The following is a 144,179-nucleotide window of genomic DNA, read 5'->3' on the forward strand; positions in this document are numbered from 1 at the left end:
CTCCTAGATCAGGAACAAGACAAGGTTATCCACTCTCACCACTATTATTCAACATAGTTTTGGAAGTTTTAGCCACAGCAATCAGAGAAGAAAAAGAAAAGAATTCAAATAGGAAAAGAAGGAGTAAAACTGTCACTGTTTGCAGATGACATGATACTATACATAGAGAATCCTAATGATGCTACCAGAAAAGTACTAGAGCTAATCAATGAATTTGGTAAAGTAGCAGGATACACAGTTAATGCACAGAAATCTCTTGCATTCCTATACACTAATGATGAAAAATCTTAAAGAGAAATTAAGGAAACACTCCCATTTACCATTGCAACAAAAAGAATAAAATACCTAGGAATAAACCTACCTAAGAAGACAAAAGACCTGTATGCAGAAAACTATAAGACACTGTTGAAGGAAATTAAAGATGATCCAAATAGCTGGAGAGGTATACCATGTTCTTGGATTAGAAGAATTAACATTGTGGAAATGACTCTACTACCCAAAGCAATCTACAGATTCAATGCAATCCCTATCAAACTACCAATGGCATTTTTCACAGAACTAGAACAAAAAATTTCACAATTTGTATGGAAACACAAAAGACCCTGAATAGCCAAAGCAATCTTGAGAAAGAAAAACGGAGCTGGAGGAATGAGGCTCCCAGACTTCAGACTCTACTACAAAGCTACAGTAATCAAGGCAGTATGGTACTGGCACAAAAACAGAAATACAAATCAATGGAATAGGATAGAAAACCCAGAGATAAACCCACGCACATATGGTCACCTTATTTTTGATAAAAGAGGCAAGAATATACAATGGAGAAAAGACAGCCTCTTCAATAAGTGGTGCTGGGAAAACTGGACAGCTACATGTAAAAGAATGATATTAGAACACTCCCTAACACCATACACAGAAATAAACTCAAAACGGATTAAAGACCTAAATGTAAGGCCAGACACTATAAAACTCTTAGAGGAAAATATAGGCAGAACATTCTATGACATAAATCACAGTAAGATCCTTTTTGACCCACCTCCTAGAGAAATGGAAATAAAAACAGAGATAAAAAAATGGGACCTAATGAAACTTAAAAGCTTTTGCACAGCAAAGGAAATCATAAACAAGATGAAAAGACAACCCTCAGCATGAGAGAAAATATTTTCAAATGAAGCAACTGACAGAGGATTAATCTCCAAAATTTACAAGCAGCTCATGCAGCTCAAAAAACAAAACACCCAGTCCAAAAATGAGCAGAAGACCTAAATAGAGATTTCTCCAAAGAAGATGTACAGATTGCCAACAAACACTTGAAAGGATGCTCAGCATCACTAATCATTAGAGAAATGCAAATCAAAACTACAATGAGGTATCACCTCACACCAGTCAGAATGGCCATCATCAAAAAAATCTACAAACAATAAATGCTGGAGAGGGTGTGGAGAAAAGGGAACCCTCTTACACTGTTGTTGGGAATGTAAAGTGATACAGCCACTATGGAGAACCGTATGAAGGTTCCTTAAAAAACTCAAAATAAGGGCTTCCCTGGTGGCACAGTGGTTGAGAGTCCGCCTGCTGATGCAGGGGACACGAGTTCGTGCCCTAGTCCGGGAGGATCCCACGTGCCACGGAGTGGTTGGGCCCGTGAGCCATGGCCGCTGGGCCTATGCGTCAGGAGCCTGTGCTCCGCAACGGGAGGGACCACAGTGGTGAGAGGCCCGCATACTGCAAAAAAAAATAATAATAATAATGAGAAAAAAAAAAGAAGACAAATAAAAACGTTTAAGCATCTTTTAAAATGAAAAAATATTTGGAATACCTGGAAGTAGATGATACCTAAGTATTGGTAAAGAATAGTATTGATATATAGCTATTTCTAAACATTTTGTAAAAAAATTTAAATTGGAAGGCAATTCCTTGCTCCACTGCTCCTTAGTCCCTGCTCAGAAGCAACAACTAGTATTGCTTTTATTTTCAGTTCTTATTGTTATTCTATATACTTAAATAATGTGCTGGTACTACTATTTCTTTATTTATCAGTGTTTCTAATCTGACAGACTCTCTATTTTACCTGGCAAATTAGTGCTTTTGTATATGGAATGATTACTGGTGTATTTGAAATGATTTCCACAATCTTACTTTGTGTTTCTTTTAGTCCAATGCTTATCCCTTACTCCGTCCTTTTCTGTCATCTTCAGTTTATCAAGATTTTAAAAATTCTCTTATTTGCTTTAGCTAGTTTAGAAGTTATGAATTGTATCTTTGCTGGTTACTTATCTTAACAAACTTACATTGACTGATTTTCCAATGTTAAACCAAATTTAGGATTAACATAAATCCACTTTTGTCATGATGTAGTATTCTTTTCATATATTGCAGTTTCTGAGTTGTGAAAACTTTAGGATTTTTTGTATCATTGTTTATGAGTGAGATTGCCTGTCACTTTCTTCTCTTTTACTGACATTACTGGGATTTGCTATTCAGACAATGCTAATTCTTAAAATCAGTTGAGAATTGAAACCTATTTTTAATCCTTTGGAAGAGTCTGTGTACATTAGAATTATTCACCCTTAATGTTTAGTAGAACTCAGCAGTGAAACAATCTGGACCTGGAGTTTTTTAGGTAGAAAATTTTAAATTATTGACCTGAGTAATTCAATATTAAAATGTTTTAAGAATTTATTTATCTCTTACAAATGAAAGCATTTTTGTCTGTAAAATCTGTAATGATATCAGCTTTTTCACGACTAAACTGGTTATTTCTCTCTCTCTCCATCAGCCTATTAATTTTAATAATCTTTTTTGAACTTTTTATTTTTTAAAAATTCTTAGCTGCGCCACGCAGTATGTGGGATCTTTGTTCCCCATCCAGAGATCGAACCTGTGCCCCCTGCAGTGGAAGTGCAGAGTCTTAACCACTGGACCGCCAGCAAAGTCCTAATGGTCTTTTCAGCCAATTGTGACTTTGTCGAATCTCTCCATTGTGTATTTGTTTTCCATTTTTCTGATTAACTTCTCTTCACTCCTCTTTCTTTGATATTATTTGTCTTCCAAATTCTTGTCCTGTATTCTTATCTCATTTATTTAAGACTATATAGTTTTCTCTACTTGGTGGTTTAGTTGCATCCCATGAATTTTGGTATGAAGTATTTTCATTTAAAGAAGTGGATCTGAGTGGAGCGCGAGGAGGTGTGTGTTGAGTGCTGCGATGTGCTTCCTTATCACCCTTCATAAGGGAATAGCGGATCCCATCAATTACTGAGAATCCTCCAGGCAGAAAGCCTTCCGCTCTAGGCACCATTCACGTACTGCCTTGACTGATGAGAGCTGCCTCACTCAAGGTTATGCCTCCTGCCTCGGGTACTCTGCACCCAGTGCCTGGATGATCTGGGCTACAAACTCCCCACCCTGTCTCCCAACTTAGGACAGCACTTAAGGGTCAGCTTCAAAACTCCCTCTGGAGTCAGCTCAGGTTTCTTCTGATATTTCAACACAGCTATACTTCCCCTTCTGTCCAGTCTTGTTTTCTTCCCTTTCTTCCATCAGATATTGATCCTAAGAGAACTCTTTAAAAATCTTCTGGCAGAGTAACCTCTGTGTTATTCTTCTTCTCAGAGAATGAAACCTATGAGATAAGGCTTTCTGGAGGAAAGGACATTCAGCCTGGAACTAAAGTAATTCTGTTTAAGAATATATACAGAGGGTACCAACAGCTCACAAGGTTGGAGAGTAGGTGTTTGCACATGTCCGTGTGCTAAAGTAGAGGGATGCTGGGGAAGCATGTGTTATGAGAGATAGAACTGGAAAGGCAAACTTTACCTAAATTACACAGGGTCTTATAATCCACCTTGAGATGTTTGGGACCTTAGATCCCACTACTAGTACTATAGCTGTGGGTGCTAGGCACAGCTCACTAATTAGAAGAGCGAGGTGGGAACTCTTTACTGGATAGAATTCAAGAGTATAAAGGGAGCCAGATTTCCTTCAAATAATAAAGATAGTATCATTTTTTGAAGTGTGAGAGCACTTAGCCAACCACAAATGTTTGCAGATCAAATGATCACTAAATGATAACAGAATTTCTAACTACCCAATTTCTCATTAGAAGTCCATTTCACTGTTGACTTACCCAGCAGGATTTTGGAAAATGTTTTTACCCTATGGGGACCACGCAGCCTTCTCCTCGTATGGCTTGTGGGCAAATAGCACCCACTGGGAAAATTCTACTGCACAATGTCAGTGTTCATCTATGCAACCAGATCACTGCTGTGCTTTATTAAAGGCATAAATCTGAACGTGTGCTGAATATGTGCAAAGTAAATTTGATTTGTACATCTTTATAACATAAAAGACTCCAGTTTCCAAAGGCGGCCTACTTACTGTCTCATTAAAGGATTAGCACCACCGTAATATTTTCCAACAGGTGATATCGTTGACAGGTCTGCCTTTCCTTATTTCAAATTCAGTGGAGAATTCAACATAGTCGTAAGTAAAATCCAAGCAAATATCTACTTCTTCAATTGTTAATTATTCATCAGGTATGGAAAATAATGATTTTATGATTATAAAAAATGCAGTTAAAATTAGGCCTTTTGATTAGAAAAAGAAATTTGTGTATTTAGCGAATCTAAGTAGGCGTGGGTGACAGAAGGAGAATGAAAGAGGAGGAAGAGAAGAAAGTGAGGAAATATCTACCTGTGCTTGATTGAAGGGAAAAATGATGATGATTTCCTAATGATTGGAATAAGCTCCTCAAAAATCTGCCACCAGCAGAAAAGTCAGCGGAGTCGCTTTGATAATGAATTCAGCTGAAAGTAGCAAATCCTGTTGCATAATACAGTACTTCAAAAGCAGTGTCGCAACTCCTGAATGACATACTGTTAACCTCACCAGCTCACCAGCATCCAGGAGAAAACGATATTTGTGTATAAAGTTTCATAAAAGGGACTGGTAGGCATAGGGATATTTTGTGGTTTCTATTAGGTTCAGAGTAGCTGCTGCAATAATTGAAAGCACCAAAATTCAGTCGCTCAACACAAGGGAAGTTATTTCTCACACGTACAGAAATCCAGTGAGGATTAATCATATGCTCCCACCTACCTGCAGCGGAGGCTGGGAAATGTAAGCCGTGCCTATGAAGCCACTTCTCAATGTCACCTTTGTACTCTGGCAGATTTTAGTGGGCAGTTAACTCTCCTCCATGTGTGCCATCAGAAAATAGCAACAGATCCCCTTTTGATGTGTTTTTTCTGATCATTTCTGCATTGGAATGCACACATCTGATCTAGTCTAGTTCTCTGCCTTCATTTAGAAATAAAAAGGATTCTATTCAGTTCAATGTAACACAAATTTTTGTACTAAATACTATAGGGATCTAAGATTGTTGCAGGGCAACTGTAGAGTCTGTGAATATTAATAGTAAATAAGATATTGTTAGGCTCTTCAGGGAATACATAGAGAAGATGTTCTAATAAAACCCAATTTCAGTACAATGCAGTAAGTGCTAGCCTCCTTTAAGAGTATCAGAGGTTTACCCTTTTTTTTATTTTAATGAAGCATCATTCATTGGAGGATTAATTGTCACAAATTATCACAATTGTGCTGACATTTGAATTAAGTTGATTTATGTCACATGCCAAAAAATGAAATAAACTTTATAAGATTTTAGTAAATTTCTAAAATGTAACCATATCGAGAACTTGGCATTGCATCAAAAATGTCTGAGATTTTAAAGAAAATTCTTCTCAATTCTGTCTTTCCAAAGTGGAGGAAGAACGTCAGGCAGACTCAGAGTGGCCAATGTCATTTTTCATTCCGTAACATAACACATGGAGTCAGTCTTTTATTGACAACTAATAATTGATATTTTGTTTTAATGAGATTTAGTTCAACAAGTTCTCCCAGACTGAGGAGTCTGAGAAGTCACACAATAGCACAACCACAGCGCATACAATAAATAGTTCATCTCGACTATATCATTACTTTCTATGTTATTCAGTGTTCTCCACAGCCCAGATTTACTACTCCTAATTCCACTCTTATACTTTTTGATCAAAAATCAAATGCATTTTGGAACTTCATGTGTAATTAGATATTGTAATGCAAAAAATCAAACCCAAACGGTCTGGATCTGCCATTGCATGACCCGAAATATGCATGTAAACATGCAGTGTCTTAGCAGTTTCCTCCTGTGTGAAATCAGAGTTTCAGATTAATGAAGCTTCAGTGCCCTATGTATCCTGTTTGGTGAGTCTATTATTCTAATACATTTCTGTATAACTATGTTGTCTATGCGGGGAATTTCAATGTAAACAAAAATGTCCAGTGGACATAGGATATTTCAGTAATAGCCCTTTTGTTATTTAGATGTAAACTTACCTACTTGTTCAATTTGGAAGTCAGTTTGTTTATGCTACCTTCTCTTTATGTCTTTAGCTTCTTCTGTGCTATATCTCTCTTATCCCCATCCCCATGAATGCAAAGTGTTGACTACCTGAAACTTAATTCATAAGCTACAAGCTTAAAACCTTGCACAATTCTTATGTTTGTCAAAACTCTGCTGAGAAAGATAATATATTGAAAAGAAATAGGCTCGGTTTTGGGCATACTTCCACTTGTGAGTCCTTGGCAGGTTTAGACTTCCACTGGAGAATAAAAGTAGCCAAAGCTCTAGTTCAAAATCTTTTGAAAGATAAAGCTATGGGGATTACTCTAATGTATTCAAGGTGTGCATGGACTGTGAGTACAGCTAATAATAAGCTCCCTGGAAAATATGATGAAGACATTGGCAGATTATCAAAGTTCAACAGAATCAACTTCATGCACATCCGAGACTACCGTTTCCAAAATAGAGTGCTGGATTGCAGGTTTACCGTTTCATTTGGAATGTTAACTTCGGGAGCACGGGAGGCATTTTTCATAATCACAGGGAAGGGGACAAGAGCTTTGCCCCCCACCTTCAGTATGTGTCCTGATGCTGTTGTCTCTTAGCATCTGAAGTTCAAAGTAGCTTCCTCCAAAGCAGAAGGCCACCCAGGAGCTGGAATGAGAGGAGCGTGTGGAGGAATTTGTGGTGAAATTTGGCTGCAGTCCCCGAAAGCCCCCTTTCCTGTGTTTTTAAAAGAGTGTTGAGTAATATGTGAGTGCTTATAATGGGGTAGATGTTCTACGCACCAAACTCGGCCTCTAGGGATTCTGCAGCTGCACTGTTATCTTCTCAGAGTGATCAGTCTTCAGGAGTGACAAAAGATATTACTTCCCGGTTCGAAAACACAGAGAAACTAATAAAAGTATTTCAGATCATGAGAATTTCCCCAGTAATCTAGCTACATCCAGGTTTCATAGAAAAGGGTTTAATTTTCATAACTGAATATACAAATGCCCTTTCTATTGAGGAAATACATCACTTCTAGAAGTCGTTTTCAGCTAAGGAGGGGACGTGAAGTTGTATCAGAGTCACTTGTGACACTCTTTCAACTCATATATTCTCTCCTCTCGACAGACTCCATTTCTCCCTGAGATTCTAGGGAATCCCTACCCCTGGGCAGCATGGCTGTAATCTGTCACTGTGATCAATAGTTACTTGTAAGAGTGGGCTGTGGCTTCTGGATATTGGAGTGGGACAAATGTTGAGAAGAAGCTCTTCTGTCTTGGGACAATGCTTAACGACAGTGTCCCAAGCTCTTTGGGGATTTACGAAGTTAGTAACGGAGACCTGCGGGCAGTGTTCATTATTTTTTAAAACAACCTTGTGGAAACTGTGAACGTACTGACAATAAAGCTGCTTCAGCTGCTGGATAAAACCTTGTCTCTCCTCTATGGGCTAAAATTATATCAACTCATGGTGATAAGCGAAATATCCCAAGCTCTGTGCAAGCTCTGATGAATACTTACATATTCCTTGGTGAATAGAAATGGAAAAAATTAATTAATTTCTATTTAAGTCTGGTCATTTGATCGGTAGACTGTTTCAAAACATGGAACACATAGAAGAAAAATAATTCCAAGGGCCTGTGGCAACTCAACGTTTTGGCAACCATTGACCTCAAATGAGATAGAATTCAGCACAGGAGAAGTGTCTGTTGATTTCCCTTTAATCAGTAACTTATTAATAGCAGCATCTATATGTATATATGGGCACAGATATGTATATTGTTCTAAAATAGGACAGAAGAAGGAACATCAAACCTATTAATTAAGGAGAGAGTTCTCTATATATTGACAGCTGTAACCATTATTAATTTTAATTATGATCTTCTAAAATTATTCATGTTTTATTACCTTCAGTAAATTTGAATTCCACACCCTTACTCTGCCCGGGATGGGTGATGTGGGTGATAAGACTGTGGGGACCCAAATTTAGAATGCATTTTTACCAAATTACTCTCATCAGTAAGTTCTGGGTCTTAAGGTATGAGTGATTGACCTTAAAAATATATCTGCTAATATGAATCTCATTAAAGTAGTTCTTACTACTTTTTGTATAATGGTTGATAAACTAGAGTCTGGACACTTAGGTCTCTTCCTTTCTATTACAGAATTAGCATGAATTTCTACCAGCAACTTATTATTAGGAAAGTTGTTGTCAAGGCAAGAAAATCATAAAGCAGAGATAGGAGCCTTTGAAAGCTACCAGGCTTTTAACTTTCAGGGAACAGAAAGCTCTCTGTCCTTTTCTCTATTTTCTTCCTTATCCCAATTAGAATTGGAGGGAGAAGGATGAAAGGTGACAGGGCTCTGTGAAATGGCAGTGAGAAGGGTGACAGAGGTTTGAGATGAACAAATATCTGTGTCTGTTGGCTTGATTTCCAAGGTATCGGTAAGAAAACAATGAAAGAAGGCTGACTTGCCGACTTTCCTTCATGGAAGAAAGGTGTCATTTAATTCTGAAACTAAAGTGCATTCTAGAAGGATTCTGCTTTTTTTTTTTTTTTTTTTTTGTGGTACGCGGGCCTCTCACTGCTGTGGCCTCTCCCGTTGCGGAGCACAGGCTCCGGACGCGCAGGCTCAGCGGCCATGGCTCACGGGCCCAGCCGCTCCGCGGCATGTGGGATCTTCCCGGACCGGGGCACGAACCCATGTCCCCTACATCGGCAGGCGGACTCTCAACCACTGCGCCACCAGGGAAGCCCGGATTCTGCTTTTTAAAACAATAGTTAACAAGTTCTTGAGACTCCAGGTCATCCTTTTAAGTTGCTTGAAGAGAGAGCAATAATACACTGTAACTATCAATCCCAGTCCACTAATATATTTATTTAACAATAGTTTGGCACTCTTGGAGTGATTCCGGACTGCATCATTTTCAGTGTTCAACTGGTGGTCATAGCGACTATTCAGTCAGATTTTGACAAAAGGAGGTTGGGCAGAGAAAGCAAGAAAAGACATGAAGACTGCCAAGCATTTGCCTTGTGAAATAACATTACAGGGATTCATCTTTTTGAAATCCCTTTCTCATCTCTGCTTGTTTCCATTGTAAAGCAGGAATAATAATCGGGAACTTGAAAGCAGTTTGACATCTGTTCCACTTCATGTGTCTAATATCTCTCCTCCACCAGCATGCACTCTATCTAGACAACAGAGAAGAGAAGCCCAGAGCACAGCCATCAGAGAATCAGCATAATACAGACCCTTTGTTCTGTGGTCCAGAGTGTCAGAGGGCTCGGAACAAAGTCAGGAAGAGAGTTTTTCAGATGCTCTGAGAACCTAACAAACAACTGCCAGGGAAAGTCAGAGATCATTGCCTTGTCCAGCAGTTCTGAAGTGATCTTTCCGCTGCTCAGAGCTTAGTGAATTTTTTTATCCTTTGTATTCTTCTTCCCCATCACAATACTTAATGTAGTGCTCTGTATGCACATCGGCCTCTCAACAATTGTGGGCAGGTTGGAAATATGATAAATTTGAAATAATAGGATGGGGCAGGGTGAGGGCCATGAAAATGCTCCACTTGGATCTAACGTGGGGAACGTAATTGATGGGTGGTCCCAATGATGCCTTCCAAGTCCTCCCTTGTGTTTGTATGGGGCTTGCTTTGGGCAGGGCTGCTCCTGTGAGGGCAGGACTCACATACTTGCTCCAATGAATCTCTTGCAGGTCTAATACTGTGTAGGCAACTGCTCCTCAAAGGACCTGAGCTGAAACAAAAGGGAAAGAGATTTTCTCCCACACTTTAGAGCTCTAAATTTGATGTGAATAATGTATTAGGGAAAAACTAAGGGACAAAAGGCAGATATTCTAATGAAATTCCAAACTGTACTTGGTCACCCTCTCTCTCCTTTAACTGTTTTGCTTCTTCCCAGCCCATAGCAGGGGTTGGTCAACATTTCGGTAAAGGGCAAGATAGTAAATGTTTTATGCTTATGGGTGACATGGTGTCTGCTGCAACTACAAAACTCTGCTATTGTAGAGTAAAAGTACCCAGAGGCAACACATAAAAGAGTGGACATGGCTGTGTTCCAGTAAAACTTTATTTAAAAATAAAACAGGTGGTAGGGCATGTTTGGCCTGTGGGCCATAGTTTGTGGACCCCTGGTCTTTCAAGTTCATATTGGAAATTACCTTTGGCTGAATTATTCAATCACTTATTTAGGCCCCTAGAAACTGAGAAGACCATTTAAAGCTAAAAAGAACAGGAGGCTCTGTGTTTTGCATTGGTATCTTCTCCCTTAGAGATACCTCACCCTGTAGTCAGCATTCAAGGCCCTCTTTCCTGGGTATCCGGTGTCTTATGTGCTCCCAGATCTCTGTCATTTGCTTATAACTTGCTAAACACTCCACTTCCTATTCTAACAAAGGAAACTTCATTTTTCTTGTTGCTGGAAATTTTAAAACTGAAATATAACAAGACGCTGACTGCGTCTTACAAAAGCTTCTAGCAACTACAATAGGAGTCACCATGGCAACACAAATGTTTTTGGATTAAGGCATTTTGGAGTGGGAGCTGATGAGGAAAAGAAAATGTTGCATGCAGCCAACTGAGGTTTTGACTTTAGCTAGAAAAAATACCTTGAAGTCTCCCCAGATGTGTAGGGATTGGGGAAAAGGAAGTAGAGCTGAGGAAGGTCCCATGGCTGAGCACAAAGCCAGGTAGGAGGTGAGTCAGTCAAGTGGCCAGGTATTCTGCAGCTGCAAGTGAGATGGGAAGGTTTTACTTCCCTGATTATGCTTCATCGGTGGTGAATTTTGGTATTTTGTGATTCATATTTTGTATGCTTGAAGTCACTTTATTCATATCCTTGCTCAGATATTATACTTGGAATTTACTATTCTCGAAGAAAGGATGTAGCAAAGGGCACTGGAACCATTTGGATTGTCTTTGGCACTTGTTGTTCCAAACTTCAAGACAGAATGGCAGAAAATGGCCTCAATACTTGGAAAAAGAACTGGGATGGTGGCAATATAAACATTGACTCTCCCTCTTGAGAGAGATCCGTGACTCAGAATGGGTTTCCAAGCCATATCCTTTTGTGTCTTGGCACTTCACCCTGATCCCGTTGTCTTTCCCTCCCTCTTTGTTCTTGTTGAGGACTGAGACAGAGCCCAGCCAGCAATAAGTAATAGACGATAAAACTTCATTTACACAGAGCCTCTTAAAAATGGTAACAGTCTGGGGCTTCCCTGGTGGTGCAGAGGTTGACAGTCCGCCTGCCAATGCAGGGGTCACGGGTTTGTGCCCCGGTCCGGGAAGATCCCACGTGCCGCGGAGCGGCTGGGCCCGTGAGCCGTGGCCGCTGAGCCTGCGCGTCCGGAGCCTGTGCTCCGCAACAGGAAAAGCCACAACAGTGAGAGGCCCGCGTACCGCAAAAAAAAAAAAAAAAAAAAGGTAACAGTCTGCAATACTTGTAATGAAGCACCCATAGTTGTGAGGATTAATCATTTAATTAATGATAACATATAATTAATATAAATCATTAGTGACAATAATAATAGTTATAAAGTGATAGACTAAGCAGGATCACAATGACTACTAAAATCATAATGAAATGTGTATCATCTCAGTTGATGTATACATCATCTCGTGTAGTTGGCATTTTAAAGATTAGAAAATTTAGGCTCAGAGTTTAATTCTGATTAAACGATTCTACCCAAGGGCATAAAGCTGGTAATTCATAAAGTGGACATCTTTGGCTAGTCTGGCCTCTAACGACTGAGAAAATGGTTAGGCTCAGAACTTTGAAGTCAGATGATCTGGGTTTGAATCCTGGTTCTACTGGTTCATAGTAAGTTACTCAACCTCTGTGTCTGCCCCGCAAGGCTGTTAGGAGGATTAACTGAGTAGTGTTTGGATAATACTTAGAACCACGTTCAGCATACTTACTATTATTAGTGTTTGTAAAATAAATAATGATACCACACTGGTTCTGAGACTTTGAATAAGTTAGCTGACATTAGGAGATCTACCTGACCTCTCTAAGCCTCAATTTCTATTTATCTGCAAAATGGAGATAATAATGGTTTCTACCTTACAGTTATTTACAAGCCTAATTGGACTTAACGTAAGTACCTCATTACAGTATCTGGGACTATTAAGGGCTCTATTTTTGTTAGCTATTGAACTAGTCTGAGTTCTCTAGAGAAACAGAACAAATTATATAAATATATAATATAATATATTTTAAACTATAAGGAGTTGCCTTATACAGCTGTGGAGGCTGAGAAGTAAGTCCATGATCTACAGTCAGCCACCTGGATACCCAGGGGAGACAATGGTGTGAATCTCAATCTGAATCTGAGTCTAAAGGCAGAAGATCAAGGTCCCAGCTCAAAGACAGTCAAGCAGAAAGCATTTGTTCTTTATCAGCCTTTTATGCTATTCAGGTCTTCAATGAACCCCATCCAAATTGGGGAGGGTGATCTGTTTTATTCAGGCTACCAGTTCAAGTGTTAATCTCATTCAGAAACACCCTCCCAGACACACTCAGAAATAATGTTTGTAATGGACTGAATGTTTATGTCCCTCTAAAATTTATACGTTGAAATCCCAAACCTCTAGGAAATAGTATTAGGAGGTGGGAGTCTTTGAAATGTGATAGGGTCGTGAGGGTAAAGCCCTTATGGAAGAGTTTAGTGCCCTTTATAAGGGAGACCCTAGAAAGATCCCTTCCTCCTTTGACCATGTGAGGTAACAGGGAAAAGACAGCTGTCTGGGAAGTGGGCCCCCAACAGACACTGAATCTACTGGTGTCTTTATCTTGGACTGCAGCCTCCAGAACTGTGAGAAGTACATTTCTGTTGTCCATAAGCCGCTCAGTTTATGCTATTTTGTTATAACAGCCCAAATGGACGAAGACAATGTTTAACCAGATATCTGGGCACCCAGTGGCCCAGTCAAGTTGCTGCATACAATTAACCATCCAAGCTAATATGGTTATTTTTATTGTTATTGTATTAGCTTCTTTTGTGGGGCTGAAATCTATGCAGAATGATCAACCACGTCGACATTGAAATATAGACAAGTATACATGGCTAATGTGGGTGATGTGCATAATATTTTAAATTTCGTAGGAGCACACACACGTTACTCAAAGATTAATCTGCTTGGCTGGCAAAATAATTTCAACTACATTTTAAGGACATTTCTTCTTATAGAGAAACATCTTGTTCAGGCATCAGACAACTTAAGAATAATGGGCTGATTTTAAAGACAGTAGACTCAAAACTGACCACTGTATAAAAATAATTAGGACCTTCCTTAAGTGTTGGAATTTTAAGGCATCGATTGGACAGCAGACTTTTAAAACTGCGAAATTAAGGCAGAGTTCTTGCCAGACAAGGCACCTTTGCCTGTGAGGGGAATTTGTGAAATGTCACAGATGGTTTACTAAAAAAGACCCAGAGGAAATTCTTACAACCTATGAGCAAAGCGGCAGGTGCAGAACATAACTCCCCTCAAGCTGCCCCTATGAACACGTAGAGCCTCAGCCTGTGTAACCCGGGAAGACCTGGGCCTGTGTGTGATACAGCCCCTGCCTACCTCTCCAGCTCTATCTATGTCTCCTCCCCCTTTCTCTCCTTCACTTACGTTCGACTTTTCTTAGTTCCATAGTTAGCTGTGCTTGTGCTCGCTTTCAGGACTTTGCACCTGCTACTCCTTTCTGTGAAGAATATTATGTCCTCACTCCTGCCTAACTCCTTCTCATTTTTCTGTCCTAGTTTAGCTATCATTTTTCCAAGGGGGTTTCCACGATCCCCCAGGCAAGATTAAACCTCTCTGATGTACGCTCCAAGAGCACTATTTTCCAGTGTTATAGCACCCATCTCCCTTAATTATTTTTCTTACGTCATATTTTAGTGACTATATGTACTGAGACCATGTAAACTCCTGAAGGGCAGGGCCTGCGTTCATTCCATATTCTCCATTCTTACCACAGTGCCTGACACATAGTAGGACGTCATTAAATACTATCTTTGGTTGAATCTAAGATGCATTGATTGTAAGACACACCAGTATTTCATCTACCTATAGGAAGAAAACAACTTCCAATTGAACTATGACATCATACTTTTTTTACCATTTAGCATTTTTTTAAAGATTTGTTTTTGATGTGAACCATTTTTAAAGTCTTTATTGAATTTGTTACAATATTTCTTCTGTTTTTTGGCCGCGAGGCATGTGGGATCTTAGCTTCCCGACCAGGGATCGAACCTGCACTCCCTGTATTGGAAGGTGAAGTCTTAACCACTGGACCACCAGGGAAGTCCCACCATTTAGCATTTTTATTCTGTATTTAATAGAAGACATTGTTTAGTCTTGTGTGGGTATAGATTTTTATCACTTATCACTCGTACTTATATGAAAGGAAAGAGGGGAATAAATTTGTAAGCGCGTGTCCTAAACATCTTCATATTCGGAACCTGACTCTTCCGATCATTTTATTTTTTATTGCGGTTAACTACACATCACATAAAATTTAACATCTTAACCATTTTAAATGCGCAGTTCAGAGGCATTAAGTACGTCCCCATTGTTGTGAGATTTATTTTTTAACACCTCGTTTAGGTGTTCTTTTCTCCTCTGCCCCATCCCCCCACCCTCAAAATATCCTCTGTGTCATCAAGCACGTTGGCGATCACACATCTTAAAAAGATGACCAACTATTGTCTCTGAGAATTTCTTGTAAATTTCACACCCATACCTCAAGAATTCATATACACATGTCCAGGCAATGACACCTCCGTCATGACTGCTGCTAGGCCAAAGTGATTTTAAGATGCATCCTATTTCTGGAGTTGTTGAAAGTGAAAAAAAAGTGAAACAACAAACATGGCATTTGCCAAATAAATACTGTAAAGTCTACAAACATATGTAAGAAGTTCTATGCACGTATATGTGTAGGTTGGTAGGTAGCAATGACATTTTGTGCTCAGTATGTCTGTAAAAAATGAGGAGGCCACATCTGATTGGGTATAGACAGGCCTCCTTGAGAGGTTTAGAGGTCAAGGCAGGAGAGTTGCTCCCTCGTCTTTCTCCTGCTTCCTGCCTCTGTAGGGCTGGAGGGAGGAGAGGGCTGGAGCTTTCACTCACAAGGAGGAAACTTGGCTATATCTTTCTTTTGAGCTTTGGTCCTTTTCCCACCAGCCTCTTGCCTTCTCATTCTCTGACTGAATTTATACACAGTGACTTAGGATCCTGATTTTGTTAAGGTTTGAGGACACCATAAATTGTATCTGGTCAAATCCCTTTATTTTATAGAAGAGGAAATCTGATATCCATAGGGGTAAGAGGAAAATTGTTCATACTTACGTGTGGACAAATATAGATCAGAGAAAATTGAGTAGATGCTCCAGTGAAAGGTCATAGGCTAAGTGCCTGCGAAGCCTAAACTCATAATACTTACATTGTTTGAAAGCATCTGTTATGGGCTAAGTTGTGTTCCTTCAAAATTCATATGTTGAAGTCCTAACACCTAGTACCTCAGAATGTAACTGTATTTGGAGATAGGGTCTTTAAAGAGGTAATTATGGTTAAAATGAGGCTGTTAGGTGGACCCTAGTTTAATCTGATGGGTGCCTTTTTAAATTTATTTATTATTATTATTTTACAGTAGGTCCTTGTTGGTTATCTATTTAAAAAACAGCAGTGTGGTGTCTTTATAAGGCAGAGGTTAAGACATACAGAAAGAGACACCAGGGATGCAGCAAGAAGGCAACCATCTACAAGCCAAGTAGAGAAGCTTCAGAGGAAACTAACCCTGCTGACAACTTCATCTTAGACGTCTAGCCTCCAGAACTGTGAGAAAAGAAACTCCTGTTGTTTAAACCTTCCTGTGTATGGTATTTTGTTATGACAGCCCTAGCAAACTAATACAACATCTTAATGAGGGAAGAGAAGAGGGGATTCAGAAAGATTATTACAAATGAGGGAGGAGTGCACGCAAATGTTTTAATAACTTACAGCAAGATTGGGCTATTAGAGAGTGTTGTCCAGGGAGTCCCAGGAGAAACTAAATCTTCCATCATATCACAGCACTCTTCTTCCCAAGGCACTCAAGGAAAATATGGAGGACGTGGATCAAAGGCAAGACTGCCGCACTTTGTGGTGAGCAAGGGTAGGTGTCGAATTCCATTAGAGAGCTCTGGTTTGCTGGGCTGGGGAACAGAAGGTGGCCTTCTCTCTGTACCCTGACTTCACACCAGTTTTAGCCTCCAGTTGGTTATGCAGGAGGAATGTACACAGAAGAGAAGAAAATGCCGTTCTCGGCAGTTTCAGCTTTTTAAATTTATTGTTGAGTAAATCTGTGCTATTTATATTTCCCCATAAAGTCATCAATTTCATTAAAATTTTTAAATGTATTAGTATAAAATTGTACAGATTTTTCTTTTCTAATAAAAAATACCTTTTCTGTATTTATTACAGACCTTTTCTCATTCCTTGTTTTGTTTGTCTTTTCCCTCCTTTTTCTTCCCTACTCTTTATTGCCTCAAAAGAGAATTTTTTTTTAAACATCGTTATTGGAGTATAATTGCTTTACAACAGTGTGTTAGTTTCTGCTTTATAACAAAGTGAATCAGCTATACATATACATATATCCCCATATCTCTTCCCTCTTGCATCTCCCTCCCTCCCACCCTCCCTATCCCACCCCTCTAGGTGGTCACAAAACACTGAGCTGATCTCCCTGTGCTATGCAGCTTCTTCCCACTAGCTATCTATTTTACATTTGGTAGTGTATATATGTCCATGCCACTCTCTCACTTTGTCCCAGCTTACCATTCCCCCTCCCCGTGTCTTCAAGTCCATTCTGTACATCTGCATCTTTATTCCTGTCCTGCCCCTAGGTTCTTCAGAACATTTTCGTTTCTTTTTTTTTTAGATTCCATATATATATGTTAGCATAGGGTATTTGTTTTTCTCTTTCTGACTTACTTCACACTGTAGGACAGACTCTAGGTCCATCCACCTCACTACAAATAACTCAATTTTGTTTCTTTTTATGACTGAGTAATATTCCATTGTATATATGTGCCACATCTTCTTTATCCATTCATCTGTTGACGCACACTTAGGTTGCTTCCATGTCCTGGCTATTGTAAATAGAGCTGCAATGAACATTGTGGTACATGACTCTTTTTGAATTCTGGTTTTCTCAGGGTATATGCCCAGTAGTGGGATTGCTGGGTCATATGGTAGTTCTATTTTTAGTTTCAAAAGAGAATTTTAATTCTACTGTATCTGGTTCCCTTGGAATCTTCAAAACACTTGTGCTCACATGCTGCCATTGCCTCTTAACCTGTACTCTTAATGTTGGTTTCTTTGTGTCATAGGGGTCACGCTCTTTTCCAAGCTTATGCGACGATTCTCATGATAAATTGGTTTCAGACCTATGCTCTCCTTCTGAGTCTTCCTTATCTTGTTCTGTTCTCCTGTACTGCAGCTTTTCTTCATAGGCTGTATTTTACTAGCTTGTTTACTCTTCCTTGAAGGAAATGGATCTAGACCTGGTGTTTATAAACACACACTATATAGATTGCCTTGATCTCACTCACCATCCACTTGAGTGTTTGTTCAATATCATATGCATGACAAGAGAACAAATTGCTACACAGTTTCCATTTCCATTTCTGGAGTTTGGCAGCCTTTCACCTGATAAACCCTGTTGAGATTCAATCATGTGACACCCCTCCTTCAGCTCCCCGTCCCCGACTTCCTTCTGTAACAATTCGAATCAGCACGCTAGATGAAAAAGAAGAATACTCCGAATATTCTATTCCTAGGACTCTTTTTGTGCATGCGCTTAAGACCTGTTCCTATTTTCTAGCCTGTTGTTTTCTGAGTGTTGCAGTCTCTACATGGAGAATAGAGAGGTATTGTAGAAAGAGAGGTAGGGTGTCTTGGGGATGAAGAAGCATGAGAATATCATCTTGCTCTCCTCAAAAAATAGAATCACCGCAGCCACAGGATTCATGCTCAATGTTTTAGTTAGGTCATATCCTCTTTTTGAGTGGGCAAACAGTGAGGAAATAAAAAGACATGTTCCTTTCCATTATCTTGCTTTTCAGAGAAGCAGGTTTGCTCTCTTTTCAGAAGCAAAGTATTTGTGGGGCCTTTTCCAGTTGCATTTCATCATTTTAATTTTAGTTTTAGGCAAATGTATGAGTTTTCATCTTTTTCTCTGACCTCTAAGTGGGCAATAGCTATGTCTGTCTTGCCATTTTACTTCTGACATAGTGACAGTGTTTGGAACAACCTAGGTTCCCAATAAATAATTCATCTAATAAATTGATGTATGTCACCATTGTTATATTACTAGGGTATTAGGAAAAAATGTATCAAGGACAATTAGCCAGAAGAAATTTTAAACTAGGCTTTCCTATTAAGGTAGGTTTTGTTAAAATTTCGGGGCCAATTTTATTTCCTTCCCACCTAGTAATGTGGCTATAGCTATAACATAGGCTAATGACTTGATTTGGAAACTTTGATATGCCAGAAATTGTACTAAGATCACTCGTTCATTCCACATGCATGCACTGAGTGCCTATTAAGGTTGGCTCTATGCCGTGGTAGAATTCTTTCCAGCCCCATGGGAATGAGGATTTGGAAGTGGCTATGTAAATACAAAGAACACAGGTTAAATATACAAATATATTTTTATATTAAAATCATTGCAATCAATTGTGAGATATAATAGAGTTATATAAAATGTACAATGAGACACAGAAGGAGTGACAGTGAATTCTGTTGTGGGTCTTTAGAGAAAGCTATAAAGTCTAAGAGTTATGGAGGATGGCGGTCTAAGAGGAAGAGCATTTCTGGGGAAGGTAGTAATACCTAGAGTCTGGAATAGTCAGGGATTTGCGTGTAGTTAATTGTGATCGAAATAAGAGGGTGGAAAATAACTGGAAGGGTTTTGAAAATGCAGTTACCCATGGATCACTGAGGATAACTTTCACCTAGAATTCATGGACAGTACTAGATTCAGAAGGGTGGTGGACCATAAACCAAAGTGATAATGACTGGGGAAGATTTTTTGCTTTGCCTAATCGTGTTTATGTCCTGACAAAAGAGTCACAGATTCACGGTAGATACAACTAATCGAATACAGAATACGCAGATGAGTGAATGCCTCAAGGAAACATTATAGTGTAAGAGATAGAGAATGATAAGCCCCTGTTGGTTCACAGGTGGTTCCTGTTTACCAATTTGCAACATGCTGAGTGGTTGATAAAATTGAAAATGATCTTACCTTATCTCTAACTATATTCCTAATAGTTATCTCACTATTGATACCAAGCGGAAATATCTGCTGGGTCCACGTGCAATATATTAGATTTAAAAACCTAGTTGTAGTCTTTTTTGAGAAGAAAACTGGAGAATGGGAGTATCTAGTAGGACAACTGATTTATAATTTAACACAGTTTTCCTTTATAAAAATCATATAGACAACACTTTATTTTGAAGAATTAATTGTATAGCTTGACAAGTATTTGATTCTATCACTAAGCACTGGTTCTGAACTATTTGATATTTTAAAGTATTTTTCTGTCTTCCTGCTCCCTCTTTTTAGTTTTGGGTATTAGAGTTACTAGATATCAGGATTGGGGGTCCTAGACTCCGTGGACGTATGCTGTCCAATATGGTAGTCTTGAAACATGGTAGCTATTGAACATTTGAAATGTGGGCAAGTCTGAATTGAGATGGGCTGTAAGTGTAAAATGCACAACTGATTTCAAAGACTTAGTTTTGAAAAAAGAACGTATTTCTTTCATAGTTAATGTATACATATACTGAAATAATTAATTTCATCTGTTTCTATTTTTGATGTGACTACTAGAAAATTTTAAATTACATATGTGGCTCACATTACATTTCTATTGAATAGCATTGCTTTAGACTATAGAAAAGTTGTCATAGGATTGTGAGTCTAGTGATATAATTTGCTTAGATATCAGTGAATATGTAAGCTTTAATCATTCTGGTAGCCCAAAACATTCTGATAATAAGTGTCTCCAAATAAGTACCTATTAAATTCTTTTTTTTCTTCATGAAGCTAAGGTGTTAAGAGAATTTTCTTTTTAAGTCTTTGGCTGAATAACTTCTTGTTGACAATAATGACAGTTTTGGTAATCTAGCAGTCACGATTACATTCCGGGCAAGGTCAGTAGGCTAACTGATCTTTCAAGTCTAGGGAAAGATAAATTTCAGCTTCTCTGATGGAAATGGCTTTGAACTAGAAGTCAGAAGACCTGGATTATAGCCAAAGCTTTCTTGGCCACTTATAAACAGTCTGCATATTCGTTAGTAATAAATTATTTTGCTGGGAGCCAACCATATGTTTCCGTATATATAAAAAGGGGAAAATTGATAATAGCAACCCAACCCACCCACAAGGTTATTATGGCAAGTTTATGTATAAGATGACACAGTACAAGATGTGCTTAAGTTGTCATAGCTTGCACTTTCATGAGGATTTTTGCCTACATGAAACTTTGCAATGTCTTTTACAGAATAATGGAAACCTGCTTCCCAATGCCCATAATTGGACAGTATAAATTGTAATTGGTTATTATTGCTGTTCATCATCTTGGGATAAAAGAAGCTGGCAGGTTACCTCAAAGGACAGATCCAGTGATCTGTCGACCTTGATCCTGGATGAATCAATTTTTAAAAATCCATGCCTTTTAAAATGGGGATAGAGTGGGGTGAGTCACAGAAAATCTCAGGCCTTTGAAACAATTCAGGAGAGAGACTCTTGTGGCTGAAGTCTGAAAATCCAGTGTGGGTAATTGTTGATTATTAATTAATACTGAGTTGAGTAGCAAATAAAGGGATCTTTTCTGGAAATCTTTAGATGAATGTTTGTATCTTAAGAGTGTGACCCTTTCACTGCTTTAGTAAAGTACCTTATTAATTAATTGGGTTCAGCAAGGAGAAAGGAGTCTTTCTTGATCTTTGGCCCAAACTATCCCCTAAAATAGACTGAGAGAAGGAAATATAATCCCGTGGCATTAAATTGTGCCACTCAAAGGAGCTATTCTCAGCATCAAAATCACACATATTCTTTTGGAAATATTTTTGACTCTGCCCTTTTCCTTCCTTTCTGCATTAACATTAATTTAAAAGCAAAACAAAAAAGATCTGCTGCGGCATCATCCTTTAACTATTTCTTGCCTCCATAAGCTTCTACTTGGCTGAAATACATGTAGAGTTTCTTTAGCACCTATAGAAAGAGAGGCAGAACTTTTCCAGGATGTGGCTTCTATTTATGCTCGAAACTTGTATACTTAACTGTCTGTATCAGCCCTCTGCTACATTTAATTTGGTTTTGTTTTGAAGTCATTGTTTTTCATGCTTGGTTTATATGCTAGTCATTGTGCTAAATGATTTGCATGCATTATTTTACTTAATCTTCTCAAAACCTTAATATCACCATCTCAGAATTGAGAGGAAAACTGATGGAACCTAGCTCATCGCTAACTCAGAGCTCATCGTTTATTCCATGCCTGTGCTCTGTGCCCAGTGCACACAGCTTGGAGAACAAGCAATGCCCTATAACATTTAGTTTTCCATTTAATCACTTCACCTCACTTGCCCATGTTAGCAGTAAGTCACAAAGAGCCCTCCTCTTAAACTATATGTATTATCTTCTATATAATAAGCTCCTAGAGGGAATTATCACTTATGGTGTCTTTTGGTTACTGCTCTGTCTAAAACAATACCCTGGGCTAGTAGGAGGTAATAAAACTTTATTGAGAATGATGATGATGATGTTGCTAACTATTAGAATGTGGTATTAATAGATGATTTCAATTTCTATTCCCTTCCCACACACATTTTTAAAAACTTCAACCTTTGAAAACTTCCCACATTTCTCTATCCAGACAGTTCAACTTCATTTCTATACTCCACATTCTGAACCTCCACAGAGTGGGAAGCTCAGCTAGCAGGATTTTAGAGGAACTAGTCTTCTTTTGAAATAAAAATTCATGGCAATCCCAGGGAGTGGCCATATCCCAACAACAAGACAGAGTTGAGACTGGGCTCATCTGTCACGGATGTCAAAGTGAAGTTCAGTACTTTTCTGAATCATGGTTCTTAACTAATAGAACTAATTATTAAAACTAATTAGTTAAAACCTGCCTCTTGTAGCACACATATCACAAACAGTGGTACCGCACTCAGCAAATAAGTGGGTTTCACTGCAAATCCCGCGAAAACCTCATCTGTGCCTCCTCCAATCTATCAACTCATGTAAGCTCTTTGAGATCATTAAATGGCAATCCAATGGGAACAGCAATGTAGTGGCTGACAGTTTTTGTTTTAAATGCTTTCATTTGCTTTAGTTTTAGTTCCAAGCAAAATGCTATAAATAATGTACTGTACTTACATTTATAATTTAAATGCACACAGCATTATTATACTGTACTGTAACAGCAGCAGGAGAAGCTCTCTAATAATATGTTGCCAGCATGCCAAAGACACTCTGTCCTTTATCAGAGTTTATCACACACACACACACACACACACACACACACACACACACACACGCTTGGTTTATGTTTGTGAGCAAGGGCATACACAGATATCACAAACACCTGATACTAGAGAAGGGTGCTCAAAATCTAATCAAACGTAAAAGCTTTTGCACAGCAAAGGAAATCATAAACAACTCACAGAATGGGAGAAAATATTTGCAAACGATGCAACTGACAATGGGCTAATCTCCAAAATATACAAACAGGTCATGCAGCTCAATATCAAAAAAAACAAAAACAACCCAATCTATAAATGGGCAGAAGATCTAAACAGACATTTCTCCAAAGAAGACATACAGATGGCCAAAAAGCACATGAAAAGATGCTCAACATCACTAATTATTAAAAATACCTTTAAAGTCAATTTTATTAAGGTATATTTTACATATAAAAGTATACCCATTTTAAGTCTACAGCATGAGTTTTGGCAAATATGTACACCTCTGTAATCAATGCCATAATCAAACTACAGAAATTTCTATCAACTCAAAAAATTCCCTCTCTCTTGGCATTCCCCTTATATCCTGGCTCAAGACAGCCACTGGGCTGATTTCTTTCCTAGTGCTTCATATAAATGAAGTCATAAAATATGCATTCCACTATGTGTGGCTTCTTTTTTGCAGCATAATGCGTAATGTTTTTTAGATTCATTTTGTTGGGTGTATTAGTAGTTTTTTTCTATTTTATTTCTGAGTGGTATTCCATTGTGTGACTATACCACAATTTGTTTAGTAACATTTGGCTATTATGAATAAAGCTAATATGAACCTTTGGTTACAGGTCTTTGTATAGCCATGACATGTGTTTTCATTTGTCTTGGGTAAATACATATGAGTGGAGATGGTGTGCCATATAAGAAGTATATATTTAACTTTTTAAATTTTATCCCAGGAAGAATCTGCTAAATTGTTTTTCAAATCGTTGAATGATTTTACATTCCCACTAGCAATGTATGAGAGTTCTAGTTTCTCCATATTTCCATCAACACTTGGCATTGTTGGCCTTTATAATTTTAGCCACTCCTGTGGATATGTAGTGGTATCTCACTGTAGTTTTAAATTTGCATTTTCCTGATGAATAACTGATATTGAGTGTCTTTTCATGTGCTTATCAGAAAATCATATATCCCCTTTAGTGAATTGTCTTTTCTAATTTTTTTCTGTTTTTCAGTGGATTGACTTCTTATTTTTAAGCTTTTTGAGCTCCTTATATGTCCTAGATCTAAGCGATGTCAGATATATATAATGTAAATATTTTCTCCTATCCTTTGGCTTTGCATTTTCAGTTTATTAACGCTCATTTGGAGAGCAGAATTTTTAGTTTAAAGTTCGACTGATGTTGTCTTTAATTTTGGCCTTTGGGGCCTTATCTAGGAAATCTTTACTGACATTAAAGAAGGAAAATGTTATAGATCTGGATTTAACGTTAAAGGTTATGACACTTTAGAGTCAGTTTTGTGTGTGGTATGAGGTAAGTGTTGAGCTTTGCTTTTTCATCACGTGAGTTCCAGAACAATTTGTTGAGAGGACTGTCCTTTCCCCATTGAATTATTGTGGCACCCTTGTCAAAAATCAGTTGACCATATATTCATGTGTATATAGGAGAAAAGCATACATTTGATTCTTTCTGTAATCTCTATTTTATTTCATTGATTAAATTCTATTCTTAGGTCAGTTCTGAACTGTCTTGATTTAAAGTAAGTTTTTAAATCCAGTATTGTGAGTCCTCCAAATTTAGGCTTTTAAGAAAATGTTTTAGCTATTCTAAGTCCATTTTATTTCCATATAAACATTGGAATCATCTTAACAATTTCTACAAAGAAGAAAATTAAATTTGGCCTGAAACTGTAATAAATCTGTAGATCAATTCGAATAGAACTGACATCTTAATAATACTGAGTCTTTTAATGCATGATTTAGTATTCTTTAATTTCTCTTAGAAGTTTGACAGTTTTTAAGTGTACAGGGAGTGAACATATCTTGTAAAATTTATCCCTCAGAATTTTATATATACTGGCATAATTGTAAATGGTATATATATATTTTTAATTTTCATTTTTTGGTTACTAAATAAAAGAAACCAGTTGATTCTGTATATTGATCTTATATTCTTCAACTATTACAAATTAATTTATTAATTTTGGTAGGTTTTTTGGAGATTTCATAGGATTAATGCGTAACTTTGTCACCTTTGTTTATAATGGGATGGTAAAGTGGTCCTTTTACCACTAACTATAGCCAGGAGCATAATTGTTAACCCATTTTTATATATAGGTAAACTGAGATTAGAAAGACTAAGTAATATAGTGATGAAGAGCAGGGATTTGGGGTTTAGGTTGGAATCCAAATTTTTACTGCTTACTAGTTGTACCACCTTGGGTAAGTTATTTAATTTTCTGTCTTGGTTTCCATATATCTAAAATGAATATGCTGCTGCTGAGAAAAATAATAAAACAAATATAATGTAATATTAGAAGTTGTATCTTATCATTGTTTTCTTATTAACTGAGATGACAGATGTGAAGGTTTTAGCACAGTGCCTGGAAACAGTGCCTCAGACACAGTGTCACTAACCAATGATATTATCCGTAATCACTTTGGTAGAATTCTGACTTTAAGTTCAGGAATGTAATATTGATGAACAAGATAGAGGTTTTTTCATTATTTATCAAAAACTGTTTTTCCTTTAAAAAGTATCCAGAACAAGAAAAAGGTGTTCAGGCCCATAGGATAAATCCCCTTGAAGAAAAGGCAAAGTATACTCATTTAAAGGAACATGAGAAGTCTTGTTTGTGTTTGTGGGGAAATTTTGACTAGAAGTTCTGTAGATAATCCATGACATATTCTCAGTTCAAGGTACTTATTAGTTAATTAATCACAATGACGGATATCTTCAATATTAGGCAATAATTAACAAATTCACAGTCTTGAGACTACCACTCAAAAAACAGCTTTTAAAGGACTTTTCTTTTTAGAACCCCATAAATTCTCGATGGAGAAAAATCAGGCGGAAGAGCTAGCCTGCTCATTGTTGAAGGTTTGTCGGTGTCCTAAGTTGATCCTCAAGAACTTAAGTTTGGCAGGTAGACAAGAAATAAGATACAGATTTGTCAGATATGTAAGGGAATATTTCAGCTCAGCAAGGGGAATTTAGAAGTCTTTCTCTGCTGACTGATCACAGCCAGTGTGTCAGACAACAACATCCGCTTATTCTTAGATGACAACAGTTAATTAGCTCTTGTTTATGTTTTGACTATTGATAGACTTAAATTATATTCATATTGTCATGCAGAACAAACACACAGAAAGGTTTGCCTTTGATCTAAATACATTTTTTCCTTGGCTGCAGTGACATTTGAGCTGTATATCAGAATAAAAAACTTACAAGAAATCAGGCATAAAAATAGTAGGGGCGGGGGTGGGGGGGGCTGCAAAAAAAAGTAAATCATCTAAATCAGATAATTAAAAAAACATCTGATTAATGATAATTTTGGCTTGAAAACCAAGTGCCTTATTTCAACATTCAAGTTGACTTATAAAAATGCAGACATTACCTTTGAGATTGACTTTACAAAACGCCATGAATATCTCTGCAAATATCTCAATCCTCTTATCACTTTGACTTTTTAAAGATTTAATGCTATAGTTGTAAGTATAAAGCATATTCCTTATGTATAATTCTTGAACTAGAGTGAATTTCATTCTTTCATTATGTTTAAAAAGCTTTCCTTCTTCCTGATCCTTAAAAACTCCCTTCAAACAATATTTATTAAAGGTCAAGAAAATGGTTTTTCTAGAAGTCAAAATAGCATATCACTTGTAGTAATTTAAATTGCAGAAGAGTTTGTATCTTTACTACATTCTGTGTAACAATGCTTTTGCTCTGTAAAGCATTCTGGGGGTGTTGCAATATTTTTCTTTTGAAGACAAATGCTCCATGGTTGGCATGCTCTAGCCACTGCTGCACCCATTTAAAGACTTCTAGGTTAGAGTTAAGCATGGGCAAAGCATCCCTCAAGGGAAAGTGTAGGTACTGGAGATCCTAGCCTTTTTCTATACCCTATTGTTGTTCTTTTTCTTTTTTATTCCCCATTTTTCTTCTCAAAGAAACATAAAGAGGCACCAGTAAAAAATATAAGTATTCTTGTTTGGTGTCCTTGATTAGAAGTCGTGCAGACATCAGGGAGCAAAAACCAAAGTGATTATCCACATAATCCTCAACGCTGAACATTTTAAAATACGCTGCAACAAAATAAATTGTAAAAGGTAGTTTTAAATGTACCCTCTGTCTCTACTACATTGTCCTCGTATCACTAAGATAATTTAGCACCGAAATCAGCTTAGGCAATCATAAAAGTTAAAGAGCTGCCCCTGGCAGCGTTTTCGTTCCAGAACTTTCCACAGAACTTCAGCCATCATGATGTCTTGATCCCTTGTGTCCAAGGAGTGGTCAAGGTTTATCATTCAGCCTTCAACAGAAGAATTTGACCCTGATGGAGCGGCAGCTATAATCATATGGTATTTTTAGGAAAGTGATACACTGAAAAATAATATCACAATTATGTATTTATGAAATGTTGGTTTCTACAAACTGGAGATTTAAGAATGATTGCTAGAACAAATCAGTACATTTCTAAAAGAAAATAAAAATGCACAGAGATAGTGTCAATCAAATCGATTATGAAAAATCACAGTCCTGTTATCTTCATAATGAATGCAGTACAGTGTCATAAATGCCCTTACATCCTTGTCACATAGTGTGAATTACAAAGAGAAAGACCAAAGAAATGGTAAATTGACTTCCCTTGAACAGGGTCTGATACGTGAATCCTTTGTCCCTTTCTCACTTATTAGATGCCTTTCATTAGTGAGTTCTCATAGTCCTATAATCAATCCAAAAATACTCATAATTATGGGAAGACAATATCATTGCCATTTTCACAGTCATATTATCATATTTTTAGTGTGTTGAGTACAGCAATTATTCATGAAAAGTAACACATGTAAGTATGAATAAAATATCTTTATGTACAAAGTGGCATGGCAGGATTTTGACCCAATATTTAATAATACACTTGCAAATTTTCCCTGCATTAACATAGTAGAAAACAATAAATACAAACGTTAGGTAATAAAAGAACACTGAGAAAGTAGGAAAGTCTCCGTGGATAAGAAATGTTAGTTCTGAAAACTTTAAACTCAAGGGACAGTCATTTCATCAGTGAAGGCACCTGCCTGGGCTGTCAGGTTACCTGCTCACAGATGCCCCTCCTAAAATTCCCTCCCCTAGGAATGTTCCTATAAAATGTGGTAATGTGTTTTTTCACATCTTAAAGGACAGGAGAGGCCCAGGATGGTTTCCGATTCTCTTAGATTATTGCGTGTCATCTGGACATCACTTTATTGGGACAGGTGCACACTGGCGAGCAGGATTGGAGGTCAGGATTGAATCCACAGGGCTTTCTCCCTTTCTAACCGTGGAGCACAGAAGCTGAAGAGTAAGCCTGTGGGGTGGGAAAGGGGGAAACAAAAAAGGTCAGATTCTAAGAAAGTGAAGACGTAGAGATGCTGGGGGACACCATCTCTTGGTAAGAAATGTTAGCGACCAGCTGAATTTTTCCACCCAGTAGAGTCACTGGAATGTCTCATAAGCACTTCAACCTCAACAAGTCTGAAAGGAAACCCACTAGACTGCCTCCCAAACCTATTCCCTCTCGCTCCGTAATTCCAATCTTTGCTCTTACCTTCATGATCCATCCAGGCACTCATGCTAGATGTGTGGGCATAATCTATACCCCTAATAGTTCTCCTTCCCCAATGCCTACATTCACACAATCCCTACCTCTGGAGAATGTCACCTTCCAGACAATTCTTTATTCTATTCTGCCTCTTCCTCTGTATCCCTACTGTATCTGCAGACCTGGTGAAGCCCTTGTTCTTTTCCTGGGGAATACTGAAATAGCCCTCTGACCTCTCCGCTTCCAGTCTTACTCCTGTTGAATTAATCTTCCACACTGAACACTCAGTGATGTGTCTCAAGCACAAATCTCATCGTATTCCTCTTCTGATTAAAGCACTTCACCGCACCATATCACTCACGCGACATCGTTCGAGGTCTGTTGCTTGGGGTAACAATGTGAGTAATTAAGAAGTTGATTGGCAACTTTCATGCTTTGCTTCCGTGTGCTTATCAGGGAGAAGAGTGAACAGGCAACTCTGCACTTCTCCTTCACAGAAAGGAGAGTCAGGGCTTTGGTTTATTACTTTGGGTGTTCTTGTTTGCGGTACAGAAAGAACTTTCTGTATTGGCGCCCCAAAACAGCAGGAGATGGAAGCTTCTGTGCTTTAATTGGGAAAGGGGCACATGCCCGGCATGGCAGGCTAGGTGCTGTCGTGCTGCTGATGGCAGTGCTGGTGGTTTGCTGGAGTCTGGGAGGAGGATGATATGGTGGGGGTGAGGATGGGCAGTGGACCAGCGTGGAGACCTGCATCTTGCTCCCTCATGGCATGAGCGGTGAGGCAGGACCTTTGCTAGGGATGGTTGCATTGCTGCCTTGCAGTGCGGGAGCCGGACACTGGTTACTGTGTCTTGCGGGACAGTTGGAAGACCAGAGAGTGGACACAGGATCCAGGTCAAGTCTTAGTCTGTGGAAAGGACTGTAAAACAGGGCATTTCTTTTTTTTTTTTTTTTTTTGGTACGCTGGCCTCTCACTGCTGTGGTCTCTCGCATTGCGGAGCACAGGCTCCGGACGCGCAGGCTCAGCGGCCATGGCTCACGGGCCCAGCCGCTCCGCGGCATGTGGCATCTTCCCGGACCGGGGCACAAACCCGTGTCCCCTGCATCGGCAGGCGGGCTCTCAACCACTGCGCCACCAGGGAAGCCCCCATGATAGATTCTTTAATCATTATTGACAACACTTTATAAGCAAAGAAGCACAATGGTTCTAGGAGAAAAGGTCATTCTATCCTGGTTTTATAGATGTGGAACCTACTGCAAAGCATTATAAAGAAATTTGTTGAAGGCCATAGACTAGGATCAGAAAATAAATCTTGCTTTACTTGTGATGTTTTCTTTTTAGCCCTCATTCTTCATTTTAAAATGTAAGAAAAATAATTGAAGAACATGTTAAGCTTTTCTGGAAGTTCACAAAGATGCTTTTAGATTATCAAGGATATCATTTAGAAAATTACAGAAGTACAGTGAATTGCATCTGCAAGAAAAATAGAAATGGGTAACATTCCACTTTGTTGAGGATCTGTGGGATGAGACTTTCATACAAGTTATTGGTCTTGCTGCCGCTTGGTTCTTCGTTGATCTGAAACTCCCCTCACTTCTTAAACTGGCAGGTGGCTTGGAACAGAACGGACAGGAGACCTACTGGAGAGGGAGCGGCCAGGTGGCAGTAGGTCTCCTCCCTTCTAAAGCACAGGATTGCTCTCAGAACAATCAAAAGACTTTCTTTTCAGTTCTAAAATTGTTTTTCCCCTCATTTAAGATATATCTTGGACATGTCTACATGCAATTTAAAAATTGTCTTGATAATCACTTTTGCTAGTTGTATAATGTCATTGATTGGATCATACCTAATTTATCTGAAATTTCCATACCACTGGACATGCTGTTTCTAAATGTTTGCTACCATTCTTTGTATATTAATCTTTAATCACATTTCAAATAATTTCCTTTTGAAAATTTCCTAAAAGTGAAGTTACTAGGTGACAAATGTGAATATTTTAAGTCTCTTAGTGAATATTACCAAACTGCTCTTTGGAAAGATTAATCCAGTTAATCCAATTTATACTGTCAAATGCAGCATATGATACTATTTGCTTCACCACTATGATTTTTAAAAATTAGGAAAAGAAAAACTCAAGTAATTGAAGGTTATAATTTTTTTGGTCTTAATTCCATTTTTGATTAGTAATAGTACAGGAACTCTTCTATAATTTTATATTACCATTTTTATTTCCTCCTCTGTGAATTGCCTGTTCCTGGCCTTTGCTCATTTAAAAAATTTATGATTTGTATAACTTTGTATATTTAAAATATTAATGAATTGGTCTCATATTTATGACAAACATATTCCTGATTTATAATTTATAGTTTTCTTTATGATAATTTTTATGTTTGGAAATTTTAAGTCATGATGTAGTAGAATTCCTATTATTTCCATTGTGTTATATTGTTTCCTGGTCTGAAAATTCTTAATCAGGCACATAATACAACCTAACAAATTTTTCTTCTACTGTTTATTTACATTTAGTTTTTTTATATATTTTCCCCATATAGATAATATTAGCTAATGTCCCTTCACACTCGTTATTAACCAATTTGTTCAGACCATTTGTTGGCATCAGTAAGAAAAGGATGTGCTTTCCTGCTCTACATTTTGGCATAAAAATTCTGGCCTTAGCGGAAGTCCTATGTAACAGCAAATCAATTCCTTGTCACTTTGTCATAAAAGAATTAATCTCTTGTCATAAACGAATTAATCTCAGAAGAAGATAACAGAGCATATTTGCATTACCAGTGAGCACAAATATGTGTAGAAGTGCATACAGCTAATGTATCTCTAATCTTTGATTCCAGCGGCCTTCAAGACTTACCACAAGTTACTTTGGCACTAACAGCCATTTTGAGGGAGGTATCAGCTAGTAGCTGGGAGGAAAATGAATTATACAGGGAAAGCTTAAACTAAAATAATCATTTTCTTATTCTAAATAAATTATGGTCCCTAAATATAGCAATAAATCTGCAGTGAAGGATAATATTTTTTGAAACTCCTATCAACCTTTCTCTTGTTGACATAAAAGTCTTAAGAGATTTTAGAACTAGATTGAATTGATCAGTTGTATCAATCATGCCCATATAGCTTTTTAACTTTTTTCTCTATTTTCTTATTTCTTATGTGCGATTTCATGTTCTCACTAGACAAAGCTTTGCAGAGAGGGCAAGGGTCATAGATTAAAGGTATTTTGGAATTCCATTAAATGTAACATTCAGCACAAAATAGATGATCGTTATACGAAGCAGCAGGCATTAAATACATCTAGAAATTTATCCTGAGGTGAAAAATTTTAACATGAGTGAATGTGTCCGTATCAGTGTTTGCGGTTGCATACCAATCCAAAGACTTCTCAATTTCTTTTCTCAACTTCTAGCTCTGATAAATGCATTCCTATTTATCCTGGATTTCTGAGTTGATATCTTATTTCTAGGTGATATCTGATTTCTAGGAGGAAGCAATTACTCAGCGGTTACTACATTTAAAGTACAATGGTTGCTAATAGAAATATATTGAAAAAGAGTAAGACAAATAGACAATAGAACTGACCAATTTCAAATATGTTTCTTCCCATTACTTTCATCTTTACTCTTCAGAACATTGTTATGTAATTCCACAATTACTCAGAAAGGCAACAGAAGCTATTTACCTCTGCAAATCAAAAGACATGAGATTAGAGGCTAGGAATATTTTTTCAAGTACAAAAATTGAAAGGAATGGGAGTTAGATAATAATTCATTTTGTTGAGCTTATTTGGGTCAGTACTCTTCCTTTTCTTCCGTATAGAGACTGTCTCCTGCATAGAGACTTTTCTTTCTTTCTCTTCCCAACTGAACAGAAGACTTCTTCTTCCTCCAAACTGGGCAATTAGTCACTAAGATTTGAGCATTTTAACAATCTGGAAGGCATCCTTTTACTAGCCACAGGATTGCAAAGAAACCATAGCTTGTACGGAAGGAAGCTTGCCATATACTAGAGAGGGCTGGACCACGTCTCCACAAATTTCTCACACTTCTCAGGTTCTTGAATCTTGCATCTGAAAGAGTGCATTGCAAAAGGATAGGCAAAGGCCCAGATTCCTCTCATCCTAACCCACCCCTTGCTGGCTAGAGAAGGATGAAATTCTGACACTGATGCATGTCTGGATGACACTCCTTTGTTTACGTCTCCTGCTCCTGGCCAGAGAAGCATGGCTGGCATCATTTATTCAATAAACACTGGCTGAGTATCCATAACAGCACTGTCTTTGTGCTGGGAAGTAGACATAGGTAGTGGGCATAACAATGATATTCCCCCCCGGACGCTACCCAGAGTGACTACCATTGTGTTTAGGCCAATTCTGGGCATACACCTATTTATCTGTTCTTTTGCTTTTTTACTATTAGTTGCTAAAGGGTAAATTTCTCTGCAGGTTCTAAAAATGATCAAACCCTAATTGTGAGGGCACTTAATCAATGCTGCTTGTGAAAAATAAGTCAAAAGAAACTTTTCTTACCCAATTCTAGAAAAGCAAAAGACGGTCCCATGCTAAGCTGGAAAGGTTAATTCCAGCAGGCCTGAAATCGGGCTGAGTTGTTTTACTGAAATAAGACATGTACCTGCATTGCACTGACTCCTGGTCAAAGAATGGAACGCACAGAATAGCAGTTGCTTGTAATCATAGTTTTGAGAGGCTTCAATTATTCATTGATTAACAATTAATGTAATGAGATTGATCACCTTGCATCTGGTCTCATTGAGACACATGGAGGGCTCTGTCGCTCATCTAGTTATACAGCAAGAATGTGCCTACATGACCATCTGGGTTCTGTAAGTTCCCTATATACTAACGAGTTCTGTTCCAAGAGTGTGTTCGTAAGTCCAATTTGTTCATAAGTCCAACAAAGTTAGCCTAGGTACCCAACTAACACAATCAGCTGTATAGTACTGTACTGTCATAGGTTTATAATACTTTTCACACAAATAATACATTAAAAAAAACAAAAAATGAAGGAAACATTTTTACTCTTACAGTATGGTACTTTGAAAAGTACAGTAGTACAACAGCTGGCATACAGGGGCTGGCATCGAGTCAACAGGCAAGAAGAGTTACTGACAGGAGGAGGGAGAGGAGGTTGGGGATGGTAGAGCTGAAGGGTCGTTAGCAATAGGAGACAGAGTGCAATTTCACTCATGCCTGACGTTGATGGAATGCATGTTCGCATCTTTGAAAGTTCGCAACTTGAAGGTTCATATGTAGGGGACTTACTGTATAAGAAACCCCAGCTGAGAGTGCATTTTGGATCACCTTGTTTGAGGTACTTTGTGCACACATCCATGGTTCCTGGCTCCAGAGAGAAAGTACATCTGGGTATGGTTCTTACTGAGAGAGGACAATTGGACCTCCCACCTGGCATCTCTGGACCCCTCTCCCCGAGCCAACCTTTGGCTGTGATGCGCATTCTTACCTTAATGCAGCTCCTATGTCATATACTATTTTTTTTTTTTACTGTCATTTTGGGTCCTGCAAATCTTCCTTAGCAATAGAACCCTGTCTAACTGCCACTGATTAGTATATATATGCTGACCCAGGCAGAGGCAAACTGCATCTATGAGGAAACATTACCAAGAGGCAGAAAGGAGGAATTGTATCATTCCTGAGGTAGGCAGGGCAACTGGAAGAATCTTCTACAGCCCCCAAGACATTTATTTCTCTGGCAAATGTTCTTAGAGTTTGTTTTTAGACAAATAGAAAATGATGGTTTAACTGACACAAGCTATTAACTTTTCAGGTTATAAAAGTCTTTAAAAATAATCTGAGCTGCAGCAGGCTAACAAAACAGATATTAATGAGGATCTCAGTGAGTGGAATTAGGGAACTTACATATTTATTGCCCAGGTGTGGAGAGGATTCATCAAGCTGTCAGTTCTTGGTTTTTCCTTGTGCAGAGTGCTCACCTAAAAGCAGAAGATATGCTTTGATCTATAAGCTCAGAGAGTGAATAACGATGAAAATACAAGTTTCTTGGCTTGTTTTCTGTTTTTCAAGGAAAGTCCAATTTCCCTTCAAGAACGTCATTAGAGCCACAACTTACCTCTTGGTATTGCCTGAAAATTGTTCACCAAGATTTATGAGCTTTATTCGGGCATTGTTTACTTTTACCCTAGAGGAGGAATGCTAACTCACTCCCTGCAGATAGGAGGTGTGAGTTGGGAGGTGATAGCAAGAGAGGCGCCCTAGGGAATAAGTTATTGAATTTTGCTTGTTCCATAAGCTGGCTGTGCCTGAGCAAAACTACATCATATGTTTAAAATGCCATTTTATCAGGAAAACATTCTAGGGTCCTTTGTTTAAATAATTCAGTGAGAGTTTTGTGAAAATGAATTTATAGGCCAACATGAATACTTTGGTGACGTACAAAGCAGCACAGGGAACATTGCTCAAAATAACCATGTTATTCCATCATCAATATAAAGATAAATATTAACTTAGGATGATGGGGAGCTGAGAGGCTCCAAGCATTTTTTTTAAAAATTTATTTATTTAATTTATTTTTGGCTGCATTGGGTCTTCGTTGCTGCACGGGGGCTTTCTCTAGTTGCGGCGAGCAGGGGCTACTCTTCATTGTGGTGCTCAGGCTTCTCACTGCGGTGGCTTCTCTTGTTGCAGAGCACGGGCTCTAGGTGCGCGGGCTCAGTAGTTGTGGCACATGGGCTTAGTTGCTCCGCGGCATGTGGGATCTTCCCGGCCCAGGGCTCGAACCCGTGTCCCCTGCATTGGCAGGCGGATTCTTAACCACTGCGTCACCAGGGAAGCCCCCAAGCATTTTTACTTGCTCTTGGATTTGTGTTCAAAGCATTTCACATTACCTGTGTCTTTCATGTAGATTCAAGTAACAACAGCAGTCATATTATATAAAAGCAGTATGGGTCCAAGCGTCCAGCTTTGAGAACAAATGTCATTGTTTTGCTCCGGCTTTTATCTGCCAGCTAGGAAACCAGTCTTCTGGGGACTCCATTGATGTCACCCGTTACCTGCACTGTCATGGCGATAGTAAATAGTACCAGAGACCTAAGAAGAACAAACCTGGGGCTCCCCTTCAAGAGATCCTTAAGTCTTCTGCTTCCAAAAATGTCAGGCTCAGAGCAACAGCCCTCACAGCCCCTTCCCCACTACAGCCCTTTGCTCACTATTGTTTATTTAACAAAAAGCACAGCATGTCCTGGAATCCATGGCTATAAAGTACAGGAATAAGAAGTAAACAAAAGAAACATTTATTGAACCCCTACTGTCTGCCAGAGTCATGTAAAACAAATCATATGAAAAACTTCAATTCTTAATACCTCCCAAAGTCTAACTGGGAATAGAAAGTGTGGAAAGATTCAATAACCATATGATTCAAATAACAGTTACAATAATGATATATACGGTAAAAGCAAACAAAGTACATATACACCTAGAAAAAAACAACTGGAAAGAAATACATCAAATGCCAATACTGATCATATCAAGGTTTTCTCTCATAAGTAATTTTTAATTCTTTTCTATTCTCCATTTTCCCCCATTCTCCATTATGCATCACGTGGTCAGATATTAAAATGGCAGTTTAAGCCACGGAGAGATATTCAAGGCAGTAGTGCATGCTGACTTGCCAATCAACAGTTAGAGGAGAGAAAGACCACGTACAGTTGGGACAGTCAAGGAAGCCTTGGTGTAAATGCAGAGATTGACGCAACAACTATTGAAGGGCTGTGAAGACAGATGCCGAATCTCTGTATGGTTTTATACATCTATGAATCTTTCCCTCATCTTTACAGTTGTTCATTTCCAGTTGTTAATGAACGCTTGTAAAACATAAATAAACAGAAAAGTAACTGTACATTTAATGAGTAATTACCATAACATACTAATTAGTATACTAATAATATATGAATAATATGTAATTACCACAATTCGTAGGAGGGGAGGTGGGAGTGGCAAAGGAGACCAAGGTGCTGTCTCCTCCTTCAAAAGAGCTTGAGCTCAGTGAGGAACACAGAGGATAGGAGATGAGTGACATCTGGGAAGTACATGTTATTAAGTGGTTCAAAATTTGAGCAAGTGAAATCTGGCACATCATGAAAGGCCTTGTAGACGTGCTAAAGTGTTGGAACTTAATCTTAAGTAATTAAAACTTATCAGAGTTTTCTAAGCAAAGGAAAATTATAAATGGATTCAGATCTGCTTTTTCTTCCTCCAAATAGTTCAAAACCAAGTGATGCTTTGAAATTAAATTCAGTGATACAGTATTTTCTTTCTTTTGTAGAATCATGTATTCCTTAATTTAGGCAATTTTCTTCATATTTGTATAGCCTTACATGTTAAAAATGAGATAATGTACATTAACTTTCTGAGGAGTGGTGTAAGTGGGAATCATCTTTAAAATGCATCATGTCACATGTATATTTTGTAGTAAATCATGAGGATGTTTAACTTGGCAAGACTTCTTACTAAACCTGAGTGGCATCTTATATGTTCTCATAAAGGACTCCGTGATCTGCTATGTTTGGTGCTCGTTTTTTTCTGAAAGCACGTTCTTGTGTATACCCTAGTAGGCTTTCTCTTTTACATTAAAGAAAGCTCCCAATTGAAATAATCAAATGTTAAACATTATGGGCCACATTTTCAACGGAAGAACCCTGCTTGAGAAAGAACGTATTTAGAAGCAGCAGGAAGTGTGGATGGATGAACACCATGGCCAATTAGAGGAGGAGGACTTGAGGCAAGGAACTGGCTTATCCAGAGAAAATACTCAGAACAATAACCATTACACATAGAGGCTTGTAGAAACCCAGAAATTTAGCATCCACTGGCATTCCCCTGAAGGTGAGTTGCTGCAGAGCTCTGTTTCCTTGGAAACATGATATATTGACCTCTAAGATGGCAAAATTGAGATATAAGACCAGAGTTTATAAATTGACATACTGACCAATCCAATGAATTCTTAAGACCATTGAATCTCAAATTTCATGTTGTTACCCACATTGGTGCATTAATTAATACTATGTCCCTTAGGCCATGTAGCACATAATATGAAATATATAACAATCATCAGTTCTGAGTGGTGAATAGTCACATATTCTATCAAATTCTTTTTCTGTATTTTTTAACTATTTAAAAATTTTTATATAGGAGATAGTGGAAATTTAGGCTAAACCTGTGAACTTATATAAAACCTAATCATTTCAGACTATTCTAGTTATATTTTAGAATGATGTCACTATTAGGGAAGAGATATTTAAGTGAAAATAATTATAATAATGTAATTTCTATTGAGTGTGGTGAGCATAATTTTATAACGAAAGCATATTTGAATAAGTTTTGAAAGAAGGTAGAAAGATTTGTTTGCAGGTGTTTCAGGAACCATCAAATCCTGTTAATGGTGGACAGACTTTCATAAAAACTGTGGTAGTACAAAGAGAATTTGGAGGGCATTGTTTTAGATTATCAGTTCTAGGCTATTGAAATCAACTCAGAGTCACCCATTTTAGTTTTCCCCTATTACCAAATATTTTCTATAATCAGCTAGGTTGACTTTTGAGAGATTATTTTCTTAAAAGAAGTGTGCTTCCTAACTTGAGGTTGGCAGAAATAAAAGTACCAGAGACTAGATCTTATTATTTCCATAGTAATATTTCCTCCTTAGACCTATGACCTGAAAAGCTACTTATGAAGAAAAGGAACTTTGGGTAGTTCAGGGTCTTCTTAACTATCCCACCGTGATCTACCCACTTATTATTGCAGTTAGTATGAGGGTGGGAGAGAGTAGCTTACACAGAATTATCCTTGGGCCTTGAAGAAGAATCAGAAAGCAAATTTGCAACCAAGAAACACAAGGTTTCTCTGTGGATTTCCCCTCCTGAAAGCCGCGATTCTGGTGTCAATTGTCATTTCCCTGGTAGACACAGGTAGCAGAGCAGGTGGTCCTGATCTCAGGCCCCGCCTCTCCAGGAGAGCCAAGGGCTCCTATACGGAGGCTTCTGGTCCACAGCTTGGAGACCCCCAGAAGCTGCCAAGTGTTCGGTTTAAATCCCGAGGGGATAAAGGAGCGTGCATGAAATTACAGGTTGTCATGCTGCTCACAAGTCACAGGCAGATTCTGAGAACTTTTCTTGATAAATGTGTAGTCGCACTCCGGGTCCTTCATAACCTTACTCAGGACTGGTCCACGTTTAGTCTCCTTGCCTGGAGGTTTTCCTTGACCAAGTAGAATAGGCTCAGCTACTTAGTCAAGGCTGGTAAACAGCCAGGAGAAACTGGTGAGTGGTTTCCAATTATCCTGTGGAGGAATTTTACTCTTTCATTCATTCATATGGTTACCTTCAAGAGAACAGTGTGGGAATAAAGAAATGTGTAAGAGATACAAGAATGAAAGTCTCTCTTAAGAGAAAATGGCTCCCATGAGGGATTTGGCCATGTCGCTGCAGATTTTGGGTGCCCTTGCTTTTCAACCTCTTTTGTTTATCTGTTGTAATTTGTTCTAGTTAGAATCTCCTACCTGAAATGGGGACCTTATTCAGCCTTTGATATCTTGCTCTTCAATTGGGACTATATTTATAGCCTTTTGTTTTACAAAATCGTTTTTTGCAACATATTTATAATGTTTATCATCTGATAGCTCTCACTTCACATAACATATGTATTGTGGGAGTATTTTGTATAGGTAAAATTGGGGGGACTGAATATAGTAAATGTCTTGATGTAACTTGATATTTAAATTAGAGCCACATAGATTGTTTCATAAAACTCATAATTACTTTTTATTTATATACTTTTTATTTTTTTGGTCATATTGATGTTTTAAATATTTTGTTTACTCAAAACAAAAATGTAATCTGTGTTTTTTTAATTTTTAAAAACTATCTAGCATCTCATTTTTCATTGCTTTCGATACAAATATAATTCATACAAATCATATCTGTATTTTGAAAATCTTTTTAGATTGCAAACCAAACAAAATCAAAACCTAAGAGACTAGAAAAAAGAAATGTAAATTTTATCAGTAGGAAACTGTGTTTTGTCCGTACTGAGAAGCTCCATTAAAGTATTTGAAGTGATATAAAATATGATATACATTTTAACTGATGAATCCTAGTTCCAGTTGACTGTACACAGCCATTACCAAAAATGAAACAAAACAACAGCAATACTTTAAAAAAAACCCTGCAGCATACTTAGTGTTTTTTCTGCCACTACTGAAGAATAGGAAATGCCTCTAGTCACCACCCATTCTTTAGAACACATCTGCATGCAACCTCCAAAAGCCAGAGAGTCTAATAATCTTACCAAAAATGATATTTCTAGGGCTCATCTTTTCTTCATAGGAGAATTTTGTATTTCTTGGGAGTTAATGATTGAGTTTTTCTAGAGAAGTTATGCTTTTTGATTATGTTCACATGAACAAAATCCAAGTTAGATTTTGAAATAGCCATTTTTCATCTAATCGACAATCTGGGAGCTTACCAGACTCATGAGAAATTGTCTTAACAGTGAGAAGCTTCACACTCTCTTTATCGGACTGAGGTCTATTTGGAAACAGAAAACATTAAATTAGCGCCACAGTAATTAGCATTACATATCTGTGAAGGAAAGTAAACATGATACAAACAGAAAGAAGAATATACACGTGCATATATATTTTTGTGTGTTTCTATGGCAAAACTTGTGTTTCTTCATGTACAGACACATACACTTTTATAGCACTTTCATTTCTGGAATCAAGCCAATAAATCTCTGTTATTCTGTTATGGTGATGATCATCAGCTAAATTAAACATCAAGATGGGTCACGTAGGGACTTCCCTGGCAGTCCAGTGGTTAAGACTCTGCGATCCCAATGCAGGGGGCACAGGTTCGATCCCTGGTGGGAGAACTAACATCCCTCATGCCGAACGGCACAGCCGAAAAAAAAAAAAAAAAATCCCACCTGTCATGAGGTCCATGTTGCACATGCTTCCACTTCCTAATTGTGAGGGGAAGACATAGAAATGTTTCCAAACCTTTTGGACTGATCTGAGTTCTGGGTAATTCCTTTTCATGAGGTCGTGGATACTGTAGTATAGTGTCTGAACTGTCTATTTCAACAAGAGTTCCCACCTATCCCTTCTCAGACTCAAAATAGTTTCAAACCCCAATTCCTCTCCTTGGACATCTCAAGAACCTCTACTTTTAATTAAGAATGGTAGGTGGTGTAGGGACATTATTCTTTTTTTTTTTTTTCAGTACGCGGGCCTCTCACTGTTGTGGCCTCTCCCGTTGCGGAGCACAGGCTCCGGACGCGCAGGCTCAGCGGCCATGGCTCACGGGCCCAGCCACTCCGCGGCATGTGGGATCTTCCCAGACCGGGGCACGAACCCGTGTCCCCATCGGCAGGCGGACTCTCAACCGCTGCGCCACCAGGGAAGCCTGGGACATTATTCTTAAAGTTCACATCCCAATGAATATACAAAAACACCCACAAAAAGGGCTACAAAGTCAGGTCAACACAGAAAACTTAACCACAGAATTTGGTTTTGACATTAAAATAGTTTGTCTCTTTGCAGCACCTTGATTGTAACAGTTGGTAGGATTGCTAACAACTGCTTTGTTTGTTTTAGTAAAGTCGAAGCAAAATAACCATCTGTTGTTAAAGTAAAGCCACTCAGAGCTGTCTCAAGGTGCAGGCATGATTTTTCCCTAATTGTGAGAAGCATATTGAAAATTTCAATGGGAAAACTATTTTAAAACTCTAGCTATGTTTTTCTATGATTTTTTTGGCAACTTTTGATTTCTGATTTTACCACTTTACCCAAGCTTAAGAGCCAGTTGTTGGAATTTCTCATACTTGAGAGCTCTCTGACAAATAGGTAGCCAAACCGCATATACTATGCCTTCTGCAAAATGCTTGAAAAACCCGAAGAAGTATGAGTAGAGGATCAATACTTTCCTCTATATAAATGACAGGGTCAGAGCTTCTAGAAGAAAACAATGATGCAGCGTTACTTACTGGTCATTTCCATTTTCAGGTGTGCCTAGGAGAGGAGGGAATTGTTATTAGAGCTGTGAGGAGCTTAGCTGCAAAAAACCTGAGACCCCTGCCACTTTCTGCTCAAAGATGTCTCTAAAGCCGATTTTTAACTTTTCAGTCTCTCGCCCCATTCCCCGCCCCACTGACCATTTCCTCAGACGTGGTGACTACTCATTCCTCAGTCACAGCTAATCCATTCATGGTATAGTCTCAACTAGGCCAACTCCACTGAACTTAGCTCTGGACTAATTTTAATCTTATAGTTTCGTATCACTGTGTGGAACTATTATCCATTATTGTACATCCCACAGACACCAAAAAAGGTCTCAGTATCTCTGGAAACAAATTCTTCTCAGAGTATTGAATTACCTTCTTAAAACAAAGAATTGAATTTTTGGCTTTTCTTTATATGTTGCTCTCTCTGGGGACCTAAATCTCTGTATTTGTGGTGAGCCGCGATGCTGCTATTGCTTCTAATTGCATCTGAAGCCCACGGATTCAGCTTCTCAGAAGTGCCCTACAAAACGTCACTGAGCCTACTAACTGTAACTAATCTTCTGTCCGCTTTGCCGGGTTGTTCCACGAGGGTCGGTAGAAAGCAAGCCGGGCTCGTGAGAACGCAGAGTGATTCATGCTGCACAAGAGCATGGCCTCTCGGGAGCAGATCATGCTGGTCAAACCTTGCATTGGTCTGTGGCCTATTAGGCAGAATATTTAATGTAATCACTTAAGGGCCTTGCTTTATTCCGGATTTTGCTGTGATTTTATTCCATGGCTCGGCTCCCATCTCTTGGATTTCTTTTCCTCTCTAAGGTAGCTCATATCAGGATATGCCTTTTGAATATCATTCTCTTGACTTTGACCATCATTGTTTTATAAAGACGTTGATTTCCACGAAAATTTTGGCTACTGCTATTTCTGTCACCTTGGCTAAGTTACTCCAACATGAATCTTAATCCCTAGAATTTAATTCATGGCACGGTATGCTATTCACCAACTAGCTCTAACTTCATCTTCCCTACCATCAGTAGGGTTTTAACAACAATCCAGTTCACCTATAAAGTCCCCTTTAATAGAAAGTGTCAACTTTTCAAATAACTTATATGCAAATCTTCCTATGCAAAGCAGTTTTTCACTACAGGGTATTTTTACTGATGGATTTAGCCCACAGTTTTTTCCCCTATCCTGTATACTCAACACCCACTGGCTTCAACTAGATTGGCTGAGTTCCCATAAAAGATAGGATTGGTGGTTTAGAAACTTAGAGAAATTAAACTGATTTATAAAAATGCTATTTCCCCTCTGGAAGCTGAGTGAGGAAACATATTTCAGACTTTATTAAGAAGTTTATTCACTAACTCCCAGAGGGAAAGCCGTTGATTTGTTTTCTTCTTATTTTACAGCAAGAGCTAAAATGAACACTGCTGTTTTCATATCATTACTTTCCCTTGCACTGTCTTGCTCAGGCGCCAAACTGTCCGCGCCCTGCACAGTCAGCGATTGGCCTCAGGAACAGCATTCATTAGTGTCCTGGGGGCACATTGTCCATGGGGTAAACAAAGAAGAGCGTGGCTCATAAAAATGATTCATTTTTACTTTTTAACAGTATATGAGACTTAGGTAGAGTTCTGTTAGTGAACTGTTTAGAATTAAAGTGAGGAAAGGAAAGGTTCTATTTTACTGAAAATGACAAAATTTAACTCAACAAGCGTATCATAAGGCTCTCTCTGCTATTTATTATGCACAATGCCATGTGAGTCATACGTAGTTTGTGACTTGGAGGGGTTGCCTGACGTTATGGACTGAATGTTTGTGTCCCCTCAAAATTCATATGTTAAATCTTAATGCCCAATGTGATGGTATTAGGATGCTGGGCCTTTGGAAAGTGATTAGGTCATGAGGGCAGAGTCCTTAGGAATGGCTTAGTGCCCTTATAAAAGAGACCCCAGAGAATTCTCTTGTCCCCTCTGCCACAAGAAGACACAGGCAGATCTGAAAACCAGGAAGAGTGCGCTCATCAGACGTCAAATCTGATGGTGTGTTGGTTGGACGTGTCAGCCTCGGGAGCTGTGAGAAATAGATGTTTGTTGTTTAAGCCACCCAATCTATGGCATTTTTGTTACAGCAGCCTAGACAGAATAAGATGTTTGACTTTCAGGGGAAGCAGGCTTATAGAGAAGTAACTATATTATAGTGTGATGAATGCTATCATTAAATTCTGTGGAATTAGAAGTAATAGAACACTCCACTCTGCTTAAAGAGATGGGGTGTCGAAAAAATATGGATTAAGTTTGTTTTTAAGCTAGATTCTAATGGATAAGATGGAGATTAGGTGTGTTATAAAAGTTAAGGTGTGTTATAAAAGTTAAGCAGTGGGCTGAACATTCCAAGAGAAGGAATAACATGGATGAAGCAGAATACATGGCACTACATTATACAACCAGGAAGGTGTCTGAAATGGAAAGACAGATTGAAGTTTAAGATAACATAGGCGAGTTCCCAGGAACTGGAGGGGGATTCAGAGGAAGCATGAAATAAAAAGAGACCTCAAGTTCCTGGAACAGAAAAAAGACTGAATAAAGACCAAAAGAAATCTCAGTAAAATCGGGACTTTAGTTAATAATGTATCAATTTTGGTCAATTAATTGTGACAAATACACCATACTAACGTAAGATATTAATCATAAGGGTAGATGGGAACTCTCTACCTATCTTCACAACTTTTCTGTAAATCTAAATCTATCCTAAGGTTTAAAAGTTTATTTAAAAAAAGACTTTAAAATGTAATGCCATTATGGGAATCATAAATATTCAAGAGGCAGGGAGAAGAAGATGAAGCAGCAAAAAGAAGAAAAAGAGTGAGGATGTGAAAGAAGGCAGCGTCATTTTCAATGAAAGAAGAAAGACTTTCCAAAGCTAATGGAGAGATTAAGGAGGATAATAAAGAATTGTTGGGCTAGAATCCCTCTAAAAATTGCAATAGTGTCCAATCCTGAGGAACTGATTCAATTAGCAGAACACACAGTTGTGGAAGACACCTTCATAGGAAGGCAGCTGTGCCTCCCAGGAGGGAAGTAAGTCACAAAACACTCTTCTTGAAATTATGGGTCCCGAAGTGAAATTCTTAGCGATACTTCTCTTTATTCTCTGTTATACGGAAATGGAACAAATCTTCGCTATAGTTAACGCATATCACTTTATGCCTTCTTTACTACCGTATTCCCCTGACCACCCACAAAACCAGGGCTTTTTCATTTTAAAAAAATGTGTCCATATTCGATATTATCTGCCATTAGTAGCTAATTTCTACTCCTTACCTTCACCGGCATTCAGTGGATTTCTCTGCCCCTTTCCCTCTACCTCTGTGATCAAGCAATACAGCAGGTCGTTTCTGTATATAATGCCTCTCTCCTCTTAAGAGTTTAAATTCAAGTTTAGACTAAGCATGTTTATTCTCCTTTTAGGAAAACAAAATGAAACAAAACACGGTTACCTACCTGGGTCTGTCTTCCAGCACATTCGATACAAACCCACCAAAGCAAAGACTGAAAGTGTTATTGCAATCAAAGCAATAACCACAGGCAAAATGATACCTAAAAGGTATTGGAGACATTGTCAGTTAGAGTGGCTATTGAATTTCGCAACAAATCATTCATGAACTGAGGAAAAGCATGTATGCTTCCTTTCTTCTTTAAACATCATTTTATTTAAAAGAAGATTTTTTTTTTAAGCAAAGAAGATAATTATCTGATTCCTGGGTTTTGCCCTAGTTGTCATTTCTGATGTATCCACTTGATGTCAGTCTTGTAGCCTTTCTGAAATAAAACTCCAAACCTAAGGAAGACAGTTCCCACTTTCCTGGTGACTGAAGGAATGAGGAGGTGGGAGACTGGCCAGGAAGAAGCTGTCCCCTATGGTCAGAACCATATTCACACTTTATATTCTTTACTAGTTTATAGTGAAGTTACTAATACATAGCTTGGATGAAGGCATTCAGAAGGCACAAACTTCCAATTATAAGATAAATAAGCACTAGGGTTTTAATGTATAACATGATAAATAGAATTAACTCTGTTGTATGTTACATATGAAAGTTGTTAAGAGAGCAAGTCCCCAGAGTTCTCATCACAAGAAAAAACATTTTCCTATTTCTTTAATTTTGTATCCATATGAGGTGATGGATGTTCACTAACTTATTGTGATAAGTTTCATGATGTATGTAAGTCAAATCATTACGCTGTACACCTAAAACTTATGCAGTGCTGTATGTCAATTATATCTCAATAAAACTGGAAGAAAAAGAAATATATATCCTCTACTGGTTCTAGTGGAAATGCTCTAGTCATAAAGCTGGCTTCTTAAAAAAAAAAATCACTAATATCTTTCTGTAAAAATACATTAGGACTAAAAAGGCATACAATAACATAAGTGGATATAGATGGATATCATGGTGGAACAATATGGTCCAAGAAAGATATGCATGTGTGTATTTGTGAATGTCTGCTTGGGGGAGTGGTGTTGCTACAGTAAACTAGGGTGAGTTTTTGCTGTTCTCATTAAAAGAAGGTTTTTGCTGTTTGTTTTAGCATCTGCCTTCTTTTCTGACAGTCATTTCCCAGGTTAAAACAAGAGTGAAGAAAGGAAAAAGCTGTCATAGGGATATAAGTAGAGATATAGATGTTATAGTTACTATTTAGTTAGGTGTTCTCATCTGCTGGCATATGTACTCCTTATATTTACCGGGGGATTGAGAATAGCTAGGAGATTCATTTGTAGGGTGGGTTACACTTCACTGTTATGGTTAAATATTTGTTTTAAGTAAGTTCTGCTGGGTTCATATTAGACCTTACATGAGATCATTAGGGCCTCCCAAAATGAAGATGGCATGAATCAGCAGCTCAATAAATGCAGTACTGACTTATTGAATGGAATGACTTTACCTAAACCTAAGATAATCTTTTATTATCACAGCTTCATATATATTCATCTTATTCTTAATTTTCAGGGAAATTAATGAATATTCTCTATTCAGTCCTAGCATAAACAGTGGCTGACATATATATGTTTTTGCTAAAATGGAACTTTTCTTAAAAGGCCATTTTTAACATTAAGATAAAGTTTTGTAAAGGTGAAAATTCATTTTTATGGAATCTCTGCCCATGCACTTTGGCTTATCAGAGATTAGTCCCATCAATTCACCTTGACCCCTGGTGGTAGCTGCTTAGCACTAAGGTAAGAAAAAAAAAAAAATCCCCAAAGTGTATTTATTAAAACCAGACTCAGGGGCTTCCCTGGTGGCGCAGTCGTTGGGAGTCCGCCTGCTGATGCAGGGGACGTGGGTTCGTGCCCCGGTCCGGGAAGATCCCACATGCCGCGGAGCGGCTGGGCCCGTGAGCCATGGCCGCTGAGCCTGCGCGTCCGGAGCCTGTGCTCCGCAACGGGAGAGGCCACAACAGTGAGAGGCCCGCGTACCGCAAAAAAAAAAAAAAAAAAAAAAACCAGACTCAATGGGAGGAAACTTTCAAAGCAGGTAGCAATTATATAGGATTATAATGGGATTGCAGGTTCAGTAAAGTTGAGAAAAGGCTGTCTATAGTTGAATCCCTTCCCTTATTGGTAACATTCAAACTTTCTGCAGTTCTACTGCCTTGAATGAAGATGCACGTATTACTCACTGGAATAAGAGGGGCTGGTTGAAGAAGAGCTTGCATTTTTTGCGTTCTCAGTGCCTATTATTTTAAGAAAGGAAAAAAGTCACCTTTGGTTAATGTGTGCCAATTCTCACAATCCTCCCCCCACCTCCCCCACTCCCCGTTTAGGTAAGCCTCTGTGATTTATAGGTATGAGTCTTGGAGTGAAAACATTTTATCTCATTCTGAAAGAGTTCTGTTTCATGACTCAAGATTGGTAGGGAGTTAATGTATACAATCTGATGAGTTTGGACACATGCATATACCCATGAAACCATCCCCACAATCAAGGTACTAGACAGAGTCATCACCTCCAAAAGTTTCCTCGTGTCCCCTCCCTTGTTTGAGGATGTGTAGTTTTGTTGTGTATAAATTATACCTCAATAAGCTGTTTTTTAAATGGGTGAGGTTTTCTCGGTGAGGAGGGGTCAGGCGAAGCAAGCTTCCACTCATACACACAGAAGTCATACCTTGAGACTGGGAGATGTTTTCCAGAATTGTTACTGATATTGAGGATAATGTAGGGATTCTGGTAGGTGACGCATCTGGTTGTAGAGTGTTAACTGTAGGAAAATGATAAATGTAGCGTCAGATGATACTATTTGCTCTTCTTACTGGATTTCTTTGCAGATTCAAACAATTTGCATTTCTGATGATCTGTAAAAAACTGCTTATTGTTGAATAATGGGATACATACAGTTATACATTAAATCATGAGTTCATTCTATCTCCTCCTGTAGAGATGATTAAATTTGGAATGAGAAAACTTGGGTGTTAGTAGTATACCTTCAAGAACTGGCCAAAAAAACGTGAGCAAGTTTCTCCTCTTAGGCTACAGACTGTATCACCTACTGCATGAAGTTCTGCATCCCATAAGAATGCAAATCAATGCAGAAGCATTAATCACAGTCTAGATATTACAACTTTGAGTGATAGTGATTCTTTTCACTATAAATACTTAAAATGGACATAAATGCACAGGACTTCAGATTTTATAATGTTTCTTAGTGGTCAAAGAGAAAGATTGCAATTGAGACTTTGGTTGGAAGAACTGGGGAAAAAAATAATAGAAGATCCCTTCATTTTTATCTCAGCAGTGGTTTACAGTTGTAGGCCTTTTCTAGAGTAACTGCTGCTTGGATGCATTTCGACCACTGTCCATGCTCTTTTTACCACGGCAAATGTTAATTTTAAATTGATTATTATTATTTGTTTGCATAAGTCAACATTTGCCATCTTTAGTCAGAAGGACTAAAACAAAAAAATAATAAATAAAAATTTATTATTCAAAACTCATAAATCTCAATAAATTTCAAGGAAACATAGATAATTATGTTTTATAAGTGTACGTTTATTCTTGTGAATCTGTAATAAAATGTAATTTGTATTTTGAACATTTTTTGAAAAATAATTCTCTTTTTCTTGAAATATGAAGTAATATCTTTTAATCACACCTGTTTGCCTTGTCTCTACACTGAATTGCAAGCTCCTGGAGTGTGAGGGCTGTAATTCCCACCATCCACCACACGAAGCTCTGACCACAGTGGGTATGCAGTAAGATGTAGCTGACTGCTTGGATAAACTAAGAGGCACCTCTTACAATTATGGCCCCCTTAGGAGTGTGAAGGCCATGCATAACTGCATGAAGGAAACTGATATTGCCTATGACTGCCTTGTATCTTTCTCTCTTTGTCACCCACAGCCCAGCACGCACTGCATGCTTATGCATTTTTGACATTTGTGGGGGGGAGAATAATGTTAAGACTCTGTTCTTGCCAGGCAAGAGATCTGTGGGAGGAAGCTAGATATATGCCCATAAGAACAAAGAAAAATGTCAGGCTCGTGCACTGAGCAGGCAGAAAAAGGAATCTTAAATACAAGAGTGGGAACTAGCTCAAACCTCGGTACTTAGTTGCTTTTTCCAGTGTCAGTGAGGATGAATGGTCTTTTGGTTGTGTTGGTAGAGAATGAGATGGCTGATTAAATAACCAATGGCATTAATTCCCCTGGGATTTCCCAAGGGTTAATTTTCAAGACTCCATGTTCTACCTTATTACCTTCTCATAGACAGGCTAAGTGGCGGCTACAGTTCTGAGTATAATCTATCTGGTTCAGATGAAACTCCAAGCTTTCCTCCTTAAAAGGTTAAAACGTGTTGACTGTCCAGTGCCATTATTGCTAATGATCCACAGGGAGGCAATAGAATTAACCCTTCTTAAAAGAGGATTTGTTGGCTCCTTGAACAAAGACTTATTTTTTTTCTTTTAACCGCAAACTTTAGTTAATAAATCATTTCTGAAACCAGCACACACACACACGCATACACACATACACACACTTCACCTCTATTACATTGAATGATTTCTGGTGTTTTCTAGTCTCTTTTACTTCATTTTAAAAAATAGTAGTCATGACCCGCTAATGGGAATTAACTTACAGTTTGGGAAAGCCTGTCCATTAGCATGATCATATTGATGAAATTACGGGTCTTGGCTGAATTCCTAAATTGTGAGTTTAATGTAATCCTTCCTGCAATTAAGATGGAGCCATGGTATGTTCAGAGCTTATGATTTCTGTGGATTTCACTGAGACTGTATTATGCCACGTTCTACTAAAGCGGCATCGGCAGAGGAGGTACAGGAGAGGTACAGTGGATGGTTGAGAGCATGATTCTGAAGGCTGAGTACGCGGGCTCAAATCTGACTCTAGCACTTATTTGCTGTGGAATCTTAGGCAAGGCACTTAAACTCTTTGTGTCTGAGTTTCCACATCTACAAATGGTGATTATAATTTTTCTACATCATAGTGTTGTGAAAATTAAATGAGTAAAAATAAATTTAAATTGCTTAGAAGTGTTGATACTGATATGTTTATAATATATATAATTACTATAAAATTATGTTAATTTATATTATATTAATATATTATTTTATAATAATATCCTATTGTTATATTGTGATAGGCACCTACAGAGTTATGTCTTTCACCAAAGTCAATTTATCTAATTTTCTCAGGTATTCTAAGTGTAAAGCTATATGACTCTTCAGACACTTACATGTTTTCAGAAGCTTCCTTGCTCTAGTCAGGAACTGGAGAAACTGGAGTATATGGTGTTCTTAGATGACATCAGTTTGCTCTTAGACCTTGACTTCTGGTGATTGTAATGACTATTGAATTGCAGATATGGTATGTTATGACTTAAATTTAGTTTGCAAACTTCAGGCCAGAAATTGGAGCAGGCTGTTTGAGGCCGAGACCTCAGAATAAAGTCTGTTGTAATAAAGAGACTTGAAGAACCAAGTCTATTGTAATAATGTGTACCCAATGGATTAGTCTCCAAAATTTACAAACAGCTCATGAGGCTTAATATCCTCAAAACAAACAACCCAATCAAAAAGTGGGCAGACCTAAACAGACAGTTCTCCAAAGAAGACATACAGATGGCCAAAAGGCACATGAAAAGATGGTCAACACCACTAATTATTAGAGAAATGCAAATCAAAACTACAATGAGGTATCACTTCACACCAGTTAGAATGACTATCATCAAAAATCCACAAACAATAAATGCTGAAGAGGATGTGGAGAGAAGGGAACCCTCCTACACTGATGGTGGGAATGTAAATTGGTACAGCCACTATGGAGAACAGTATGGAGGTTTCTTAAAAAACTAAAAATAGAGCTACTATGTGACCATGCAATCCCACTCTTGGGCATAAATCTGGAGAAAAACATGGTCCAAAAGGATACATGCACCCCAATGTTCATTGCAGCACTGTTTACAATAGCCAAGACATGGAAGCAACCTAAATCCCCCTCGATAGAGGAATACATAAAGAAGATGTGGTATACACACACACACACACACACACACACACACACACACACACACACACACACACACACACACACACACACACACGAATATTACTCAGCCATTAAAAAGAATGAAAACAACGCCATTCACAGCAACATGGAGGGACCTAGAGATTCTCATACTGAGTGAAGTAAGTCAGACAGAGAGAGAAATATCGTGATATCCCTTATATGCGGAATCTAAAAAGAAATGATACAAATGAACTTATTTACAAAACAGAAACAGACTCACAGACTTAGAGAACGAACTTATGGTTACCAGGGGGAAAATGGGGGAAAGGGATAGTCAGTGAGTTTGGGATTGACATGTACACACTGCTATATTTAAAATGGATAACCAGCAAGGGCCTACTGTATGGCACAGGGAACTCTGCTCAATGTTATGTGGCAGCCTGGATGGGAGGGGAGTTTGGGAGAGAATGGATACATGTATATGTATGGCTGAGTCCCTTTGCTGTGCACCTGAAACTATCACATTGTTAATTGGCTATACTCCAATATAAAGTAAAAAGTTAAAAAAAAAAACAAATTTACCCTATTGCCATGTGACAGTGGAACACATTTGGCTCTTGCTGTAAACCAATTACTAGGTAAATCATTGGAAGTTTTAAAGACAGAAGACCTTATTGATGTCCCAGGGTACCTCTGGTGGTTATGAGAATGCACCTCATGGAAGGCGAACTACAGTGTAATTGACCGAGGTTCCCCACCTGCTCTCTGAATTCCATCACTGTGTTTGTGCTGATGCCATACCTCCTGCGGGCTGCTCCCAGCCAGTGATTGAGCCTGGCAAGTATATGAAAGCAGGTCTGCTCCTGGGAACCATGGGTTTCCCTGAGGAGGGACTTGAGCTGGAGGAGTCCCTGATGGCCTTCTCAAACCTTCCTTAAAGGATGGCATACCATACACAGATATTAACAGGAGAAAAAGTGTGAGAGGCAGTAGAGGATAAAATATTCTAGTGTGAGAAAGAAAATAAAACTGTGTGCTCTGTTTTCATTTCACCATGTTTCCTATTCTTCTTTTTGATATGTACGCATTTGATATGTGTTTGAGGGACTAAATTCAATTGAACGGAATGCTTATTCATTTTTCTCATTATTTATAAATAATTGGAACTGGTCTCTAACTGCAATTTGATGGATTCATGTCTCACTTTTAAAAAGAACTTTCCAGCACTTGTCACAATAACTCGTTCCCTCCTCCTTAACACATTTTCTCCATGTGGCTCCAGCAGAGCACACACTGCTGGTTTTTCTCCTGCCTTATGTCTTATTCTTCTCAGTCTCCTTGGCTGGTTTTGTCTCTTCTTTCTGACTCAGTCTTGGAGGGCCCCAGAATGCAGTCCTTTGTCCTCATGTCTAACTACACTAGTTTCATTGGTGATTTCAGTCAATTTCAAGGTTTAAATAGAATATCAGTGCAAATGATCTCCTAATTTATGCTTCCAGCCTAGACCTCTTTCCTAAATTTCAGATTCATAATCATGGCAAATAATAAAAATCTGAAACTCAACATGTCCAAACTTGAATTTCTGCTCTATCTGCAGCCTTTCTATCTTAGCTGATGGCAGATATTCCTTCCAGTTGCTCAGGCCAAAAGCCTCAGAGTTATTTTTGATTCATCTCTTTCTATACTCTTCCAAATGCAATCATCAAGAATATCTATAGGCTCCACCTCCAAAATATATTTGGAATTTGGAGATTGCATGCCACCCTATGACCCTATGACCACACTGGTCCAAGCTACCATCATTTCTCTCCTCGAAAATTTGCAAAAGATAATCTTGCTTCATTTGACAGTCTCTCCTCAGCAATCAGAGTTATACTTATAAAACATGAGTCAGATCATGTCACCCCTCTGTTTAAAATCCTCAGTGTTTTTCCATTCCACTTACAGAAAAAATCACAGTCCTTGAAATAACCCACCAAATCTTAGGTAATCTGCCTGGTATATCCCCTGCCTTTCTCCCTGCCCTGTTTATTTAACACACCAGTCCTCTCCTCAAGTTGTAGCTCTGTTTAGATGCTCTTCCCCCACGTATTAGGTGGCTCACTTCCTTCTTGTATTTTCTCAAACTTTTGTATGACTTATCTTGACCACTTTTTCAATACTGAAAATGGTCCCCACCTCTCTGGCACTCATAATCCCTCCCTTCTACACTGTTCTACATCTTCTCTTTCTCATAGCACTTATCACCTCCCACCTTGCTTTATAATTTGGTTAATTAATACGTGTATTGATTATAGTTTGTCTATACTTATACTAGAATATAAGATCCTCGAGGGCAAGAATCTTTATTTTGCTCACTGATATTTCCCAAGCGCTAGAGCAGTGTGTACAAGTAGCGACCATAAGTTTTGCTGAATGGACAAACAAATTTTTTGGCAGCAGACGCGACTATTGTTGAGGAGGAAGTGAATTCATGTGTTTTCCTTTTTTGCCTTAATATTAGGATGGGTACTTATTTAAAATCATTCTCATTAATTTTTTTCATTCATTCTGAAGTAATAGAAAAAAATAGACACCTACTCTGGGTCCAACAGTAGATGCTGAAGGAAATACAACAGAGTACATGAGATAGTTATTTCATTTAAGGAGCTCCCACAGGGAAGATGAACAGCACAAAGTTGATTGATGTGAAAAAAACAAACAGTACGTCAAGGATTAAAATAAGAGATACCATGTTATTGTTAATTGAATTTTACTTATAAATTAATTCTCAACAGAAAGAATTAGAGGTGCTTAAGCAATGATATAGGCCATAAGATGAATAAAATAAAAATGAGAAATCAGAACAAAGGAAACTGGAAGAAACAAATAAGCTCCTTCTAAGAGTTAATACCAAGCATCAATACGGCTGCTGGCGTTGGCCATAAGAATTGGTTCTGAGCATCCTGACACTCAGGGAAAGGGAGCATGGTTTACTCTAGGCTTTCATTATCAGAGTGGAAAATGGTCTATTATATAAGTAAGTGGCACATCAGCGGCCCAGTCAGTAAATGCTATGAGTATGGTTGGTCCCATTCTCTGTTTTGGGAGGGGAATATGCTGGTATGATCCCTGAGGTCTCTTCTAGCTTTAAGATTTAGATTCTTGTCAGGGTTCCTTTCAATTCAGATTTTGTCATAGCTAGTCTGCATTTTCACTTTTAACGGGATCCCCTCATCTACTTAATGAGCAAACTGACAAAAGGAAACTTTTCCGCCTTCACATGATAAAAATTAATTTCTGCTCTCATCAGACCTGAACTTTCTGACCTAGTTGTACACTTCAAGCTATGCAAAAACAATTTTTATCTCAAAGTTCTTTCACTTTGCTTTGGGCCATCAGCATAACTAACCAGAAGTAATAGCATCCTCTAACCCAGTAATAACTGTGACTAGAGATTTGTTTACTTTAGGTAACTCTAGAAATATACGTTGAAGAAGGAGGGCATATTTTTCTTTTGTGACTTAATATAAATAGTTATTAATTTCCAGAAAATTATATACAATGCACAAAGAATGAATGGGGCACTGCTAATTACTTCCATATGTGCTAACTCACCATATTCTTAAACATTTTTATTATGTGCTTTAAAGATGAGAGATACTGTGGCTCAGAGAGATAAGGTAACATGTCTGGCAATAAGTAGAAGGGCTAAGACATAAGCCAAGTATGACTCAAAACCCTATCTGTTTCCATTATGCCGTGCAACCAACAGGTTTCAAGTGAGTTGAGTTCATCTTACTTGTTAATGGTATCATTATCAATGAGACCAGTGAAATTTTTTTCTCAGCATTCTGAAAGTTTTAGAATGTTCTCATCTCTCTCCCAAAATATATACATCATCTTACCTGAAATTCACAATTTGGATAGTACGACCTGAAAACACTGAGAAGCTTTTCAACGTGTAACTCTTCCTGTGCCATATGCTTTCTGAGAATGTGAGCGTAAGCAATCCAAAACACGGACGTGAAAGTGTTAAAAAGGACTTTATTTTCAAGTTATGGGACACTACGTGCCAGGCATTGTTCTAAGAGTTTTACACTCACTATTGCATTAATAATATTTTCATTTCATAAAGTGGAAACTGAAGCCCAGAGAGTGTAAATAATTTGCTCAAAGTCACACAGAGCTGGGGTTTGAATGCAAACTCTAGACTCTGTTCTGTCAACCACAATTCTGTGCTGCCTAAGCTTCTGCTCCTCAGTCGGAATGAGTTATAAGTGCATGCCTCTTATTTTTGTTACATGAAATATTATCTATTTCAATTTCGGCTCCAATTGAGAAGGTATTCTTCCTACCAAGGTAAACTAAACACCTCCTTTCTTCAATAGGCCAAACCAGACTCTGCATATGCATACAAGCAGACAGAATTATTCCTAGTGTATTAAATAAAGCACATTGTAGAGCTCATTGGAAGAGCTCACACCCTTAGCAATATCATTGAAATGTGTTGGTTCTTAAAGTGAGTGTTGGCTAGCTAATCAGTTGAGACTGTGAGTTTTTATGACCTTTCAGTGTAGACTAGAGAGCCACAAGAACAGGGCCGAGCACTTCTTAGAGAGTTATCAGATCCCTGAACTAGAGAAGAACCCACATAGCCATACCTAGATTTATAGATTCATACAATTTCCTAAGTGGAAGTTTATGCCAGACCCTATCACATAAATATTGATATATTTTTCATTCCATAACTGAGTTATTTTATTCTCAACTAATTTTCAAACAGCATAAAATTTCCAAGTTAATAAAAACAACCCTGGATATCACTTTGCTATGGGTATATTTCTAGTTTGAGTGCGTTCTACCTGAACAATAGTATCTGTCAATAGTTCTACCCGAACAAAGGTCTACCTGAACAAAGATTCTGTCATTCAAAGTTCAAACATTCAAGTAAGTAATCCTCTGTATAAAAATAATTCATGCTTCACATTATATGAATTCTGAGAGATGAGTAACCAATCCCAGGCATTACGTAAGATGTCAAGCATAATGAATGAACCAAGACAGAGCATCCTCCTTTCCAAAGGCCAGTAGTCAGTTTTGATGGGACTTTTGCCTGTACTGGCTTCTGATTTTCCATCAAAATTAATGTCTACAATACAATTGAGGTCCTGAAACACAGTTGAGAAAGTCAAGAAGATGGGTACAATGAGAACTTTCACAAGCTGTGCTGGTGACTATGAGAATGTTGTTGTGGTGAGTAGTTTTATGTGTCAACTAGACTTGGCCATGGGGTTCTCAGATATTTGGTCAAGCATTATTCTGGGTGTGCCTGTGAATGTGTTTTTGGATGAGATTAACATTCAGATCAGTAGACTGAGTGAAATAGATTACCCTCCATTAGGGTGGCTCTGATCCAATCAGTTGAAGGTCTGTATAGAACAGAAAGGCTCCATGGAGTAAGAAGAACTCTTTCTGCCGGATTGCCTTGAGCTGGGATATCAGTGTTTCCTTTGCCTTTGAACTGAGATATCGACTCTTCTTGGGTCTTGAGCTTGCCAGCTTTCAGACTGGAACTTACACCATTTGCTCTCCTGGCCCTCAGCCCTTTGGACGGACTAGAACTATACCATCCATTCTCCTACCTTTCCAGGCCTCTAGTTTGCCAACTGAGATCTTAGGACTTCTCAGACTCTGTAATGCATGAGCCAATTCTTCATAATCAACCTCTTTAGAGATTTCCATGCATATATACAAATACATACATATATATATATATATATATATATATATATATATATTCTTTTTGTTCTGTTTCTCTGGAAAACCCTGACAAATATAGTTATATTTTCAGAAAGTTAAGGGCAGATGGTTTATTCCTTTCCCAATACTCTGAGGCATATTGTTCCATTTTTCTCTGGAGCTGAGGTCTCTTATCAAAGAAATCAAGAGGTTCATTTTCAAGGACAAATTATTAGCTCTGCCTGTCTGTGAGAAAATGATAAGGCTAAAGAAAAGTGAATTCTATCATTGCTTTAAATTGTTGTAATGGCCGCATGATGGCTGCATCTTTCTCTGGGGAATAAACAGTTTTTCATCACTTTTTAGTGGGTCTTTCTATCTCCTCATTAGCTCTGAATTCAGAGCTAAAAAAATGAGTAGGTAGAAAAATCTGGCAGCTAGAAGGTCGCTTTTTTCATGAACCCCTTCCTCATCTTTCTTAGACTGCTTTTTCCCACCCAATGTATACCACAACAACAGCTAAAGGAAAAAAACTCTCTTCCTTCTCTGATCTTAGCATAAGATTATCTGAGGCTCATCTATGACACATCACTTTATACCTACATGACTGCTGGAGTGATTATAGTTATTTATAATATTGACTAGTCTTTAGTAACCCTTAATGGCAGGCTCCATGTAACACTCAAACTCTTAGCTAGTGCTATGTGTGATGGAACAGAACAAATATTTATTGAATGCCTCAGTTAGTGGTGATTGGTTGAATATACCATTCTGTATATTTGACAGGGGATTATACAAAATTTGGAGTCTCTCCAGGTATGTTTCAGTGGTCAGGTGAAGTTTGACTTTCCCACATGCTTTAGATATTGGGCATGAATTCCTCATGCTTAGCATTGTTAAACTCAGTTGTCCATTCATACTACCTTTGCTCTGTTGAGTGGAATGAATGGACATGTCTTCTGACTTTGACTGATCATTTCCATCTAACTATGACTATCTTTCTTTAATCTTTATTACATAAAATTGAATGTCATATCTATGTATAGTTGCTTATAATTCACATTTTATATATAGTTGCCTTACTTATCCTGAATTCCAAAAAAAGATCCTACATAAAACAATCAACAATTTCTAGATCCTTAAAAATAGTTTTTGAAGAGAGTGGTAAAAACATAATTTTTCAAGAAAATTAAAGTCAGATGCATAATCTGAAAGAAAATATCAAACATGAGAACTCAGTATGTTCTAGTCAAAAATTAAATGTATATTTAACTCATATTTATGGAAGGAAGCAGTACTAATAATTCTGTGGCCAAGAAGTCTACCTCAACTTTACCTAAAAGAGAAATGCTAATTATTTTAAGGAAGATGCCTCTCCTTGATCATATGGGTGAATATCTGTGAATTTTTTGAGTGTATCTGGATTTAGTCTTCAGCCCAAACATACATCTGAAGTTTGAGACTGACTTTTCTACAGCTGATAGAATCAGCCTCATTTCCTTCTAGTCTGCTATTCAAATCAGTGGTTTGTCTATTAATTGTTTTAGGAGCATTAGTTTCTATAATTCAAAATTAAAGTCTAAATGGGCTTTTTATTACATTTAAAAATCAATTATAGCTAAAGTTGGCATTGTGTTGATACCATTATTTTAAACAAAATAAAAGATGCTTCAGTCTCCCCTTAAAACGAGCTGACACTTTGTCAGCTTCCCAATTGTCTTTCATCTGTAACTTCTCCTTGATAACCAATCCATGAAGCGGGCGGACAGGACTTCTCCAGAACAGTGCAAAGCATCAGCCGATGTAAAGCTACCCTCTTTGCCTGGATGTACTACATTTATGCTTTGTTTTGCTTTGTTTTTCCCAATGTTTTTTCTGTTGCATTTCTAGACTATGTAGATGGAAATAAGAATAAAAAAATATGGCAATAAGGTGAAATAGAGTTAACAATATAAAAATAACTTCTTTATTCATTTGATGTATTATGTAGAAGATAAATGATGAAAAGTTAAAAGCATAATAATTTTCATTTCTAATTCTTTGAAGGTAAACTATGATGATTATTTAGGACATTTGCTGTGAAAATGTTATCAGAGTCACTCATAATTTTCAAGCCTTTATTTTTCCAATTTTTTAAAAAGTTACATGATCTTACAAGTTTACTTCATGTATTTCTCATTTTATATATACCAAAGGTGGCTATTATTGAGAACCTAAGAGATTTGTCATGTATATAAGTACCAGGTAGGATGTAGGAAGGTAAAAATCCCCCAAACAATTATAATTTCAAAACAATAGGAAGATTCAACATTATCATTTTCCTCTGCCCAATAATCTTTTTCAATTTCTGTTGCTCCATCATCCAGAATTTATTCAGTTTAAAACTAAGGATGGCAAAGCATGAGCACTTCTTTAAGTGATAACATTTTAGGCTGTTAACTGTGGTTTATAACATCATCTCTTCGGATGCCAGGACCAGGCTTTGTTAGAAAGTAGAGAAGACAGCAAACACACACTCTATACTTCTGAGAGAGGGCAAGCTGACCACAGAAACAGACCAGGAACAGTAGGTTCTGAGCAGAGGAAAATTCCACAGGCTTTATGCATTTACCAGAACTGGTTCCACTCATCCCAGCCCCAGAGCACTGAGGCACATCATTGTATATTCTCCGGGACTGCATTTTTTTAACACAAGATTTCCTAAATATTTTAGTTGCCATGTAATGTTTTCCTTTGTGCTATTTCACTCTGTCCTCAGATCGATTGATCTACTTTGTCTCTTTCTTGGGATTTTACCCGGGAATATTTTCAGAGAAAGAAAATTAACTTACCTGTTGTTTCTGTGGCTTTGATTGAACTCTGAATCTCAGCTTTAGAGGAAAGAAAAGAAAATTGCTAAAATTAAATGTTGAATATCAAATGTACTCTCACAATTATTTCAGGTGGTAAATAGATATAGATCTTAGCTCATTTCCGATTTACTTTCATCAAATCATAAAATCAAGAGGCTTCCTGAGTAGAAGAAACTTCAGAGCAGGGGTCAGCCAACTTTTTCTTAAAGGGCCAAATAGTATTTTAAGCTTTGTGGGTCATAAGTCTCTAGTGACTATTCAGCCTTGCCATTGTAGTGTGAATGCAGCTATACATAATACCTAAAGAATATGTATGGCTGTATTCCCATTAAACTTTATTTACAAAAACAGGTGTGGGTCTGGATTGGCCTGCGAGCTGTATTTTGCTGAATCCTCTTTTGGAGCACCTAGTACAACCCCACATCTTGAATATGCCTAGATAACCCAGACAACTACAAAACTTTGGTAGGTACTTCATGAGTGGCACTGCCATGTGTCGTATTCCTACTAAGATATTGTGCATCTCCTGACCTGAGGAAGATTCAGAATGGTTCATACAGATCCCTCTGGAACTTAGGGAATTCCTCTAAAGTAAATATAGCTCAGAAGAGCTTCTACAAATAAAATCACCTGAGAGAATTATAATCAAAGATCACTTCAACAACTTGGAGTGTTTGCACCGTGAACCAAGATTTGCCAAATGAAAAAATATAGAAAAAAATTGAAACAAATAGAAGCCCAATAATGACAGTTTAAAAATATTCACTTGCTTCCTTTGTATTTTCACTTGACTGTCTCACCAGCATCTCAAATTTAACATGCCTGAAACAGAACTCTTTTTTACTGAAGTATAGTTGATTTATAATGTTGTGTTAGTATCAGATGTACAGCACAGTGATAGTAATTCAGTTTATATATATATATATATATTATATATATATATATATATTCTTTTTATTCTTTTTCAGATTTTTTCCCTTATATGTTATTACAAAATATTGAGTATAATTCCCTGTGCTATATAGTAAGTCCCTGTTGGTTGTCTATTTTACATACAGTAATATGTATATGTTAATCCCAAGCTCCTAATTTATCTCCCTCACTTCCCCTTTGGTAGCCATAAGTTTGTTCTCTATGTCTGTGGGTCTATTCCTGTAAATAAGTTCATCTGTATCTTTTTGTTTTAGATTCCACATATAAGCAATAGTATAATATTAGACTTTCCCTGTCTCACTTACTTCACTTAGCATGATAATCTCTAGGTCCATCCATGTTGCTGCAAATGGCATTATTTCATTCTTTTTTATGGCTGAGTAATATTCCATCGTATCTATATACCACATCTTCTTTATGCATTCATAACTCTTGACTAGCATCCTCAAACCCACCTCCGCCCTCACCATCTTAGATCAAAGCATGGTACAATTGTCTCCCAGGGGCGCAAGCCTCATTTCCCTCCACTCTAGTCCACCACTCTGCCTCATCTGCTCAACAGTACTTTTATCACTCCAGGGACATTGATTCTTTAAAAATATGCTTGTTGTTAGTTAGAATGTAACTCCAGGAGGAAAAAGATTTCTTGTTTTACTCAGAGCCGTAATTACAGAGCCTACTACCAGGTCTCTGGTAAAAATATAAGGAATGAACGAATAACAGTAGAAAGTAATAATAATAAACCTAATTCTACCTCTTTGAATTCAATTTTTAAGAGAAAATGAATGCCTTACTTAATATTCCTGCTTGGATAATTATAGCTACTATTTTTCAAGCAACTCTTATGATCAGTTCCATATATTAATTTCTGATGTCTACAAGAAAGACGTTATTATTTCCATTTTGCAGATCTGCAAATATTAGTTGAAAGCAGTGAAACTGCTTTCTCAAAGGGAGGACCGTGATTATAATTCAGGTCTGTTGGCTCTAAGGTCCATTCTCCTTTACTCAAAGAGACAGCTTTTCCTTCCACTAAACCGTTCTGAGTGGAAAGCTTATGTAATTAATTCCTACTTTTGATACCTAGTTAAAATACTTTTGAACATGGCATAATGTTGTATTTGAAAGTTGCAGTTAAAATATTTATCAGCTGCCAGAGGATTAGAATACAAATGAAATCCAAACCTTTTGTTCCTCCTGCTTTTAATATCAGGTCATAACCTTCTTGCTGGTAGACTTTACAGAGAATGAAAAATTTTTAAACTCATATCAGACAAAACCTTCTGACTATCCTTTTTTGCATTTTTTTCATCCTTCAAAAATGCATAATGAGAGAATGGACTTGGGGACACAGGGAGGGGGAATGGTAAGCTGGGACCAAGTGAGAGAGTGGCATGGACATATATACAGTACTAGTTGTAAAATAGATAGCTAATGGGAAGCAGCTGCATAGCACAGGGAGATCAGTTCAGTGCTTTGTGACCACCTAGAGGGGTGGGATAGGAAGGCTGGGAGGGAGACGCAAGAGGGAGGGGATATGGGGATATATGTATACGTATAGCTGATTCACTTTGTTATACAGTAGAAACTAACTCACCATTGTAAAGCAATTATACTCCAATAAAGATGTTTTAAAAAATGCATAATGATTTTAGAGGGACATATTACACAAAAGAAAAATAACTATGCCTTAAAGATGTGGCTGAATATTAAAAAAATAACATATAACAATTCAAAATCCGGGCTTCCCTGGTGGTGCAGTGGTTAAGAATCCGCCTGCCAATGCAGGGGACACGGGTTCAAACCCTGGTCCAGGAAGATCCCACATGCTGCAGAGTAACTAAGCCGGTGCACCACTGAGCCTGCGCTCTAGAGCCTGCGAGCCACAACTACTGAGCCTGTGTGCCACAACTACTGAAGCCCACACACCTAGAGCCGGTGCTCCGCAACAAGAGAAGCCCACTCCCAGCAACGAAGAGTAGACCCTGCTCGCTGCAAACAGAGAAAAGCCCGCGTGCAGCAACAAAGACCCAAACGCGGCCAAAGAGAAAATAAATAAATTTATTTAAAAAAAATTCAAAATCCTTTTACTGAATCTTAAGAGGTCCAGAATTTTATATATGAATGAATATGTTATTATTCGGAGGACAAAATTCTGTAAATCTTAAATATTTAATCAATACTGGGATATATATACCTTTTTATCCTAAAATCAAGGATGTATTATTCTGAAGATAATAAAGTGTTTTCATATGGCATACTATTTTCAAATTTGGATTCAGTTCTGTGGATATAAAATCGTAATAGAGAGGAATGCTATGGAATATGGCTAAAGTATTATTCTTGTTTTTTTTTTATTTATAAATTTCATAATGCAAATGTGTTTTTAAGAAAAGGAAGTAGGTGAAGTCAAATAGCAAATAAGTGTGTAACCTAGTCTCAAACTTAGATGTTTAGTAAAAACCAAATCCTTAATCAGGGTGGCTGGCAACTTAAAATTTCTTGGTTGAGTTTGTCTCTAATATGAAGCTGAAGTCTTATGAAATGCAAATGAACTTTGAAATGCTAAACTTTAATCCACAATTTAATCCAAAGCTAAACTTTGCTTAAACTATCAGCTTTTAAAACAGAAATAATAAGCAATACTACAACAAGTAACTTTGCTAAATATTCTTATCTTATGAAGGCCATTATATTTACAGCTATATATAGCTGTATATAATTACACACAGAACATGATTTATCATTAACAGGCCCAGGAGAAAAAATATATACAGCCATTCCCATATATAATTCTTTTCTGATTTGCTTAAAAATAATTTACTAGGACCAATTCAGATTTTCCTTCTTATTTCCACGCCGCCCTTCCAAACAAAGTATTGACTGAGCCACTGTACATGAGATGAGTTCTGGTTTGGCTAATCTGTGACTTGTGACTAAGACCTTGTTATCCTGAGTATTCCTCCTTTATCAGCCCACATGAAATGATACAAACTTATTAAATATCATATAAGAAACATTGTAATTAAGTTCCCAAATAAATGTCATAGATAAATGGTGACATTCACAAGAGAACTAATGAGGATAGGTGATCAGATAAATTAGTGTTTTCCAAAGCATGAGATGCATAGCATTGTAAGAGAGATTCTATGAGGCAGTACTGGAAAGTGGCATTAAATAAGATTGAAACACTAAATGAGAAAGTTATTTTCTTTTCAGCTTTTTTGTTTGTTTCAATGACGAAGTTTCAAAATTTCAATTTGATGCAAATATGTCATTAATACGTAGCATGTGCTTATATCATTTTTTTTTCACCCCACAGCGGGAAGAATGCAGTCCCCAACAATCACAAATTATTCAGTGGAGTTTTCCACGTTTGGAAAAATCACAGGGGTCAGCACAGCACATCCAGAGTGCTATGGATAAGCCTCGACAGGGGAAAACCACCTTCATGATCCTGGTATCTCCCCTTCCAGGTAAGGATTTGATTTATTTTCTTAAACAAGGACAAGCAAGCCTCAAACTCAGAGCCTTTGGCAAGCAACAAAATCTAACTAGAATTTTGTTTTACTTTGCTTACATCATAGTGACTTTCTAGCTTCTGTTTATGCCAAGTCAAACTGGTTTTTCATTTATGATGGTTTACTTTTCAAACAGATTTAAGAATAAAAAGTGCATCCATTGAAAGAAAGTACTAAATAAATAATAGTGCAGATGGTACGCATATCTGGCAACACTCATTAAGTTGTGGGAAGTATTGAGGTAGCATCTTGCAGAGGCTCTTGATAGTTGTGTAGAATTTGAATAAGCAAGTGGAGGAAGGACAAGGGGATGAAAGAAGGACCATACAGATGAGGAGGGCAGCATGAACAAATACCACAGTCAGGAATAAATCTGGTGACAGCAAGAGAACCACCCTGGTGAGAATCACAGGTTTATATTCAACCAGCCTATCAGTCCGTCAGTCTCTCCTATTGATTGAACTTCTACTTGTCAAGCATATGATGCACCCAATTAAAAGCTCGTTGTTGTCTCATTCCTTTAGATACCTTATGCGAAACAGGTGTAATGAGAACAAGTGTGGTATAGTGACTTTTATGGGATTTGAGGCGAGAAAAACAGGGTCTGAATTTTCATCTTTTAATTTAACCTTGGCCAAGTCATTTAGTCTTTCTGAACCTGCTTCCTTATTTGTGAAACTGGTATCATAAATACCAACTTTGCCTGACTTTTATAAGGATTATCATTAATAAAAGAATAGCTAAAATGTATTATTTACTTTCCAGACACTGTTTTAAGCTTTATATAATTTTACCTCTTTTAATCTTCACATGAATCCTGTAAGGGTGTAGTCTTATTACAACCACTTTACAGATGAGGAAACTGAGAAGTTAAGGAGCTTACCAAAGGCCACAGTCCAAATAAATGGTTGTGCTATTATTGGAACCTAAGCTATCTGATTTCAGAATCATTGTTTGTAACCAATAAGCTAACTTCCTCTTGGCATGATTGTAGATCCCTTTTTTTTTTTATTTTAAGAAGGTTGTGGTGCCTTGAAAAGCACAGGCTTGGGCAGAGGCCATCCTCATGTTCAACCAGTAGTATATCTGAAGTGGCTACTTGATTACTACAATTATATATGATTTTTGTGTTAAACAAACTCCATACTAAACTAGGATAAATTATGCAAAAAGGAAACATATACGATAAACTATTTGTTACATATAAATGTTATTAACTCTGACTAAATAACCTACTGATTACTTATAAATGTTACTCGTTTTTACTTAACAAAAGTCAGATTTTTCCCTTCAGACTTCCAGTCTGTAATATTGTATATGCTGTGGTAGCAGAAGCTCTAAGTGGCAAAAGCCTGAGAAGTATTTTTATCCACGCACTTGCCTTAGTAGAGTTATGTCCTGACATTCGCCCATCTCAATTTGTCTTCTACCTATAACCTTATTCCACATTCTCTCCTCAGCTAAGATAAAATCCACCAAAGGGAGAAGGAGCAATGGTCTCTCCTTCCCTGTCAATCTCTTACAGTGTGAACTATACCTGCTTTCAGATCTGGTTATAGATATCTGAATGACTCTAAGTTTCCAGCAAGAAAAGCATCTATTTTGCTTTCTCCCCTCCATCCTCCTTCTACTTTTCTCTTCTCTCTTCAGAAACCATCAGGTATGCAAAGGAAATGAAAAGAGTCAGAGAGGATGCCACATTTTTAAGCCACTGGCAGAAACAGGGAACTCAGGAAGAGAAGATTTGTAATTTTACAACAGAGTTTTACGTCCAATTTTCCCACAGTTTAGATACTGGAGGATGGGGACTCCTGTGATTGACATTTCTTTGAATCACTCCTCAGTGCCCAGTGAGGTAGCCCTACCAATGGACAGTGACAAATGCATTGATGTTGAAATCTAGGCGTAACAAAGGTAAATTCAGGACATGGTCTGGAGTAGGTTAAATGGTGACATCCCCCTCCCCCTGACTTCCTTGGAAAGATATGTGTACCTAGAACCGGTGAATACAGCCGTATTAGAAAAAGGATCTTTGCCAGTGTAATTATGGATCTTGAGATGAAATCATTCCAGATTGGGGTGGGCCCAAAATCCCAAGAAATTGTCTCTATAAAAAAAGAAGACACAGACAGAAGAGGAGACACAGAAGGGAAGGCCGTATGTAGACACACAGGGAAAAAGACAATGTGAAGACAGAGGCAGAGATTAGAGTGATGTATCTCTAAGCCAAGGAATGCAGAGAATTACTGGCAATTTCCAGAAGCTAGGGGGCATGTCAGGTCACCGATGCTCTCCAAAAGATTTTTAGTGAATAAATTAATTTACTAATTAATCCAAAGGGCCTGCGTTTCTTTATAAAGTCAGGTCACTGAATTAATGAGGATTTCTATCTTAAAAATCCTAGTAGTCTAGAAATTTGTCTTCTACAGGCAGAATAAAAGAATAAAACAGGAGAAATACACACAACTTTAAGAGAATGGGAAACGATTAGAAATGTTTGGAGAACATGCTTTTTTGATCTACATTCCACCTTTCTAGGGGGTAAAGCAACAGACCTCAATAGCTCTTCTCTACTCTAAAACAAGCCTGCATTTGAGATAATGTACTCACAGTGCCTTTATCTGAGAGTCACTCTGCGAGGACCCATTGCCCATATGTTTAAGAGGTGTTCAACCTTCCCGTGCCTATAGATTGTTTTGTTCTCCTTCTGTTTCTCTGTCTTGGTTCCACTAATTTTGAATGCTTGTGTGTGTGAGGGGTGGAGATGGAAAGGGAGCATTGCCCTGCTAACCAGGAATCTGGGCAGACTCCTGGTCTCGTCAGGCGCCAATGGAAATGTGTGCAAACTCATTATATCAAGTGGAGTCCATGCTTAGCAGGAAGCACCTTGAGGAATGAGAGAGATCTAGGGAGGATGGCTGCCCAAAGAATGAGTTTTATAACAAAATTTCTAAAGGACTTAGCATAGAACTGGTTAATCAAATGGCAAATGCAACGGGAAGCAGTAAGTACCCTTCTTTCATTACCTTGCTTTCCAGGGTGTTTCATTTTTCAAGAAATGATTTTGTGGGTGTATTTTTTAAACTACTTGGAAGAAGGCCACTTCAGACTGTGTTTAGAAGCTAAGTAAATACAGGAGTCTCCAGAACTGAGATGCAGAGGGCATTTTATTGCATGAATCAAGGCAGAATTAGGAACCTCAAGTGACCCATGGGATTGACCACAGACTTCTAAGTGCTAATTTTAATAAACCATGGTTCTTGAATGACATTTTCCACATCAGGCACTGCCTGGGTGGGTGTCAGGGCAAAGTACAAATTATTTGAGTTTAATCCTCAACTGCTACACATTTTGCAGATGTGTATTCACTTTTATTCTTGTTTGTCTTGGGTGCAGTCATATTATGAGATGGATGAGGTTTTGGTTTGCCAAAGGTACTTTTCAGACATATATTGCCTACAAAATAGGTTCTACTCATCAGAGCCCAAAACACTACCACAAAAAAATGTTCTTCTTATGAAGGAAAAATTACCCTCTTCTTTAAGTTCCTTTATGTGGTGACTAATTAAATAGAATGATTAGTTTACAATTATGGTGTGCAATTCAACTTTTTCTAGATAACCTTTTTTATGTCGTGCCTAAGATGATTACAATAAAAAAGGGGGGAAATGGAGGTTCTCGATGTGTTTCTAGACAACAGTGGGCCTTGGGCGTCCACAGTCTCCACTTGCTGTGTCATTCTACCCTAGAGGTCTCCCGAGAAGAGACTTGGAGACTGTGAGTCACCTGTAGCTGCTTTTTCTTAAGGACTATGGGTATGCCAACAGTACATCCTGTGTTTATAATGAACGGGATCTGATAAGGCTCTTACAAAAGATTGCTAGCTTTTCTACTCAGGATAGTTTGACTAAAAGTACAGATTACTTCCAGTCACAGAGGCCAGAGTAAGGGAAGTCCTTGTTGTGAAGGTACATGTGGACTGGCACTGGAAAACTGTCAGGAATCAGGGGATCTCTCAGAACTGCTACTCTCTCTGTCTCGCCTGAACAACTTAATCTTGCTTGCGGGGTCTCTCTATTTCCGCACATAGTCTCTCTCCATTCTTCTTCTACCAACTCTGCTTACTCATAATACCTGCTTCCTTATGCCGCAGGCATACACACCAATCACCGTGGCTGTCTCAGACTCACTCTACTAAAACCTTGCTACTACAGTTCCTCTGACTTTTTGGTTTCTTTGGGTTTTCTAGTTCAGATTACCCAGAAGGGAATTTTATTGGCCTAGATTAACATTCTCTTTCTTTTTGTTTTTAAACAAATCTTTATTTGGAAACTCACCACTTAATGCACTCATTTTAAGTACACAACCCAATAATATTTAGTAAATGTATAGAGTTGTGTGACCATCACTGTACTACAGTTTTAGAACCTTTTCTTCAACACAAAAAACTTCCTTGGGTCTTTCTGCAGTCAATCCCCAGGCCCATCTCCAGGTGTAGACAGCCACTTATCTGCTTTCTGTCCCTATAAAAATATCCTTTCTGGATATTTCACAGAAACGGAATCATATACGTTGTATTTTGAGAAAGACTTCTTTCACTGTATGATGTTTTTCAGATTCATGCTATTACAGAATGTATCAGGATTTTGTTCCTTTAAATTGCTGAATAGTGTTCTATTATATGGATATCCCATGTTTTGGAATATTACAGATGAATTCCAAATGGAAAATCAAATGAGATATTCTATTTCGCCACTTAATGGACATTTGGATTATTTTCAGTGTTTGACCATTATGAATCATGCTATTCTTAACACATTAATCACACCCTGTTTTGATTACTATAGCTTTAGAGTAAATTTTGAAATTGGCTGTGTTCGAGTCTTCCAATCTTGTTGTTCTTTTTCAAAAGTGTTTTGACTATTCAAGGTTCTTTTCATTTCCATATATATTTTAGGATTGATTTATCAATTTCTATGCAAAAAACCTGCTGGTATTCTAATAGGGATTGCACTGACTAATTTATCAATTATTGATCAACTTGGAAGCAACCGCCATCTTAAAATATCAAGTCTTCCAATCCATAAACATGTAATGTTTGTTTGTTTATTTATTTATTTATTCTTTGCAATGTTAAATACGTATTTGAATTTTAATCGTGAGGTTATGCTGATGCCTTTGGTTTCAATGATAATGCAGTGTTTTTTTTCCTTCCCCCATTCTGTATTTTATCTCCCCTTTTCACATTGAGAACACATCTATATGTTTTTTCAATCTTGTAGTACCAAGTATTTAGATTCGCTATATTCATTTCAATAAAACAAACTCATCAAGTGAATTTCAGGATTTCTCTGCAGTGTTTTCCTTTTCTCTCCCCCTCTTTATCTGTTCTACTGAGGAGGGTATGCAGCTAAGACTATGTTGTTTAAAGTACTTGGATTCTTTTTGTGTGCTTTTTTAACAATTTTATATATGGTTAGGTAAAGTATTTCTGTTTGCATTTAATTTTTTCTATTTCTGTCTTTGTTGATGGTTATATACTTAGAAACAAATATATTTGTTACGAAAATTGACGGTAGGTTATTACAGTATAAAACCTAAGGAAGCAAATGTTCAAAACATTCATCATTGGCTTTAAAAAAATTTTAAACATACAGAAGCAACACACTCACATTCTACTTTTCTTTCCCCCGCGATTCCATCTTTCTTGTGAACCCCTGAAATGGCTTTGTGTGGCTAAAGTCAGAATCAAAATGATGTCATTTTTGCATCTCACTAGCACTTTCCCACCGGCAGTAATGTTTTAAAATCTGATTTCTTTGCTCAAGTACCAGATGTAATTGTACTAATGAAAAATTTTCTTTTTTGATCCTTAGTGGGCTTGTCTGAATTACTAAAACTAACAAGTGGTCTTTTCACATAATACTAAAATAAATGTATTATTTAATTGTGTGTGCATTACATTAAAAATGCATATATTGCCTTTTGCTCCCTGCTCTGCTGTGTCTGGCCTGCTGGCTCACACCTGCCACATCTCCCATATGTGCTCTGATACCAGGCTCCACAATGTGAATGTCCAGAGCATGTGATCAGAATAGGCTCAGCTCTGCTTTGGCTTTGGGGGTCCCTTAGTTCTTTTGCTCCTCTTGCCTGGAAACTGACCCCATGATGTGTCCTTTTTTGAGTCCCAGACACCCACTAGAGCCCCTCCAGCTGATGTGCCAGGTACCACTGACTAGTCTTACTTAGTTCAGTTATACTCATATGACTATCTGCCTTAAGACAAAAAACTCAGGGAGGTGGCAGTGTGCAATAAAGAAGAGAACACAGGGCAAGGAATCAGATATGCCCAGTTGTTAATTCTGGTACTCACTAGCCCTACTGATGGGGACAAATCTTTCTTGATAATTCACTCCATTACCTCATTAGATCACTGGCTTATGATAAAAGGATATAACTCAGGGACAGCCAGATGGAAGAGATGCACAGGACAAGGTATGGAGAAAGGATGTGGAGCTTCCATGTCCTCTCCTAGTGCACCACTCTCCTCAAATCTTCACATGTTCACCAAATCAGAAATTTCCATTTATATATTTAATTTCTCACAGAAGTGTTTTATAGTTCAGTGTACAAATCTTGCATTTCTATCGTTAAATTTACTCTTAAATACTTTATTCTTTCTGATGCTATTATGAATGGAATTGTTTCCTTATTTTTTGGATTGCCATTGCTAACGTAAAGAAATATGATTTATTTGTGCATATCTTGGATCCTCTGGTATAGAATACTCTTTATTAGTTCTAGTAGCTTTACTGTGAAATCTTTGGGTTTTCTACATAGATAATGATGCAGTCTACTGAGAGAAACACATTTATTTCCTCCTTTCCAATCTGGATGAATGATTCTATCTGTCCCTTTCTATCTATCTATCTATCTATCTATCTATCTATCTATCTATCTATCTACCTATCTATCAGCTTATTGCACTGTCTAGAACCTCTAGTTATAATTTTGAATAGAATTGGGGAGAGTGGAATCTTTGTTTTGTTCCAGATCTTAAGAGTAAAGTATTAAGTCTTTCGCTATTAAGTATGATGTTTGCTGTATATTTTTCATAGATATCCTTTACCAGTTTGAGGAAGTTCCATTTTATTTATATTTAATTGAGTTTTAATTATGAGTGGGTGTTATATTTTGTCAAATACTTTTTCTGCATTTACTGAGTCTACTAATATGGTGTATTACATTACTTGATTTTCATATGTTAAACCAACCTTGCATTCCTGGATAAATTCCATTTGTTCATTCTTTATATCACTTTTCATATGTTGCAGATTTTTTTGTAATATTTTATTAAGGATATTTGTATCTGTGTTCATGATGGATATTGGTCTGTAGCTTTCTTTATTTGTGTTTTCTTTTCATTCTTTTCTATCTTTGGTGTTAGGGTAATACTGGTCTCAGATAATTATCTGTGCGATGTTTCCTCTACATCATAAAAGAGTTTGAGAAGAATTAGTATTACTTCTTTTGTGAATATTTTGATAGAATCCACACTTGATGCCATCCTGCTTGGAGTTTTCTCCATGGGCCCATTTTAAATTTCTAATGCAGAATCTTAAATTGCTTTAGGTCTTTTCAGTCTTCCTATCTTCTTGAGGCAGTTTTAGCAATTTGTTTCTAAGAATTTTTCCATTTCATCAGAGTTGTCTAATTTTTTGGCCAAGCTCACCTTTTTGTGCCAGGTGATATCATAGATTATTGCTCAGGCTTGGACTGATCCTCCTTGGCATCCACTCATTTGTGGCTATGGAGGGATAGAGTATCACTGTACAAAGCAAAGTCGCTAAATGGTTGTCCCATTTGGTAGAGACTAGGAGAGAATATGAGTAAGGCATTGTTCTTTGGTAGCTGTGGGCTGGAAAACATTCTGAGTTTAGTTCTATCCAATATACTAGTTTAACATTTCAGCACAAATTCTTGTACTTACTCTTGGATTGGGGACTTTGTAATGTTGAAGTAGCATTTGGAAGTGGAAGATTTATCACTGTTGTTCTTGTAGTGATGAACGCAGTCTTCGTGACACCTTTGGCTGTAGATCCTAATTATGTAAAAAAGAATGAGTAGCCATCAGGGGTGTAAACAATCACTAGATCATATCATTAATATTAATATAAACATCCAGTTACAACTTGAAGATTAGTTACTTAAAGTCTTCTGATCAAGATATAGAAATCCAGTGTTTTGATGTCTGTATTTTGGTGAGTCAGTTAATTACATTTTTAAAAGTGGAGGGACATTAGACTCTCCTACATGTCTGATATAGGTTATTTCACTTGATCATAACAGTAATTCTTTGAATTAAGTAGTAATTATGATCATAATTTTACATATGATTCTGAAAAGTTATATAATTTTCCCACAGTCACAGAGAGCCAAACGTTTCTGATGTAAAACTTAGTTGCTCAGCTACCCTAGAAAGGGGGTGGTAAGGCAGCAGTAGTAGTTGAAAGTGGTAGTAGGATTCCCATGCTGTCTAGGAGAGAATTTTCAGGTAGGTGGAATAGCAGGGAGGAGAGAGATAACAAGAAGTAAACAGAATAAACTTTTAATTATATTTAGTTCATTTTGGGGATCAAAAAGGAAATTCAGCAACAAAGAAAAAATAAGCTGAGTTTTCAAAAATAGCATTGGAATAAGATTACTTTAAATAGTCTATATTTGCACAAATATTATAAAACAAAATGATTGATGACCTTCAGTCTTTTCAAAGTCTAGCATGGGAAACATTGAGTTAGTAAAGAAAAGATAGGCATGCTGGTTAGTGCATGCTTAGTGTTAGCTAGATATGATGTTGGCTGGAGATGGGGGGAAGACAGTTTAATAGACTCCTCCCACAAAGAGGTCTGGAAGCCTGAACTGCTGGTGCCTTCCAGAAGTGCCAATCAGCTTTCATTCTATGGCAATAAGCATCTATAGTGCAATGCAAATTCTTAGTGCACTTGAGAGATTCATGCTGGAGAAGTTTATAGTTTGCAGGAAGACCTCATAGACAGTGGGTAAATATGTCTTCAGGCAAAAAGGCTTTAGAAATTGATATGCTAAAGAAAGTGAATAAATTTGAATAGAGGCTATAGGATTAACACTGCATATGAGAAAGAATGAGTGAAAATGGTCACCAACTTCAGAGGAATCTTGATTAAATTGAGAGGGAAATACTTGAGGAAGAAAAGAAATGTCTTATTATGTAAGGAAAGCAGAAATTGATCTTTGTAATAGTATGGAAGTGGGAAAGTTACAGAAACTCAACACTTGAGGATGAAGGAACGTGGGGATAAAGATCTTGCTTCTCACTGGAACTCCAAGAACATATGCTTTGAAAACATCAGAACAGGAGTTCTTCTTCAGAAATCTTCAGAGAAGAATTCTTCTGAGCTAAAATTGGAAACCATGAAAAAGCTATCCTGATGGGCTAAAGAATTCCCTTGTATAAAGCAGACTCAACAGTCTCGGTGATGGGAAAAAATAGGATGTATAGCTAAGGAAGATGTGAGGAGCTGCCAGTTTACGAAAATACAAAGAGAAAAGGAGAATAATGGAGTAGCTGGGGGTACAACCCCCGAAATTTTATTTAGCGAATTGCTTATTATTAATGTGGAATATACTTCACAAATGAGAATAGAATTAGAGCCCACACTCGATTCAGGACAGGTTGTCAATTACACATGTCAATTAGGCCATGGAAGGAGACAGGAATGTTTTGAAAGTGATCCAAATATTTAGAAATATTCACGGTGGACTATGAAAATAGAATAGAATGAAAGATGTATTGAATGAAAAGTGAAAAGAATGAAAAATGTGGAGACTAATGCTGCCACAGGCATAAACTTTCAAACTTTACTGGTGTACTAAATATTTCAAATCCTAATCTCAGAAGAAAAGAAAATGAGTAACCTACATTTATTAAAATATGAGAATCATAGTCTTATACTAACATCTTCTTGGGAAAATGTTCCCAATTGCACTTCAGGTTCACAGGTAGTAGATTCAGGGCTTCTGCCAAGAAGTGATTGACACCTCAGAGCAAAAGGAAACCAATCTCAAAGCTGTTCTTTAAACTTATACGGTTTGCTCTCTTTCAGTTTTTCTGTCTGGCCATTTTCCCCCAGAAAACACTATATATCAGCAGTGGTCTACAGGTGTGACTCACACTGTTAAGTCTAGGTAATAATATATGTATTAGATTTGACAAACATTATTTTGCTTGAGCAATACTAATTTAAATCACAGCATCAAGATAATAGTGGCTTTACCTTTAGGACTTGTGTTTTTGAAATTTATGTTCTTTTAAGTCTTAGAATTTGATACAGGTGGAATGTATGAAAGACAAAATATGAGGAATTTTTAAACCATATTGAACTTGAAATAAAGAATCAAACACAAGAGATGCTTGAGAAAGTCTCATCGATACCAGAGTGTAAATGCAGAGAAGAGACTTTGACTCCAACCAGAGCCCTAAGTTAGAACCATTGGCTAGAACTAAGCAGAATGAGGAATATGGGCTGTTTTATAATTTGTCTTGGTATTATCAATGTGAGATTCATGTTGTATGTTTTGGGAGGTTAAATTTTTGGGAGTAAGCAACAAATGTGAACTTTAATTATATTAGGAATTTAAGGTGTGTTTACAACGGACTGACTTGGAAGGGAGGATTTATGGAGTTAAATTGCGAAGCAAAGGGGATTAAGCAGCTTTATTCCTTTGAAATTACATAATTTGACTTACAGTATTGTTTTGTCCAATATGCGTAACAAAAGCTTCTTGTGTGGTCACTTTGTCTTCAGAAACAGAATATGGGATAAGTGACTTTTTGACGAAATCAACATTTACTAAAACATATGCTATAGAATACTAGTACTTTGGTATGTTACTTTGTTTATGTTAAAAAACACTTTTATAGTCAAATTATTTGGAGCCGCATAGTTTCTGAAAAAACATCAAATGAATGTCTTTGTGTTAGGATTACTGAGAATTTTTACAGATGTTATTGTGCCTTGTAAAACCCTCTGAGGGTAGTATTTTCTAAAACAATTGCCCAAGTAGCTCCGTTTTCAGGCATCATTTTATGGGCTAGTGCTTCATAGAAATTATGTACCCATAGCAATGAGGGTAGTCTGGGGTAAAATTATTTAATATCCTGATTCATTTAAGTGACTTCTGAGGTAATATTAAAGAGCCCATAGAAAGACTGTGAAGGGCCGAAATGTTTATACCAATGATGCTAGGAAGATGTGTCAAAGCAGTGGCAAAGAACGGAAAAGAAGCTGCTTGAGGTTTTGCTCAGATTCTTCTGAACGCCTCCATTGGAGTGAAAGCAATACCTCAGAATGTAAATAAGTTAAAATGCTAAACCCAAGGGAAAAAGATGTGAAGGAATGTCGGCCAAATACCTGAACAATTCAAAGAGAACGTAAGACGTCGTTCTCTCCAGTACTCACTCCTGAGGAAGAGGAGCTCAGATCATGCAACCAGACTATCCCGGTGTCCCCAGAGATTCTGGAGAAGCACAAAATGCTGCTGGTGAAGGAATGTACGTAAAGTAGGACTATAGCTTTCAGTGGGAGACAAGAAGAGGGGAAAGTTTTATTTCTATATAGATTTAAATTTCCTTTTTCTTTTCCATATTATTTAGAGGGTAGATTAAGGTAGGCATTAAGGGTCCCTTGGAATTGGGTGTTTAGCAATATCCTACCTCTTGCAAAACCATCAAGTACCGTGTAGTATGACCCCAGGAAAGTAGGCCCCAGCAGACTGCTGAGAGCTCCCTGCTGTTGAGGCCTGGCCTAATAAGGTGTTTAGATGTCTCCAGATTTATCAATTCTCTAACCCAATTTACCAAAGTAAGCTCATATAGGAACTTGGGACTGATCCTAGGTCATGAATAAACTTACATCTGTACTTAGAGTGGCTTTTTGCATTATATATCCCCCAAATCAAGTGGGTTGAGGTATTGGGTGCCCTCGGAGCAATGCAGTAATGTTTTAATCCCTTCGTTCTTTCTTAGAGACTTCACTAACCAATAGATGTTGACTTTCTATTTCCTTAAAATCTATTTTAACAGTGTTTCTTGGAGCCAGAGCAAATATTGGTAGGAGCTTCTTCTTTATTTTCTCATATCAATTGATCCTATTTACCCATAAATTCTTACATAGGAAAAATCAGCAACAGTGCTTATGGGGACATTAAAAGCTTCTCAAACATTTGAGCTGCCCCTTTGGAAAAACTGTAATTAACCATTACAGATGAGGTTATTCCCAGCTTAGATGGAGGGTGCAAAAGAATTGCTTTGTTTGTTTTCCAGTTGTCGAACACATTCATTACTTATTTTACTATGAATAGAATTTAACTAAACAGAATAATGACTTATTTCAGTAAATTTTAACTGTACTATTAAAGTCCTAAGGGTCCAGTAGGGAAGCCTCACAGGCTTGGCGGTAAGAGAGAGAAATGGCTGGCAGTCTACCCTGCACATACCACCACACTGCTTCAAACTGGGCGGTTCAACTTCTGTTTGTCTGATATATTCACATTTTGGACTTTGGCAAAAGATTTTATGAGAAACGTTTCTGCTAATTACAAACAATTTTAGACAACAACTAATTGCATTAATTATGAGGGTCCTAAAATCAGACATTGTCTGACCACACTGAAAGTAAGATGAACAACACAGTAGGCAGAAATAACAAGATCTTGTGTTATTGTGAAATTCATGTGCTAATAATGTTTCTATACTATGCTCAAGAATATCACCTTTCACTTGGACTTATTTACTCTTTTTAAAACACAATGCTAACAAGTTGGTTGTGTGTGTTTATGTATGTGTGTATGTGTTTTCCACTTAAAGGAGCAACCTAAAAGAAATAACCATTCATAGCAGGCTGGCAGTCTCACCCAAAATATAGCCTAAAAGCAGGGAAAGAACCAGAACATGCACCGAAAAGGGAAAAGAAAGGCAAAAAGTTACAGAATTCTGTGACTATTTTGTGTAGGAAAGAAAAGTGCTATATAAGCACTGTTAAAACCTGAGGGGCTCACTATTAAATAGTGAAGTCTAAATAGTTGAGATTAAAATAGTAATACTCATTAAGTAATAGTTGATTATGAATTAGTTCAATAGAGAGAAAAATTTAAAATTAAAGAGCCAACTTTCAAATTCCAAATTGTTATTATGAATTTTGTGCTTTTTTTGTTAAGTCATGTAAGCTCTCTGAAACTCAGTTTTTCGGTTTTTAAACAATTTTAAAATAATCTTTAAAAAATGATAATATATCCTGAGGTGTGGGCAAGATGATGGGGTAGGAAGACGCTGAGCTAACTCTGCCCCCAGGTACAGCAAAATTACAACTATTTACAGGAAAACTGTCTATGAAAGTCACCTGAAGACTAGCAGAAAAGATTTTCCACAACTAAAGATACAAAGAAGGAACCACAACAGGACAGGTAGGAGGGGTAGAGATGAAGTATCGTGAAGACCCACACCCACAGATAGGTGACACACAAACGGGAGGATTATCACAATTCCAGAGGCTCTCCCCAAGGAGCGAAGGGTCTGAATTCTACATTGGGACCCGCTACCTGCATGTCCTACACTCCCAGGAAAATGAGTGCCCAGAACACCTGGCTTTGAAGGCCTGCAGGGCTTGTGTAATGGGAGAGCCAGAGGGCTATAGGAAACAGAGACCCCACTCTTAAAGGGCTCATGCAAAGTTTCACATGCTCCGAGTTCCAGTACAGAGGCAGTAATTTGAAAGGAGCCTGCGTCAGGTTCATTTGCTGATCTTGGAGAGCCTCACAGAGAGAGAGGAAGCAACGCGGATTCCCCTTGGGAACATAGATGCTGGCAGCAAACATTCTGGGGAGCTTGTTCTACCGTGAGGATGCTGGCGATGACAAGCACAATTTTGGAAACCTCCCTCCAGCCTTGAAGCGCCAGGGACTTACCCACCCACCAGCAGGCAGGCACCAGTCCCTAGAGATCTGGGGCTCTGCAACCAGCTGCTCCGGGTCCCAACCCCACCTGCCAACAGGCTGTCACCAGCCCTAGGACTCCCCAGGTTGCACAGCAGCCACACTGGGACCTGGTCCTATCTACCAGCAGGAAGGCACCAGCTCCGGGACCTGCTGGGTCACACAGCCAGCCATTACAGATCCTGGCCCTACCTACCCGTGGGCTGGCAGTCACCATATGAGTCACAGCTTGGCAGCCAACTGGCCTGGGGCCAGCCCTGCCTACCAGTGTGCCCGCAGTAGTTGGTTCCACCACAACAGAAGGGCCCACACAGTCACCACAGGGGGCACCCCTAGAGCATACAGCTCTGGTGACCAGAAAGATGTGGGCTGCTGAGCCCCATAGGATGTCTCCTACATAAGGCCACTTCTCAAAGATTGGAAAACATAACCAACCTACCTAAGACATAGAAATAAATGTATAGAGATAGGCAAAATGAAGAGACAAAAGAATATTTTCCAAATGAAGGAACAAGACAAAACCCAAGAAGAAGAACTAAGTGAAGTGGAGATAAGTAATCTACATGATAAAGAGGTCAAGGTAATGATCATGAAAATGCTCAGTGAACTTGGGAGAAGAATGAATGATCACGTTGAGAAGTTAATAAAGAGTTAGAAAATATAAAAAGAATCAAATGGAGCTGAAGAATACAATAACTGAAATAAAAAATACAGTAGAAGGAATCAACAGGAGATTAGATGATACAGAGGAACGATCAGTGAACTGGAGACTGAGGAGTGAAAAATCACCCAAGCTGAACAAAAAAGAAAAAAAGAATTTTAAAAGATGGGGACAGTTTAAGAGACCTCTGGGATAAGATCAAGCATACTAACATTCACATTATAAGGGGTCCTAGAAGGAGAAGAAAGAGAGAAAGAAGCAGAGAACATATTTGAAGAAATAATAGCTGAAAACTCCCCGAAGCTGGGAAAGGAAACATGCATCTATTTCTGGAAAGTACAGAGAGTTCCAGACAAGATGAACCTAAAGTGGTTTACAGCAAGAAACATAATTAAAATGACAAATATTAAAGATAAGAAGAGAATCTTAAAAGCACCAAGAGAAAAGCAACTAGTTACATACAAGAGAACTCCCATAAGACTATGAGCTGCATTTTCAGCAGAATCTTTGTAAGCCGGAAGGGAGTGGCATGATATATTCAAGGTAATGAAAGGAAAAAACCTACAACCAAGAATAATCTAACTGGAAAACATATCATTCAGATTTGAAGAAGAGATAAAGAGTTGTACAGGCAAGCAAAGGCTAAAAGAGTTCAGCACCACTAAACCAGCTCTACAAGAAATGTTAAAGGGATTTCCCTAAGTGAAGTAGAAAAGACCACAACTAGAAATATGAAAATTATGAAAGTAGAAATCTCATTGGTAAAAGCAAACATACAGTAAATGTAGTAGATCAACCTCATAAAGCTAGTAGGAAAGTTAAAAGACAAGGCAGTAAAATCATCCAGATCAACAATAAGTATTTAAGGGATACCTAAAACAAAAAGATGTAAAAGTTGATGTCAAAAACATTAAACATATATAGAGAGAGAGAAAGAGAGAGAGAATTATATATAAATCTCATGATAATCACAAACCAAAAATCTATAATAGAGACACACAAAAAAGAGAAAGAAATCCAAACATAACACTAAAGATTGTCATCAAATCATAAGGGAATAGAGCAAAAGAAGAAAGGAACAGAAAAGAAGTACAAAACAACCAGAAAACAATTAACAAAATGAAAATAAATACATACCTATCAATAATTACCTTAAATGTAAGTGGATTAACTGTTCCAGTCAAAAGACATAGAGTGGCTGAACGGATTAAAAAAACAAAACAAAACGAAAAACAAGACCCATATATACACTGCCTACAGGAGACTCACTTCAGATCTAAAGACACACATAGACTGAATGTGAGAGGATGGAAAAAGGTATTCCATGCAAATGAAAATGAAAAGAAAGCTGGGGTAGCAGTACTCATAACAGACAATTTAGACTTTTTTTTTAATTTATTTTTAAAAAACCACTTTATTGGGGTATGATTGCTCAAAGTGCATTAAACACTTCATACCTTAGACACATTTTTATGATGGTATATTTTAGAGCTACTTACTTCTTTTTAAATCCATGTATTATAATTTATTTAACCAAACCCCTGTAGGTGGGCTGTTGAGCTTAATTGAATTAACAAACAAATCAAGCTGAGCAATGTGCAATATTGCCCATTCAGGCTGGAGTTGCAAAATCGAAATATTTTCCTCCCTTTTAGCTAAGTCTACACAGCTCTGGCCCCCACATTTTAGCAATTGAAAAAGTAATTAATTCTGACTGTTGGTCAGAAAAATGCACCGTCCAGAGCATTCTAGGAAGTCAGGCAGAGGGCAGCTTGCCAGGACACAGCCCTTCCAGTGGGAGTAGGATTCTGAACTCTTGAACGTAAACTTCTGGCAGTATTTACTCCACTTTGAGTTACTTAAAATAGACTTTAAAATAAGACTGCAACAAGAGATGAAGAAAGACATTATCTAATGATCAAGGGATCAACCCACAAGATCAAATAATTGTAAATATACATGCATCCAACATAGCAGCACCTACATATATAAGGCAGATATTAACAAAAATAAAGGGAGAATTGACAATAACACAATAATAATAGAAGACTTTAACACCCCAGTTGCATCAACTACCAAAACTGAGTCAAGAAGAAATAGAAAATCTGAAAAGGCCTATACCAAGTAAAGAGATTGAATTAGTAATCAAAAGCTTTCCACAAAGAAAATCCCAGATTTTCACTGGTACCTTCTACCAAACATTTAAAGAATATTTACCATCAATTGTTTACAAATTTTTCCAAAAATTAGTAGAGACGAAAACACTTCACAGTGCATCCTATGGGGCTATTATTAACCCGATACCAAAATCAGACGAAGACAACAGAAGAAAACTACAAACTTATATCTCTTATGAATACAGACATGAAAATTCTTAACAAAATAATTGATAACAAATCTAGCAACATATAAAAGGCATGATATACCATCACCAGGTGGGATTTACCACAGGAATGCAAGATTGGCCCCACATATGAAAATCAATGTCATATACCATATTAATAAAATAAGGGATTAAAAACCACAGAATAATCTTAATACACTAAGAACGGCATTTAACAAAATCTAACACTTTTGCATGATGAAAACACTCAGCAAACTAGTAATATAAGAGGACTTCCTCAACCTGATTAAGGGCATCTCTGAAAAACCTACAATAATATCATACTTAATGGTGACATACTGAAAGCATTCCCCTAAGATTGGGAATAAGAAAAGGAGCCCTCTCTCACCACTTCTATTCAATATTGAACTGGAAGTTCTAGTCAGGGCAAATAGGCAAGAAAATAAAAGACATCCATATTGGAAAGGAGGAAGTAAAACTATCTCCACTTGCAGATGAATCTTATATATAGAAAATACTAAGGAATACACACACCACACACACACACAACTTGAACCAATAAATGAGTTCAACAAGGTGGAAGGATATAATATCAGTATATGAAAATAAATTGTATTTCTATACAGTAGCAATGAACAATCCAAAAACAAAATTGAGGAAAATGATTCCATTTACAGTAGCAATAAAATGAATAAAATATTAGGAATAAATTGAACAAAAGAAGTGAATGTCTTCTGCACTGAAAACTATAAACATTATCAAAGGATATTAAAGAAGACCTAAATAAAGGCATCCTGTATTCATGATTTGGAAGACTTACAGCTATGAAGATGGCAGTACTTCCCAACCTGATCTATAGATTCAATGCAATCCCTATCACAATCCCAGCTGACTTTTTGCAGAAAGTTAGGACAAGTTTATCCTAAAATTCACATGGAAATTCAAGTGACCCAGAATAGTCAAAACAATCTAGAAAAAGAAGAAAAAGTTGGAGGATTCACATTTCCCAATTTCAAAACTTAATGCAAAGCTATGATAACCAAGACTGTATGATTCTGGCATAAGCATAGATATATAGATAAATGGATTAGAATTGAAAGTCCAGGAGTAAAAACATACCTTTATGGCCAGCTGACTTTTATCAAGGGTTCTACCATAATTCAAATGGGAAAAGAATAGTCTTTTCAACACATGGTGTTAGGACAACTGGATGACTACATGCAAAAGAATGAAGCTGGACATCTAACTCACACTATATCAAAGACTTTAAAAGCTGAAAGTATCAACTTCTTAGAAGAAAACGTTGGTCTAAATCTTTGTGATCTTGAGTTGAGCAAGTATTTCTCTGATTTGATCCACAGCATAAACTACTAAAGGAAACCAGAATATGTCACCCCAAAATATGCATCTTTGATATAAAATTATTTTAACCTGAATGCAATTAAGAAGTAGCAAATGCATAAAAATGCCTCCCTTATCTGCCTAAAGGCAGGATATAAATTTTCCTTTTACTGGAGACAGACTCATCAGTGCAGAGAAGGTACCCTTATACCTTTCTGGTGGGAATGTAATATAGTGAAGCTGCTTTGGAAATCAGTTCCTCAAAAAGTTAAACATAGAGTTACCATGTGACTCCACAATTCCACTTCAAGGTATTCACTGTTGACCTGAAGCCAACGGACTGACAGATATTTCTCCAGCCAAGATGCACTTACTTGGGATCAGAAGAGAATTGCAATTCAGGGTCTGCAACCATGGCAAGTCATGTGTAAGTTCCCACATGGCAAGGGAAGAAGAAATTTTTATAGAGGGGAAAAGGAAGTGGGGAGGGAGATAGTAAACAAAGAGTCCCTGACTTTTCATTGATTGAGTCCTTGCCAGCAAAGAAGAGAGTCTCTGCTTCCTGTTGGGCTCTGCTATTGTCTCAGGGTGTGAGAGCTCCCTCTTCTGGCCCATCAACTCTATTTAAAATACTGAGGTTTCTGTTCATTAATTTTTGAGAATACCCAAGAGAAATGAAAACACATGGCCACACAAAAACATGCACATAATTGTTCTTAGCATCATTATTTACAATAGGCAAAAAAGTAGAAACAACCCAAATGTCCATCAACTAATAAACAGATAAACAAAATGTGGTCTGTCTACACAATGAAATATCATTCAGTAATAGAAAAAAATAAACTACAGATACATGTTATAGCATGGATGAATCTAAGAACATTATGCTAAGTGAAAGAAGCCAGACACAAAAGATCATATATCATATGATTCCATTTATATGAAATTTCTAGAATAGGTAAATTTATAGAAACAGAAAGTAGTGGTTGCCAGGGGTTAGAGGAAGGGTGGGGGAGTGATTGGTAATAGATGTAGGGTTTCTTTTGGGGGTGATGAAAATGTCCCAGATGTGTGCAGAAGCTTGTGAATATGCTAAAGCCCACTTAATTGAATACTTTAGAAGGGTGACTATTATGGTATGGTATGTGATGATATACATAAAAGAAAAATGGTGGCAAAGCAGATACATTACTCACCATTAACTGCTGTGGTTACTGAAGACAGTGTTGACAGCAGAGATGTTTCTAAGGGTTCCTTGCTGGTAGCTCCTAGATAGATGACATTATTATTAATTACAATTTCATCTCACCTGTCATGGAGTAAAGAAAAGTATGTCAAATCTGAAGGTGAATTAAAATCCTTCTATAGGTACTGGGTAAACCTTTGTCTATCTTTATTTTTCCATTTTCCAGCTTCTTTTGTCCAAGGTGAGGAATGTAAGTACTGAATGCTTGGGTGGCCCGATAAATAAACACACACACACACACACACACACACACACACACACACACACACTTTTGTATGAGAGGTCCCAAAAGCAAATTTCTACTGCAGATTCTTACTTAGTTCTCTTTAAAAGTGAATTATTTAAAATCATTTTATTATTCCCAGTGGGAAAAATTACCTGGTCAATAGGACCTAGGAGTAATGTGCCTTTTTTTCCCAAAATAAGATTTCATTTTGTTGATTTAGTTGTGGCTTTGAAACTTCCAATAAACATAAATAATAAAGGAACTTGCAAACTCCTGTAATTAATTAATTTTTTTCATTTATGAAACAATTCATTGATTTCCCACTCTGTACAAAGCCCTCTCCTAGGCTTCTGAGGGCAGTACCTAACCCTTAGTCACCTCTTTTTTTCCCATGCCCCTCCCCCCACTCCCCACAGCTGCCGCATGCTCCCGACTGGCCCTTAGTCATCTTTTTAATCTTCGTCGTATGAAGAATAATTCCTGGCATAGAGTGAGCACGTAGTAAATGTTGTTTCAGATAAGATGGCACTCATACAGGACAGGGGGACCAACAAAAGGATAAAGATCTGCTTTAAGTAGTGAACACAACTTACTGATTTGCTACTCATGGTAGCATTCCCTTTTCTCTTAAAACATGTTAGAATGTCCTTTTGTGATTAGGGCAAGGGTTCTATTTTTACTATGTGACATTCATAAAATCTTGGTTCTTATATATACACATGCTGTGTTTGGGGGAGGAGATATTTGGCTCTGCACAGTTTACCTAGTACTTTATTTTTTTATATCTTTATTGGAGTATAATTGATTTACAATGTTGTGTTTAGTTTCTGCTGTACAACAAAGTGAATCAGCTATATGTATACATACATCCCCATATCCTCTCCCTCGTGAGCCTCCCTCCCACCCTCGCTATCCCACCCCTCTAAATTGTCACAAAGCATCCAGCTGATCTCCCTGTGCTATGCAAACAAAGCAACTGACAAAGGATTAATCTCCAAAATATACAAGCAGCTCTGTTACTAATACAGTTTCACCTTGTGAGCTGTGCTGCTTAAGTGGGGAACTGGAATATTTAGGAAGATATTTTTATGACTGAGAAATGACAATTTTTTCTTCTCTAAAAATAAACTTTGTATATGTAACCATCACAATAGGATCATTCCCAAACAGGAAGTGACCCAAAGCGATATCATCGAAGAAGCCCACTGTGATCTCACGGTTCTGTATTCAACCCAAAATAACACATGAGTTTCAAAATAGTGAAATAACCTAGACCTTCATAACACAGATATGAGATTCCCAAATTATTTTCCTATGATTAATTTATATGGGTGCTACTAATTTAATTTGTTAAAGTAAGTGTCATGAAGAGTTAATCCTACCTTTAGCAGATATTTCAACTGTTGATTTCTCTGCAACATTTGGTGATGACGTTGTGTTTGATGTTGGTACAGATGTTTTTGTTGCAGAAGTTGATGATAATACAGGAGTGGCTGTATCTTTGACTTCGGAAAAAAGTAAATTGTGTTAAAGCAGTTGCATTAAAATTTACATTTATTTTGCCAATCAACAGCCTAGTATATTTAAACAAAGTAAACTGTATGTATACTACTGCATCGGGTATGGTTTTGGAATTAATTTTCTAATTGTAATGAATTCAGCCTTGATTTCTGTATTCATTCACTAACTCCATCTGCTTCTCACCAATGGCGTGAATTTTTAAGATGGTTGGCAGAATCAGTCTGTGGTTCTGAAACAAAATAATATCTGACAAAACTAGTGAGGAATAAATGTATGAGTTTGAAGCTTAACAATATTTTTAATCCAACTAAACTAACATTGTCCGATGAAATAATTAAATAGGCACTCTCTGGGCAGTGGGCATTTTACTGAATGTTTTAGAGCATGTTAAAGTTACTAAATACTAAAATCTCAGTATTAGTGCATCTCTTTTTGGTACATAGCATTTCTCTCTCTCTCTCTCTCCATATACTACATATATATTCTAAAGAGAAAATAAATTTTAAAGAAATTCAACAATTGCAACAAGCCTACATTCTTGGGAATAGAGCCACCATAAATCTGCCTTTTCAAATGACTTATTTCTCTCAAAGGCACAGAAGTGAAGACAATACATTGTTATGTATATTTTATATATATATATATACACACATACATATATATATGTGTGTGTATATATATATATATATATTTTTTTTTTTTTTCAGTACGCGGGCCTGTCACTGTTGTGGCGTCTCCCGTTGCGGAGCACAGGCTCCGGACGCACAGGCTCAGCGGCCATGGCTCATGGGCCCAGCCGCTCCGCGGCATGTGGGATCTTCCCGGACCGGGGTACGAACCCGTGTCCCCTGCATCGGCAGGTGGATTCTCAACCACTGTGCCACCAGGGAAGCCCTATGTTTATTTTTAATAATTATTTTTTGGCAATAGAAAGCCAATATCTTACAATAATTCTTAAAACTTCCATTGCAATATTATTTTTTAAAAGTGAAGTATGTAGGATTTAATTCTCAGTGATCTATGGAAAGATTTGTTTCATATAATATTATTGTAACTTATTGGCATTTATATACTTTTTTAATCCTGCATTTGTTGGACTTGTCTCTGTATACTTACTGTTATGTTGCAGATCAAAAAACAGCAAACAAATGTTTACAAAGGATGTGGAAAAAATATTCCTGTTTTCCTCTTTGAATCTGAGAAAAAAACCCCAAAATCTTTCAAGTCATTGAAAAGCAATATTTGAGATGTCATGAGATAGAGTGTACTTCCTGTTTTATTTTATAGACTTGAGGGCCTTGGGAGTGTTTATGCTTAGCGCTGACTTTGTTTACAGACAGCTCACAGAAATTGCTTGATGTATGCAGCACATACCGATGTGTTCCGCACATACAGGAATGACAGAACAGCTTTTTCAAGGGCTTTACCGAAATCAAGTCAAAAGCTTTTTTCACCTCTGGAGAAACACTTCACACCCTTGGTCTTACTCCCATCCTCTCCTTCCCCTCAATACTCAGCAGAGAAAAGGAGCACAGCGTGTATGAGGTTACCTTTTCTCTATTAGTCATTTTGTTCTCACTATTTTTCTTTCTGTCCTAGAGTCCATGAGGTAACATTAATTTCTAAGTTTAAACTGAGATTGAAGAAGTTATTTGAAGAGGCATATACCCCATGGACTGGAAATTTCACCAGTAAATAACTTGAATGATCTCTCTCTGTTGACTTGCTAAATAGCAACAACCTTAATTTCTGAGCATAATCAACAACTCCAGAGATATTTTTCATATTTCTTTCTTCCCTCCCTTACTTTTTTCTTTCCTTTTTTGCTTCCACACATACTTATTGGGGAACTAATATGAAAAGCATGATTAGATACTGCAAAAGACTCTATGTTGCACAACATAGTATCACCCTTGAGTAGCTTTTAATCTGGTAGGGAACATAATGCCTATACACAATAAATAATAAAGAATATTCTGTATGAGTTGTGTAGACCAGTGTTTTTCAAACTTCAGGTTATGATACAATTAAAGAGTAATTTAAGTCTATTTAATACATTGCAGCCAGAGCTTTTTTTTCCCAAATGAAAGAGAAAAGAGGCAATATTAGATTAATACTGCAAATAATGAGGGTAAGTTTTCTTTCATGAAGCTTTTGTTTAGCATTGTGTGTGTGTGTGTGTGTGTGTGTTTGAGAATGAAATGTGTGTTAATGCAAAATGTATCTCTTACTGTGATTCCAGCTAAAAATGTGAAAACTGTGGGACAAGAAAAAGTTAGGGCAAGAATTTATAAGATAAAAAATGATCACCCTGGGCTTCCCTGGTGGCGCAGTGGTTGAGAGTCCGCCTGCCGATGCGGGGGACACGGGTTCGTGCCCTGGTCTGGAAAGATCCCACATGTCGCGGAGCGGCTGGGCCCGTGAGCCATGGCCGCTGAGCCTGCGCGTCCGGAGCCTGTGCTCTGCAACAGGAGAGGCCACAACAGTGAGAGGCCCACGTACCGCAAAATTAAAAAAAAAAAAAAAATGACCACCCTGCTGGCATGAGCAAGGGATACTTCATGAGAGAGTTGACATAGGAGCTGGAGCTTGAAGAGTGAGTAATATGGTGACACAGGAAGAGGAAAGAGCATGAGTAAAGGTCTGAAGTGGGAGAGTGAGACATATCTGAGGGCACTGCAAAGAGCTCTGTTTGGCTGGATTGCTGTGTACTACGACAGGACATGGTGGATGTGTCTGGTAAAATTCTGGAGACCAGATTGTAAAGGACTTTGAACACCAAGCCAGAGACTTAGGACTTTATCTACGAGTCTGTGGGGCGCCATAGGAAGTGACCAAATGGAAATTCAACCGTAGGAAACACAATGGGGAAATAAGTGGGGCAGAGAATGAGAAGATACCAGTGGAACAGAATTGAAAGCCGCCATTTTTATGTTTACCAATGTGGTCGGCCCTCTTGAAGTCATCATGTGAGATCAGTGAGTTCTCATCCATACAATGACTTGAGGCAAAGTACAACAAGACACATTTCTAGCTACTTATGTGGTCAGGTTGAAATGTGCTGTAAGGCTTCTCCTTCTCTTACCGCCCTTCTACACATTTGGCCACGGATTTCCCTGAGTAAAACCTTAATCCATTAGCACTCATCAATGTCTCCATTACTAGTTCTTCAGATTGTTCAACAGAGAGTATTCCCTCTTTTGGCAAGGACTGACAAACAACCCCTAAGAATACTGAGCGTCACTATGCGCCAGGTAGTATGGGAATACTTTCCATGGATTATATCATTTAATTCTAAGACCCTACAATGTTTCTACTCTTAGATCACCATTTTACAGAAGAGGATCAAAAATGGTAAGCAACTTGTCCATATTATAGGAAGTAATACAGTTGGAATTTGAATCCAGACACCTTTGACTCCGGAGAAGATACCCTGAAGCGTCACACATCTGGCCATGGGAAGGTGGCTCCATGCCAAGCCACATACCCCCGCCCCACCTGCTTTCTGCCTTTGACGGAGTGTGATATCAAAAATGTGGAAGTGACTAGATGCACCGATGTTTTACCTCTACGTGCCTAGGATGAGGAAACAGACAAAACACCTCACTGTTTTTTTTCTTTTTTAATAACAAGCATTCATACTGTTGTGTACCTATACATAAACACACATATAAAATTTTTCCATAGTAGACTGAAAGCTTTAAAATATTTCCAATCTTTTAAAACTATTTATAATTGAAAAATAAAAATAGAGATTTACTGAGTTTAAAAAAATTCTGCAAATAGAAACTTTCTCTCCTCATACGGTGGAAAAGAATTATTCCCTGTAACTACCACTGTTGAAGGTTTTATTGACCAGGATTCAAGTAACCATCAATTATGCTTTTACTGTATTATCTGTAAATCTCTTCTAGGTCTGATTTGATCTCATAATAAACCATTGAGGAAAATGGTTAATTCTGAAGTGTTTTCATAGGACACTGTGAGGTAGCATTTCCCCTCTCTTTATCTCCAAAGTGATTAAAGAATAATTTAACAAGGAGACCTGTGCTTCACAGCTTTGCTTGTGCCAAACCAGATAGTGCTGCTTTGGGGAGAAACAGATGGCATTTCATCCTGACTCTACCCTATATCCATACACTCCAACTGAGAGAGCACAAGGGATGCCATAGCACCAGTTTCCTACGCTATGAAAGGATGAAGCATTATTGGGATTTTAATAAAATAACTATTTTAATTATAAAAATCATAAGAACTTTGAGAATTCAGTTTATGGCTAGAAACCAAGATTCATACTTTCTCGTGTTTTCAAATGATCAAGTCATCGACTCCAATCTTCTCAGACATGCTTTGTAATTACATTTAGAGGTAACTCACGAATAGTCTCTAAGAGTTAGAATTTCATCCATCCTCATAAGGAGCAATTGCTTCTCTAGCTTTCTTTTTCCCTACCAATTCTGTTTCTAAGTCCACTGAAAATCCACTACTAAAGAAGATTGATCTTGCTTCTTCTAGATCAACACAAACACTGAATGACAGTAACTTAGAATTCTAGAACTTGAGATCTGGAAAGAACTTTTCAAAAACATCTTAATGTAATAGAAGTCCTACATTTTATAGCTTAGAAAATGTATGAGTTTAAGGTAGTTTCAAAAGATCATAGCACCAATTAGTAAAAAGTTGATTTTTTTTTTCTAATTCTACCATTTGGGTACGTGGAATGCAATTGTGGCAGAGACAGTGCTGAAGTTTCCCTTTGAAAATATTTACTTTGCTAGTTTTAACCATAAACACAATTTCAGAAGAAGGTTTTAAGTTCTTTAAGGAAACAGAAGAACAGTTTCTTTAGAAATATATAATTACAGTAAATTCAAAATGCTAACTACTAAATGGTCTTATAAACCTTCAAAGTACCATTATTAGGTAATAATCTCATCACCTAGATCAACTGCTCTATGGAATTGATGGTAAAGTAGCTAATTTTATATTTCAATAGCTTACAACATACTATTTCTACTATTTCATATTGTCTTCATGCAGTGCCATCTCCCATATATGCCACCCCTTAGGCTTTTAGGAACTTTATACAGATTTTATCTTGAAATAAAGTAATTGTCAATTTTCAGTTGTCATTTGTGGTTGCTTCTCCCCTATGTATCATGGCTTATAGTGAATAGAGATCCAGTTCTTAACGTTTGTATGTGATGGCAGTGCACAAATTGGGGTATTATAAATAGTGAGAAGGTCCTTTTTCGTAGTACTTTGTCAGTAGTTGCTAGCATTATAATTTTTGTTCAACATATACCCTATATCTTCTTTGTCAGAAAAGAAGTAGCAAAGAATTAGCAAAGTTTAAGTGGAAAATTTCAATTTTCCCTCACCCATTAAAAATATATTAAAATGTTAATTACATAGTATAATATACAAAATTTATATATAAGTAAAATATATTTCTATAGTAATATAATAAAAATAAATGAAGGAAATATGATACCCTTTCTATATCCCATCAAAAGAGAGCCTTTGTGAAAGACCAGGCACCAACTCCTTTTGACTATCAGTGTCATAGCAACACTTTTTTCCATTAATGGTGATCTTTGCTCTTTTATACAGCACAGGTCACTTTGGTTCATTGCCAACCAGATTAAATGAAGTTAATTTTTTTCCTCAGTTCAAAGAAAACAACAATTATTACGTGATGATGTATTCCTGATGACTTCTACTTGCATTGATCTAAAAATTTCATGATATCTTATATGAAATGTATAAGTAAACTACTAGCCAATGAGTAACCTACCTCAATAAACGTTTACTAAGCATCTATTTCAATAAGACCTAAGCAAAAATTAAAAATATGTTTTTCCTAGAGGATCTTAGACTTTATTTTGATACTCAAGCTCTACATTCATGAAACACCTATAAGGTTATGCTAAGGTGCCATATGAAAATGGTGCTGTATAATTAATGCTATGCATAGCTCATCCTATACGAGTGAAATCAAAGTAAGGTGATGTCTCTCTATGTATCTAGGATAATGAGAATCATTTTCTCTGTGGAACAGATTTCAAAAGGAATCAGATAAATGAGCACAAGAAGGAAAGAAAAATCATGCTTCATGGTAGAAAAAGAAGAAAGGATATTCAAAGAGAAGGGCAAAGACAATAGTGCCAAATAAAACAGAGGCTATATAACATAAGGCCTGAAATGGGGCCTTGGGGATATTAGACACTTAAAAATAGAATCTTTGGGGAGAGGAAAACAGAAAAATTTAATTTTCAATGAAAACATCAGAGCTAGTGGCAACTCAAAAAAAAAAAAGGATTTGAAGTTTACTTTTTCGATTAAGGCTAACAAAATACTGTAGTGAGCACAAAAGGTTTTAGAATGCTTACCTTTCCTAGGTGGAATGAATTTGAGGGATAAGTTAGAATAAAGACGAAGATGTAGAGAATGGACTTGAGGACACGGGGAGGGGGAAGGGTAAGCTGGGACGAAGTGAGAGAGTGGCATGGACATATATACACTACCAAATGTAAAATAGATAGCTAGTGGGAAGCAGCCGCATAGCACAGGGAGATCAGCTTGGTGTTTTGTGACCACCTAGAGGGGTGGGATAGGGAGGGTGGGAGGGAGATGCAAGAGGGAAGGGATATGGGGATATATGTATACGTATAGCTGATTCACTTTGTTATACAGCAGAAACTAATGCAACATTGTAAAGCAATTATACTCCAATAAAGATGTTAAAAAAATAAAAATAAAAAGAAGAAGATCTCATCTCTCACAGAGAGGAAAATATGCAGGTAAGTGGGAGAGAGCTATGCCTTAAAGACGAATCTCCTCGGGTTGCCAGCCATCTGTGAGGTGGGGAAGGAGTGCCAGGCCTGGCAGGCTCAAGCATGGACAGGTGTCTCAGCCACCTGGCCCCTCTGGGGAGAATGGGAAGGCAGCAGTACATTGGCGAGTTTCTTAAACAGAAAACAACAATATCTGCAAAATGGACCTGAGAATCCAAGGTGTTCTGGCTGACACACAGGTAGAGCCTCCCAAGGCAAGTTTCCTCCACTCACCCACGTGTCAGGTTTGAAATTATGGGGCAATGCAGGTATTTTTCCTTCACAAAATAATTGTGATTCTTTAAAACTCAGGTTGCATAATAACAAGATATTTGAGATTGTGGACTCTATTATAAGGGGACTTTTTGTATACTGTATCAGGTTTGGAAAGTTTCAGCTCTTTGAGGTATAAAAAAGCAAAGGTTATATTTAATATTTATAGGAGTGAGAGTATTAGGGGAAAGGAGTGACCTGGCCATACTCCTGGGCTCTTAGATCAACCATCCCCAGACCCCTCCTACCATGCTCTGCTCTGACCCCAGAGAGGAGCTGTGATTCTGTGGCTCAAAAAGCATCTTCCCAGGAAACAAGATGCTTAGGCTTTGCAGGTTCTTGTCGGCACCAGCAAAGCTTACAAGCAAGTCTCTTGGGCTTGTCTCAGGAAGGGGATCAATCAAGGGCCCTCTCAGTCCTGGGAGGAACAGCACTGCTCTGTCCCTTGTCTGGGCTCCACACAGGGGCAGTGATAACGGAGGAGGAGGTGGTCCTCTCCTCTCTCTAATGGCGCCCCCAGCTTTCCTCTGAGCTTAGAATGTCGCCACTTGAAATCCTGGGTCTTCACTACAGGCTCTCCTGGCATTTCTTCAGGAACAGGGAAGGTCTCACTAGACACTTTCCACCAGCAGTGACATTAGAAGAGTGATTGACACACATGAAATGACACCACGGGAGGTGGAAGGACACACAGCCTTGGCAATTGTGACATCAACTAATTATGTAACTGTGTGAGCCACTTCACCACTTTGGGCCTCAGTTTCCTCTCTATGAAAAGTGTCTGTTGAACAAAATCTCTTCAACTGTAAAATTATATTACCTGTCAGATTAAATTACAATGTAAATATCCATTATGGCAAATAATTGAGCATAAGTTGCATTTCTACATACCAAGAAGGAGGCTTGTACTTTAGCAGTTATATACAAAGGCTTTATAGAGTTATAAACTCATCACCTGGGAGAAATCTAAGCCCCAAAAGGCATTCTGTATTACAAGGGAGAAAATGATTATGTTTATTTGCAATCTGATAATGTTACCTGGACAAAATGTATTTCCCTTTAGGGTGTTAGTCTACCCAGAAATAGAGAAAATGTGAAAGACAAAGTTTGGAATAGGTATTTGGAATACTTTGTGTTGAAACTTTTTTTTTTTGCGGTATGCGGGCCTCTCACTGTTGTGGCCTCTCCTGCTGCGGAGCACAGGCTCCGGATGCGTAGGCTCAGCGGCCATGGCTCACGGGCCCAGCCGCTCCGCGGCATGTGGGATCCTCCTGGACCGGGGCACGAACCCGTGTCCCTTGCATTGGCAGGCGGACTCTCAACCACTGCGCCACCAGGGAAGCCCGAAACTTTTCTTTTACATAGCAGAACAAATGATGAAATATTTTATTATAGGTAAACTAGCATCTACGTGAATGAATAGAGCTCATATACAATAAGCTAGACAGCTCCTTCTCAGCAATGTGTATGTCTGTGTGTGTGTGTGTGTGTGTGTGTTCATGTCTACACTTAATGAGTGACAGCTGAGTTTGTAAAAAAGTCTACAGTATTGCATTTGAAGCTAGAAAATGATATTTGGCTGACTTTGAGATGTCATATTTATCACCTCATCTACTCTATTTTTGTCTTCTCTAAGTGTAAAGAAAAACTCTCTGATTTTAAATGCTTTTTAATTTGTATCTGTTGAAAGATGGTAATTTCAGTTATTAAGGGGTAAAATAAAAGGACAAAATGTTATTTCTATCTTCTGAAAAGTCAAAGACAATCTTTTCTTGCCCTAAAAAGAATTATTTGAAGTGACAAAAAACTTTATAAATGACAGACATTCCAAGAATGCAAACATGTGTAACAATAATTGCTTTCACTGACATTATTTGATTTTAACAATTTCATAGAACAGTAGAACAGACAATACTGTTATCTTCATTTCATAGATGAAGAAACTGAGGTCTGATTGTGACTTGCCAAGAGTCACAGTTACAATTACCTTCTGCAGCAGCGGAAGATGTTAGAGCCTTGTTTACACTCAGATGTTCTAATCCCATCTTTCATGTGATTTTCCTCTACATTGGCTAGTCTTAGAACTGCAGTGTCACGTTTGTGGTTGCAGTATTTCTGTGCTACTATTCGGTATTATTTAGAGTACTTTAGAGCACAATTGTTTTTCTCATATTGTTGCTAATAATTATGAAAACAAATGAAACTAATTAAGGTAAATTACTGAAAGTAAAAAGCATTTGTCATCAGTAGTACCTCCGTTTTTTTTGTTTTTGTTGACCAGTCACATCATCCATCAGGGATTATTAAATAAAACAGAGCAAAATCTCTTCACTCAAAGTTATATCTTATCTTGTTCATCAATAGAATATTAGTGCGAAACAACTTTATTAAAACATTTTAAAGTAAGAAAGTCAACTTTTATTGTAATATCATATGACTCAGAAAATTTATGAAGGGCTTTCTAAGACATGATTTTTTTCAGTGTCCTTTATTTTTTAGTTCTGGATTTAGGGAAATGATAAAAAAATTTTTTTTTCCTTTCTTGTTTTGGGATAAAGCAACAGTGATATAGTGAATATATTAATGTTCAGTCTCACTTTTACAGCAAAATCACCAATTAATTTACATTGATCACACCAAAGAACTATTTTGCCTTCTTTATTTCATTTGCATCAAATTATTTTTAGCATATATATTCAGGGTCTCCTATGAATGCAAGAAAAGACACTAAATAAATGAAAAAAATATCTTAGCACAGAATAAAACAAGGGGCAGTGTAGCGTAGGAAGTAGGTGACTGCAGGTCTCCACAATTTACCAGCTATGTGACCTTATGCAAATTACTTAATCTCTTTAGCCTCTGTTTTTAAAATTATAGAAACATAGGGTTTCTGTGCAGAGCAAAACATTAATATATATAACAGCTTGAGAGATGCAGCTAACATCTAGGTTACACTTGAATTTATCCTGATTAAAAAGTCGATGACGGGCTTCCCTGGTGGTGCAGTGGTTGAGAGTCCGCCTGCCGATGCAGGGGACATGGGTTTGGGCCCCAGTCCAGGAAGATCCCACATACCGCAGAGCGGCTGGGCCCGTGAGCCATGGCCGCTGAGCCTGCGCGTCCGGAGCCTGTGCTCCTCAATGGGAGAGGCCACAACAGTGAGAGTCCCGTGTACCAAAAAAAAAAAAAAAAAAAAGTCGATGACATGAGATACATTTTAGAGCTCTACCAACAGGTCAGACAAATTGATGTTTCTTGCTTATACTGTCCCTAAATATTTGATTAACTATTTACAGAGCCATGTCCAACACAGTCAGTAAGTTCAAGCTAGTAAAGTCTTTCTAAATAAAACGTAAGCTCCTCCCTAAATCATAACCTGATTCTTCCAATTACATCCTAAATTTGACAACAACTTTGCCAGATTTTATAAATTATTTTTAGTATTATCTTTTTCTGATATCCTTATACCATTTCTTTTAAGAAACTGTGATTATAATAATGGAACAGAAAGATTCCAGGATAGAATAAAGAAAACATGAAAGTCAGTTTCATGTAGTAGAAGAAAGAGGTTTTCCATGTTGCTGTTCCATAGGTCCATGGTTGCTACCATGTGGTGGGCATGGTACAATTGGGATCTACAGAGTTTCAACCAGGGATCGCTGAACTATATTCAAAGTAAATATTGTCTGCATATTGAAAAAAAATGATTCACACATATACGCTACCATTTTAAAATTTATATAGTTTCTATTGTGATTAATGAAATGCAAATGTTTAAAAATTTCTAAATATTTAGCAGCATTCTGTCTTCTCAATTAGTGGGTGCAATTATTATCTTACTGGGAAGGGGTTCACAATTTCCATGTAAATGAGGTACTTATCTTCAAAACATTGGGGGACCACTCCTTTGTGGATCTTAGTATGTCAATAACAGTACAATTTTGTTTATTTGACTGATGACTTTATATAGCATCACAAACTGAGCCGGAATTTGATATCTTGTCTTATCCATTCCCTGCAAATAATTAGGGTCAGTCTTTAAACACCCATGACTCATGCTTTTTAATTAGAAACAAACAAGCAGCGACTTACAGAGAAGGGGATTTATAGCTCTTTGTTTCCAATATGTGCCGGCTCTAAGTGCTAGAATAAAAGCATACTTTTTCTTTCTGTGAATCGGTTTCTCCACACTGGAGATGGAAAAACTGCTCAGTTTTGCTCAGATGGAACCACATGCCCAGTAGAAGCCTATCATGTATTTATATAAGAACAGAGAAGAAGTCATGGTGTCTACTTTCTGATTTTGGAGACTAGCTTTTATATGGTATATTTTCCAAATTAAAAATATTTGGAACATACCTTTAGGATGCCATCGAAGAGTCACTTGTGATGGGTTAATTAAATCTAACACATTTAAAAATAACTCTGCGTGTTGTGGGACAGATGCAGCCTTTGTAAAAAGAAAGAGCTTACACTGAACATTGCAACAGATTTTTGTTATTTAATAGTAGGCAACAGACATGTTTACAGAATATGTTTTCAAAGCCTGGTTGGAAAGTATCTTTCTGATACATTCAGCTCTGCTGACAATGGAAGAAATCAGGAAATCCATAGTTAAAGAGAAGGATGACTGTATACTTTTATTTCTCAATCAACTCAAATTTGCCTCATCATTTAAAAGTAGTGCCCTCTCGCATAATATCATTCAAATTTAACTAGAAGAAAGAACCATTCCAAAATCCCTTCCCAAATGCCAAGATGATGACTAGGATGGAAAATTTGTTCTTATCTAAGAGCAAACAGTCAGGTGTACACTTGTCAGAGTGATTTTGGAAATTCAAAAGGATGTCCAAAACTTTAAGAAATGTAAGAGAAAGAGCTAGAGAGAACTGAGTTGTTCTGCCCAAGAAAATGGAAATGATCTGTTATTTTTTACCCTTGAGGGTAAGAGAGGAGAAGATATGGGGGAGGAGGAGAGAGAATAGACCAAGAAAGAAGGTAAAGCATCCAAAAGACTTTCAAGAACGGAGATATCTAAAACACATTCTTAACTTTGCACCACTCTGTTGTAAAACCTCCCTTCCTTCAGTAAAGTCACCTATTCCACATGCAGTCCGCAAATACCCAGCAAGACTTTAGTTAAGTGGATCTTTCTGGGCATGCAGGAAAGAAAGGAGAACTATATTTTGGTTGTTGCCAGTGCAAAGTTAAAGAAAATGTCACAAGAAACCAAGTGGAGTACAAAATTTGAAGGATGCAAGAAGGTGGAAAGAAAGGTGAACATGAGAACTCAATCCTCCCTCCACCACGAAAGATTTGAAGAAATGGGCTGCATTGGGCTTTTTCCCAGAGCAGCAAGTAAGTCTATAATCTGAACATGTTTTTACATTAAAGTTGGAGGTACCCAGGAGCTATCTGAATTATATAAAATTATTTTTATTTTATTAAATGCTGTTTACCAGACTCAGAATCAAATTGGCTGAGTCACAGTTATGTGCTTGCTGCAGAAGATAATTGTAAATTTGCTCTATAGCAAATTATTCCAGAGTTGGCTATAAATTGTTTGCTTCACAAATATGGCAGGATGGATAATCAGAACAAACAGACTACGGATCTATAGGACAAGCACTTCAATGCAGCAGCGATAATTACTTAAATCTGAGATACCACCATTATTAAGTAATAAAGTGTTTTCTAAGCGTGAAGGTTACCATTAGATCGCAGTTGACATTTATTTGTAAACTGATTTTTCTGGTTTTGAAGATGAATTCATGCCAGAACAATTAAATTTACTTTCCTAACAGCAATATTAATGAGAGAAAACCAATAGATGAAATCTCGCATTATTATTGATACATACTTAGTTTCTTTTATCCAGTATGCCTAAGAAGCATGGTGCTCTGTGTAACTAAACATTTTCTAACGTCTTTATTGGAGTATAATTGCTTTACAATGGTGTGTTAGTTTCTGCTTTATAACAAAGTGAATCAGCTATACATATATATATATCCTCATAACCCCTCCCTCTTGCGTATCCTCCCACCCTCCCTATCCCACCCCTCTAGGTGGTCACAAAGCACTGAGCTGACCTCCCTGTGCTATGCGGCTGCTTCCCACTAGCTATCTATTTTACATTTGGTAGTGTATATATGTCAATGCTACTCTCTCATTTCATCCCAGCTTACCCTTTCCCCTTCCCATGGCCTCAAGTCCATTCTCTATGTCTGGGTCTTTATTCCTTTCCCGCCCCTAGGTTCATGAGGACCTTTTTTATAATCCATATATATGTGTTAGCATAGGGTATTTGTTTTTCTCTTTCTGACTTACTTCACTCTGTAGGACAGACTCTAGGTCCATCCACCTCACTACAAATAACTCAATTTCATTTCCGTTTATGACTGAGTAATATTCCATTGTATACATGTGCCACATCTTTATCCATTCATCTGTCGATGGACACTTAGGCTGCTTCCATGTCCTGGCTATTGTAAATAGTGCTTCAATGATCATTGTGGTACATGACTCTTTTTGAATTATGGTTTTCTCAGGGTATATGCCCAATAGTGGGATTGCTGGGTCGTGTGGTAGTTCTATTTTTAGTTTTTTTTGTTGTTGTTGTTGTTTTTTGCGGTACGTGGGCCTCTCACTGTTGTGGCCTCTCCCGTTGCGGGACACAGGGTCCGGATGCGCAGGCTCAGTGGCCATGGCTCACGGGTCCAGCCGCTCCGCGGCATGTGGGATCTTCCCAGACCGGGGCACGAACCCATGTCCCCTGCATCGGCAGGCGGACTCTCAACCACTGCGCCACCAGGGAAGCCCCTATTTTTAGTTTTTTAAGGAACCTCCATACTGTTCTCCATAGTGGCTGTATCAATTTACATTCCTACCAACAGTGCAAGAGGGTTCCCTTTTCTCCACACGCCCTCTCCAGCATTTATTGTTTGTAGATTTTTTACGATGGCCATTCTGACTGGTGTGAGGTGATAACTCATTGTAGTTTTGGTTTGCATTTCTCTACTGATTAGTGATAACTAAACATTTTTATTAGTTTAGAATCATTATGTAAAATATACCAGAATCATCAATTTTCAAGCAATTCTAATAGCATTAACATTTATCTGTGTATCTCCCATTACTAGTGCTTGACAATAGGTGTTTATTAACTGTTTATTATATGCTAAATATAAGTTTTACCGGAATAGCCAGAATCTTCAAACTATTTTAATTAATCTATCACTTTAAACTAAAAATAGAAAATACAAACTTGGGTTGAATTTATATTGAACGTATGATCTACTATTGAAACTTCATACTGAAATAAAATTTCCGAGTTTAAATTTGTTGCTGAATCATTATTCCTTTATGCTTTACTACTATTTGTAAACATTTCTCTGCTTTTTTTGTGAACTCAACAGTGTTGAATGCTGCATAAACTTGGATTTATGATTTTTTTCTGATATATGGGTCATTTTAAAATCTGGGAAGAATTTATGGGGAATTTTCTATGTTTTGGGCATTTTTCTTATTTCTAGTGAGACTTCTGTAACATTTGAAAGCATTACACTTCCTATTCTCCTGGGTGATAAAGGTTGAAGTGAAATATGTTTGTTAAAATTCAGAAGAGTCACTTACCAACTATAAAAGTGTCTTTAAAACTCTTGTGCATTTTAGCAACTTCCTAGTGAGAAAAGAAAAGCTGGCAAAAGGAAACGCCATATTTGGTTATAGCAGCCTCCTAAGGTTTAATCTCTAGTAAAGTGTGTCCAAAATTTCATTCACTCCTGTACAAGTTTTATGAGCTTATTCATATTCTCTATCTGCTATTGGTTCCTTACTCTTTCTCTTAAAATCAACTCACTTAAAAAATTAACTGTAAAAATAAATACTATGGGGGCTTCCCTGGTGGCGCAGTGGTTGAGAGTCCGCCTGCCGATGCAGGGGACATGGGTTCATGCCCCGGTCTGGGAAGATCCCACATGCTGCGGAGCGGCTGGGCCCGTGAGCCATGGCCGCTGAGCCTGCCCGTCGAGAGCCTGTGCTCCGCAACTGGAGAGGCCACAACAGTGAGAGGCCCGCGTACCGCAAATAAATAAATACTACGACAAAATTCATATTCTATAAAGATATCATTGACTATGATGGTTCCATGCTTGAGTCCTGCTTTCCCTATGTTGAAAAGTGAAATTAATGAGTGTTACAGCACAGTAAGACATAACACCAAACATACACTTGTATAACTGTAAGAATCATAGAGATTTGAGTCAATGTTGTTTAATTCCATTTATGCCTAAAATTATCTCAAGTACAACCAGTTGTACCCATTACACACCCTGGAAATACTGCTTTAGGTGAGAGCCTTTTAAGGCCACTCAGTAAGTCTTTTTTTTTAAAAAAATATTTATTTATTTTTGGCTGTGTTGGGTCTTCGTTGCTGCGCATGGGCTTTCTCTAGTTGTGGCGAGCAGGGGCTACTCTTCATTGCAGTCTGCGGGCTTCTCATTGCAGTGGCTTCTCTTGTTGCAGTGGCTTCTCTTCTCATGGAGCTCTAGGTGCGTGGGCTTCAGTTGTTGTGGCTTGTGGGCTCAGTAGTTGTGGCTCACAGGCTCTAGGGCACAGGCTAGGTAGTTGTGGCACATGGGTTTAGTTACTCCGTGGCATGTGGGATCTTCCTGGACCAGGGCTTGAACCCGTTTCCCCTGCATTGGCTGGCGGATTCTTAACCACTACACCACCAGGGAAGTCCCCACTCAGTAAGTTTTAAAGTACCTTGTAATGTCCTAAATTTTAGCTTCTCCGTATGACAGAACGTCAGCCCAAACTCCATTTTTATCCTTCCCTTTTCATCTCATACCACTATGCGTTATTCCCATCTTTCTTCAACAATCAGGGTCAAAGCAGCCCAAAGCTTAGTATGGTTTAAGGGACTGATAATACAGGTAGAAACTAAGGGCTGAATAGGTGATCAATAATTACCTAATGTCTCAAATACCTATGTGGAGAAAATGTTATACAGTTGATCCTTGAACAACATGGGGGCTAGGGGTGCTGACCCTCTGTGCAGTCTACACATAATTTATAGTCTGCCCTCCTTCTCCACAATTCTTCCTTATCCTCTGTATTTGAGGTTTTGCATCCATGAATTCAACCAACCTCCAATTGCATAGTACTGTAGTATTTACTATTTAAAAAAATCCACATATAAGTGGACCCACACAGTTCAAACCCATGTTGTTCAAGGATCAACTGTATAAAAAAAAGGGGCCATATGACCTACAATAATCCAGTTAGAATCTAAATCAGGTTTTTAAAGGAGAGTGTGTTGAGCTGCATTTTTAATATCTTGGATAATAGTAAGGAAATTTGCAATATAAAAATAATTATTATTCATTTACAGGACGAAGTTTAGTAGGAATAAATATAAACAACAAAAGAGCAAATGCAAAAAATGTGCAAATTTAGTAAAACAGGGTAAAAATAAATACATCAGAAAAAGGTGTAAAGGCAAAGGAAACCCCAAGCAAGAAATGAATAATTAATATATTTATCTTATTATAAAATATATTTTATAAAATTATACTTGCAAATGGAACTGTGTGACGAGATCGTGCTATACAACTAAGAAGTAACTATCGCTATTTTGCTCAGTAGTGGTTAGATTTTTATTAGAACATGAATTCAATTTACATCTCTGCAGTTTAAACAAATAGGAGCAAAATTGTCAAAGAACAGAAACTTACGTGAGTAAAGAGGTAAATTGAATTCCAGGAGGAGAAGAAAAAGGAGTTGGAATGACTTACTCTTTAATCTGAGGAAATAATATCTGAAACTAATTTAATCCTTTCCAAATTTGTTTCTTTAATATTGTTTGTCTCCTTAACTTAATTTCCCAATACGTAAATGAGAGTTAAAAATTTCACCCTAAAATTTCACTTTTGTTTCATTAGATGAAAAAATTCGGTAATTATTTTACTAATGTGCAGAGAAAATAAATGGACAAATACAGTTCACTAACAAATTAATTCTCATGTAAGCACATCATGAAATGCAAATGATAACTATAAACCAAATTAATTAGTAAAATATATCTGCCATGAAAATAACATGATAAGTTCCATAATTAGAATGTGTAACTTTTTAATTATCTATGTTGGAAGAACAGAAAAAACTATATGCTTATAAAATTTATTAGTGTTGGTAGTAGTAATATAGTATCACAAAAAAGGTAATAAAGCATCATTCTAGTTCTATCTACACCAGTTCTTCAATGGTAAATTAAAGCTCTCAACTTTATGAATTTAATAGGCAAGGATGTTGCCAATATTAATCGAATATTTACTGTGGATATAGTTCAAGAGAAAAGAATTTACCTTGCAATCTAGAAAAATTCCCTTGATACAGGATGTTCGTTCTGTTCATCTGAGTGTCAAAAACTCAAATGTATTTCAAATTTTATGTGATGACACTTGCATTAGCTATCTATTGCTGCACAACAAATTATTCCTAAGCGTGTGTCTTAAAACAATAATCATTTATTGTCTCTCACAGTTTCTGCAGTCAGCTCAGGGCTTGATGGGTCTGGAAAATCCATTTACAAGGTGGCTCACTCCCCTTGCTGGCAAGTTGGTGCTGGCTGTCAGTGGAAGGTCTCAGTTATTTTCCACTGGGTCTCTCTGCCTGACTGTTCTCACAACATAACACGATGGCTGGCTTCCCTCAGAGAGAGCAATCTGAGAGACCTCGGTAGAAGCCATGTGTCTTTTACTACCTAGGTTTGGAAATCACACATCACTTCCACTGACTTCCAGGACTCACACAATTCAGTCCTAAGTAAGTGTGAGAATGGCCCACCCAAGTGCTTAAATACCAAGAGGAAAGGATCATTGGAGGCCATCTTGGAGACTGGCTACCACATTACTTACAATTTGTTAGATTACTTTCAAGTACAAAGATTATTCAATTTTAAAAAATAAATTTTTGTATTCTAGAAGAAACGTCAAAGTTTTGTTTAAAATCTGAATCTACCCACTCAAATTTCCCATTGCTCCCCAATAGATAATCTGGTTTTCTATCCCTTAAACATGGCGTTTTTATTTCCTACTCTGTAGCTTTGTTCGTGTTGTTCCTCCCTCTTCTTTATTTAATAAAACTTTTATAGAACATGGATAATTTTTTTCTTTAAAGTTCAACTGAAGCTGTACTATCTGCATGAATCCTTATTTATTAGTTGCATCTACAGTGACTATCCTCTCCTCAGAATTTCTAAATATGCAATTCTTAAATCACACAATTGAACATTTAATGAGTCCCTTTTCATTCAACTAACACAGATGATAACTGAATGCCTACTATGTTCTAGGACTGTGCTAGGTGATGGCATAAAATTAATTATTTATTTCCCTTACGAGTCCAAATTATATATCTTATATTTATGATACTGATATTTAATATATGTTTTGCAAGTATATTCTTCAAGTTGTTAGATGTGTGTTTTTGCTCTTCTTTTTAATGTCCCCAAGTAAATATTTTGTGTGCAGAAAAGGTTTTGTAGAGATTAATTTAGTTTTGAAGTTAATATTCAGGTTTTTTTTTAATTCATGTAATAAAAAGTCTATTTCTCTCAAGTTTTTAAGTTCAATTTACAAATGTTATTATTCTACTTATTAATGTAGAAAGTTTAGCAATCACTTAGGGTCTCTTTAACATTTAATCCCATTTATATATTTGGTTAATTAAACTCCCTTAAGTATTTAAAACTCTATTTATAAATTGAAAATAGTTAACATATACCAGTTTGCCTGCATTTTAGGGTTTTGTAGAGATAATGTATGTAAAAGTACTTTGTAAAATCTCAATTAATAAGCAAATATGGCATTATTGTTAAATTATAAAGTCAGATGAGCCACTTTGTTGAAACAATTTTATAGAAAACAAAGCACATGGCTTTGCTTATAAGTACTTTTAATAAATGTTTTAACAGTTTTTAAAAATGGTAAAAAATTTTTAAAGTACTTCTCTTACCCTGAGTTAGATGGAGATAGGAGAAAGTCGAATCTGAATGAAATTAAAGTCCTAAGGAGGATTAAACACTGCTCCTTCTCATGACAGCCTATCTGAAACACCAAGAAGCATACAAAGCAAGCTTCAATCTAGACTTCAGAAGACAGGTCCTAGCCTCACAGTAAGGACCTGGTGGAGACCAGAGATCTTGAGGTACACTAACATAAGGGTCAGCCTTCAGTCTAGTGGGGCAGATTTACAAATCAACTACTCAAATTAAATATGATGAATGCCTCTGACTACTAGATAATCCCAGGTAGAAACATCTTACAAAAGGCTACCTCAATGCAAGAGGACAAACCTGAGCAAAGGCAAGTCTTACATGAAAGGCTTCTGACCCTAAGTAAGTAAAGGTGAATGACAACCTGCAGTAAGAGAATAACAGAATGAGACTGGGAGGAAATCAATAATAGCTAAATTAAAACTTTAAAAAGTACACAGTATCTTCCCTATTCATAAGGGGTTTGTTCCAGAGATGTGAGGGAAATGGGGAACTTGCAAATAGTGTATGATTAATGACAATAGAGATTTATTTGCTAAAACAAGATTGTTCTTGTCACAAAATGCTTCTGAAGGCTGCCGACATTTCTCTCCATAACTTTTCGTGGTATTTCTTAAGGTTTTCTCTTTTTTCACTTAGGATCTCTTTAATGACAGTAAAAGTTATTAAATATTATTTGAATGCACTTTTTTATTGTTATCTCTGACAAAACAAGAAGTATTCATAAAACACTTCTGCAGCATAACAAGTACAATGGTGTCTCGAGGAAAAGCACCTATGCAGCTTGAGTTACAAAGGGAACTTCCTGTTTTTTTCTGCAGAATACCATTTTTACTTGAAAGGATGATTTACAAAAGACAGTTATTTATTTATTTATTGAAATACAGTTGATTTACAACGTTATATTAGTTTCAGGTATACAGCAAAGTGATTCAGATATAAGCAGCTTTTATTTTTCCTTTCTAATTACTTTTTATCTATTTTTCTTGTTTTACTGAACTAGCTAGCATATTTAGTACAGTGTTTTATAAAAGTAGCATTGCTGGGCGAGATTGTTTCATTCTCATTCTCAAGCGAAAGCTAACATTTCTCCATTATGTATAATGATTGCTGTAGTTTTTGAAGGTACCCTATCAGATTAAGAAAATCCCCTATAGTCTTGTTTCCTAAATGTTTTTATCAAGAAGAAATGTTGAATTCTTAAAAGTGTGTTCCCTGCATGTGTTCAGATGATCCTGTATTTTTCATTTTTATTGATTTGCTTCTTTTCTCCTTTTGCTTGATTAGTATTGGCAGAGGTTTAGCAATCTTATTAATATACACATGAATTCTTTGCATTATATATTTCTTTTCTATTTCATTAGCTTTGCTTTTATTATTATTTTCTCCCTTATACTTTATGTGGGTTTACTTTAGCCTTTTAAAAATTATTTTCTTTCTAATGTGTGCATTTAAGACTATAAAGTTTCTTCTAATTACTGGTTTAGCTGTATCATACATATACTCTTATAAAATATTTTATTTCCCTTCATCTTCAAAATATTGTTCTACTTTCTATCTTGATTCTTTTTTCTATATCCATAGGTTTTTTATAAATGAATATCTTCATTTCTAAGCATACAGAAATTTCACTGTTCTAATTATAATATTGGTTTATAGCATGATTACAATAAACTCAGAGAAAATACACATCCAGATCTTTAGCTGTTTCAAAGGAAATGTTGGTGTAAGACATCTGGCACAATATGTGAACATTAAAGTTTTAATCAGGTACCAAAATAGGTAAAATTACAAAGGGGTGGGATAAATCATTGTATGCAGAATTTCAGATAAAATATCCAAAACCTGTCTGTGGACCCTTGAATCTCTTTACCCACTGTATAACATAAAAAGAATAAAAGTGTGGAGAGATATATAGATATTATTTGAGAAAAGGTCATCTTTGCCGAATACTTCTTTTGAATCCCATTCCAACTTCCTTCACCCCTAAGGAGCCAGGCTCGTCTGTCCCCCTGCAATTCAAACCTACCTTACTATGTGGTCCCTACAGCTGAAAGGCATAGTGGCCTTGGATCTGATTTACCCCAGGGAAATCAAGAGAATGAAGGATTGCTGCCTAGCTGCTTTGGTGTAGGACCAGGAAGGTTATTACTATGTTGAGAATAAGCCTATCTGAGCAAGGAGTGTTAGAGAAAGAGATATAAGACTGTTTTCCTGTGGACCAAATGAAGAGTGAGAATGAAAGAGTGGGCTGTTTTGAGTCCTGTTCCTTGGGACTGTGTGGAGAGTTGGACACTTTAGCATCAAGAAGCTCTGAGATAACACAGGATTACTGGTGCTTTGGAAGGAGTAACCACTGAACTCCCAGACTAGGATCCATCCTCATGAACCAAGTTGCTGCATGGGGAGACAGGTCCAAAAGCACACCTTTGTGGAACCCATGAAAATGCACCATTTGGTTATTTGTTTTAACCATCTTCCAGGCTCTGGGCACTACGTATGGTGCCAGGTCAAGTAATAAGTTTCATTCAACTGTCTCATTCCTCTCTTACCCTGCTTCCAATGTGGAGTGGTCAGAAAGGGGCTGGAGAGGGAATAGGGAACCAGAAAATAGACAGCTTGTAAAGAAGCCACTTGTAGAATTCCATCTGACACAGGCATGAGCTACAGGAGAGAATTTTCAGTTATGATTTTGTATCATATATTCTAATTTTAACTTGATAGCCTCTGCAAATTTTGTTGTCCATAGAACTGTCCATTTCTTAAGAGTAAGCAAAAAAGTCATGGAGCTTCAATATTTTTATTAAGGGCAGGAAGTTTATGTTCACCAAATAAATTGTAAAGAGGTGATGGGAAAGAAAAATAAAGTAACATTTTAATCGTGTGCTATGATTTGTTGTTTCTAAATTCCTTAAATTATTTTCTAAGTTTTATGCTTTCTCAAGACTGAAACAAGAGTACTAATCAGGGCTAAGTTAATTATTTATAGCATATTGTAATAAAAGCATTAATCTGTAAGAAAAATAAAAAAGAAAATGGTGACTGGAATGTCTTTAAAATTCTGAGATTGAGCTGGCAAGCCTAGTTAGTTGTAGAAAATTGTCCCAGAACCCTGTCCTTTCAAAAATCTATTGAACCACCATGCACATGGTGATAGCTTTGCAAATTGCACACGTAATGCTTAGATGAAATCCTACAGGTGAAGGGATTAACCCTATGCCCACATCTGCAAAGCAGCAAATGAGAGAGTCAGATTGGGTGGAAGTGCACATACTTTTGTAGGAATGAGAGCATTCCCCAATTTAAAGGGGGCACTTATTAGTCAGGTTTAACCGAGTGCTGCTGTGAGGAAATATGAAACCTAGAGTTGCCAAAAGAGCTGAAAATAAGATTTTCTCTTTCTTTCTGTGTCGCCGTTGTTGTTTTGTGAAACTTGCTGATTTTTAAATAGTAGCTTGTAGTCATAAAACATTGTGTGGCCAAACAACACACTTCTGCCAGTTAGATATCAGAGGTTTCTAGTTTGTAAAACTCTGGAAGAGAGGCTGTTGACTTCTTTCTAAAACTTATCTTATCCTGGTTTATTAAGAAATAGCAGGGTAATGACCAGTTTACAGATTTGTTTGTCATTTTCTAATACTGGAGGTTTTCCTGTATATATTGCCCAGATTCATAACTTCACCGCTTCTCCATTTCTCTTCATGCTCAAATGCTAATCATTTAATCCTCCCTACCTTCTCAAATTCCTCTGGCTCTTAACAGTTCTCTGGGAACCAGAAATACTTGTGTTTGGATTATCAAACACATCCTGACCCCACTTGAAACTTTGATAGGACTACTATAGCTGTTTCCCTAATCAATCCTTTATTCAAGGTGGCTAATTTTCTTGAGCAGCCTACACAGCAGAGGCTCCTGGTCTTTTGGTATTAATGAAAACAGAAGGGAGGCTAATAGCAGAATGGAAAGCAGTCCATAAGATCTTACAATGAGTAGGGAGTAAAGACTCCTTTATAAAGAGATGGTCAAAAAAAGCTGGAATTTAAGCCTATGTGACTAGGAAGATTTCAACGTTTCCACTAATATTTGTCTTGACCAAATCAAGTTTCCTATTATCCTAAACTAGTGTAAGTAAAAAAGAAAAGAAGAAATTAGGTTATACTGAATTAATACCAAAATTTTCCCTGAAGGCACTACACCCTAGCACTTTTCTGAAAGATAAACACCTCCAGACACCTCTGGTTATCTTGCAGGTATGGGACAGTGAAAAGAGCTCAGAGGACTAGTCACAAACTTGAGTCTAGTCTGGGATTTCTCAGAGGGTATTTCAATGTACAAGTGTGTAAAAATTATCTGCAGTAACTGCTGGAAAAATAGTTTTCTGTGTTTTACTGAAAGGGAGTGGCCTGGAGATCACTGGGAAAAAATATTTTAATAGATATTTTAACACTGAGGGCTACTGCTTTGAGTCACTAAGTGCGAGTCCTTGGGCTTTCCTCCTCTGATAATGAGCACAGATAACACCAGCTTGGCCAATCCCCTGGCTAATGTCAAGGATTAAATGAGATATTTGATCAGTGAAAGTGCTTTGAAAAATTCAGCATTCAGCCAAAGCAATGGATGGAGGAATGAACTGGCAAGAGATTTAATGATAAGAAAGAAATCTACAAGGTATTGGATCTGTAAAAGTGGCTAGAGGGCCGATGGGGAAAGCTCCTCCCAAATCATTAGAGCATTTAGAATGTCTCCCCATCTATTTGTAGTGAGGTGGATGGACCTAGAGTCTGTTATACAGACTGCAGTAAGTCAGAAAGAGAAAGACAAATACCGTATGCTAACACATATATATGGAATCTAAAAAAAAAAAAAAAAATTGGCTCTGAAGAACCTAGGGGCAGGACAGTAATAAAGACCCAGAAGTAGAGAATGGACTTGAGGACACAGGAGGGGGAAGGGTAAGCTGGGACGAAGTGAGAGAGTGGCATGGACATATATACACTACCAAATGTAAAATAGATAGCTAGTGGGAAGCAGCCGCATAGCACAGGGAGATCAGCTTGGTGCTTTGAGACCACCTAGAGAGCTGGGATAGGGAGGGTGGGAGGGAGAGCAAGAGGGAGGAGATATAGGAACATATGTATACGTATAGCTCATTCACTTTGTTATACAGCAGAAAATAACACATCATTGTAAAGCAATTATACTCCAATAAAGATGTTAAAAAAAGAATGTCTCCCCATCTCTCTATCAGCCTTCCTCCACTTCTCATTCTTGACCTTTCTCCATCCCAGCCCCTTCAGAGAGCCTCTGCCTCTCTATCAGCCTCCATCACTTTCTCCATCTCTTTTAACCTCATTTTTCCTCTCAATCTTTTTCTGACGTCAGAAAATTTCCTTCTCTCTCTCTCAGTCCTTTTTTCTACCCCTCCCTCAGCCAAGCCAAATACAAATAATGCCATGTAGAAAAATGGAAAAAAGATCTTTCATTGGTACGTACTCTGAGAAATGTTGCTCACGGCAGAGAATTGGCTTTTTCACATGCAAAGAAGATCCGTTCTAACAGCCCTATCTGAAAATTCCCAAAGGAGGTAAACATTAGGGAACAGAATTGAACATCTTGCTCCAGAATGAACATATTTAGGAATCACAGAATGAAAATGAAGCAAGATAACTTGAGGCGAAATGTACAGAAATTGCTCACTACAGGAAGATCATACAATTGTAGATCCAGGAGAAAACGTCAATATCGATTAGTCAAACCACATCATGTTATAGATGGAGAACTGAAAGTCTTGAGAGGTTAAAAAAAAAAATTGCTTAGCTCAGTCACACAGCAAGCTTGCGGCTGCTGGTGACGGAAGCCAAAGGGTCTTGGCTCAGAGGACGGCGCGCCCCGCACAGGTGCACAGCGTTGGTCTGTGACACCAGCCAGAGCTCAATGAGAAAAGAAGGGAAGAGAACATCTTATATTCCAAATATATGGAAGGAGCTACAGCAGGTTTTCTTTTATGTAATACGATCGTAAAATGGTATATGCATTGTAGGACTTTTGTGTTTTTATTTGACAAAGGAAAAAGCTGTTCGTCCCATGTCAACTGCCCAGATGGCATTTTGATTATTTATTGATCAGTGACAATTTAAAAATCTGGGAATAATTGAATTATTGGATACCTTTACTTCTGAACAGGATTAGATAGGATAAAGTTATTTATTCGACCTTCTGAACCAAGACTTCAGAAACAGAGAGGTGACTTCTGTAATCAGCGTGTCTTGAATTTCCATAATTTTACATTTTGTTCTAGTGGCGGTAAGGATTATTCTGAGCTAAATGATTCAGGATTACCTGATGAATGGTGCCTAGAATAAAAGGATACCAATTTTTTCTTGTGAGCAAGACACAGGAATGATTCAATACTTGCCTTCAGATAATCACACCGTTCTTGTGTGATTTGGACAGTTGATGTAAACGAAAGGCAGGCATTTTCTGTTATTCATACAAATATAAGACAGTAGGTCAACTTCATAAAGCAAATCAAATAAGTTCAGCCAATGAAGAGAGTATCCTAAAATGACACTCACAGCTTCTCCACAACCCAGGCCAAGGATAAAAATAAATATTGTGGGCTTCCCTGGTGGCGCAGTGGTTGAGAGTCTGCCTGCCGATGCAGGGGACACGGGTTCGTGCCCCGGTCCGGGAAGATCCCACATGCCACGGAGCAGCTGGGCCTGTGAGCCATGGCCGCTGAGCCTGCGCGTCCAGAGCCTGTGCTCCGCAGCGGGAGAGGCCACAACAGTGAAAGGCCTGTGTACCGCAAAATAAATAAATAAATAAATAAATAAATATTGTCCTCAAGTCACTGAAAACAAAGCCAGGAATGCCTTGGGTATTTTCAACTCTGCTGACTTTTGAAGAAATACAGTTCTCCAAATTAAAGCAAGAGCCAGTTGGTAAGCATCACCTATGTGTTCAAAGATAGGTCATGGGGAAAACAATGATCAATTAGACATTGTCCTTGCTTCCAAGACATTTATGTTTAGTTAGGTTGTAATGGACTCTAATAAGGGTTTTTGAAATGATTGACAACATTGTCATTTTTCTTCTACTTTGCAAATCTATAGAGTTTTAAACATTAATTGATATAAAACTTGCACCCAACAAATGAGGCCTTCAGAAAATGAAAAAGAAAAAAAAAAGTTTATAGATTCACATAATTTAATTATCTTAATCCCAATAATGCAATTACCATTAATAAACCTTTAAATTAGTTATGTGCATTTAAAAAGGTGATTCTCACTTTTTAAAATTGGATTTGCGGGGGAGAGATAACTGGGGGATGTCTCACTGTTGGACAGAGGAGTTGTCAGAATAGCCTTGAGCTGATAAATGCAGGAGTGGCCTCTCTTCCCTAGGGAAAGTGTGTGAGAGTTCAGCATTTATGTCCTCATACTTGCTGAATGCCCTAGGAGGACAATTTCACAGTTCATACCACACATACACACACACACACACACACAAATCATTCCTTTTCCCACTTCAGTTAAAAATAAGTTCAGGGGGGAAGGGGAAGCTGGGATGAAGTGAGAGAGTGGCATGGACATGTATACACTACCAAACGTAAAATAGATAGCTAGTGGGAAGCTGCTGCGTAACACAAGGAGATCAACTCGATGCTTTGTGAAGACCTAGGGGGGTGGGATAGGGAAGGTGGGAGGGAGACACAAGAGGGAGGATATATGGGGATATATGTATACTTGTAGCTGATTCACTTTTTTGTACAGCAGAAACTAACACAACATTGTAAAGCATTTATACTCCAATAAAGATGTGGGAAAAAAAAATAAGTTCAATGTGTGATACAAATGATATTCTGTGTTTTGTGTGTGTGTTTTTTTTAACTTGGGCATAATTTCAACACATAGCAATTTGAATGTATAGCAGCCATAAAAAAAATATGTAAAGGTACATGGCTCAAAGAGCAATGATGGATTGGCAGTTAAAGGCCCAGACAGTAAAGAAAAATTCTCAAATTATTAAGTACATTCCTCTTCATCTGTTGATTCCATGAGTTAAATGTTAGGTTGCATATTAATAACTAAATTTTAATAGTGATTTATGACTTACAGAGCATCTAAAATAGGTTTTCCAATTATCATTTAACACCAATATTGTGTCAACAATTATCATTTTTCTCATTTTTAGATAAAGAAACTGAGGGTAACAAGCATTTAGTGTCTTGGCCGGCTTCAGCATTCTAAGAAGCTGGATCCAAAGTTGGTTGGTTCTCACACTAAGAACAAAGTTCCTTCCACTAACCTATCCCACCTCTAAGAGTAAGCAATGCTCTAATACTTTAAGATAAGAAATAATATTTGAGGATGTTGACTATTCTCAGACTAAAAAGTTAGAATTTTCGTTAAACACAAGTACAATTTTGCTTATTAATTTGAGTGAGTAGTTTATACGGTGAGTTAAATAACTTACAAATCTGAAAAGCATCTTAGATAATATACCAGTCTGTATATGTCAAATTGTGCCTATATATATTATGATTAAGAACATAACTGGCAATCGTATTTCATTCCTACTTCAATTCTATTGTGAAAAATTATGTGCTGGTTTTTCTCTTTGTGAGAATGAACATTGTAATTATTTAAATATTTGCTGATTCCGGATTGGAATCAACTTGGCAATAAAGTAGTTTGTCTAAGGAATTGGATATTATAATCTGTAGGATTCTGAGTTCCCAAACTCAGCAAAACATAGAGTCATTATATACTGGACACTATTCTCAGTGTTTTTGTGTATTACCTCACACGATCCTCCCAATATCCCTATGAGGTAAGACTGTACTCATCCCTATTTTATAGCTGAGAAAGCTGAAGGTTAAGTAACTTGCCCGAGTTCACACAGATAGTAAGTGGCAGAGCTGGAATTTGAACCCAGACAGTCTGGCTCCAGAAGAATTATAGATGTGACACTAAGTAATTATTTCACTAATAGTTATTTCCTCTTTGCTTCTTTCCTTCTCTTCTAAGTCCCATATTAGCTGCACTGACATTTGTATCAGAGCCAAGAACATTATTTTTTTCCAACCAACATAACAGTGAGTAGGTAGGGAAATGCCTACAACTCCTTTAACCCATCCCCTAATAATTAATTGAATCCAGGATATTAAGTGGCTAATTAGCACTAAGTAGAAATTCATTCATAGCACTGTGGTCTTAGTTTGCAGTTTAGAGGTGCTGAAGGGGCTATGAGAGGCAGCAGTGCTTCCAAACGACTCAAGTGGAACGTCTCTACCCTTATTCTTTTGATGAGAAAAACTCAACTTATTGCAGTTGTACTGCATTGGAAGATAGCAAGCTAGAAGGGAAGATTTTGAAGAATAGTATTCTCTGATTTGATTTTAAGCACTATCACTCTAGGATAACTTTACACTATCTCCAAGCCTCGGTGTCCTAATCAGTAAAATGGGAATGACAAAGCTGGCCTTGAAATGTTGTGATGGAAGTAATGTGTGTAAAGTGCCAGGTACAACAAATGGTAGATGTCAGTAGATGTTGTAACAATACATATCTTGGTTAACTTGGACCAGACCTAGTTGTGATCTCCATTTTTCTTTTTTTTTTGGCCGCATCTTGCAGCTTGCAGGATCTTAGTTCCCCAGCCGGGGATGGAACACACACTCCCTGCAGTGGAAGTGCAGTGGAAGTCTTAACCACTGGACCACCAGGGAAGTCTCCATTCTCTGTTTTTTGACACAACTAATTTAGGTTTAGGCCAGAATATGACTGATTAAACAATAAAAATCAGTTTACATTTCAGATGAGCAGCACACTAAGAATAAAATCAATGACATTGACATTTTTGACTACCAACCTCACAATATAGTTCCTTATTGACTCTATACAGACAAATGATTGCCTTAGGAAAGGACCTGCTTAGAATATTGTTTAACTTATTCAACAAAAGCTTTATCGAATTTTTTCTTGAAATGAAGAGGAAGAAAGGTAGTGAATATCAATTAGAATATCAGAGAAACTCTGGTATAATGTATATATTATCATCCAAACCAAAATGTTCCCATCGGAAAATAATCAATCCTGAATTTCTCCAAAAAGCAGAGCCTGAGACAAGGGTTTGTATGCAGTTTGTAAAGGAAAGTGATGTCAAGAAAAGGAGTAGAGAACTAAAATAGTGAAAATGGAGTAGCAATAGAAGAGGGAAGCATTTATTCACTGGCCCCATTCTTCTTTTGGGCAAAGCCTGTCTCATAGAGCGCTAAGGCTCCTGCACTTCTAGCTCAGATACACAACAGTGCCAGGTGGGTTTCTGTAGGTGAAGCATGCCTTAGTATGAGAACAACAGGAGACAGGAAAGCAAGAGATACTCATTCACGTGAGACAAGATACTGTCAAGCTACACCTGAGAGGTTGCCATAGCAATGGTTAGATTAAAGGCATCCAGAGAGGATGTAGGTGGCTGCTTCTATATAGAGACTAGTTATGATTATCTCTACTGATATGTCATTCTGCAAGACACAAAACCTCTATTCAAGTTTAGAAAACTATTTTTTTTATGGTTGCCGAACTTTGGGAATCATATAGTGGCCCTTCTAGATGTGATTGACACCACTAATGTTTCCCATGCTACTGTTGATATTGTGTGCAACAGTAGAAAAGGAAAAAGGATCTTACTTGTTAACTAAAAGAGCTTCTTTTAACACTCAACAGGCATTATTAGCCTAACCTGACAGAGCTATAATGACCCACAGGAATTCAGTAACAGGAATGGAGACATTTACTACACGGGAATGGAATGGAATGTCGTTTAGAGTCAATTCCTGCTTTGACATTCAAGGTTTAGAAAAACACATCTCAGATTGTTCTCAGAGGTAAAGAGGAAGTTGGAAAGTGATGACTAAGAAAAAAAGAATATAAGGAACTTGGACTAGATAATTATTTACAAGTTAAAATATTTACCTGAAGCTTGAAATATAATGTCATCAATGAAAAGGAAAGGATGGGCAACTATCCAGTAAATTAGAAGCTTTTTGAAACGTTCAGACGTTCATCTTTTTTCCTCAATATCTGAATAATTACAATCAGCAAGATAAAATTGCCAATTTGCCAGTGACAACTGTTATGAGTCTCTTAAAAATAAGAATTCTAGAATGATCACTTCTACTTTTAAAGATCATTGAAGAAGAAAAGAGTAGTAAGGAAAGTATGCTAAATAAAAGGCTTGGAAACTTTTCCCATTGAATTTGTTTCCACACTGATTCACTCTTTCTATAATAGATCACCCACTTCAGGTAAGATCTATTGATAGTGACTAAGCTAAGAGGAAGTAACAAGTAAGATAATCTGCTCTGAAGTAACACATATGTTACTTAAAATAACACATGAATTAATGATGTACGATATTTATTTAATTTTTTTCCAACTTCTCTTATGTGAACTTTGCTTTTAGAAAAAAAGCCATTTTGTATTTTTGAGAAATTGGTTGGTAATAAGGTTTCTCCTTGAATATTTATAACCATAGAAGATATTACATAAAGTATTTGATACCCAAAAAAGGAGAAGTAGAATCAATTGTATTTAGATATTCTTCCTCCCAATGATCATAGTCAGAGTAGTTTATTCGTCCAGGTTTGCTGTAAATTACTGTCACCTGGTACTAGGTTGTCCACCTACCCCTAACATCTTCTCCTCTGCTGGAGTTTGGGAATTGACTTACTTTGATAAGAAGCCCCTTTCCATGTATTTGGCTCGCGCTTTCATAGCCAGGGATCAAAATACCCCACTTGTTTTCATGTTATGTTCTGTGATTCATACCTGTCCACAACTCTTTCACAAGGATAAGGTAGTAAACAAAAAGTGATTATCAGAGGAAGAAATTAAAAATGGATAGGCAACTATATCATTCATTTATGCATTCATTCAGCTTATTATATCCTTATTATGTGTTTAGAACTGTTACTATCCAGACTATAATAAATATGACCCTTACTTTCGTGGTGCTTATAGTCTGGTACAGGGGATAAGATATGCACACAAATAACTAAGATAAAGTTGGAAAATAAGGGCCATAAGAGAGTTACAAATATGGGCGTCCAGCAGAGAAATAAATTGCTTCGCTATGTTACTAATCTTCCAGTTAGTAGGACAGGACTAAAATCTCTTGGCAGACAAGCGTAAAGAACACTCATCCCCCACCATCACCTCCAGGGGCATTCCATCTACCAACCAGACGATTTTAACCTACCATTGGACATCTCTATTTGAATATCTTATTAAGACTTCGAACTCACCATGTCCAAAATCAAGTTCATCACTTTCTCCCGAAACCATCTCCTCCTATCTTTCCATGCGTCTGGTCCCAATCCATTTCCCTACTTCTATTATTCAAATAACACGCTACATCTCAGTCACTATCTCTCTCATAGCCAGTCAATAATATGGCGGCACAAACTTTCTACTTCTTTAAAGCTCTTCCCTAGACCCTTCTTTTCATTTTATTGACAGACTTTCAGACTTGGAATAACATTTGAACCATTTTCTTTAGCTTTTCTCTCTCCTGACTGCAATAGTCTAATGTATACCCTGTTGACAGATTAATCTTCTCAGTTTATGGTCCCAATCAGATAATTCCCATGCTCAAACACATTTAGAGAATCCAATGTAATTAACTACCTGAGTCAATATTACTCATCCTGGTATTCAACATATCCTGAGGCTATATTTCCAACACTTAACTTCTGTCCAATCTGTGACCTCCTTACATTTCTAGACTGGAACATACTGATGTTTTAAAGTTCCTATTCAAGAAATTCCATCCATCCAACCTGTTTCTCAAGTTTCAAAGTTTATCATAATTTCCACTTTTATATGAAGGCTTTTCTGATGTTCCTACACCCAAAACTAAGCTAGTTGTGAATTCTCCACAGCATTCTTTATTTACCACTTAAGACTTACGATAGAATCAAACTTGTAATTATTTGGCGCTCCTCTCTCCCCACCACTTCTAGGACAAGGGCTGAGTCACAGTGATCGCTATAAACCTACAGCGTCTAGCATAGTGTTTGTCTTAGAGGGTGTTCAATCCATTTTTTTTTTTCCATGACACTGAATGTTCAATCCCTAACAAATGAATTTCAACAAGCAATTAAATTCTTCTTCAGACACCAATAAAGTGACGTGTGTTCCTGCTTGCAGATGGCTAAAACATTTTAATCTTTCCTAAATTAATGTAAAGTTCAAAAAGCAAATGGCACTTGAAAAGTAAATTGCTTCCAGGGCCTCCTTTTTCTTGGAATCCTTCTTCATTTAACTTTTCTCAGTCCTGACAGTCTAAAGCTCATCAGTCTAGACTTAAAAGCCAAAGGAGCTTAAAAGCCACGCAGGGGTCTGTTCAGTTTTAAATACAATTTAGAAAACCTTGGGAAAGAATGACAGTTCCTTTTCAAGAACCTCCCATACATATTTCAATAGAACAGCTTTCCAAATTGGAAACTGTAAAATATTGTACCGCTCACCAAGTAATAAAGTCACTCACTGCCATGCAGAAAGATTTCCTTGGTTTTCATGAAGAGCACAAAAAACTATATTGTATTTATTTAAATCTGAAACTGACAAAAAAGACAGAAAGAAAAAGAAAAGTAGTCAATTTCTCTAAAAGATCATTATTTAGGAATAAATTACTATGCAAAAAAGCATGGATCTTCTTGACAACTTGTGAATTTAAGGCAGATGAAATGCCTCCTTCTGTACTCCTATAATCAACTCTGCTGATGAAATATGTTAAGCATTCTAAGCTTGGGGAACATATAAAGCTTTGAAATCAATGTGTTTCCGGTACAGGGGGTTAGGAAAAGAACTTAATAAATCAGCTTAGGAAATGCTTCATTTCCTGAACCGTATCTGGGAAGGAAAACATAAAACAGGCAGAACCAGGTGCAAAAAAAATCATACACGTGGATGGGAAAATCTCTTCCAGTTCCTTGTAGGCCTCACTCCGATGGTCAATTTATGCTCCTGAGCCAGCACTTCTTTTTCTAGGATAAATGGGGTAGATTTTACAGACACTTGCTTTAAAATTAACAAAGGCTCCCTGGCAGAGGTTGAAAGAGATAGTCATTATGTAACCGCTGTCTCTGCTCAAATAAGAAATTATCTTACTATTGACATATATACGCTAATATGTATAAAATGGGTAACTAATAAGAACCTGCTGTATAAAAAAACAAAATTAAATTTAAAAAAAAGAAATTATTTTACTTTGGTTAATAATTCATTAGAAAGAAGACACTATTAATAGAGAGGTTGGGCTCATTACCAATGAGCTAAAGGACGCTGGTTTTATTTCTACAATGATCATAATAGAAAAATCTTCCAGGTCATCTCTGGGTTATCCTTCACCTTTCCAGCTTCCTTACGGTCAGGTTTTGTAGGCTACTTCTATTGATTCTATTCCACTTTGCTTTCTGAAGTACATGTAATCTATTCCTATCTATCTCTCCCATGCAAACTGAAGAGTTACTTATAAGCTAGTGCATTGATTTCTGTGTCATCTCATAAATATTCTTTATTAAAAAAAAATCAGAACTTTGTAACTCATCTAAGTTAAATTTTCTGGTCTTATACCCACTTCAGCTTAACCCTGGAAAGTCCCAGATAGATTGTAATCAATCGTATGTGATTTCGTATGTATATACTAAATTTATATACATATTTTGAGAAATTAATGATAAATATTGTTCAAGAAGGAGTGTGTTTATTTTTTCCTACCTAATCACTGCAAATGGAATTTTGTAAGCAGTGAAGTTTGAAAAGAGCACATGCACAATAAAATTAGAATTGAGTTTTTTCCAGGGCTCCTCAGAGCCAGAATCAATGTGTCCCAACTGTGTTCTTTTATGAGAGTTTGTACTTTAGTTTTCGCACCTATTAAATCTGTCTTATGTTAGATTTACATGCTTATTTCTCCCAATAGTGCATTTGCCACTGTGGGCAAGGACAATGTCTTAACTCATTTTTGTATTCCTTGCACTGCTGAATACATGGTGAGAGCCTAATAAATATTGATTAAATCTAATTGCTTACAGTAAATCCCTCCGGAAGGGTTAAAAGTCAAATGTAATAATTTCTCGCAACTGGTCATTAATATAGTCAGGGCTTATGTAGGTGCATATATATCCTTTATCTAAGTTTCAGAACCTGCAGTCAATGGGTAGGGTTTTTATGTCTATAAATTCCCTGAAATGTTATGCAAAATATTGTACGTATGTGTGTAGATCTGTGTTAATTTCTAGAACAAGCATCCATAAACTTTAATCAAGTGACTCTCCTCCATTCTCACCCTCACCCCTCAAGATATTAAGATTCACTTGCCCAGGCAGTTTTATCCAACCTCTCAATTTATCAGAGCCAAAAGATAGTTGGGACAAATATAGGCCAGCGTCTGCAGAGCAATGTTTCTGATTACAGCCTTTCACCGGTACATGACAATCTTGTTATTTCTAGACTTACGTCTGAAAAGAGCACATTTTTGAGAAATAGTCCATTTTTAGCCAGCATTTGATCCCCAGATTGTTACTCTCTGAAAAGGCTATTGTATATTCCCGGTACCTTTACGATGCCATGGAACACACTTCAAGGCCGCTGCAGCAGCAAACACTTTCCTTCCGTGAAAACAAACATCCTCTCTGCGGAGCCTTCACGCATCCCCCCGTCCATGCACACACACTCAACTCAGCAAATGCACTGCTGCGTCTACTTCTCAGGGGAGGCTCCCTGAAGGTAAACTGAGGCTCAGAGCCGCCCACTAGTGATTTCTGATCCACACCGTCAGAACAATAAGAGAAAAGGGTACCTGCGTCATCCAAACCGCTACAAAGACTGGACAGAAGAAGACAAAGTATGGTCCCTTGAAGCAGTTTCATGGTGCCTGTGGCTCGTCACAGTGGCTCTTCTCTCCAGAGTCAGGCAGGGACAACTCCCTCCCAGCCTGGCAGGGCCTTCTCAGCAAATGGAAAAGGTGTGCTGGACTTGAACAGCCACTGCCCATGCCTACTTATTTCGGGGGCTCTGATAAAGAACAGGAGGAAATGCACACACTCCCTTTGGGAGTTCAGCAGAGAGGAGATTTATTGTTTCAGTCCCTTACAGGAACTTTTTTTTTTCTCTTCCTTTGGCAGCCACTTGTGTTTTTGTTACTACATTATTTTGTTCTTCAACAAAAAGGTCAGGACGGGTTTTGAACAGAAAGAGATCTTTCTTGAGAATGGATCTTACAGGCTTTCTAACTTTTGTTTTGAAAGCATGTTTTGGAGTGTTTATAAAGGGGCCTTATTAAACAACGACTTGGTTTGGATAAAGAGGCTTTAATTGCCTGAGGGTTAAATTTGAGAGCAGAATCCACAAAGAATCAACTTTTCTTCTCTCTTTCCAACTTGAAAGCCAGATTAGTAAAGACCACCTTCTGGAGATAAGTGCAAAACTTTATTAAGTAGATCATGCTCTGACTTGAGTAAGTGAAAAGACTTCTTATCTGATGGCCAGGGAGGTTTTTCAGGATATTTCTAATAGAATTAAGTAAAGACCCGTGAGTGCTCACGGCTCATTCCTGGTCTTATTGTTGGAATTCGTTGAAGGAAAAGGAAAAAATACTTATAATACCCTGTGGATACTCTTCTCTAGGAAATGTGATGGGAATGGCACTGGGATGGAATGCCCTTGTAACAAGTCAATGAAGTAGGGAGAGATGGAGTCTTGGACCAGAATGTCAATCAGGCAAGATACTCTGTGTATTAAGGATCTCTTTGATGTTAATAGCAATTGATTAAAACATGGTGCTAACGCAGGCTCAGCCCTGACTAAAATCCCTGTGTGTGTGCGCCAAGTAATTCTACACTTCTCCCCAGCCACAGGCTACACGTCTAAACTCAGCCAATCGTCCTTTATATACCTTTAGGCATGAAGCCCCTGGACAAAAGAGTGTCAGTGGGTCAATATTAATTCATCTGTTCCGCCAAGAAAACTATTCCAAAAGTACACCTTTATCTGTTTATAAGGAGGACATACATTTCACTGCTGTGCGGTGCAGGCAAGGACTTATTCCGAGAGTGGATAGAGCAAGTTGATTGATCAAAACACCCCAAAAACTAGGTTGTTTTATCCTAAGTTATACCAAGTCTCAGAAGAGCCTCTAAGTGTCTATTTTGTGTATAAAACCTAATTTTACCCTTTCTTCTAAGTAATTTTCTAAAACAGACTGCCTTTGGAGCTGTTACTTTATTTGTCATATCCTGGAGAGTATAAAGATAGCAATGTATGTGAATAGATGTCACATGCACTTTCCAGAAATAAATTGGGGTGTGGCCATGAACTCACAGTGGAGCCACTCACATTACCTCACTTCCTGCTCCTTCCTCTGCTTTAACTAGGGAGTTTTCAGCACACATGGTCAGTCCTGATGTTGGTCACAATCATTGTTGCAGGAATTCAATAGCATTTTGATTTCTTTGATTCTGATGCCTGACTGCTAGGCATTTCCGTGAAAAACATTAGATGCCTATTCCAAGAATGCTTGATAATAGAATATTATGTCTATTTAAAAGATAAGACCTGTAGATGAAGAAAATAAAAACAAAATCTGAGAAATGCATTTTTAAATGGTTAGGCAAAAAAAAAAAAAAGGAAAAATAGGAGTAATACAGTAGGTCAGCTTTATCTTAATAGATCAGGGGTATCTTTAAGGTAAAAGAATTCATTGAAACGGTGGCGACTGCAAGAAGAGACAGATCAATGGTATAAAATAGAAAGTACAGACACAGAAATATATATAGCTATCTACATATATACATAGGTATATTTGCCCATATGTGTGTGTGGCGAGCTTAGATATAGATGAATTTAATATACAGCAAATGTGATGAGTAGAATGTATTATTTAATAGGTGATTTTTGACAGGTTTTTAACCATCTTAAAAAAAATTAAAGTTAGGTATCTACTTCAAATACCAAAATAAATTTCTTATATGTTAAAGATTTAAACATAAAAAACAAAATTATAACATTCTAAAAGATAACATGGGTGACTATTTGCATATAACTGGGGCAGAGAGGACATTTTATGCATAACTCCAAAAGCAGAATACATAAAAGAAAGACTTGATCTTTTTTCTTACATAGGAATTAAAAGATTTTTGGCTCAACACACAAGATGAAAAGGCAAATGTAAAAGTTCATGAAAAAATAATACATAATACAGATTTGATATCCTTCATATGAAAAGACCTTTTGCTAATCAATAATAAAACAATGACTTTGCACCTGAAAATAACAACATCATAGAAGAAACAGAAGGCCAACAAAATGGAAAAGTATATTTATCTCAGTAGAAATTAAACACATGGATATTCAAGAACTGAGATAACAGATTTTTTTTTTTGCCTTTCCAATATAATTAGGTATATTTTCTGACAATACCCAGTTTTAATTAATGTTCAAGGAAAGTTACTGTCTTATTCTTGGGGTATGACCTTTCAGGGGGATGTGACCTGACAATATACATCAAGGTTATTGATACACTAAAACAATATACATCTATGTTAAAGAACCATACTCTTTGAACTTGCAATGATATGTTTAGGAACTTATTCTAAAAAGGAAGATGCTCATTAAAGTTTATGTTATTATAAACACTTGTCAAGGACATTAATTATTGGGGAATAAGATGGAATATTCTGCCACAAAATAGTATTAAAAATTTTTTTATGGATGTGGAAACACCTTCATGATATTTTATTGCACGTATCTATGCATTTGTATGTACATATGCATATATACATATGTGTGAATATACACATGTATTTAAAATAGAAAATGTTAACAGTGCTTATATTCTGGCAGCGAATTGTGGATGGTTTTATCTTGTATTTTTTTATTTTTCTTAAAAAGATTTTCAGAGTAAAACGTATTATCTCTATCATAAAACAAAACAAAACAAAACTTTTGTTTGACCTGATACTTTTTGTTTAATTTAATATTTTGAGGGAATATTTATACAAACATTTTTTATTCTAACCTACTTGAATGTTTTCATTATTTGGAAGTGTGTGATTTAAGAGCACTTTATTAAAAGAAAACCTGTGAAGAGAACTAAACCACTCTAATCTGAGAAATGAAAAGAGGTTTTTGCTTTTGTTTTTTTCACAGTTCGTCCTCTGTATTCTTGTTGAACTCCAACACTGATGGGCATACTTTAACTTGTGTGGTGCTGAGAAGATTATTCAGCCGGCACCATTACTGAGCCCCAAATTAAACTTCCTTTCCATCCTTGCCTCCTTCCTCTCTCCTAGCGCGTCACTGAATAAAATCACCTAAAATGGTAGGAAGGCCAAAAGGTGATCATGGGGCTTCCCTGGTGGCGCAGTGGTTGAGAGTCCGCCTGCCAATGCGGGGGACACGTGTTCGTGCCCCGGTCCGGGACGATTCCACATGCCGCGCGCGGGCCGCTGGGCCTGCGCGTCCGAAGCCTGTGCTCCGCAATGGGAGAGGCCACAACAGTGAGAGGCCCGTGTACCGCAAAAAAAAAAAAAAAAAAAAAAAAAAAAGGGATCATGAACTAGCAAAGAGCATGAGCTCTGTGTTCAATCCTGGCTCTTTCTTTTGGTCCTTCATGGCTCAACTGAATTACTTGGCCTCTTTATGCCTTGGTCTCCCCATGAAAAAAAGGGGATAATCACCATGGAAACTTCAAATGTGTGTAGAGAATTAAGTGAGATTCCAGAAAGTCTTCTAAAATTGTATATTAAAACAGACAAACCTTAACCTTGTAGTTTAGGCTAAAATAGATTGTCTTCGTTCCATGGTATGCTTTCAGGTTGTTCAGATTTTAAATAAACCATATTATTCCAAAGTGATTGACCAGTTTCCTAAGAAGTATTCCGATGATGAGAGTCCCAAAATATTGTTGACAGCAGATTAAACAGATTCCCAAATCTTATTTTTAGGAATTTATTCCATGTTCCACATTTAAGTTTCTTTAAATATCAGGTCCTTTCTTCAGTGGAGATAGAACCTAACAGATTCCTTTTGTTACTTGTCTATCTGAAATGGCAATTGGGGAATCTCCTGAAGGTACTGGGAACAGAGCTGAAGACAAACAGGCTCATGGTCCTAGAGATATTAAGTCCCCCTCCTGCAAAGCCAAAATGGATACGAGGATCAATAGTGGGCGGGCCCAGTCATTTGGCCAAACTTATGTCAGTAAAATATCTTCCTCACTTACTAATAATCAACTCCCAGTGGCCAAGGGCCAGTGCTATTTCATTATTGCTCAAGTTAAAAGAAGACACGGTAAGCTGATTTTTGAAGTTTCCGAAGAGCCTGTCTTTTACATTCTGCAATGGTCCATTATAATTTTACACCTCAACATATAAAGACAAGGCTCTCACCTCACACTAACTCCCTAACCTTATAGGGTTCAGTCTCTAAGTCTCGATATATAAGGGCGTAAATATGGGAAAATTGTAAAAGCACAGTCGCTCATGGATAAGATATTCAAAAAAGTTACTTTAGTACAAAATTCTTAGTAGCATCATCATTTGTCAGGAATCCCCTTGACAAATGGTGAATGAGCTTGCATGTCAAACGTAGAAATGACTGGGGCTCATTACTCTGTGACGCAGTTCTCCTGTTGGGCTATGCTTCTTGTTAAAAAGTTCAATCACCATGTCTCATCCTTATCTGCCTTAAGAAGCTTTGGAAATCATTGTCATAAATTGGTTTTTTTGTGTACAAAACTGAGCTTAAGGGTTTTTTCCATTAATCCTATTAATAAGGAAATGAGATTTTTACAAGCACTTTTGGGGAATAAGATAGAATATAATTCATTTAATTATATCTAATGAAGCACAGGTATGATTACTTCCTTGGCATTCTGTAATATGTAAATGAACTCAGAAATATTGATAAATAAGCAAATATAAAGTACTTCATTATTTACTCAACTTTCCATTTAGCTCAGCTGTTACCACATACCCTATGTCCAAGATTTCTGCTCCGATGTCTTAGTTTTGGTGTGCTAGAAATAGTATCTTAGGGAAATATTCTTTTCTTATGTCAAATGATACCTAATAAAAATTGAGTGAGTAGTCTATGCCAGGGATTTTTTACAGTTATGTTCATACAAAAGTGTGACGTAACTGCATGGCATCTAAGTGCTTTCACTTCATATATACTCCATCCAGGTTAACTAATTTACCTATTCAGATTTTCCTCCTTTTTTCTACCCATTTTAGTTCTCATTCTGTTTCCCCAATCCCTTTTTGCATTGTTCATCTCTGTGGCCATTTCGTAATACTCAGAGGAATCTTTCACAGGACTAGATCTGAAACAATTTAAAAGCATGATGAGGGATTTATTTACTTCTCCCTTCCAAACTTCCAGACAAATGGAAGTTGAAGTTAATTCTCTAGAAACTGGGTTGTTTTTTCTCTTTTTTTCCAAATAAAGAAAGCCAACTGCAGGCACAGCTTTCTGGTATTCATAGAAACATATAAACTTAAAGTTAGAAACGGAGTGTCTGTACTGGTTCATTCCTCTTAATAAACCACTCTTCACACATAACTCAGTGAAAGAGTTACCTTACTAATGGCTCCTGGGCTACTCCCCCGGGGATTCAAGAAACTGCTGTGTGCTCTCTTTGTCTATTTTGTTCCCAATCTTCTTTGGTCATTCCCTCCCAGGATCCAGTTGATGCCCTTCATAATGGCCTCTACCTACTGGTGTTTCAGTTTGGTTTCCCCTTGGATGCTGTATCCCAGATCAACATTTTACTAACCTGTGGAGAGATTTCCCAGATTATGATGTTCCATACACCCCACCCTGACTCTTGTCAAAACTGGCTGACAGGCTTCCCTGGTGGTGCAGCGGTTGAGAGTCCCCCTGCCGATGCAGGGGACATGGGTTCGTGCCCCGGTCCGGGAAGATCCCACATGCCGTGGAGCGGCTGGGCCCGTGAGCCATGGCCGCTGAGCCTGCGCATCGGGAGCCTGTGCTCTGCAACGGGAGAAGCCACAACAGTGAGAGGCCCGCATACTGCAAAAATAAAAAATAAAAAAGCAGCAACAATATCTCAGAAACTCACTTTTACAGAATTTTTATTGCTTTAAATTAAAATATAAATTCCATTAATTGTCAGCCTCACAGCTAATTAAGCCTGTCATGATCTTTTCAAGTGGCCATGTGGAAAGACATATTTAGTTTTTATGATGCTGAGCTCTTAAATCCCAAACATTCCAAACTGCCTTGAATAATTGTTCATGAACCCCTTTTAAATCTCATTATATTTGCATCCTGATTCATAGAACAAGAGTAAAATACTGCCAACTCGTGAAATAATGGTTATATTCAAAGTGGTTTTGATTTTTTCCTTTCTATTTGGCCGAGGTGTTTTTGTGAACACTCAAATTTGAGACATGGTGACCAAGGTGTGATTCTATTAGAAGGGCATTCTATCTAATCAGTTTATAATACCATGTTTTGTTTTGTGCTGCCCAAATAATCTTCTAATAACACCTTCGCAACCCAAGTAGAATTCTCTTGGGAAAAAACAAAAACCAAAAACAACCAAAAAACATATTGACCCATAGGGCAAATGTCTCAGCTCCTTAGCAGTAATTATGTTCTATTAAATTACTAAATTAGCATTTGTGTTTTTCTCCAACCAGCTTCTTTGAGTGTAACTAGCTTGGTTTAATTCTCCAGATTCAACAAGTTTGAGTTTCTGGGGCTACAAAACTGAACGCTAGATACTGATCCATCGTGGCCCAACCACGTATTCCCTCTATGACAGCCCTGCCTGGGCATCACTGGAAAAGCAGTGCCTATTCCTTTGGTTGATTTTCTTCATGATGAAGATAATGAAAGATGGAAGCTCCTGCTATACTAAACATATTTTTCCCCTTTGATGTTCCAAGAGACAAAGATGTAGAAGACAAAATATGAGGCTCAGGACTAATGGCCCTTTAAGAGGCCATGTGGAACCTCTACTCTGCAGGAGGCCAGGCTTCCTCTCCACCTACTGTCCTTTCCACAGGCTTCATTCTGCATGAAACACCATACACTGATGAATGAAACTTCCACCAGAGACAGACCTCGGGGCAAAAGCAGATTTATCACAAAGCTAATGAAACTTATGTTTCAGAGACTTTCACTTGCATATACTAATATCAAGGTTATCTAGGTGGGACTTAGCAAAGTTTTCATGTAGTTATATGTCTTTGCTATAAACTTTATAAAAGGAAGATGCTTTAGCTGAAATCAGTTAGGATTATTGTCTCTCTCTCCCTTGTCTCCCTTCCTCTTCTGCTGGGTAGCATTGGAATGGATATTATGAGGATATGGCTTAGGGGAAATTGAGTTGGGAATTTAGTTAGGATTTGGTGACAGGTATTTTTTGTGGTTTACAGTCACTTCTATGTATTATTAAGTTGCTAGTTGCTTCAACGCACTACTGCCTTTCAGGAATGTCTTCACTGGTCACTGCACTGACAGGCCTTGCGCTGTACGTGGATAGGCATGTGTCTGATTATGATATGAATGCATTTGATAGCTCTTGGAACTGGAATTTTGTGGACTGTGGAAGCAAAATAATATTTGAAATGTATGGAGTCAAATGGTAGTTTGTGAATAATTCTACTCATGAGATGCATCAAATTACATGCTGAACATGTGGTTCCTTTTGTTCCCTTCTGTCAGGAAAACAACAAATGCCACATATTCACATAAAAATGCAATGTAATTTTTTTCTATTTTGATAAGAATCATGAGAAATAGAATTTATCACGTTGCCAGTATTTCTTAGATTAGTAGCAGAAGTAGCAAGTATATATGTGTGCAGTCACAGGTTTAGACATCTCAACTATAAGTAACCTAGAACAAATTTTGTTCAACCCAGCTAGAGAAAGAATGATTATCTTTCTCTTCTCCCTGTAGAAAATGATTTTACAAAATTTTTGTCATATGAGGAAGTGATCAAATATTACAAAGCCAAAATATGTAGAAAATAAGTATTACAGAACTGTGTTTTTTGTGACTTTTCTGATACTTGTTGGCTTTTAAAATACATCATCAGTTGTGCTTTTTTCCTCTCATTCTAAATGAATAATTGCCTTCATACCTTATATCTTTTCCTTAAAAATAACTATCACTTTTTATAAGCTTCAGTTCCCACAAAATCTTTTTCTTGTCCTTCCTGGAGGAGCTAAATGGAGGACGTTAAAATGTCTAAAATATTCAACTAAAAAATAATATGGTTCTGGAAAAATGTCTCTAAATCTGTACAGGTAGCATGAAACTGTACCAGTTCTCTGTTTTTCATTTTCATTCTCTCTCTCTCTCTTTCTCTCTTTCTCTCTAACACACACACACACACACACACACACACACACACACACACAGAGGCTGTCTTGGCTTTTCATACTTTAGAGAACAGAACAGACATTCTCTACATTCAACATTGTAATTTGCATAGATAATCACTAAGGCTCAGTGAGGGAATTCTACAGTAACTTTGTTTTCTTGTTTCCCCAAAAGACCAAATAATACTTCCCCTCTATTGACTCCAAATCTACTTGGAAAGATCACTCTTCTCAAGCCTTTATGTCTCTAAACAATGTTTACCTGCTCTGGGTTCCTGAGAGAAAATCTTTAAACTCCTCTTATATTTCTGAGCAGTTGTCCTTGATTACTTATGCTGCAGATGCTAACTAAGAACACAACTCAAAATTATGTGGAAGAAAGGCTCTGTTCTCTCTGAGAAAACCAGAAGGAAGATATTCCTTGATCAGATGAATAGATCATATATAACTAAATCTACAAAACTACTGACTGGATTTATTTTTTTGTACAAAGTCTTTGAAGTAAAGGAAAAACATTTAGCTGGATGAGTTTATGCTAATAAACTTGCGAGGTCCTCATTTGGTATAACACTCATACTAAAGTCTCAGAAGCTAACTAGGTCAGTGTCAGGCTCTGAACAAGCCTCCCTGCTCTTGGTCCAGTGCTTTTCTGGTTATACTCCTATTCTCTGTCCAGAACTCCAGCAAGAGATGGTAGGTCTAAAATAGCAATGGATTAAGGTTCAGCATCACAAAATAAACCCAGGGGGCTTCCCTGGTGGCGCAGTGGTTGAGAGTCCGCCTGCCGATGCAGGGGACACGGGTTCATGCCCTGGTCTGGGAGGATCCCACATGCCGCGGAGCGGCTGGGCCCGTGAGCCATGGCTGCTGAGCCTGTGCGTCCGGAGCCTGTGCTCCGCGACGGGAGAGACCACAACAGTGAGAGGCCCGTGTACCGCAAAAAATAAAATAAAATAAAAAATAAACCCAGGGCTTAAAACCTAGTTAGAGTTCAAGACTTGTGGACAATTTTGGAATTCTCAGAATAACTGGAATCAAGCAAATAAGATACAGCAGTTTATAAAGATTAAATCATCATTTGTTCAGCAAATATCTACTGAGTACCTATTATGAGCTCATCACTGGTGTAGGGAACAGGTATAAAACAATAAGACAGATATAGTCCCTGCTCTCATGATATCTAAGATGTGAATGCAAATCTTATTTTAAAATTATTTAATTAATAATATTTAATGATTTATTGTATTAGTTTGCTCAAATGGCCATAATAAAATACCACAGACTGGTGGCTTAAACAATAGAAATTTATTTCTCACAGTTGTGGGGGCTGGAAGTTCTTGAGACTGAATCAAGATGCTGCTGATTCAGTTTCTGGTGAGAACCCTCTTCCTGGCTTGCAGAGGGTCTCCTTCTCACTATGTCCTCACATGGTGGGAGAGAAAGAGCCAGCTCTCTGGTGTCTCTTTTCTAAGGGCATGAATCTCATCATGAGGGCCCAACCTCATGACCTTATCTAAACCTAATTATTTCCCAAAGGCCCTATCTCCAAATACCATCACACTGGGGCTTAAGACTTCAACAAATGAATTGGAGGGGGGGGGAATGGGATTCAGTCCATAGCACTTACTTAATAAAAAATATAAAAACATAATTATAAATATTTAACTATTAAAATCATCATTTAATTAAAGATGTAATGAGAGTTACAAAAGAAATGTAAATTATGCAGTGAAAATATATAACAAAGAAACTCTATTCTAGTCGTTTAGAATTCTCTGAGGACTAGACATTAACTCAAGACCTAGAAGATGAGTGAGTCTTAGATATGCAAAGAGAGACCTCGTTGGGAAATTGTGAAAGCACAGAAACTGAAAAACCTTATTGCATTCAAGGCAGAGGAAAAGAGGTCATTGTGGTTAGAGAGAAATGAGCAAGAAGGGGGTAATACAATATGAGATCAGAAAGATTGTCAGGACCCAGGTCATGCAAAAGCCTGCCGTGATAAGGATATTGAAATTTATCATAAGGGTCAAAAGTTTTCAGGGAATTATTCTAGGCAGGGGAGTGAGTTGCTGATGCCTTGCGAAAGAAAATATTATTTAAGGAGATATGCAGAAGGTTATATTGAGCTGACCTGATGCAGGACTGAATTAACAATTGAGGACAGTAAAATGTTGCTAAGATTCTGACTTGCAACTTCAAAGACTAGTGGTGCCGTTCACTGACAAAGAACAATAAAAATACACAAGGTTTCGGGAGTGAGCTCCTAAGTTTGGTTTTGAAGATGTTGAGTTTTAGGTTCTCTTGAGCTATTCAAGATGAGATATAAGTAGCCACATGCATATGTTTATCTGAAGATAAGAGAAAAAGCATGAGCTAGAGATGTGAATTTAGTGTATGTTATACATACACTGTCATTTAAAATAAATGCAATGGATAAAACTGGAAAGGAAGAAAGGGTCTATGGTAATTCTAACACGTGATCGTTGGATGAAAGATGAGGAGTCTATGAAGACAAAAGGAACTTCTAAAATATAAGATTAAAACCTCTTGACAGAGAAAAAAGAAGAGTATCTCAAGAAAAGTGGAGAGACCCACACTCTGGAATGCTGCTATGAGGTTAAATAAGATGAGGACTTTAAAATGCCCCTGTGGATTTAGCAACATCTCAGCAGGCAATGTGGATGGAAGCCATCTTGGAATGGTTTAATGCATGATTAGAAGATTGGGAACTATCCTGAGAAAATGTAGACTGCAATTATATGAGCAATTTTTATTTTTTTTAGTTTAACTGGGAAGAATTGGAGAGGAGAGGGAATTACTGGGAGGTGGAAACTCATTTGGAGTGGGCCAATTATGATTAGGAGATGGGAAACAGGAAATGTAGATTGCAAGTACATATTAGAGATTTTTCTGCTCAGCTGAGAAGAGAGGAGAGGGAAGTTACTACTGGGAGATGGGTGTAGGGCCTAGGAAATAGTTTTGAAAGATCACTTACACTGCAGTGTGGCAAACAGATTGGAGTGGCCCATGAGAGGAAACTAAAGATAAGGTCATTGTTTTCATACAGGCAAAAGATGGCTTGACCTAGGAAAGAAATGGGTTGAGCTAGATGAATTCAAGAAAGATTTTGAAAGTAAAATATGCAAGACATGGTGATTATATGTACACAGAGAGAGAGACAGACAGACATAGGAGTCAAGGATGATTCCCACGTTGAGCATTAAATTTTGAGTATGGATTAAGTTTGAGGTGTCTATAAAAACACCAGATAAAAATAAACAGAAGTTGGGTTGGGCCTCAGAAGAGAAGATTGGGTCAAAGGTATAGTTTCATAGGAGGCAGCTCTGGATTATATGTGGTAATTAAAGCCATGCAATGGATGCGATATCAAGGGAGAGCAAGTAGAGAAAGGAGAGAAGACAATCTGGAATGCAACCCTGAGGAACTCTACCACCTAAAGGAATCGCGGTAGAGGAGAAGGAAAGCAGCAAGCCGAAAGATAGGAGGAAATCTAGAAGTCCCTGTCTTGGCAGGCAAGGGCAGAGAATGACTAGAGAAGAAGATTATCAATTTGCAGCAAATGATGCTGACAAGACAAATAAGATAAGGATTGAAAAACGTTACTTGGATTTAGGCTCATAGAGGTCGCTGATGACTATACTGGGAGCCATTTGAATACACGGTTAGGGTTAGTGTGAAAACGACTTCAGAGCTAATAGGATGTAAAGAAGAGACAGAGTGTATAGACTGCTATTTCAAGAAATTGGTAAAGAGTTGAAGAAACAGGAGTACATGTGAGCTGCTATGAGGCTGCATCAGCCATACGTACTTTGTGACTCATATTCCTTTGGCACCACCCGCCTCTCAGATGCTCAGCCTCAGTGGCAGCTAAACAGCTCTGACCAACACAGGTTCCTTGTCTGGGCCTGACCCGTCACTTGCCCCTAAGCGCAATAGGCTCTCTCTTGGCTCCTTTAGGTGGCCAAGCTGACCAGCTGCACCACAGGATCTTCTGGCTTCTCCTGACACTTCTAAACTTGGATGAATCGCAGTCACAGCCAGACTGACATATTCCGGTATGGATTCTGGCATCCCAGAGACTCAGACCACAAACTCCAAAGGGCAGAGAAATTCACTCCTCAAAGGCCATGCGTTGCCCTCTGGAAAACAAGAGCTACACAAGAGTCAGGCAAGTCGATTGCCTCGCCTTTCTCCCTCCCAGTACTCCTAGGGGCACATTTTCTTCTTGCAGCCTTTCCAGAGGCAGTGCAAGAGTCAAGCAGTCCTATCTGTTGGATAACCCTCCACATCCTTGAGGGCTAATAATGAAGGGGAGCTGTTTGATGACACCTCACTTCACGTTGCTTTACGCCTTCCCTGCCTCACTTTTCTTTTCCTTTCAAATACGGCATTCGTGCTTCAGTTTTTGTAACAGGCTTCCTAGTTAATAGTAAACCTGAGCTAATAAAAGAGTCCAGGGACCCTTTTTTTTTTTTTTTTTTTTTTTTTTTTTACTCTGGTAAATATTATATATTCAATATGAAACAGGAGGAAAGGGGGCAGGGCACAACCTTTAAAAGAATTACATAGCCCGAGGACACAACATAAACTGATTAGAACAAAATAGGTCCAAGATGGCGGACGAGTCTACTTCCACTAGACCTTGAGCCTCAGTATACACTCATTGTAACACATCAGCAAGCTAAGCGACACACCCACAGGTGCCACGGCAGTTCCAAGGATGACCATAAAGGTCAAAAAGTGGGCGGTGGCTCAATTCCTAGAAATCCCCACCCCTTCCCCAAAATAGCTGGAATACTCCTCCCACTCATCAGCGTATGAAATTACTCACCCCTATAAAACTAACAACCCCATACCCTGGTGCTGCCCTCGCCTTCTTTTTTTTTTTTTTTTTTTTTTTTTATAGGTATACCTGGATTTAATTCTCACTTCTACCGCTTGGTAGCTGGATAGCCTTAGGCAAGTTTCATACCTCCCTGAAATTCACTTAATTCAGTCTGTAAAATGGCATAATAACTTATTATAGCATCCTTTTAGGAATTTTAAATCAGTTCTTGAAATAAAAGTACACAATATATAGACAAGTATGGATTCCTCAATAGATGTTTGACCTTTCATTTCTCCAGTATCCCACCCGCATCAAATAAAGAAAAATACTTTTTAAAATTTACGAATATTTCATTGTTGTAAAGTTAAAGCCATAAAAATAATCAAATGGCCTACTATCATACCGTTAGAAGAAAAAAAAAAAAAGGTGTTCATGAGAGTTCCATATTAGAATACAAGTTTTCCTTAGGCACCTGTTTATGTATGCTATTCTGCTCTTTACAATAAATAATTAAATTTAAAAGACTTAATTCCTCACTTTTAAGACCTTATTAGTTTACAAATTACATATTGACCTATGCTAAATTTTATACCGACCCATGCTAATGAATTCAGTACAGAAAACAAAAAACACTGCACTCAAGCAAACTACATATATATATATATATATATATATAACTTATATGAGAATTGCTACTCCAGCTTTCTTTTGGTTTCCATTTGCATGAAATACCTTTTTCCATCCCCTTACTTTCAGTCTGTATGTGTCTCTAGGTCTGAAGTGGGTCTCTTGTAGACAGCAAATATATGGGTCTTGTTTTTGTATCCATTCAGCCAATCTGTGTCTTTTGGTGGGAGCATTTAGTCCATTTACATTTAAGGTAATTATCGATATGTGTGTTCCCATTCCCATTTTCTTAATTGTTTGGGGTTTGTTATTGTAGGTCTTTTCCTTCTTTTGTGTTTCTTGCCTAGAGAAGTTCCTTTAGCAGTTGTTGTAGAGCTGGTTTGGTGGTGCTGAACTCTCTCAGCTTTTGCTTGTCTGTAAAGGTTTTAATTTCTCCATCAAATCTGAATGAGATCCTTGCTGGGTAGAGTAATCTTGGTTGCAGGTTTTCAGGGACCCTTTTTTTTTTTTAAAGATAGGGGAGACCTGAGCATATTTAATCACTGAAGAAAAGGATCTTGTCGGGAAGAAACTGTTGAAACTGCAGGAGAAAGGGAGACTCATCACTGGGGTGTCGTTTTCAAGGACAGAGGCAAGAGGGGCTCCAGAGCATGCGTGGAAAGTGAAACCAAGTTTTACTGAGCTCTAATTATGTGCCAGGCTCCCTTCTCAATGACAGGAATATACTATTATTATTTTTCTAGTTCTCACGCAATGTGTTGAAGTGATTTTCACCGTTGTCCTCATATTGCAGATGAAGAAACTGAGGCGCAGAACTACAGGGAATTTTCCCAAGTCACAGAGAATTGAAGTGGAGGAGACAAAATTATATTTCAAGCATCTAGTTCCAGAGCCAGTATTCACTCAGTGTATTTTACTACGTACCTTTTATTAGAAGAAGATAATTTCCTCCATTGTGGTTAGAAGAAAGGAAGAGAGGTTCGCCACAGTTGCAGCTATGAATAAGTTCATGGTGGGAAGGTGAGGGACTTCTCGTGGGATTGCTCCACATTTCCCGGTGGATGGTACCATCATCTAAGAGTGAGCAGGAAAAGGGTATGTTGGGAACTTGATAACAGTATAGAAAAGTAGAAATCATTTCATCTCTAGCCTAGGTTATTGCAATAACCTCTAGTCCATTCATACTGCTTCTATCTTCATCTCTCTCCAATCTGTTCTCAACGTAGCAGCAGCATGATCCTGTTAAAACTCAATTCACATCATATCATTCTGTTCAAGCCCACCAATGACTTGTCTGGTTCAGATGAAGAACCGGGCAAGAATTAAGACCTGTTGTGCATCATATCATTCGCCTCTGTCCCTCCTAGTCTCCTGTCTGAGATCTTCCCCTACTCCTCTCTCCCTTGTTCACTCAGCTTCAGCCTTCCATGAAAACACCAGCCATGATCTCAGTGCAAGACCTTTGCACTCACTACTTCCTCAGCCTGGGATTCCCTTTTTCCGGATGTCCAAGTGGCTAGTTTCTTCACATCTTTCAGGATTTACCCCAAACTTGCCTCTCAGAGAAGACTTTCCTGGCCACACTAAGATGTCAACTGTCCTACCAACATTTCTTATCTCCATCCTTTTTATTATTTTCTCCTTAGCACTTATAATTACTTATCATACTATACACTTAATTTTTTGTCTTGTTTATTGTCTACCTTTCCCACTAGGATGTAAAAGTAAGGAAAGCAGAGCTTTTTAATCTCCTTTTTTGCTCCTGTATCCCTAGCAACTAGCACAGTTTCTGCCTCATAGATGCTCAATAAATATTTGTGGAATAAATGAATTGTTATAGAGAGTGGAGAGTCAGGTGCTTATTAAAACGTGCTAAGGTAATACAGGAACAAAGTTGAGAGTGGTGACCATGAGTATGTGATTTCCTTCCACAGCTGTCAATTGCTAGGAGACAGGCACAGGGAGACAGAGAAGGAGAGGGCTTTTCTTCCACCAGAATTGGTCTCAGAGATGTCTTTTCTCTCTGGTTTTCTACCTTAGACAAAATCTTGGATTTCCTTTTATGTCTCATGCAACTTTAGACAGAAAAGAATGAAAGATGAGTCACTTTTGGAGGACTTCTTAAAATTCAGACAAGAGTTATTAATTGTTGGATACATGATACGTATTTCAAATAGAGGAAATTGTTTCCACATCCACAAGAGGAGCTTCAGTTTAAACCTTAAGTTCTACATCCGTTTTTTTCATCTAGGAAAAACGTGTATTTGTTGGCAGATCTGTGAATTTGCAGCTTAGATGCTCTACCCAGTCAGTGTTTAAGTTTGAAGGGTCACAGATCAGGTGTGGAGGACTGATATGTAAGTTAGTACATTCCCTTCTGATTTTCTACCCCCAAGAAATGGAAAGGATTGAGTCATTAAGTGATAAGAAGCTTCCTAATTGTGACAAACGAGTCTTCTAATGCAGCATGAAGAGTGTCTCAGCTATAATCGAGAAGATGGGAGATAAAAGAGATACTGTAAAGAGAATTTAAAGAAGGCACAATGATCCTCAGATGAGTAGTGACACTTGCACAGGAACGGTGGGTTTCAAATTTGCTTGAGACAGGAAGCCTCCGAAGTGTTTGCTCAACGCAGACTCCTGGGTCCAACTCAGGATCTAAGTGTGAGTACCTCTAACGCTGGGCCCTAGAGTCTTAATTTTACGTCAGTCCCACAGCTGATCCTATTGTACATTGTCTATAAACCAGATACAAACAAACACTGTTGTAGAACATAGTCCATAATAAAAAGAAGGCAAAACTAGCTTCTAAGTTACCAAATTGGTGAAAGTTAGACACTAAAGCTCCAGCGTCTTCCAACAGGAGGAAATTCTATGGCCTCATTTAGAGCTTTTTAAAATTTTATTTTAAACAAATGAACAATGCTTGATCATTTATTTTAATTTTTATAATTGAATCAAAACAGCAATTAGAAGAGAGAAAGATGCCTGCTAGAGGCAGGCAAGCTGAAGTCTAATACTAAGAACTAACAGCTGAGAGTCGGTTGGGGAATGAGGAAAACAAAAACTATTTCCAAAAGTTTTTTGGAAATAAAAGCCCAGAAAGAATGGCAGTCTAGGACCTTTTTAAGTAGGGATAAACAGATCTCAATAGCTCCAGACGGTATCACTGAATTTCAGACTGGTAATGTCCCTGAGTTACTAATGAAAGATTCAATCATTTTTAGTATTCTCCAAATATGACTTCTGGGAAGTGTAATGAGTCTTACAAAGAGTTAGATGCACAAAAATAATATTAATGTAGATTAGAGTACATTTCAGTTATTTGGAAAATTAACAGAAGTGGAAAAAGTTATCCCCAGATAAATGAGATACTTAACATACTTTCCAGGTGGTTAGTGGTTAAATAATTCCCTTGTATTGGACCTGGGGCTAGCCTGGCTTAGGAAGTGGTCTGGCGGGTAGTGTCATTATTTGTATTTATGGTGCCAGAAACTGGGGAGGATTCCTGCCTGAGACCACTCAGGGCAGTGAGAGTCAGAGAGGAAAGCCACACCAGTGTGCACTAGAGCTTTGTCACTCTAAGGACAGCCTCTGAACCAGCAGCTGCAACATCACCTAGGAGCTTGTTAGAAGTACAGACCCTCAAATCCCACTCCAGACCTCCTGAGTCAGAATCTGCAGTTTGACAAGATTCCTGGGCACCGTAAAGTTTGAAAAGTGCTACACTAGTGAGAGCTGGGATTTCAATGTCAAGAGATGTAGTTGATGTTGAAAATGTGAGAGTTCAGAGTTCGGAATCACACAGAGACTGGGAATTCAAAAGCAAATTCAAATTATATAAAACTGCCAAGAGTAACTCAGGGGCATCCACATAGCTCTTAAAGAGGGGGCAGAGGTGATGAGGGTCACAGGCAGGACACATACCTTTCACACATTTTTCCTAAAAACTCACACAGATTTATCTCAATTTTTCTTCAAATGTTTTTTTTACTATAATAGAACATAAAAGAAAAAATGCACAAATCATGTGTACAACTCAAGGAGTTTGAAAACTATTTTAATGAGGTATTTACATGCAAAAAAATCCATGATAACTTTTGACAAATGTATATACCCAGGCAATTACCACTCTGACCAGGATATATATCATATTCATCATACCAAATTAATTTTCATCCCCAAAGGCAACTACTGCTCTAATTTCTATCACCACAGATAGTTTTACTTGTTCTTAATTACATAGTATATATTAAGTATTATTATGTACTTTTTTGTATCTAGACACTTTGCCTCAACATAATGCTTTTGAGAGTCACCTCACTTTGTTGCACATATCAATAATTAACTACTTTTTATTTATTCATCCCTGTACAAACATACCACACTCACTCATCCATTCTCCTACTGATGGACAGTTGGGTTGTATCTTGTATTCTGGCTTTTATAAATAAGGCAGCTATAAAAATGCTTATACAAGGCTTTTGCGGACAATGTTTTCTTTCTATTGAGTGAATACGTAGGTGTGGAATTGCTATTAACTTTCTAAGGAACTGCCAGTTTTCCAAAGTGGTTGTACCATATTATGTCCTCACCAGCAACATATGAAAGTTCCAATCGCTCCACATCTTTGCAAGTGTTTAGTGTGGTGTTACCAGTCTTTTCAATTTTAGTCACATGAAATGGCTGTAGCTGTGAAATGGTGCCTTGTTGGGGTTTCCCTGGAAACCCTGGAAATGCATTTCCCTGTTGACAAGTGACGTTGAGCACTTCTTTTTGTGTGTGCTCACCCCTCATCTATCTATCTTCTTTTGTGAAGGATCTGTTGAAATCTGTTGCAGATACATTTTCCAAAATAACGATAATAAAAATAGCCACAATAATATCGCCCATAACGTATGTTTCTCATACAATGCTTTCTTGACATTCCTGCCACTAGGGGTGTATGTCACTGCATCTTAAAAACAAGTGAGACAGTGCCTACCTTACCTGGTTTTCTGGGGATGCTCTCTCTTGAAACCCAGCCATCACACAGTTTGAAAACCCATGCCGCCTTGTGGAGAGATCCCCGTGGATAAGAAGAGACAGCCAGCACCAACTTGTATCATGTGAGCGCACCATCTTGCAAGTGGGTCCTCTAGCCCCATTTGAATTGCCTTAGCTGATACCAAGTGGAACAGAGTCAAACTGTCTCCACTGAGATTTACTCAGATTGCAGATTGATGAGCAAAACAAATGATTGTTTTTGTTTTGAGACTTAGCTATAGAATGGTTTGCTATGCAACGTCAGAATATACTTCGGTTGCTTTATAACAACAACTAAAACATGTGACAATGGCTTTGTGATTAAATGGTGAGAGAAAACCAAAGGATATTAGTAAAATCCTAAAGACATCAAGCAGAAGCTTAAGAGAAGGCTGGCAGTGAAGGTTTAAAGTTATGTGAAGAAAATACTGGAAGCAGGAGGAAAGGGGACCCTCGTAATTTATTGGTGAGATATGTGGTGATACTGGCATCTGAGGTTACATGGAAAATAGGAAATTTGCCAAATTTATCAAACGAACTCCATGATAAGTTTATCAGGGGTCAGCAAACTTTTTCTTAAAGGGCCAGAAAGTAAATATTTCAGGCTATCTGGCTGTACAGTCTCTGTCAAAACTACTGAACTATGCCATTGTTGTGTGAAAACAAGCATAGAAAATACATAAATGAATGTGCACGTCTGTATTATAGTAAAACTTTGTTTACAGAAATAGACATCATATCGCAGGACATAGTCTGCCCTCATACAGTTAAAGAGATATCCAGGTAGAATACTGAAAGGTCCACCTTATGTATTCTTGTTTGTGATAAAATGCAAGAGGAGAGAGATGCGTTTAAGGATGACTGGTTAAATATAAAGAAGCCCGTACTTTCTGGATTTGAAAATAAAACTGTTCCTCATTCCCAGCCTTTCCAGATGGCAGAAAATTCTCAAAGTAAGAAAAAATTTCAGAGAAAAAAATTCAATCTAGGGGGATACCTTAAGATCCATTGTTAAGAGCTCAGGAAGATCTAAGGCGATGCTTCATAAAATCTTTTAAGTAGAAAAAAAAGTATGAAGCCATGAGTTACAGAAAATCATTTTCAGGGAGCAGTACTTGACCCTAATCAAGAAAGTGATGACGTATGCCCGGCTGGATCTCTAACTTGCTACTGACTGGTAACTGATATGTGTCTCCAATTTTCCCTCCTTTTGAATGTGTCTGTAGCAGTTATTCAGTTACTCTTTGCCTCTTTCACCAGTATATGTTGGATGGCGGGGGAATGGGGGGACAGGATGGATAACTTGTTTCTTTAGTTCACAGATCTTCATATTGAAACGAACCACATTTAGAAGTTAAAACAAATTCACCTTGTCTTCACCAATATCTCATTTAGATGACAAAATCCTGGACTTTAAAATTAAGCCTGATGAAGTAAGGGATGAGATATGTACTTAAGGGTTTTTTGAAGGGGGTGAGTGTATTTCCATTGTGAAAGGAATACTAGTAATTTGTGGCTAGAAGGTAGACTGTGGCAGTTTTAAAACATGGTCCCAAGGTTCACTGACACTTCTTTCATTAGGTTCTATAGCTCCTTTCATTGTTCTAGGCTCTGTGACAGTTTGACTAATCTTATATGGCAGAAAAAGCATTGTGACATTTGGGAAAGAGTCTTGTGCCTGCAGTCTTCCAACCCCTACTTAGTCACATAAGAATGGGCCTTGCGACCAAAACACTTCCTCACCAAACACTTTCTTCCTCATAGCCAGTGCTGGACTTTTCAACTTGTGTGAAAATATCTTTCCCTGTTTGACACTCAATGTGTACTCCTCTGTTCTGCTTAAACATGTCACACAGCACCTGACCAGCCCCATTGCAATATCTGTCACCTGTAAGAAGGGTATAGGATCCTTCTGCTGCAGCACAGGAAGGATGTGTGCAGGCTCACTGCCCTGCATAGGATGCAAGGAGGAACCCACAGGCTATGGGAGACAGACACCCACTACTGAAGCAAGCTCTGTCTCTTCTCTATACACGTGTTTGACTGTCTTGTATTTTCCTTGGCAACTTCAATACCCAGATGCGATGGGCAGAAGTGTTCAGACTTCTACTCCTGATAATAGGCAACAGATGCCACTTACTCAGCAGTGCCAGTTTCTGAGTAGACCTTAATAACCTGAAGCTTCCACATTCTCTTGGGATGCTTACTCTTGGAACCCAACAGCTCCACTACGAGGAAGCCAAGCAGCCACATGGGCAGGACACGTGCAGTGTGTTACGCACAACAGTCCCTGATGAGGTACCAATCTTCATCCAAAAACAACTTCCAGATATGCAAATAAGTAAGCCTTCAGATAATTCATTCCAACCGCCAGGCATTGAGTTACCCTCAGTCTTCATGCCATTTGAGCTCTCACCGTATAAAGCAGTTATACGCTATCCCTTCTGAGTCGTGCTCCAATTGCAGATTTGTGAGCAAAATAAATGATAGTTTTTGTTTCAAGTCATTAATCTTGGGGTGGCTCATTACTCAGTGATAGAAAACTGGAACAAAGTATTTTGCTCATTTTTAATTGAATTACTTGTTTTACAAGTTGGTTTATAGAAGTTTTTATATACTCAGGATACGAGACTTTATCAGATATATGTACTAAAAATATCTTTTCCCAGTCTAGGACTTCCCTTTTCTTTCTCTTAATGCTGGTTGGTGAAGCAGAAGGTTTTAATTTTAACGTAGTACAATTTATTTTTTTTCTTTTACCAGTAGTGCTTTCTTTGTCATCTTGAAAGAAACTGTGCGTACTCCAGGTTCATAACGTTTTATTGTTTTCAAGAAGCTTAGTAGTTTTAACTTTTACATTTAAGTCTAAGATCCATCTGAATTGCATTTGCATGTATGTGTGTGGTGTGAGACAAGTGTTTAAGTTTGTGTTTCTATATATTAGCTAGCTGTTTCAGCAAAATTTGCTAAAAAGATTTTTTCTATCCCAATTGAATTACCTGGGCACCTTTTTAAAAAAACAAATGACTCTGTTCCACTGGTCACTTTGTTTTCATGCTAGCATGATTAAAGTGGCCTGATAGAAAGTCTTGAAGCCAGATTTGGTTCTTATTAAAAATTATTTTAGTTATCCCAGATCCTTTGTGTTTTCATAAATTTAAAATCAGTTGTTAAATTTCTACAAAAGAGTCTATTGGGATGTTGATTGGGATTGAGTTGCATCTGTAGATCAATGGAGAGAATTACTATCTTAACAACCGTTTTTCAACTCCTGACCATGGTTCATCTCTCCACTTTTCCTCATAAACGTTTGATAGTTTTCAATGTGCAGTGGTTTATCATCTTTCATTAAATTTAATCCTAAGTATTTTATATTTTTTACGTTACTGTAAATGGGTTTTTAAAATTTCCTTTCCAATTTATTGCCTCTAGCTTTAAAAAATACAGTTGATTTTGTATATTGACTTTATATCCTGTGACTTTGTTAAAATTATTTCTGAGTTCTATAAGCTTTTTTTTTTAAGTTTTAAACATTTTGTATGTAACAATTTTGGCACCTGTTAAAGAGAGTTTTAACTCTTTCTTTTAAACGTTATGGCTATTGTTTCTTTAACTTATTGCATTGATTAGGACCTCCGATAGAAAGTTGAATGAAACGATGAGAGCAGACACTTTTCTCTTTTTTTTCAATCTTCATGGGAAAACGTTCTTTTTTTTTTTTTGCTATTAAATATGTGTTACAGGTATTTTTTGTAGATGCTCTATATCAGATTGAGGAGATTCTCTTTGATTCCAACTTTGATGAGTATGTTTTAAATTGTGTCCAATGCTTTTTCTGCATTTTTTAGGTATTTTTCCCTTTATTCTCTTTAATATGGTGAATTACATTGACTGCTTTTGACTTGCATCCCTCAATAGTGAATTATTTATTTTGTATATTGCTGATTTTTTTTGGCTACTGTTAAGGATTTTTGTCACTATGTTCATGGAGGTTTAATGGACTCTAGTTTTTCTAGTGTATTTGTCAAGTTTTGGTAATAGAGCTAAGCATGCCTCATTAAACAAGTTTGGATATGTTCCCTTCTATATTTTCCAAAAGAGTTTGGAGAACATTGCTTTACTTCTTCGTTAAATGTGTGGTATGAAATACCAATTAAATCATCTGGATCTGAATTTCTTTATGGTAAGATATTTAATAACAAATTTAATCATACATTTACTTTTCTTACTGACTAAGGTGTTCTCTCTCCCATCTCTTCCTGACCACGAACTCTTTATCTATCTATCGATCAATCGATCTATCTATCCATCTAATCATCTAGCTAACGAGCTAGCTATGTGTCTATCTATATGTCTATTCTTTGAATCTCAATATAAATGTGATTCTCTCGTCA

At 37.5% G+C, this 144,179-nt stretch overlaps 1 protein-coding gene and 1 non-coding gene across 3 annotated transcripts; both read right to left on the reverse strand.

The window, feature by feature from the left end:
- Positions 1 to 27,968: 27,968 nt before the first annotated feature.
- On the reverse strand, positions 27,969 to 120,920 carry EMCN (endomucin). Of its 2 annotated transcripts, none has more exons than XM_033401967.2 (12): positions 120,725 to 120,918; positions 85,549 to 85,671; positions 83,891 to 83,962; positions 72,311 to 72,421; positions 59,846 to 59,884; positions 47,936 to 48,028; positions 47,451 to 47,504; positions 45,273 to 45,368; positions 41,755 to 41,779; positions 40,234 to 40,295; positions 34,615 to 34,688; positions 27,969 to 28,468 (listed from the first exon to the last, which is right to left on the reverse strand). In XM_033401967.2, exons 1-11 carry the CDS (start codon positions 120,792 to 120,794, stop codon positions 34,654 to 34,656), a joined length of 780 nt encoding a protein of 259 aa, XP_033257858.1. In that variant the 5' UTR covers positions 120,795 to 120,918; the 3' UTR covers positions 27,969 to 28,468; positions 34,615 to 34,653. The 2 variants fall into 2 exon arrangements, with proteins under 2 accessions (XP_033257858.1, XP_033257863.1); XM_033401972.2 differs by lacking the exon at positions 27,969 to 28,468 and adding an exon at positions 29,699 to 32,787 and having other exon boundaries at positions 120,725 to 120,920.
- Positions 64,121 to 64,283, reverse strand: LOC117196227 (U1 spliceosomal RNA). Its single transcript, XR_004476308.1, has one exon. It is a non-coding gene; the product is annotated as a U1 spliceosomal RNA (small nuclear RNA).
- Positions 120,921 to 144,179: the final 23,259 nt, after the last annotated feature.

The sequence above is a fragment of the Orcinus orca genome, chromosome 4 (assembly GCF_937001465.1).
Source record: "Orcinus orca chromosome 4, mOrcOrc1.1, whole genome shotgun sequence".
NCBI classification, from domain to species: Eukaryota; Metazoa; Chordata; class Mammalia; order Artiodactyla; family Delphinidae; genus Orcinus; species Orcinus orca.

Bases quoted from the DNA above. Each gene is read 5' to 3' on its own strand.
- EMCN (XM_033401967.2), bottom strand. From the start codon at position 120,794: ATGAAACTGCTTCAAGGGACCATACTTTGTCTTCTTCTGTCCAGTCTT. The intron at 47,505-47,935 runs GTATGACTTCTG...TTAAAATAATAG, and splicing joins AAACATCTCCCAGTCTCAAG to GCACTGAGAACGCAAAAAAT. The intron at 34,689-40,233 runs GTAAGCTCCCAG...TTCTGCTTTTAG, and splicing joins GACAATTTCTCATGAGTCTG to GTGAGCACTCTGCACAAGGA.